Raw genomic sequence first — 144,179 nt, 5'->3', positions numbered from 1 at the left:
AATGACACGGCCTCACTACACTACAATGAAACTATCTGAGCTGTCCCTACACTAGCTGCACACTATGCAAAGCTGAATGATGGTTATCCTGACTACACTCACACTATCCCTAGACTGACACTAAACTAATATTCTATACTGAAAACTGAAGCAAAATCGCACAGTATAGCACACTATCTAACTAGTAGCACTGAACAGAGCCCTGTTCTATCTCTCTCCATGCTGAAATCACACTGAAAATGGCTGCCATTGAAAGAATACTTTTATACTGTGGGACAGGAATGAGCCATGATTGGATAAAATCATGATGACAGTGTCCAATCATGACTCTGAGAGTGCTCTGTGCCCTGACTGGGTGAAGCGTTCACTGCTTCAGCCAATCAGGGCTTGCAATGCACTGTTCAGTGCCGCAATGCATTGTGGTCAGTTCGGGGGGCAAACAAATGGTCAAATGACCCATTTGTTCGGTTGTTCATTGAACATCTGAACAGTGAAAGTTTGGCCCGTACTTATGCTCGAGCTGAACCATTCGCCCATCCCTATTTACTTAGCTCTCTGTGACCAAGTATCACATTTTCTTGTGGTAAACACACCACAGCTACATTTCCAGAGACATTATTTGTATCATAAATATGTTTAGATGGATGCAAGATGATGGGCTAATAATAATTCTGTTTGTGTGAATTGTGAAAGACAGGTAGTTGGGTGGGCAGGACCAGTTAATACATGCTGAAGAAGGTGCAGCTGAACTATATATTTACCGTATATACTCGAGTATAGGCCGACCCGAATATAAGCCGAGGCCCCCAATTTACCCCCAAAAAAACTGGAAAACTTATTGACTCGTGTATAAGCCGAGGGTGAGACATGGCTGTCCATCCCTGTGTGTCCGTCCATCCCTGTGTGTGTGTCCGTCCATCCATCCCTGTGTGTGTGTCCATCCATCCATCCATCCCTGTGTGTGTGTCCATCCATCCATCCATCCCTGTGTGTGTATCCATCCATCCATCCCTGTGTGTGTGTGTGTGTCCATCCATCCATCCATCCCTGTGTGTGTGTCCGTGCAGCCTTGTGTGTGTGTCCAGCCTACCTGTGTCCCGAGCCTCCGTCCCGAGCCTCCTCCGTCCCGAGCCGTCGTCCCGAGCCTCCGTCGTCCTGTGCCTCCTCCGTCCCGTCCCGTGCCGTGCTGATGGATCGCCGCTCCAGGATCGCCGCTCTTCTCGGCGGCCATTCTACAATTCAAAAGCCGCGCCTCCGCCTCCGCCTGTGATAGGTGGAACACTCAATTTCCCAGCAGCCTGTGTTCCGCCTATCACGGACATCCTCTCATCCTCGTCCGTAGTACGAGGATGAGAGGATGTCCGTGATAGGCGGAACACTGACTGCTGGGAAATTGAGTGTTCCGCCTATCACAGGCGGAGGCGGAGGCGGAGGCGCGGCTTTCGAATTGTAGTATGTCCGCCGTCTGTCTGCTCGATACGCTGATCGAGCAGTCAGACGGCGATGACTCGAGTATAAGCCGAGGGGGGCACTTTCAGCCTCAAAAAAGAGGCTGAAAATTTCGGCTTATACTCGAGTATATACGGTAAGCTAATAAAATTGCAGATGAGCAGTTTATTTGAGCTAAAGAAGTTGCTGAGTAGTGAATTTGAGTTGTGAAGGTACAGTTGGGCAGTGGAATTGATTATGTGAATGTATGTATTTAAAAATACCCTTTCTTTAGAAAAAAAGAAAAAGGTGAAAAGCTTCTGCAGTTCATGTTAGATTACAAGAAAATAGGATGAAAAGAGAATAAATAACACATGATCCCTCCACAGGTATGAGATGAAGATGATGGCAGCATATCTAGAGACTAGGGATGAGTCGAACACCCCCTGTTCAGTTCCCATCCAAAACATGCGAACAGGCAAAAAATTTGTTCGAACACGCAAACACCGTTAAAGTCTATGGGACTTTAATGTGAAAAATCAAAAGTAATTTTAAAGGCTAATATGCAAGTTATTGTCATAAAAAGTGTTTGGAGACCTGGGTCCTGCCCCAAGGGACATGTATCAATGCAAAAAAAGTTTTAAAACATCTGTTTTTTCGGTAGCAGTGATTTTAATAATGCTTAAAGTGAAACAATAAAAGAGTAATTTTTGTTTAAATTTCATACCTGGGGGGTGTCTATAGTATTCCTGTAAAGGGGTGCATGTTTCCCGTGTTTAGAAAAGTCCCTGCACAAAATGTCATTTTCAAAGGGAAAAAAAGTAATTTAAGTACTCGTGGCTATAATGAATATAATGGCGATACAGATGAAAGTCTGAGAAGCCCCCTCTGATTAAAGGGGTGTTTCTCTGACGCGTCAGAGGGGGCGGGGAAATGAGAAACCCCTGTTGTGTCAGAGGGGATGGGTCACCCCTACATGTCACTGGCCAAACCCGGCATTCACCCTTGCGTCAGAGGGGGGCGGGGTCACCCATCCACACATAATGGGTGGCCCCATCCTCAGTTATTTAAGAACTGTCATCAGAGTCACGTATCATTCTGTCGGGCAGCTCCTATGGAGGAGGCTGTATCGTTCATGGATCATAGAAGGGTTACATTGCTGGAATTTTTTTTGTTTTGTTTTTATTAAAGGACTTGTGCCAAGCTGTGTGTGTGTTTTTTTACTTTTGTGTCACGTTTTTGGGTGAAATGGTAGAAGTACAATGTACCCCATTACCATTTCACACAGGGGGGCCCTTGTTAAAGGGGGCTTCCAGATTCTGATAAGCCCCCGCCAGCAGACCCCCACAACCACCGGGCAAGGGTGGTGGGGATGAGGCCTTTCTCCCCATTAGCATGGGGACAAGGTGCTTTGGAGGGGGCTACATCAAAGCACCCTCCCAATGTTGAGGCATGTGGCCTGGTACGGTTCAGGAGGGGGGGGGGCTCTTTTCCTGTGGCCTACCAGGTTGCATGCTCAAATAAGGGTCTGGTATGGATTTTTGAGGGGAACCCCATGCCATTTTTGTTTACATTTTGGTGTGGGGTTCCCCTTAAAATCCATACCGGACCTGAAGTGTCTGGTATGGATTTTGAGGGGGACCCCTAAGCCATTTTTTTTTATTTGATGCAGGGTTCCCCTTAATATCCATACCAGGCCTGTACTTTTAAATTACTTTTTTTCCTTTAGAAATGACATTTTGTGCAGGGACTTTCCTAAACACGGGAAACATGTGCCCCTTTACTGGCATACTATAGACACCCCCCAGGTACAAAATTTAAAGGAATATTACACTGTTATTGTTTCACTTTAAACATTAGTAAAATCACTGCTCCCGAAAAAAGGTCCATTTCTAAAACTTTTTTGCATTGATACATGTCCCCTTGGGCAGGACCCAGGTCCCCAAACACTTTTTATGAAAATAACTTGCATATTAGCCTTTAAAATTAGCACATTTCTCCCATAGACTTTCAAAGGGTGTTCCGCGGCCTTTCGATTTTTGCCGTGAACACCCCAAATTGTTCGATATTCAGCGAATGGGTGAACAGCCAATGTTCAACTCAAACTCATGTTTGACTCGAACAGACAGCCCATCCCTACAAGAGACCACAAAACTTAAAGCTATTTTATAAAGTATTTCAGTTTAGAGGGAATTCTAATTATTGGAAACATAGCTACAGTATGTATATTGATTGTGTACTTCCACTCTTATCATCCAAAGTATAATATTTTGAACATTTCAGATTTTGTACTGCAGGTACTTTCGCATGCCACATAATTATAATAAAGTGTTCTGCCAAATTATGTGTAAAATAAATGCAGGCTTGGAATGTGTGAGTTTGATTTAAATTTGTATGTCAAATATTCTAATTGTACATTTAATTAAACACAGAAAATGCAATTTATTAGTGAACATGAGGACAAAATGTTTTGTCGCCATGTAATTGCATATCTATAAAATGCTTTGTTCTGTGCCTGCTGATAAAGCAATAGTACAGTTAATAGTTATTAAGGTACTCATAAATCTAAAAAACAAAAAGCACAGTCTGATTACTAGCAGTTGATGATTATGGGAAAAACAATGCACTGTGTAATTATGGTTCTTGTTTAAGGGCCCTGCAAGATGAGATTTTATTTGTATTAAAATAATCACTGGAGCTGAAATCTAAATGATATGGCCTAGAAAATAATGTAGAAGCAACTAAAGAAAAAAAAAACATTCCAGTTGTGTTAGCTCTAAATTCACCCTGGCTCTTATAGGTTCAGACAAACAGGATCTTGTCCAGTGGTTCATTTAAACCAAAGTAATGATTATCACAAATACAAAGTCAGTTTAATATCTAAAGTTAGTTAAGACAGAACCGACAAATATATCAGGTTGTGTGGATTTAACAGCAATGCACCACTGCTTAGGGCCTAAAGAGTTCTACAGCTGGACCTGCCAAGTAGCAGGGTACACACAGGAAGGTCTTTGGCATTTGGATGAGGTGCTAAGCTGTAAGGCTGTTGTAAACTCACTGAAGCACCTGGCTAATACTGATGTGAATAAGAGTGGAATGTCCCTTTCAGAAGAGACATTGAGGATTGGTTCACACTGCCGCAACTTGGTATCCGACTTGTGAGACTCCAAGTTGCATAACACGTAAAATCCCATGTTAGTCAATAAGATCTGTCCTGATTAGCACTATTGAAGTCGCTCCAACTTTAGAAAAGGTTCCTGTACTACTTCAAGGTGATTTCTACCTGGCTTGTGTCCAAAGACTTTAACGTAAGTTGCCCCCAAATTGGATCCTTATCTTAATTGTTGTGATTTGGATCCAAATTTGCCTTGAAAGTAGCCTTGAAGTTGCCTCCAAGTTGCCTGGCAAAACTGTGCCAACTTTCAGGTCATGGCAGTGTGAACCACCTCTGAGCAGAAAGCAGGGTGAGCTCTGTGCAACATGAAGGCACATAAAAATGGTCCAGGACCACTGTACTGCATGGAAAAAGCCCCTACCCACTTTCTGTGCTTGTTTCAGAAGGAGCAGATGAACTTGGGAAGAAACCAGACTAAGATCCTGAAATAAGGGCAGAACTAACTTGATAGTGAAAGTAAGGGCTCTAGAAGCACAAAAGAAAATATTTCCCAGCAAAAGCTTGAAAGGAACATCTAAAAAATATACTAAAATCCATAAGAGGTAGAAAATATGTCCTACTTCTTTTAGCACATTAAACAGCACCTGTGCCCATAATTTAGATACAAATGATTTTTTGTTATGTATTCTTAGCCAATTCAATACTGGGCACTTTCATCTCCTCCCTGCCCAGTCCAATTTTCAGCTTTCAGGGCTGTCACATTTTGAATGACAATTTCGAAGGTCCTACGGCGCTGTACCCAAACAACATTTTTATAATTTTTTCCCCATAAATAGAACTTTCTTTTGGTGGTATTTGATCACCACTGGGGTTTTTATTTTTTGCTCTTCAAATAAAAGAAGACTGACAATTTTGAAAAAAAATGTTTTCTCCTTCACTAATGAGGCTGCATTGATGAACACTGATAAGGGAGTACTGATTGGTACTGATGAGTTGCCACTGATGAGGTGGCACTGATGGGCACTGATTATGAGGTACTTATATGCAGCCCTAAAGGGCACTGATAGGCGGTACTGATAAGCAGCACTGATGGGCATTGAAAGGTGGCATTGATATGCAACACTGATGGACAATGATAGGTGGCAGTGATGGGCACTGATAGGCACTCATAGGTGGCACTGATGAGCAATCATAGGTGGCACTGATAGGTGGTACTGATGGGCACTCATGGGCACTGATGGATGGCACTGATGAGCACTGATGGGTGGCACTGATAGATGGCACTGATATGCAGCACTGATTAGAAGGCACTGGCAGGCATCAATGAGGGGCACAGAGTGCCATCCAAAAGGGCACTGATTGGCACATATTGGCACCCCTGGTGGGCTCATCTGGTGGTTTGAAGTTGGCATCCCTGGTGGTCTGAAGTGGGCATCCTCAATGGGTCTGTACTGTTAATCAATGCACTAATTATCAGAGCAGACCACCCCTGTCAGGAGAGCAGCCGATTGGCTCTCCTCTACTCATTCCTGTCAGTGCGAGTGGTGGAAAAAACTATAAATGTCTCTTCCTGTTTACACTGTGATCAGCTGTGATTGGACACAGCTGATCACATGGTAAAGAGCCTATGCCATAGGCTCTTTACTTAGATCGGATATGCAGTGTGTGAGACTGGCACACCACACACCGATTGCGCATGCTACCGGCTTATCCTGCTGGATGTCATATGAGGTCCAGTCAGAATGATGCAACCACTTTCTGCACATCATTTTGCTATATGGTGGGCAGGAAGGGGTTAACAAGCAGTAGAAGAACTTTAAAACAAACAATCACTGGTCTCTCTCGGTTGTATTGTGAAGTAAGGCAGGAGGGTGAATTAGATTATAATGGAGCAGGCAGGTCAGACAGGGTTCAGCTCCTATTGGTGGGTGGAATAAGGAAAGATGGGGGGGACTATGTCGGGTGATTTGAAGGTTCCCATGTTACAATCAACAATTGGAAATGGTATTATTTGTTCTAAAATAAAAAAATGCAAAATAAGTGTGCAAAATATGACAATAAATTAAAGTGTTTGTTCACCAATGCCAGAAGTCTGCCAAACAGAATAGGTGTGTAGGAAGCTCTGGTGCATGAGGAGAACTATTATTTAATTGGTATTGCTGAATCTTGGCTTCATGCTTCACATGATAGGGCTATTAATATTCCTGGCTCAGCTGTCTTTCAGAAAGACAGGGTAAAATAGAGGAGTGGTTGTGTCTGTCTCTGTGTGAGAAGTGAGTATGAAAGAGGACCTAGTTGATGGAGAATGTAATGAGTCTGAAGCATTTTGGGTGAAAATGTACATGGGTGTGTGTACTGCAAAGATTATCATTGGAGTTTGTTATAGACCTCCCAGTGTTAATGAGGAGGTGGTGACTCAGCTCCTAGCACAAATAGAAGGGACTGCAATAATGGGGGATTTTAACTAGCTGGAAATTGACTGGAGTAATGGCCCTCCTGGAACAGTTAAAGGGAAAAAAAATTATAAACCTATTATAAGACAATTTCATGGTGCAGTTTATTGAGGAACCCAGACAAGGAATGATGCTCTGTTGGACCTGGTGATCGTAAACCATGCAGATCTTATTACTAATATTCATATAAAAGAAAATCTGGGTAGCAGTGACCATAACATGATTTAATTTAATTTTAGCTGTAAGCAACAAACACATACAGGAAATATTAAAACACTTAACTTAAACTGGGAGGGAATATTGACATCGATCAACATAGAACAGAAATGGAAATTCTTCAAAAAGACTGTATATTCCCATGGGCAATACCTTTAAAAGGCTAAAAATAAAACCTATGTGGTTCACGGCCAAAGTTAAAAAGCTATAAATAATAAGAGAGGGGCTTTTAAAAAAATATAAAAATTAAGGAACACTATCATCATTTAAATGTTACAAAGAATGTAACAGAATATGTAAAAAGGAAATCAAGGACACAAAATATCAAAATGAACATCAAATTACAGAAGATAGCAAGACAAACCCCGAAAGATTCTTCAAATATATTTTTAGTAAAAAGGTCAGATCTGAGCATGTAGGCCCTTTACAAAATAATCTGGAGTGGGTGACTAGGGACAAAGCGAAGACACTTTTTACAGCCAGAGAAAAATATATTTTACTTCCAAATACCGAAAGGTTTCTTCACAGTAAGAGCTGTGAAAATGTGAAATACATCTCCCTCCAGAGGTGGCTCTGGCCAACTCAGTAGGTTGCTTTAACCACTTGCCGCCCACTGTGCTGTCAAATAATGGCGGGGCGGAGCGGCTTTTGTTCTGGGTGGACGTCATATGATGCTCTCGCATACAGCACAGCGGTCATGGCCCCGCTGTGTTGCTAGGACATGGCATGACACCTATCTATGTAGAGATCCACGGTTCTTTAACCATGTGATCGGCTGTGTCCAATCACAGCCAGTCACGTGTAAACACGGAGATGCCGGTAATCGGCTCTCATTTCCTCACACTGAGTGCGACAAGAGGAGAGCCGATGACACGTACCATGGAGGTGAGCCTGACGTACAGAGGGAGATCTCTCATACAGCTCTGGTTCTGAGATCACTAGAGTGGGAACAGTGACCCCCGGAGCACAGTGGGGTATGAGAGCCTGCAGGCTTTGCTTGGTTAAAGATGATGTCCTCTTGGCAGAGACAAGAACAGGCTTAATTACTGTGGATGCAGAGATGATGAGAAGCAGCAGGCAGACGTGCACAGATGCAGGACTGTAGGCAGGTGCGCACAAGCGCATGAGGGAGGCATGAACAAGGTCAGACAAGCCAGGTCACAACAGCAGATCAATCAGACAGAAGCGACAGGCAGAGAATGGTCAAAGTTCAGGCAGGATCGGTAACAGGAGGCCAGGCAAACGGGCAAACAGAGCAGGGTCAAGGCAAGCCAAAGGTCAGGACTGGAGACAGCAGCGAGGTCAGGAAGCCGGGTAGATACTGGATCAGATGCGGGTTCAGGATCAGGTTACAGGATGAGCTGAAGATCAAACAGCAAGGATGCATTCTGAAGAGGTATCTTTTAAATATCACTGGGCGCCAAAGCTGCGTCACTGTGCTCAATCTCTGTGATCTGTGCACGTACATGCACATTGGCTCACGTCTGTTCACCGCTGGATGCCTGTGGACTGAAACACATCTCAATGGACCCATGCACCCATGGCGCGTCAATGACAGCCGATCAGCGGCATCTCCTCTCAGAGGACATCCAGGCATGTAATCAGGACACTGATTATCAGTGTCTTGATTACAATAAAGGGCCCACAGCACCAAAAGTGAGTGCCCACCAGTGCCAGCAGTGTGCCCACCAGTGTCAGCAGTGAGTACCCTTCAGTGCCAGCAGTGAGTGCCCACCAGTTCCAGCAAATAGTGCCCATAAGTGCCACGGATCAGTAGTGATGCCAGTCAGTGCTGGCTATAACTGCTGCTCATCACTGCTGCCCATCATTACTCATCACTGCTGCCCATCAATGCCACCCATCAATGCCCTTCGGTGCCCATCAGTGCCGCCTATCTTTGCTCACCAGTGTCGCCTATCTGTGCCCATCAGTGCCACCCACCACTGCCCACCAGTGCCACCCATCAGTACCCACCAGTGTCACCCATCAGTGCCCACCGGTGCCGCCATATCAGTGCTCTTTAGTGCCACATGTCAGTTCTCTTTAGTGCCACATATCAGTGCCACCTATCAGTGCCCATAAGTGAGGCATCTTCGTATCAGCCTATCAGTGCCCATCAGTGAAGAAGAAAATTACCTATTTACAAAATTTACTGACAGAAACTAAGAAAAACTTAATTTTTTCAACATTTTCTGTCTTTTTTTTTTCTAGGAAAAGATAAAAAATCTAGAAGTAATTAAATACCAAAAAAGAAAGCTCTGTTTGTGTGAAGAAAATTATAAAAAAAAATTCACATGGTTACAGTGTAGCATGACCGCACAATTGTCATTCAAAGTGTGACAGCCCTCAAAGCTGAAAAATGGCCTGGGCAGGAAAGGGGTGTAAGTGCCCAGTTTTGAAGTAGTTAAAAAAGGTCTGGATTCTTTCCTAGGTGTACATAATATAACTGGGTACTAAAAATGTTTAAGTAAAGTTGATCCAGGGAATATCCAATTGCCTCTCTGGGAATCAGGAAGGATTATTTTTCCCTTGCTGTAGAAAATTGGATCATGCTTTGCTGGAGTTTTTTGCCTTCCTCTGGATCAACTGTGGATATGGGATTGCATGTTTTGTTTTGTTTTTGGTTGAATTAGATGGACTTGTGTCTTTTTTTCAACCTGACTATGTAACTGTAATAATACCCAAAGACAACAACTAATGTAGCTGTCACTGCCATAACAACTAGCTACCAATAAATGACTTTCTGGGCTTTGAACTTAGGTCAGGTAGGTTAGAATAATGGAAGCTTTTATGTGCCTCCTCCTGCCATCAGACTATGCAGATTACTGTTGCTGCCATTGGCTATCCGCAATTGGATATTCTCTAGCTTAACTTTACCTATAAATATTAGCAGTGTCAGCATGTCCATGGAGGGCGAATGCCACCCCCCCATCCTTGTGTCTGATCTACATATCAGAGCATTGGACTACGGATTCCAATGGGGGAGTGTTTTTTTGAAGCCCCTGATTGGAGCCAGAGACTCTAATAAGCTTCAACAAAGTGTGGGCTTGGGGCACATAGCACTGCGCTCTGTTCCCTCCCTGTTGTGTGACGATATGGAATGAATTTTTGCTATTTTCACACTAAAGTTCCTCCCTGTCAATCAGGACGCAGATGGCGAGACCTGTTCCCTGATTGGCCAAAGCATCAGGTGATCCTATTGGATGCTTAGTGCTTAGGAGGAACAGAGAGGAGACACACGGCGGAGGAAGCCGCAGGAGGATCTGACACCGGAGCCGCTGCCTGCACTCTAGGAGAGGAGAAGAGGCCAGCTCTAGATCGGGTAAGTGCCTGACCACCAGCCGCCCCTATAGAAAAACCCAACAGCCGCCCTGAATAATAATCTCCAGTTATATTATGTGCATTTAGGAAAAAATCCAGGCCTTTATTAAAACAGCCTACTGAGCTGGCCAGAACCAGCTCTTTAGGGGATTTATTCCACATTTTCACAGCTTTTACTGTAATAAAGCCTTATTTTGAGATTAAATCCAATTTCCTAAAGAGTGCTCCCTTGTCCTCTATAGTGGACTTAACGTGAAAAGCTCTACAAGTTTACTTTATGGACCACTTATGTATATATACATGTTGCTCATACCCCCCCCCCCCCCCCCTTAATCTCCTCCTCTCAAAAGAGAATAAATTCAGTTCAGCTAATCTTTCCTCATAGCTAAGCTATAAGAAACCAAGCTTGTAGCATCTTTCACCAATCACAATTCTTTTAACATTTGTTTAGAGCTATCTATGCTGAGAAATTAACTGTTTTAACATCATGCTTAAATTATCTGTGGTATCCATTCTGCCACTCTCAGTTTATGTGATGAAATCTACTTATGGGCAATCAATTTTCTAGCAAGTAACAATGTTTTCTTTTTTCTTTTCTGCAGCATGGAGGTGTAGTGCACTTTGGTTCTTTTCACTGCAGTGAACTGGCACAGAATGTGGCACCCTGAATTTATCTGTGAGACAATCTAGATCGTCTGGATCTCTTTGACCGAGAACTGGCTTCATGGTCACTGGCTTTGACATCCTAAGGCATTGAGGATCTTTCTGATTTGGTAATCCCTATGCTCCTAAAAACTATAACGTTTCTGCCATGTTAAATTTATCACATTTGGAATGCATAGTTTGATTGATGTAAGACAAGAAAATGTTATCCCAGGAAAAACTTTTGGGGTTTATCCTGAGCTCTCTTCAATCTGCTCTTTTACTTTTTGTTTATTGGGAATGTATGTTTGTTTTAGTTTTTGTTGAAAAATGGAAAAACCTTTTTTTTTTCAATAAAAATTATCAGATTAAAAAAAAAAATCCACATTTGAGTACTATCAATGGGTAAATTTTGTGTCTTGCAGTGTCATTACAAAAAGCCTCTTGCCACTAATGCCGCGTACACATGACCGGACTTTCCAGCAGAAAAGGTCAGACGGAATAATTTCACCAGATATTCCGATCATGTGTAGGCTTCATCTGACTTTTTTTCAAAAATTCTGACAGACCTAGAAATAGAACGTGTTTTAAATCTTTCCGACTGAATCAATTCTTATCGGGAAAACCGTTCGTCTGTATGCTATTCCGATGGACCAAAAACGATGCAAGGGCAGTTATTGGCATCGTACGTCGCATTCTAAACAGACGGACTTTGATGTGATCGTGTGTAGGCAAGTCCATTTCAGTGGAACTCCGTCGAAACTTCGTCGGAAACACAGTCAGAATTTATTCTGATGGAAAAAACGGTCGTGTGTATGTGGCATAATTCATTGATAGAAATATTTTGTACAAGTTGTAGCTCATATAGTCCCACCACTGATTCCATAGGATCTCAGCCTGGTTCTGTCTGCACTTCAAAAATTGCCTTTTGAAATTAAAATTAATATTTCAGTGTTGACTCAAACCAACAAGTTCTTTTTTTTCCTTATTGCTACTACCCCTGCAAGGTGTATCTGTGAATTGTCTGTCTTGTCTTGTGAATAAACTTTAGTATCAGTATCACTCAGCAGATGAACAAGGAATTTGAGTTCTCAAAAAAAAATTTTTATTAGTGCCTACAGCTAAGACACGCATTGACAACACAATTTAAAGAGGGGAGGTTAGAATGGAGTAGAGATTAATGGAGTTTATTGAAAATGTTGCTAGATGCCACATTTTTGAAAGGGTTGATCTCGAAACTGTATAAAAATATACATTTAAAAGTGTTGGAGTAAAATGGGAGGAGGGTGTGGGAGAGTTAACGGCCGTCCAATGGAATGGTATAATAAATAACCTCAATAGATTTTTTTCAGCAGCTCATAAACTTACACAATTTTATATTGTCCATAAAGCATACTGTGCACCAAAAAGACTATCTTTGTTTGGGAGAAATCCAGATGCACCTTGCCCCAGGTGCAAGGTTGTAGTTGGTGACTTATATGCTCTGGAGGTACCCCAAACTACATAGTTACTGGGAAGAGGTCCTGGACAAAATAAACTCAGTATTTTAATTAAATCTACAGATGGACCCAATGTTGTGTGTACTGGGATATATGGAGCAGAATATGGGTTCTACATCCACACAAATTGCAGTTCTGAGATGCCTATACCAAGCTAAGAAGGTGATTACCTGGAAGTGGATAAAAGCTAGGCCCCCTTCCATAATGGATTGATTGAGAATGGTTAATAACACAAAGAGAAAAACTAACTTATACAAGAAGGGGAAGCAAAAATAGATTTGAAAAGATATGGAAAGCATAGATTGAAACTCCAGGACTGGCACCCGAATTTGAGAATATATAAAAAGTTTGTGTCTGTATTACACTAACACTAATAGGGATATAAGGCTGCACAGGTTTTTCTGCTGTTATTATGTGGACTGTTAGCATTTTTTCTTGTTCCTGTGTTGCTCACTCCTCAGTTGGGCTGCTTTTGGATGTCCCATTCATTTATAATTTACTTCTGAGTCTGTATTTCTTAATGAACAATAAAGAAAACTGCATTTTTGTACTCATTGTAAAATGTGTTCCTTAACCACTTGCCGACCGCTGCACAATGATATACGTCATCAGAATGGCACGGGCAGGCATATGGGTATACCTGTACGTCCCTGCCTTCCAGCGGGCAGAGGGCCTGGTCAGGACCCCCCCCCCCCCAGTGCCTACGGCTGTCGGCTTCATTCCAGGAGTGATCTGTGCTGAGGGGGAGGCCACTGATTCATGGCCACCCCTCACGATCTCTCCTGATGAATGGGAAGCTTCCTCTGCCTGTGAACTGTAAACACAGGTCAGAGGAAGTGATGTCATCTCTACTCACGCTTCCTTTTTCGTTCGGGAGCCATGGAAAGAAGACGAGAAAAGTGAGTTGCACCAACAGACCAGTACATATAGGCACACAAATCATCCCCCAATCACCCCCGATCACCTCCTGCACCCCCAGTCCCAATGACACTGATTATAGTGTTCATTTTTTTTACTGATCACTGCATTTGGTGTCATTTGTGACTGTAAAAAGTGATAGGGCAGTTAGTGGTAGGCCCCTTAAGGTCTAGGATACCCCCCTAACCCCCTCTAATAAAGGTTTAACCCCTTGATCACTCCCCAGTTAACCCCTTGATCACCCCCCAGTTAACCCTTTCACCCCCTGTGGCCAGTGTCACTAAGCAATCTTTTTTTATGATCACCATATAAGTGTCACAGGTGACGCTAGGTAGCCAGTTAGTTTTTTAGGTTCACTGTTAGATTTTTATAGCGTCAGGTACCCCCATATACTACCTAATAAAGGTTTTAACACCCTGATTGCCCCCTAGTTAACCCTTTCACTCACGGTCACCAGTGATCACTGTATAAGTGTTACAGGTGACGCTGGTTAGTTCGTTTTTTTATAGCATCAGGGCACCCGCTGTTTATTACCCAATAAAGGTTTAACCCCTGATCGCCCGGCGGGTGATATCAGTTAGGATTTAAGGTCAGTCAGGGTCTGCGTTGCCCCAGGCAGCGTCAGATTAGTGCCAGTAGTGCAAACATCCATGCATGCAGCATCCACCTTTCTTAGTGGTATAGTATCGGAACGGATCAATATCTGATCCGATCAGATCTATACTAGCATCCCCAGCAGTTTAGGGTTCCCAAAAATGCAGTGTTAGCAGGATCAGCCCAGATACCTGCATTTTGGCCCATGACCCAGCCCAGCCCACCCCACCCAAGTGTAGTATTGATCGATCACTGTCACTTACAAAACACTAAACACATAACTGCAGCGTTCGCAGAGTCAGGCCTGATCCCTGCGATTGCTTTTTTTGGTAGCATTTGATACAGTTGCTGACAGCCTAGGATCTTTTTTTCCTGTGAGTCTCACTAGTGCACCAGTAAATTTAGAGCCTAAAATCTAAGGTACACTAGTGAAGATGCCTACACATTTCTGAGCATGATAGATAGTGAAGAGGAAGTGACTCATCTGTCAGATTCAGGCTCAGAATAGGATCTTATAGCGGCTCCATGACAGATAGCTCTGCCAAGGTCAGGCATGCCAAACCCCAATCTTCTTCTGCTGTTGTTGAGGTGCAAGAACCATAGGCCTCTTGGATGGAGCAGAGAAGTACTAGTGCCACTCATCCTTCTGGTGAACTGGAAAGCACCAGCGGTCTAGTACACCCTGGTCGTACATCCAGCACTGCAGTATCACGTGATGACATGACGAGTCCCATAAGTGCAGTTCAAGCTGGCGGGGTTGCAAGCACAAGTAGTGTCCCGCTGCCACCAAGAAGACAAAAACAGGCCCATTGTGCCCATAGTGTCTTTCCTGCCACCACTTCTGCAGGACCCGTACTTCCCCCATATGTACTTCCCCCATACACTGGCCAACCCGGAATTCTGGTGGAAACAGTTGATTTTTTTTTTTTATTCACTGTTTTTCACTGAAGATCTCTATAGATCTATTGTGGACCAAAGCAATTTATATGCTGGTCAATTCATCACCGCAAATCCCCAGTTATCCCTTGCCAGAGATTGGAAACCAATTACAGTTTCCAAATTTAAGACCTTTCTGGGTCTATCCTTTGACATGGGCATAGTTAAAATGAGTATGTTGTGGTCATATTGGTCCACTGGCCCAATTTACCATATGCCCCTGTTCTCTGCCTCCATGGCCAGGGCACGATACAAGCAGATCTTGTGGTTCATGCACTTCAACGACAATGAATTCTGTCCTCATAGAGACCCTAGATACGATCGGCTCTACAAAAATCGGCCCCTAGTAAACCACAGTGTTGTAGTGGTTATCACTCTCACCTAGCAGTAAAAAAGGGTAACTGGTTCATATCCCAACCATGACACCACCTGCCTGGAGTTTTCATGTTCTCCCTGTGTCTGCGTGGGTTTCCTCCGGGTACTCCGGTTTCCTCCCACACACCAAAGACATGCAGGTAGGTTAATTGGCTTCTGTCCAAAATTGGCCCTAGTATATGAATGGGGACCTTGGATTGTGGGCTCCTTGAGGGTAGGGACTGATGTGAGCGTGCAATGTGCAGGGATAGGGACAATTGTAGACACTCACTCAGGTTGAACTGGATGGACTGGTGTCTTTATTCAACCTTACTAACTATGTAACTATGTAACTATGTAAACCAGAGAAAAAAGGAAGAGGAAATCTGTGCTACAGTGTATACTTAACGAAAATGTGTGATGCAGCAATTCTAATATATACCCAAAGTGAAATATACATATAAAAACAAATAAAAAGAAGAGAACTGCGCAATCCCTAATACTTCTATTAGGATGTAAACCACTCTACCTTAAAGAAGTGTATCTTGTGATCTATTATTCTAACACACCAAACTAATGACTAAATAAACCATAAGGCATTACTTATAACTAAATACAGTAAACATATATATTGCCCCTCATAGGTTATGAACCAAAAGGAAAAAATGTACAATTCTAAGTCAGCAATTCAAAAACAAGAAACATATAAAGTAGAATCAAACAGTACTGAAAATGTATGTGATAACATAAAGTCCATTAAAAGTCCAACTGGAGAAACACCCTGTGTAGAAGGGATCTATTCAATCGTAAAACTTTTCAATCAACGTGAAGTAAAACCAGGTGCACCTCCACCAGACAAGTAATAATAGCCCCTTACCAGACGTCCCGGTAGGGAGCGCTTAATCACAAAATGGGTCTGAAGATGGATCAAACTTGAGCCCTCCAAATGGAACACTTTTACGTAGGGCAGGTTAGGAGATACGCCAGTCATAAACCATCCAGCAGGGGAAAACGCTGTTTGAAGTTTGAAGCGGGTTAACTATGTAAACCACTTCAATAAACGTTTTGTAGCCTTGTTTACTCCGGATCAAGTTGTCTGCATTGATGAGTCCCTGATTAAATTTTCTGACCACTTGTCTTTCAAACAGTATCTTCCCAGCAAGCGTGCTAGAAACGGGGTCAAGATGTATAAACTCTGTGACAGGACAACAGGCTATACATATAGTTTTAAGGTTTACAAGGGAAGAGATAGTCAAGTAGAGCCAGAGAACTGCCCAGATTACATAGGGAGCACTGGCAAGATTGTGTGAGACTTGGTGTCACCCTTATTCGGAAAGGGGTATCATTTGTATGTGGACAATTGTTACACAAGTGTGCCACTTTTTAGTCACCTGTTTGATCATCAGATTGGCGCATGTGGCACCGTGTAACCTAATCATCGGGGCTTACCCCAGAGGCTTGTAAATTCTCATCTTAAGCTAGGGGAGAGAGCCTGCTTCAAGTGTAATAATTTACTCGCTGTGAAGTGGAGGAATAATAAGAATGTTTTCATTCTGTCACCCCTTCACACAGACACAACGGTCCACATTCCTACAGCGACTGGTGTTGTGGAGAAACCCCTCTGTGTCCATGAATATAACCAAAATATGGGAGGGATGGACATCAACGACCAGTTGTTGGCGCCATACCTAATTGCCTGTAAGGCCAGACACTGGTACAAAAAAGTGTCTGTATACTTATTTCTATTGGCTTTGCTGAATGCTCATGTGCTATGCAGAGCTTCAGGATGGACTGGATCCTTCCTTAAATTCTAGAAAGAGATTGTCAGAGCCCTTCTGTTTCCAGACGGTGCTCTACCTCACCTTCCCAATCCAAATGCAGTAAGTCGGCTGCATGAGTGGCATTTTTTGTATGTCCTCCCTAGTACCCCTACCCAACGAGCCCCCCAAAGAAAATGTCATGTCTGTAGGCATGACACCTGCTATTTTTGTCCCTCCTGTCCTGTCCTGACAATCCTGGTCCTTGCATTGTTGAATGTTTTGAATGCTACCATACACTAGTGGAGTTTTAGTGTAGGGTACAACACTGCACAGACTAGGACACACTTTCACAGGGTCTCCCAAGATGCCATCGCATTTTGAGAGTCCCGAACCTACAAATATAAGTGCAAAAAAAAAAAATAGTAAAAAAAAAAAAAAAATACTTGTCGTTTTATTGCTCTCTCTCTCATTCTCTCTTCTCTTTCTATTGTTCTGCTCCTTTTTACTGTATTCTATTCTGCAGTGTTTTATTGTTAACCATTTTTTTGTTTTATTTATCTTGGCAGCAACAGCGTTTGCTCCCACGATACATAAAGCCCTGACTACAGCGCTGTAGGAGGTGATTTCAAAGCCAAAAAAGAGCATATATGCCAAAGCATGAGGGCAGCAGGGGTAGAGGGCGATTTGCTCCTAACTTTTAGGGCAGATGCCCCCATGTTGCGACATATATATATTTTAGGCACAGTTTGCGTTAAAATCTTTTTTTATTTTTTACTATTTTTTTTATATTTGCTTTGCAGGTATGGTATGTCTTACTGTTATACTGTAATGTTACTTTGTTTTATTGTTAACCATCATTTGCTTAGCAGGTACGCCATTCAGCTGCAGCACGGATTTATTTATCTTAACAGCAACATTGTTTGCTCCTATAATACATAAGCCGTGACTTCACCACCACAGTTAAAAACAAAATGATGCATGCACTGTATGCCCATCATTAGAAGTGGGTGGATGAAGGGAGGTATTCTAATGGTGGGCATACCCACTGATCAATCTCTTTTTTTTGTTCAGCCCACAGGCTGCATGAAAAAAAAGATTACAATATATGCCCAACAAGGACCAACAACTTACTGGTATGTTTCTGGACTTTGAGTGGTTAAACCAGAATGATGCCTGCGGGTTTAGGTATCATCTTGGTATCATTCTTTTCCTTTTACAAGCAGTGGGAAGGAATGTCCCCCCTCCCACCATCTTCCATGGTTTTCTCTGGCTCTCCTGTCCCAACAGGGAACCTGAGAATGCAGTCGGTGGTCTCGCCAGCTGACCATAGAGCTGATCAGAGACCAGAATTGCTCCAATCATCTCTATGGCCTAAAAAACTGGAAGCTAAAAGCATTTAATGACTTAGATTTTGCCAAATATAAACAACACCATTGGGAAATTGGGAAAGCATTTTATCACATCAATCTTGGTGTGGTCAGATTCTTTGAGGGTAGAGGAGAGATCTAGAGTCTAATAGACCCCAATTTTTTCAAAAAAGAGTACCTGTCACTACCTATTGCTATCATAGGGGATATTTACATTCCCTGAGATAACAATAAAAATTATAAAAAAAAATTATAAAAAAAAGAAAATGAAAGGAAAAATTGAAAAATTAAATAAAAAAGCAAAATAAATAATAAAAAAAGCACCCCTGTCCCTCCTCTCGCGCAAAAGTGAACTCAAGCGTTGGTCTGGCGTCATATGTAAACAGCAATTGCACCATGCATGTGAGGTATCACCATAAAGGTCAGATCAAGGGCAGTAATTTTAGCAGTAGACCTCCTCTGTAAATCTAAAGTGGTATCTTGTAAGGACCTTTAAAGGCTTTTAAAAATGTATGTAGTTTGTCGCGGCTGCGCGTTTGTGCTCAATTTTAAAGCATGTCGTGTTTGGTATCCATGTACTTGGCCTAAGATCATCTTTTTTATTTCATCAAACATTTGGGCAATATAGTGTGCTTTAGTGCATTCAAATTTTAAAAAGTGTGTTTTTTCCCCAAAAAAGCATTTGAAAAATCACTGCGCAAATACTGTGTGGAAAAAAAAAATTGAAACACCCCCCATTTTAATCTGTAGGACCCTTGCTTTAAAAAAAAAATGGGGGTTCAAAGTAATTTTCCTGCAAAAAAAAACAACATTTTTCATATAACAAAAAGTGTCAGAAAGGGCTTTCCAAAATGGGATCATTTGTGAGGTTTTGTGCTATCTTGGCATTTTATGGCTTTCAAAACTGTGATAGATCGTGAAGAGTGAAATCAAAAATTTACGTCCTTTGAAATCCTGAAGACATGCTTGGTTTTCGGGGCCCTGTACGTGGCTAGGCTCCCAAAAAGTCCCACACATGTGGTATCCCCATACTCAGGAGAAGCAGCAAAATGTATTTTGGGTTGCAATTCCACATGGCATGTGTGAGCAATATATCATTTAGTGACAACTTTTTGTAAAAATAATTTTTTTGTCATTATTCAATCACTTGGGACAAAAAAAAAGAATATTCAATGGGCTCAAATCCTCTCAGCAATTTCATTGTGGTGTCTACTTTCCAAAATGGGGTCATTTGGGGGGTTTTGTACTGCCCTGCCATTTTAGCACCTCAGGAAATGAGATAGGCAGTCATAAACTAAAAGCTGTGTAAATTCCAGAAAATGTACTCTAGTTTGTAGACTCAATAACTTTTGCGCAAACCAATAAATATAAGCTTATTGACTATTTTTACCAAAGACATGTGTCTGAATACATTTTGGCCTAAATGTATGACTAAGATTGAGTTTATTGGATTGTTCTTATAACAAAAATTAGAAAATATATATTATTTCAAAATTTTCAGCCTTTTTCCATTTTGTATTGCAAAAAATGAAAATAGCGGAGGCAATCAAATACCATCAAAAGAAAGCTCTATTTGTGGGAAAAAAAGGAACTCAAATTTTGTTTGGGTACAACATTGCTTGACAGCGCAATTACCAGTTAAATCAGCCCAGTGCCAAATTGTAAAAAGTCCTCTGGTCTTTCGGCAGCCAAATCGTCTGGGACTTAAGTGGTTAATTGGCTCCCAACACTGCTTTTCCACTAAACTGAAGCATTATGGCGGTCTTCCCAGAACACCGCCTCCCATGCTCCCTGTCCTTCGGACACAACTGATCACAGATAGCAGTAAAGGGCAAATTACAGTGACCCTTTACCATTTGATCAACTGTGTCCAATCACGGCTAATCACATGTAAACAGACTTGCTTGTTATCGGCAGCCCTTTCCCCCCATGTTGTATCTGTGTGGAAAAAGGAGAGCTGTTAACCAGCAAGCCTGTCAACACATTGTTTACATTGATAATCAGGGCACTGATCACCAGTTCCCTGATTATCAGTGCAGCCCCATCAGTGCCAATCAGTGCCCATCAGTGCAGCCTATCATTGCCCATCAGTGCAGCCTATCAGTGCCTCCTCATCAGGAGGGTAGGGATTTGTTTGTGTAGACTTACCTTGTTACCTTGTTTGTCTATTCATTTGTTTGTAGGGTAGTTGTTGTTCGTAATGGGGCAGTCACAGGGAAAAAGTCCGTCACCCCCTAACCCGGGAGAGAAATGTAGGGATTATGTAGCCAGAGTAAGTGGGATTGGTTTTTGAGTTTGTGAGCCCCTGGGTGTCTAGCATGGCTAGGTGGACGGAGAGAATGCACAGTGATGATCCGTTCCCAAGGAATGGGGGTAATAGTGACTTTTATATGGACATGGTGAAGGGCTTGTGTTTGAATGATAAGAAAGCTTTCCCATGGTATTTGAGTGATCCTCAGTGGAATATGGAGTATATGAGAAAGGGAGCAGAAATTTGGTTGCAATATGCCCCTTATTGGTTTCAAAGAAATAATAAGAAACAAAAGGAATCCATTACTAAACCAAGTGATGTGGATACTAGAAAGAGCCATAAGGGTGAAGAGAACAAAATGAGAATAGATCCAACCATTCCTCCTTTCCCGGTGAATGCAGATCCTCCACCATATGCTATACAGATCTATCCTAGTCTTACAAAGGAGGATATTGATCTGTTGGCTGGGCACCATGCCGCACAGAGGAGACAGGTGCAGGCATCTATTTTAGAGTCACAGGCTGTGCAGGTGTCTGCTCCACAAGCGGTGAAACTTGCACGGTCAACCCCAATTGCTGTGCAACAGAAAGCACAGGTGCAGCAGGTAGTGGGAGTGGATTCCCAGGTGGCAGCGGGGCACAGTACCTCTACTACACCGGACATGTCTGATGCAGGTGAAGAGGACTGTGAGACTGAGGTTTCAGGGGAAGCACCCACATCTGTGTGTACATTAAAAGAAGGTAAGTTAAAGAAAGGAAAGGAAAAAGCTGTTAGGGAGTTCACAACTCTGTCCGCCGAGCAAAGTTCCCCACCTCGCACAAAAAGAGGAACAATCTATTACAAACCACAGAAGGCTCTGGAGACGCAGGCACAGGCAGCCCCCACCCTCACAGAGGCACCTCTGTGTACATCTGGTGAATTTAAGTGGGGGGCCTCTGATGAGTTCCCCCTTGAGTTCCCCCTTACACCTATGCAATATGATGAGAAAGTAAGGGAGGCTGTAGAATTGTACCTGAAATCTAAACAGATCGTTACTAAGTTAGCACAAGAAGATGAAATGTTCTTTTTGTCACTGAAAATGAAGAGATTTCAAATTTTCCTTTCATGACCATAGCAGATGATATGCTTAAACGGCCTGTGGACATTGATGAGCTGAATAGAATAGTTAAATATTGCCCTAAGCCAGGTGTTTCATCTGGAGGTACATTGGCATACTTAAAAAAGGCTTGTAAAGGCAGGAATTACACACAAGAGGACATGCAGTTAATCATTGATGGATTGGTGGGACATACTACAGCATGGGAATGGGCCAAAGTACCTTCTATTTCAATCATTTCTGCCTCAAATATAAAGTCTGGTGAATATCCTTTAAACAGGGAGGATGGGAGAGAGAAGATGTGGGCCGAGATTGAGGCTGAGTTAAAGCAGGTTTTTCAGAATAAGTCTTCCCTCCCCACTGCAATATCATGTAAGCAGAAGTTAAGTGAAACAGTATTAGAGTTCTGGAAGAGGTTTGAGGAAGTGTGGACACAGGAAGCAGGATTGTCACCTAAGGATAATATGATTAGTCTGATGATTCAGACTTACCTATCTAACCTTAAACCACAGATGGGTCTGGTTGTTAGGCAGATGATATCTGATTGGCCCACTAGTACCTTGGGGGAGTTTCAGAAAAAGCTAACAGAGAAGGATGCAGCAGGTTGTTTTGAGGTAAAGGAGAAGGTAGTGAGTGTTCATTTCCAGGTGGGGCCACACGATGGCCCGCCTCGGGTGAACGAGGGACAATGGAGAAGAGGGGGAAGAGCTAAGGTTAGGGGCAGGGGTCTCATACATTTTCCCCCAGGTAACCTCAGATCTTGCTGTTTCAATTGTGGTGAAGAGGGTCATTGGAGAAATCAGTGTCCCTATGAGTTCCAGAACTAACTGGAGACCAAACCCTCCAAAACCAACCCTACCAGCCATCGCCATCCACACAAAATAGGCTCCAACAAGGACCAAAGTACCCCATTTACTGGCCAAACCAGCAGCAGCAATGAAGCTGCCCTGAAGGTGGTGTCCCAGCATTCCCTCTTATCTCTCATTCCTCTGAGGAGCAACCTATTGTGACATTATATGTCGGCGGGAAATTGATCCCATTTTTAGCGGACACTGGTGCCACAAAATCTAGCCTTAGTGAGGATTTTTATAAAGAAGAGATGACAAATGCTGAGCCTTCAATGGGAATTAATGGGATAGTCACCAGAACTTTCAAAACCCCGCCCCTTACAGTGTACCATGATGCTAATGGGTGGATACTTTGCCACCATGAGTTTAGAATAATTCCAAACTGCCCTGTGAATCTCCTCGGAAAGGGATTTAATGGGAAAATTGGGCATCAAATTAGAAATGACAAAAGAGGGGGGCGTTATTGCACATTCAAAAAAGTTCCAAATCTGCCCTGTAATGCTAAACATAGAAGTTGAAGCAGATCTTGAGAGAGTGTGGTCAGAAAGCGCACTTGATGTGGGACTCCTCTCCTGCACCCCTTATAGAGCTGTTTTGAAGAAGGGGGCACAGCCTGTCTATCACAAGCAGTATCCCCTGTCAAAAGAGAAAGAGGACGGTATAGCACCAATGGTGGAGCATTTTCTCGCAAAAGGGATTCTAAAAGAGATAGTCTCACCCTTTAACACACCTATAAATCCAGTAAAAAAGCCATATGGCAGTTATAGGTTTGTGCAGGATGTTAGGGCCGTAAACAACTTGATTGTGCCCATCGCACCTATAGTGCCTGATGTGCCATCGCTTTTGACCTCCATCCCACATGATGCTGAGTTTTTTTCTGTGATTGATTTGACAAACGCATATTTTTCAATCCCAGTGGACCAGAAGACACAGCCGCTACTGGCATTCTGCTTTAGAAACCGCCAAATGACATGGTGTAGATTGCCTCAGGGGTATGTGGATTCCCCAGTAGTTTATTCGATAGTCCTCCAGGCTACTTTGTGGTCCTGGACTCCTTGCCATGGTTCAGTCTTGTTACAGTATGTTGATTTATTGTTGTGTAGTCTGAGCCAGGCTGCATGCAAAGAGGATAGTATAAACCTGCTGCATTGGTTAGCAGATAATAGTCACAAGGTTTCTAAGAAAAAACTACAATGGTGTCAGGAAATTGTAGAATACCTTGGTTTTATGCTCACCAAAGGAAAGAGGAAAATCAGTCACAAAAGAGCCACTGCTCTTGTGGGTCTGCCCCGCCCACTTACTAAGAAAGATATGTTGTCTTTTCTTGGTATGATTGGTTACTGCCGCCAACCGATATCTGATTGTTCCTACTATGATAACCTCATCAGACAAGCTACAAATGGTGACACGCCGGACTGTATAAAATGGAATGATGAAATGTGTAATGCTTTTACATATCTTAAAACTGCAATGATTACAGCTCCTGGTCTCGGATTACCTGTGTATGAAAAGATGTTCCATTTATATGCAAGAGACAATTGTAAGACCATGGCAGGAGTCCTCGCCCAAGAGCATGGAGGTAAACTTTGCCCTGTTGCATTTTTTTCAAGAGTGGTAGCGATGCAGGTACAAGGTATGCCCGCATGTCTCCGAGCATTAGCGTCGCGTGCTATGGTTGTAGAGATGGCTACTTCATTCACTCTGGGCCATGCGACTACATTACACACTAGCCACAATGTTTCCATTCTACTAAAAAATATTCACACCCAGCATATGTCAGCTCAGAGGCTGAGTGGCTATGAGGTAATTTTGCTGTCCAACCCAAAGCTTGAGATAAAGTATGCATCACCAAGTTCTGGTCCTGCGCCTATTTTTAATGTTTTGCTGGGGCTGAAGGGGGAGGAGGATGAGGTGTTACCCCAGCATGAGTGTATGGAAATCATACACTAGGACACATTTCCCAGATTTGACATGTCTTCAATTGCTCTCCCTAATACACAGAATGTGTTTGTGGATGGCTCTTGTTCAAGACCAAGTGACACCACATATCATGTGGGCTATGCCGTGGTTCAGCTGCCTGATGTAATTTTGGAAGCCAATGCAGTTGCTTTTCAGTCAGCTCAGGCAGCGGAGCTGATCGCGCTCACACGAGCCTGTCAGCTTTTTGCGGAACAGGATGTAAACATCTATACTGACACTAGGTATGCTTTTGGCGCGGCCCATGATTTTGGACTTATATGGAAAAGAAGGGGGTTACATAGCAGCTAATGGAAAATCCATCTCACATTCTACTCAGGTTGCAAATCTTTTGGATGCAATACAGCTTCCAAGGACAATAGCCATCCTACATTGCAGAGCACACACGGGACAACAGGATGACATTGCTAGAGGAAATGCATTGGCAGATAAAATAGCTAGGGAAGTAGCAAGTAGGCAGGTGGCCACAATACAGATGCCCTTCCTGGCTCCGGAGATGCCTCTTCTGGACCAGACTTTGTCTGACCTACAGGTACATGCCACCCCAATGGACATTGAACAATGGAACGCAGTAGGAGTGCAGATGAGTCCTGAGTCAGGCCTCATCTGCCATGAGGGGAAGCCATGTGTACCTGTAGCTAGCGCACCTTTGTTTGTTTCACAATATCATGGGGTGGGACACAGAGGATGGAAGATGACATGTGAATTATTAGACAAAGATTTTTTCATTCCAGGACTTCCTTCATTAGTGAAGTCATTTGTTGCAAGGTGTGTCACATGTTTGAGGAATGATCCGAGGAATCCACACAAAGTGAGACATGAACACCTCATTTACCCGTCCACGCCATTCACTCATCTTCAAATTGATTTTACACACATACCCAAACTAGGCAAGAGACAGGAATATTTGCTTGTGATAGTAGACGTATTTTCGCGATGGCCAGAAGTGTTTGTCACTGCAAAGGAAAATGCACAGACAGTAGTCAGAATTCTTGCCTGGGAGGTAATCCCAAGGTGGGGTTGCCCTCTGCAAATGAATTCAGACAATGGGTCTGCCTTCATAGCCAAAGTGTGTCAAGATTTAGTGAAAACACTGGAAGTTTCACATCCCATATCACCCACAGAGTTCAGGAATAGTAGAAAGGATGAACAGGACTCTTAAGGATAAGATTAGGAAGGCCACAGGTGGAACTTTTAGTGGATGGAAGAAGGTACTACCTGCAGTCCTTGCAGAGGTAAGAATGACTCCCTGTAGAGCTACAGGTTACTCTCCATTTGAAGTCCTAATGGGAAGGCCTTTCCCCACTCCATGGGCCAGACAGCCCCTAATGTTAGAAAGAGGGGATTTTGATCTCATACAGGAAGAATATGTTAGGAAATTGATTGAAACTTTGGATAGAGTTGAAAAACGTGTCGTTCGCACCTCTCCTTTTTCTTCACAGGAACCAAGACATCCGTTCCAGGTGGGAGACACCATGGTGGTCCAGTCCTTGAACCGTACCAAGAAGCAAGAGTACCCATTTTGACCCCCAACTACAGTGATCGCAGTGACCAGAACAGCCATCCTGGTGGAGGGACAGCAGGCTTGGATCCATGCCAGTCGTATAAAAAAGGTGAACCAAACACCTAAGAAGCAAGACAAAGTACAGACAGGTGAAGCAGGTGGAATAACTCCTCGAAGACTGAGTGAAGCAGGTGGTTTAGACTCTGAAAAAGATGACTCAGCTTATTTCACCACAGACTTCTGGGAAGGTCTTGGGCCTTCTGATCATACTGACTTTGATTGTGTTCCTACCAACATGGATCATAACTCATTGTATTTATCATCCTGAAGAACTGGGGGACTTGAAGGTCATATGTGGCCCATTCAATAACACCACTAGTAGTACACTTGCTAGACATAAGAGGGATGGGTATTCAGGGTTTGAAGGGACTGGAACTAGTGGTCTCACAGAAAACATGTTGTTACTTAAATTTAAATATAGCTATGCTCAGAAGTCAGGATATGATAAATGTTGGATATGTAGTAAACTGCATCCAAGCACAGCCTGTATTCCACTTATGGCTGTACCCGTGAATATCACCCCTTTTCTAAACGGAACACCCCCCATTACTCTCACCGGAGTGCAGATAAGACCAGGGAGTAGTCCTGTCACCTTCCAAGCAATGGGAAGGCGTCATTTCCCTGATTGGTGTTTTAAATTGGGTAACTCATCAGAGGGTGGGGAAGTATGCAGTCACACTAGAATCAACTTCTCCATGTCCTTTGATCACACCACGGTGTTTGACACCTCGGATCATGCCCTAAATCACACCATATATTCCCTCATACATGCCCCTGACCCCCGTGCTGGGATTGCAGAACTGCTCTCACAGCTTGCCCTTGCGGGATTCTCTGAAGTTGCCCAACAAATCCTTAACAGACGGCCACTCACCTTGGGCAACAGCACGTACGTTTGTTACGGAAGGACATGCCATCCATGGATTCCTAGTGATCCACAGGGATGGTGTTACTTGGCCTCATTGGTTCCGATAATGGGAATTCTTGGAGACAATGAGGGACGTCACTTGCTTAGGGCTGGTGGTCATCCCAGATACCCTCTCGAACATCGTTATGCCAGATCATTGTTCTTGGAAAAGGACATGGCCTGGGCATGGTTCCCTTCAGGAACTGGATGGGGTATAGACATGATGAAAAGGCTAAAAAATTATTCTGGGATTTTGGATGAAATACTAGATAAGAATTCTGCTGATATTACCAGCCTTAGCTTGGAAACCAGAGCACTAAGAAAGCAGCTAGAGCTTCATGACTTAGCCATTGAGAGCATGAGTGCAGCACTCACGGGGTTATGTGAGGTAACAAAGGATTATGAATGTTGTACCTGGATACATAATACCAGTATGGAGGTCCCTGATTATTTTGACATAATTGCTCAGCACAGGAAGGAGGTTGACAAATTGCAGGTTGAAGCAAGAGACTAGACTTGTGCACAACAGAAAATTTTGTTTAGTTTCGGTTCATTGTCATTCATAAAATACATCATTTCGTTCTATTATATTCGTTATGTTACGTTAATATGTTTTCGGATAATTCGTTATTATTCGTAGAGTGTCGAATTCATTCGTTCGTATTCATTGAAATTCGTATAGACATTCGTGATAATGATTCGTAGTTTGGAAAGTCGTTTGTTTATTGAATCTTTTAACACACACAATGACAACGTCTCTTCTCCTCGGCTCAAATACTGATGCAACACCCTTCTCACTCAGTTCTCAGGAATGCACTTTGCCAGTAATCCATCCTCCAGCACAAAATGAATTAGCTGATTGGACTATAAGATTTACTTTGAGCTGACCTTTTGTTTCATTAGATCTTTAAAGAATTACCGAATCATGCCGAATTAATTATATTTCTTTTGTATTCGTTGTAATTCGTTATTTTTTTATTCGGACATTCAAATGCATCTGAATGTCTGAAAGATGGAAAATTCGGCTGAATTTCGATTCATTACGAAACAAATTGCACAAGCCTAAAAGAGACCTTGCTAAGACTTGGAACCCCTTGGGTGGCATGGGTGGGCTTGGTTTCAGTGGAGTTTTCTCCTGGATTAGGGATATTGCTATGTTTATTGTACTGATTTTGCTTATGATATTACTGTTAAAAACCTGTTTCAGGTTTATTATATGCACGATTTCCCGAGGAATTCGACCTCCGGACCCAGCTGCAGCTAATAGAATGTATCTTAGCTTTTACTATGATCACCAGGATGAATATGTCACAATGAGAAGAGATAAGTCATCTTCATGATTTGATTTCATGACTTAAAGAGGGGATTGTAGTAATATGACCGAATAATAGTGACTCCATCTTGTTCTGGCTATGGAGCAATATGCTTTTAACTTAGTTTTGAGAACATATTTTGAAGCTTCACTTTATAGTTTAGTATTGAGCTATGTGTCACAATAGCATGCATAAATTTGCTTGCATAAGTGTTTTGTGAGCATTCTATAATGTATAAATAAGTTGTGGTATCTCCCGCCTTCCTCTTATTGGGGTACACAGACTCGGGACGGGAAACCAAGTATTTGCCCACGTACACACGGTCGGAGATTTTGCCAACCAAATCCGTCGGATTTTGTCCGTCGGATTTTGTCCGAAACTGTTGCATACACACGGCCGGGCCAAGTTGTCTGATTTAGCGGTTGCCAAGAACGCGGTGATGTAAGACGTGTACGGCGGGACTAGAAAAGGGCAGTTCAGCACCACGTCCGGCACCCTTTGGGCTCCTTCTGCTGATCTCGTGATTTAGTAGAAGTATGGTGAGAGACGATTTGCGCTTTTCAGATTAGTGATTCAGATCTCTACCGCTCTTCAGTTTGTGCTTGTCTTTGCGTATCTGATAATCAGTGCGTGCAGTCATTAAGTATTTGCTTCTCATTGTGGACTATATATTGGTATAGTACGCTTTGAAAGGCATTTTTTATTGTCTGCTTGCTTCTGCTATTCAGGTCGTCCTTTCAGGCCTTGCTGTTTATTGGTGCTTTCTGGTGTCCGTTCTGACCAGCCGACCGTTTTCCAAACATGTTTAGTCTACGTACTCATCGTACAGTTTGTGCTGTGCAGGGGCTTCGTATTGGGATTCTTACTTTGACTTTGACACAAGCCCGGTCCATGAACAGGGAGGGGAGGCGTTTGTGGACCAAGAATTGGTTGCGCCAGTGTCACCAGTTCTCCCACATGCCTTTGCTCCGTGAGATCCGTGAGAATAATCCTGATCATTTCTGGATTTTTCTCAGGATGACGGACCCCGTTTTTCACCATCTGCTGGCTTTGCTGACATCTTATATCACCAGGCAGGATACCTGCATGCGGCAAGCCATCACTCCGGAGCAGAGGCTCATCACCACATTGCGCTACTTGGCGACAGGGAGAAGCTTTCAGGACCTCAAGTTCTCTACAGGCATCTCCCCCCAGGCTCTGGGGATCATTATTCCAGAGACCTGTTCTGCCATCATTCAGCTCCTGCAGAAGGACTATATTATGCTAAGTTTTATCCTTAAACATCACATTCTATGTATTTCATGTTTGCTCATGTCTTGCATTTCTTTCCTCATTCCCTAATTACCATCATTGCAATATGCTCTAATTCATATGCTCTGCCCCTTTGTCCTCATGCATATTTGCCTCACTAACTTCCCCACCATGCTCTTCTTGGCCCCTAAAACTATAGTCTAGTCACTTAACAATGTCTTTTGGCAGCTCCATAGTATTGCTTTCCCCTAAACACCCCCTAAAATCTTGACAAATGTGATGTGTGTGCTTCAATTCATGCAAAGTGACCTTTTTTTGTTTTTTGGAGTTGTGCCAAACTCATTAGGAACCCCCCTCTCCCCAACTGCTATCTTAGCTGATAGCAATCTTCTATCTGATGACTTGACAAACCCAATACACACTCTAAATACCGTTTTCATGATCACATTTATGGACAAATTCACCAAAGCATGTAGTGTAAGGGCCTGCCTCAATACTTTCAAATGCTATTTTTATTTTTTTAACACAAACATTTTCTTGCTATATAATAGCAGAATGTCAAAATGTCCTTCCATTTTGTTATTATGACACTTCTTACCTGTCCGGTGGGCTGCCAATAGTGTAACTAAGGAGGGGCTTCCCAAAGTATCACACATTATTTAGGCATTCAGCTCTCAATCAAGTGGAGAGGGTTACCTGTCCTAAACATCCCCCCTCATTTTTTAGCAAGGGCCCATCAGATGGGGGGGGGTGGGGGGGGGATATGACTCTCATAAGGGGACCTTATACTTTAGGCTTTAAATACTCAGTTAAAAGAATGTTATACTAATTTTGTCAAAAAATGTGGGTGTCTAATCTGCATGCAATGTTGATTTGTCAAATTACTAGTTTTTGTTCTTGTGTCACTACACAGTGTCCTTCAACGCCACAGGAATGGCAGACTGTGGCCTCCCACTTTGCCAGTTTTATTAAAGTTGTGCCTTTTTCACCAACAGTGGAAACCCAAGTTCAGAGCGAGATGAGGGGACAGTCTCTTCTTCAGATAATCTTATTATGTTGTGGGTCTGCTACACACACACCTTCTTTTTGTTAACTAATGTATGTAGTGCATTACTGATCAAAATCATGCTCATTTTCAGCACCATGGCAGGAAAATGGCAGGATTGTCCAAATTTACACATCACTGTGGGTGCTTTTTACTAAAGGCACATCCACTATGCACTACAAGTGCACTGCAAAAGTACACCTGAAACTGCACTTGGAGTGCAAAGTGGAGTTGCCTTTAGTAAATCGCACTCCTTCTCAGCACAAACTCAAATTTGACTACAAATACATTTTAAGCCCAATGAAAAAGGAAGCCACACATTGTTGAGAATTCAACTTTTTAATACAAGCACATTCATATGTGCGTTTATTAAAGGTGTTTACAAAAAACCAAGAGATTTTGTGTATCCAAAACAGAGTTTAATCATATTTTTGTTTACTTGTTTTTTTTTGTGTAAACAGGCATGTATCAAACCATAAAATACAGAACACAGGAACTTACAAAGTTCAACTTGGAAAAGTGAAGACAATATCAGACCTGAGTATGTACAAACTGGGCTGATATTGCCTTCATCACATGGGGTGTGACCCCTGAAAAATCCAAATTTGGAAGATGCACACAGTGTGTCAACATGTGCTATCTCCCATCATGAGGGATCAATGTACATGCTTTGGGGCTGCAACCCCTTCATCTCAGACACTTTCCACAAATCATGTACATTGATCCCCCATCTTTCAAATTTTTAATTATGCAAAATACAACATTTTTATGTTAAAAAGCAAAAATAAAACTCTATCTAGTTTTTCAGTTTTTACACTCTCCCCAAAACATCAATGATGTTCTTCATTTTATTTTTAACATCATTGATGTTTTGTTGTACAATTTCCAAATCCCTATTGCACCCCATTATCTCCCCGATCAAGATCTGGGCACTTTCACTGGTAAAACAGGAATCTTCTTCCACATCACCTAGAAAACAAAGCAAACACACCATGTAATCCATGTGGTGACAATTTGTCCAACCTCCACAATCTCTCCTTCCTCCTCCTCCTCCCGCTCCTGCTCCTGCTCCTCTGTTTCTGCTTTTGGAAGTTGCCCTTCTTTGGGAGGGGTGTGGTCCCTGGTGTCCTCATACTCTCCCCTATGAGAATGTAATCAAAGATTAATTAGCACACAGAGGGTAGAAATAGGAATCTGAAACATTACTTGGAAGTGTTGTACAATTGTGTTTTTGGGCCGAGTTACAAGGTGAGAACATTATTGGGGACACTTTGTTAAGCTGGAATACTTCCCTGCAGAACGATGTTTCATACGAACGAACGAAACCATGACCTTGAAAGTGGCCATTTTAAAATGCACAACATGAAATCAAAGCACATGGAGCATGTATGCAAGCAAGAATAATCATATGAACACACGACAACTACTTACTTTTTTTAGAACACGCTTGATCCTTAGGTACTGCTCGTGCTCCCTCAGTTTCAGGTCTGACCAGCGTTTTCTCAGTTGATCCTTGGATCGGTGTACCCCAAAATTCTTCAGAAGACTCTTCACAACTTTATTCATGATCTTGGCCTTTCTGATATTTGGGTTTGGGTAAGGTCCATACTTTCCATCATAGTCGGTCCTTGTCTTCCTGGATCGGACGTTTCAGGCTCCGGGCTTTCCTCACCCTCCTCCTCGTTAGTGGAACTATTAGTGCGCACCTGCGTTCTCTCCGCCATGTGCTCTCCCCACTGCGTGGGAAGCGAAGGGGCGGGGAATAGTCTGGAGAGAACGTCAGGGGCGGGCGGAGTTTCACGCATGCACACTGTATATAAAACATGTGTATCATCCGTACGATCTGGGAGGAGAGTGTGAGTCACGGACGCGACAAACGTGGAAACGAAGGTAACATTTTTAACTTGGTGCTTCACTAGACTAGACTGCTTGTATCTAGGCCGATGTTGGGACAAGATTAGGAGGGATTTTAATTGCATTATTAGTATTTGAGGGTTTGTCTTGTGTTGTGTCTTGCAGACAAAATGGATCCATTCACCAATGTCAACTTTATGGGGCCCTTCATAGAACTGTTCATGGAGATGCCCTGCCTGTGGCAGTTCCACAACAAGTTTTATAATGACAGATCAAAAGAGGAACGCAGCACTGGAGAAACTGCTTGCTTTGTTGCAGATCATGGTCCCCACGGCAGACATGACCTATCTGAATTGCAAAATTGTGGCCATGAAGCTTACATATTTCAGGGAGAGAAAGAAGCACCTGGAGTCCTTGAGAGCAGGAGATACAGATGCTGTTTATTACCCCAGGATGGTGCACTTTGACAGGCTGCATTTTCTGGTAGACCAAGGGGTACCCAGGCCACCACTGAGGCCACCACTCTCCAGGCTTCCTCCAAGGCATCCTTCACCCCCAGCTGAGGCTTCTGATGTCCAACCTGGGCCTTCCAGGCAGACCCATGTGGTGGGGCCCAGCTTGAGACAGGTATTGCATTGTTGAACATATTTCTTGTGTTACATTTAATGACGTTAACTAGATGTTCTTATTGATCAGTAAGTTGAGATTTCTCCAAGTGGTTTACATCTCAATAGACAGTAGTGACCAAAAATTATTGGGACGGGAAAGAAAAATGCTGGGCTCAGAATGATAGTCTGTTCTATTTGGTAACATTCAATTAGCAAAAGCCAGGAGCACAAAATGGTGTGATTGATGATCAAAAAACTAAAACTATGTCCCCTTTTCATACACAGGATGACCTCAGTCGGGGGGAGGCTGTGGCAAGTGGCAGCCAGGAGGTTGACCAACGCCCTCCTCCTCCTTTCCCCAGCTATAGGAGCCCAGCCACAGCCTGGAAGGATCCCTTGTGGGAAGTCCCAAAGGAAGACCAGAGAGTGATGGCCTGGGTTGAGTCTGGTGTGCCAGAAGATGCAGCCTCTTGAAGATCTACATCCTGGGGACAGAAATGGCATCTGAATTTCCTGCTCTCTAGGACTTCAGGACCAGACTTCTCTCCCTGAGATATCTACTCCTCAGGCCACCAATTTTTTAATATCTAATTTAGTCATGTCTGCCCTGGGGGCCAAAGGCTGCACCAAAGTTAAGAAGTTTCTCCAGTGCTGCGTTCCTAGTTTTAGTTTCTAGCGAACAAAATAAATGTATTTTTTCTTTGATGAAATACTTGTGTAATGTGTTTTCCTTCAAAAAGTACAGTTTATTTGTGAGCAGGCAGGTACATTTCAAAAATACAAAGTGAACTAAATAACAAGGAGTACCAACACTAAACAACCTCCTGTAGATTAAAAAAGAAAAAGAAAATATAAAAAATACAATAATGTTGTTGTAAGTTTACACACAAAAAAAAATAAAAAAAAATAAGGAGAAATGAGCAAAGTGTCTTTAAAGGAGATTTTTAGGGAATCCCCCCCCCCCCCAAAAAAACATCCAAAAAATAAAAAACCAAATCAAAAATTGTGTAGATGTGACGCAAACTAAAATTGTATTGCTGAAATGGTTGAAAAAGAGTAATGAAATCCGTTCGGGAGAAGTGTGTGTGACTATGAGCATCAAAATAAGTTGGTTCTTGCAGCATTGTTAAAGAACAAGAGAATGCGCTTGATGAATGAATTTTTAACATTGCAGCGTGAAGAATGTGCTATATCGCTTACGAGCAGTAGTTTTACCTGAACGAGCGCTTCCGTGTCAGAATTTGAATGTAAGCATGCGTGGCACTTGGTCCAATCAAAATGCTCTACACATGATCGGATTAGGTCCGACCGGCCCAGTTGGTTGGGAAATATTTCCAACATGTTTGAAAATTGGGTCCGACGGAGATTCGGACGGAATCAGTCCGATGCATACCACACACAGTCGGATTATCCAACGACACGGTCCGATAGGACGCACTCCGATGGATTCTCCGACCGTGTGTACATTTGTCATCACCAGATGGTATTTTCATCCTAGTAACCTTGTGACAGCTATGTCTCAAAGGTTATTTACATTATAGGCGTGTATAACATTATGATAATAAACTGTTTCATTATTAATGATATTCATATACCCTCCCACTAACACACCCCTTTTCCCAATTAAGATTGGATAAGATGTTTCGTATATAAGCTGTTCCCACCCAAATACATATCAGACATTTTCTTTGAACCAACTCTGTTGTAGCATTCTGTTTATTGAAAGTGTCTCCCAGTACTGGGGTTCTCTAAAGCCCCGTACACACAAGAGGACTTATGTCTGACAGACTTCCGAAGGAGTTCCGTCGGAGTTCTGCTGGAATTCCGACGGAGTTCTGACAGACTTTTCGGCTGAGCGGACTTGGCCACACACGATCACACTAAACTCCAACGGATTCGAACGTGATGACGTACGACTCGGCTCGAATAAGGAAGTTCATAGCCAGTAGCCAATAGCTGCCCTAGCGTCGGTTTTAGTCCGTCGGAGTAGCATACACACGAGCGGATTTTTCGAAGGAGACCCGGTCCGGTGGAGTTCCCTCGGAAAAATTTGAAGCATGTTCCATATTCTAAAGTCCTTCGGACTTTGGCGAGTCAAAAGTCCGTTGCAGCCCACACACGATCGGATAGTCTGACGGACTCAGTCCTTCGGACTTTGGATGTTGAAAAGTCCGCTCGTGTGTACGCGGCATAAGAGTGTCTTGCAGTATCAACCCTTGGCTAGTCCATGTGTTACCTGGAATACCTGTAGAACCACTACAGGTAAGCAGTAAAGGGCAAATTACAGTGACCCTTTACCATTTTATCAACTGTGTCCAATCACAGCTGATCACATGTAAACAGACTTGCTTGTTATCGGCAGCCCTTTCCCCCCATGTTGTATCTGTGTGCAAAAAGGAGAGCCGTTAACCAGCAAGCCTGTCAACACATTGTTTACAATGATAATCAGGGCACTGATCACCAGTTCCCTGATTATCAGTGCAGCCCCATCAGTGCCAATCAGTGCCCATCAGTGCAGCCTATCATTGCCCATCAGTGCAGCCTATCAGTGCCTCCTCATCAGTGCCCATCAGTGCCGCCTATTGGTGCCACTTATAAGTGCAGACTCATCAGTGCCTCCTCATCAGTGCCCATCAGTTTTACATATTGCCATGCTATTTCAGTTATTAATTTTACATCTTCTCTGTGCAAGGATATCAGACAGTAAAAATCTAAGTACAGTGGATCTTTACAAAGTTTCAGTATTGCCACCAGTATCACAGTATGCACAGAGGCTGGCAATGCATTAAATGTGTTAATAGTGTCTAATAATGATACCAATAGAATTTATTATGTAAGAAAGTTTTGTATGCCTTTGTAAGGACACCAGTCTCTGTTATAATTAGGAAACATTCCCAATACTCTTTCCAGCTTTTACAAAATAAAAGTAGAATACACGCAATCTCTATCTCCCAAATCTAAAGCTGATAATAATATCTGTTCAAAATAGTTAGCCAGTTGTTCATATGATTATTCCCTTTTAGAAATACTACAATAGAGGTAGAAGAGACTACTATTCCCATTTTATTTTCCATTGCCCTGTGTATGCATATAGATGCTGAGCCCTTGTTATGGTTGCTTATAAAGGCTCAACTTCATCACTCTTTACAAATTAATGCTGCTTTAAAAAAAAAACTATGTTCCACTTTATTCAACACATTTTTTTCACTAGATCCTGTACTGCTTCATATTCTGTAAAGAAAAAACAGAAGGATTATTAAAATATTCCTCTTCCCTATTCACTTGTACCATCAGATTCCTCTTTATATTTGATTTAACAACTGAGATGTAGCCTCTAGGGATACTCTTCCGAAACATCCCACTTTCAGGAGCTGTGCCTGCTCAGTCTCGAACTCAGGTCTTCCTTTGACTAGAGCATGATTTATCTGTTCTGTCATTGCGGCCTTTGCTTTAGGGATTGGAATTGACATTGTTCTGCAGAACTGAATTGCAGTCTAACCAATACAGTACACATATGATCTTAAGGCCAATCAGGGTAATTGACCAGCTATTTACTGAAATGCTGCGTACACACGTATCAGACTATCCGGCGGACAAACTGCCGGACTGTCTGCCAGACTTTCCAAACAAGCTACCTGCCCACACACGGTACTTTTGAGGCGGACTAGGTCCGGCGGACTAAGTCCGGTGGACTATCCGCCGTACTTTTTCAAATGAACGGACTCGCCCACACACACGGAGGAAAGTCCGTTTATTTTGAGCGTGGCTCCAGGTAGCCGGGACCAGCGAAGGAAGCGTCGCTGGCCCCGTCACCTGGTATGGATTTAAAAGGGAATCTCTACACCTAAAAGATGGATGATGTCCCCGCCCATTATGACGTCACAGTCCCAGAGGATGCTGGGACTGTGACGTCATAATAGGCGGGGACATCATCCGGCGAAGTCCCTATATAAGTCGCTGCACGCCGCGTGCCTGTCATTGTGACCAGAGACAAGAGACGAGGCAACAGCTCGAGAAAAGAGGAAGAGAAGAACAGAAGGCGGCAACAGGACCGGGCCATCTGTCTTTCTTAGTCCGCCTGACTTTTGGGTAAAAAAGTCAGCCGGAGCCCACACACGGACAGGTTGTCCGCCGAACTTTTCCCCCGGATTGTTTGATCGTGTGTACGCGGCTTGAGTCCTCCTTGTTTCCTTGCCAGATTATTTTACTCCATGCTTACTCCCTCCTGATGTTTTGTATTACCTTTATTGCTACTTGTAACTGACCTTGGCTTGTGTTGTGACCATGATGCTCACTCTTTGCTACCTGCACTAACCTTGGTTTGTGATCCCAACACTGCTTCAGTGCTTTATAATCTGGACTACTTGATTTCTCTTTCACTAAGAACTGTTCCTAGCCTGAAGTTTCCGACCACTGGTCTCCACTCTTTACTGGTACATTCTTAACCCAAACTATAATTTGGGAAATCATAAAGTTCTACAAAAATAATTGACATCTAAACAATCTTAACCTATAAGAATTGAATTTGCAAATAAGTGATGTATCTCTGTTATGCCTTTATTTTAAAGTCTCCTACTATAATAAGACACTTGCTTATCTAAAACACATTTGAGAAGAATATAAATAATAACAATTATACACACTTAGGAGTCTATTTATAAAAAAAACTGCATTGCAAATGTCTCAGCATTCATGCAAGCATAATGAATAATGCCCAAATTGTTTGTACTATGTGTGTCCTTGTTGCCTTTCGATGAGTGAATGTAACATTCCCTAACGTTCTATTATAAGAAAAATAGCTACAAGAACATTTGACCATTAGAGTTAATATATTCCTGTAATGTAATTTACAAAATATTGTCTTGTCCATATATTGTCAATAATATTACCAGGAAACCCCGTACCTTTGCTTATTTTGAGGCAACAGGGACCTAGAGATGACATTCAGCAGGAGTTAAGTGATGACTTAGGACAGGCGGTGGGTGTAAGGCATCATGATTTACACGGATCTGCATCACTGGAGAACATGACTGATGTTCGATTTACATCATGGAATATTTTATTTTTAATTTACTGACTTGTCAAAATGTGTTTGTGTGTGTTAATTTACTATTTACTTATTTTTCTTGAATAAGTAGGTATACCCTGTACCCCTTACTCATTCATGAGGGGGGTGGTATGTGAGGGCTGGCTCACTTATTTTTTAAGGGAGCTTTCAGATTCTGATAACCCCCTGCCCACAGACTTCCCACAACCACTGGGACAGGGTTGTAGGGAAGAGACCATTGTCCTCATTAAAATTTATCCCTCTCCCTTCCTGGCCACCCTGGTTGCATGCTTGGATAAGGGTCTGGATTTTGGGGAGCTCACTTATTTTTTTCTTGATATTTTTTGCATGAGGTTCCCCCCTAAAGTCCATCCCATAATCCAAGAGCTGATATATGAAATCTGGGGTAACCCTATGCTATTTTTTTATGGGGCCCCCCTTAAAAGGCATAACAGTACTAAAGGGCCAGGTAGGATTTTTTTTGGGGGGGAAGGCTCACAGTTTTTTTGTTTTTTGTATACTATCCCCACTGTTATTTACATTTACCTGTCAGTAAGAATCCCTGGCTGACAACTGAATGTGTTGCACTGGGATGACTTACTGGTTGTTAGGACACCGTTAGGTGCCAGCACCTTAACAACCAAGATGACGCTGTCACAAGTAATAATACCACTGCTAAATGTTTTGCTTCACATTGCAGCTGGAGGTTTGTTCAGACAAACACCCATTTGTTTGGCCATTTGGGCAGGATCATAGACAGGAAATTGTGAAGAAGTCATATTATTTCCTCTGTTGATCGAATGTTCTTGCCTATAGCCTATATTGTTAGGTTATTTTCTGTATTGGGAAATGTTAGCTCTCATTGTCAATAGTTTTTATAGCTATTTTTCTCTTAGGATGAAATGTTAGAGAATGTTACATTTTCGGGGTGAAATACAATAAGGATATCATCACACACTTAGTGCAAACATTACATGCATCATTCTTTACACTTGCATGAAATTTTAAATATTTGCAAAGTGAATTTGCAAAGGTGCGTGAAAGTTTAGATATTGACAAAGTGAATTTTTAATAAAAAGACCCTTAATGCTAAATAGTGAATAAAATACAAATACATATCTACCTTTAAAATCCACCTCTTTCGCATTGTAAATTAACTGTACCAATTGGTATATAAGTTTACCAACACATAAATAAGGAGAATAACAAGAATGTGTACTCTGAGTATAATTAGACCTTTATAGCTACCTAACTCATCTAGCATAAAATGTGTCTCTCGTAAACACATTTTAGTAGGCTGCTATTGTTCCAATAAGTAAAACATTGCATTCCAATTAGTGACATCCCTCATCCTTTATACATTTCAAGAACTATAGAAATATGAATTTTCCACAAAAAATATTAATAATAATAAAAATATTATATTGTAAACATATCTTCCACAATTCAAACCATGCAATATATATAACTTATTATGTTAGAATAGCATTGTTGCACATTGATAATAACAACTGTTCAAACCATGTGTCAGAAGAACTAAGAAAGAGACAAAAATATTTCCCACAATTGTGAAAATAGTATAATTCCTAATTGGCTTGGCAATAAAAATGCTTGAATTCAGTATTAAAAGGACTAGAAGGAGGTAAAAAAAAAACAACCTATTTGAAATATAATATGAAATAACATTTCCCCCAATGATGATAAAAAGTGTTCAAACCTATTGGTAAAAAACAAACAAAAACAAGAACACTGTCTTCCACTGTGGATCCTGCAGGTGTCGGTAACTGAAGCCCATTCCTGCTCCATGTGAACACTGTACAAAAGGCAGAGGGCACACACTGGTAATGTTATTCCTCTTAATTTAGCTTACATTACAAATTTTAAACAAAAATATCTGCCACAATTCATATCATGCAATGTACAACAATAATATAAGCTCAGGAATGGTACTAAAAGGACCAGAAGGAGAGGAGAGATGGAAAAAGAATACAACACTTAAACAACATAAAGGGATACAAATTAAACCTAAATTAGTGATTTAGTCCTTCTAATGCCACGTACACAGGTAGCTGACTATCCGGCGGACTTAGTCTGATGGACTTCCCGTGGGACTTTCCGAACGGGCTACTTGCCCACACACGACACTTTTTCAGCGGACTAATACGGCGTACTAAGTCCGCCGGACTATCTGCCGTACTTTTGAAATGAACGGGCTCTCCCACACACGCGGAGGAAAGTCCACTCATTTTGAGCGTGTCTCCAGGTAGGCGGGGCCCGTGAAGGAGACATCGCTGGCCCCACCACCTGGTATGGACTTAAAGGGGAACCCCAAGGCCAAAAAAATCGGCGTGGGGGTCCACCCCCAGGTCCACATCAGACCCTTGTCTGAGCACGCTGCCCGGACGGCCAGGAAAGGGGGGACGAGCGAGCGCCCCCCCCTCCTGAGCTGTACCAGGCCGCGCCCTCAGCATGGGGGTGTGCCTTGGGGAAGGGGGGCCACGCGGCTCCCCCACCCCAAAGCACCTTGTCCCCATGTTGATGAGGACAAGGGCCTCTTCCCGAAAATCCTGGCCATTGGTTGTCGGGGTCTGCGGGCGGGGTGCTTATCGGAATCCGGGAGCCCCCTTTAATATTGATGATGGATTTACAACGAGCAACATTTTTGGGATTTTTTTTAAACTAAAGCACTGTTTGGGAGACTTTATTTCTAGGCTGCACCTTTTTGTGAATAAGTAGAGGTATTATGTATCCCTGCTCATTTAAATCTGGTAGCTGGACAGTGTTGGGTGTCCCCTTATTTTTAAAGGGGACTGCAAGATTCCAATAAGCCTTGCACCCCCAGACCCCTACAAGCACCAGGCCAGGGTTGTAAGGAAGAGATGCTTGTCCTCATTAACATAGGAAGTGCTTTTCCAGGAGGATTCTCCTGGCCTGGTACACCCCATTTAGAGGACATGTGGCCTGGTATGGTTCAGGAGGGGGCCCCCCCCCCCCTTTCCTGGGCAGCCAGGCTGCATGCTCAAATTAACTTCTTTTTATTTTTTGCATGAGGTTTCCATTAACCTCCCTGGTGGTATTATTATGTCATATTTTTTATACTGAAAGCAGTACATTGTTTTGCATGGAAATTTGGCGATTTATATTGTAGGCATGTAATTCTTAGGAATAATTCACTTAAATCTGTCCAAACAAGAGTCTAGTAGACATCCCGGGTATGATACATTTTGAAACACAAAAGTTCTGCTTTTTTTTTTTTTTTTTTTTACGTAAAGGAACACTTTTTGGTTGCTATGGACATTCTCAAGTTTCCAGGCAGAAAGAACAGTATATATAATATAAAACTGCATGCAGGGCACTGGACAAAGCATTAGGGACAAAAGGGATGTGAAATAATTTGTTACAGTAATGTAATCTGTAAGATTACAGTGTACTTTATGTGTTTTGTGTTTTTAACTATTTGAATTTGGCACCGGGCTCCATCCCTGTGCGTTGCGATGCTCACAGGGAATGGAGCCCAGCACTGTGATAGATCGAGCGGAGGACACAGCTCGCACACACAGCGGGAGGACATCGCAGGATCCTGGGAACAAGGTAAGTAACTGCCTGGATCCTGAGATGTAATCCCATGTGGCTCAGGGTTACTGGTTTTGGTAATGAAAGCCACACTAGGGAATACCACCAGGGAGGTTAACTCAAAAGGTCTTGTATGAAAAAGGAGAGGGGAACCCACGTCTTTTTTTTTTATTAAACTATCCCCACCTCTTTGCTTACATGGTTGGGGATTCCCAGCCATGTAAGTGAATGGGGCCGTTCACTGTTTGTTAAAGTGATTGCACAGTCTTGTTTAAAAAAAAAAAAAAAAAAATCAAACGTTATACTTACCTCATCTGTACAGTTGGTTTCGCACAGAGCAGCCTGGATTCTCCTCTTCTTGGGTCCCTCTTCGCTGATGAGATTTTAGGCCACACACCCTCCCATCTTAACCACCACCCGGATACTGCTAAATAACTACATCGACATTTTGGCAAAATATTTGGGCAAGTCCCCTGTTATTGGTTTAACATCTAAACATTTAATTGCACCTACTTTATTCTCATAATAATATTACCAAATTATTAAACTACCCGTTTTCATAATTCGGGCAACAAGTCAACAGCCTTCTTCATATAACAAACAGTCCCACCCAGAAATCCAGGGTGACCCCACCACATAAGGTGCTCATGACTAGGGAGGGAGTACTTCTGCTTGCTGCTCCAGTCCAGGGGTGGGAAAGTAAATAAGCCCCACTGCGCCTGCCCTTTATAGATAATCCAGGCTTCCAGCACCTTCCCAGCAATCCTATTGGATCTTCAGAACCTGCAACACAGAACCTCTTAAAGAGACAGTACCCTGCCTAACCATAACCATTATCCTACCTTACTATATGCCTAATGTAGGTGTGCTGGCCACAATCTCACGCAGGTGGGCCCCAATTAGTGCCTCCCTTTGTCATGAGATTATAGGACACACACCCTCCCATATTAACCACCACCCGGATACTGCTAAATAACCACACCACACATTTTGGCAAAATATTTGGCCACGGCCCCTTTTATTGCTTTAACATCTAAACATCCAATTGCACTTACTTTATTCTCATACTAATATTACCAAATTATTAAACTGCCCCATTTTCAGAACTTGGGCAGCCAGTCAACAACCTTCTTCATATAACAAACAGTCCCCACCAGCCGGAATTTAAATCAAGACCAGCCCACTAGGCTTGTGCAATTCGTTTCGTAATGAATCGAAATTTGGCTGAATTTTGCATCTTTCGGACATTCGGATGCATCCGAATGTCCGAATAAAAAATAGTGAATAACAACGAATACGAAATAAATATAACGAATGAATTTGAATGAATTCAAATGAATTTGGTAATTCTTTAAAGATCTAATGAAACAAAAGGTCAGCTCAAAGTAAATCTTATAGTCCAATCAGCTAATTCATTTTGTGTCGGAGGTTGGATTACTGGCAAAGTGCATTCCTGAGAACTGAGTTAGAAGGGTGTTGTATTGTATTTGAGCCAAGGAGAAGAGACGTTGTCATTGTGTGTGTTAAAAGATTCAATAAACAAACGACTTTCCAAACTACGAATCATTATCACGAATGTCTATACATACATAAATAGCGAATTTAAACAAATACGAACGAATGAATTCGACACTCTACGAATAATAACGAATTATCCGAAAACATATTAACGTAATATAACAGAACGAAATGATGTATTTTCTGAATGACAACGAACCGAAACTAAATTAAATTTTCCGTTGTGCACAAGTCTACAGCCCACTCCCACCACCGCAGCCATTTCTATCCCGGACTATAATCCCAAATTAAATAAATTCACACCAACATCCGAGAGGTGAACCCCATCGGCCCTGTAAAACCCGGGGATCCCACACTCCAATCCACATGCCTATATGACAAACTGCCAATGCTGGACATGTATTTCTCCATGGCCCTGTTCATCCTTTGCCTCATCCTTTACTTCATTTTCCTCTGCATCAAAGACAACCAAGAATAGCACATAATTATTTCCGAAAATACAATAGTGTTATCTGGGGAAGTAATCTTGAAGCGGGTGAAGATCCCTTTTTATCATGCACAAAGGAATGCCCCAGAATCCATACTGTTCAGTGTAAGTCTGAAAAATGAAACAAACAAATTAGGCCATACATACAATCTAAAACATTTAGATTTCCACCTCCCCATTTCCTTAATGGCCGAATCCTCCAGGCCCCTTCTGGCTGCTTCCAAACCTGTCCCTATCCGAAATGAATTTGAAGAGAACTACAAGCCCTGTAGACCCAATATCCCAAGGCATTTTTGCAAGATAAAATTACACTGGTATTTAGGCAGAGGTACTAAATTTAAATGTATGAGGAAATGCCCACCTCCCTGGGGCCTAACTCCTAAGAACTGTCTTACTACTGATACTGGGCAACCCACTGCATCGCCCTGCATCCGTAAGGTAATCCAAGAACCCCTACCACACTGGTCTGTTTTTGACCGCTGCAGCCATATGTGAACCGCTAATTGCTCCACCAACACCTGATCATAACGGATGCCTGAGCAGCCATATTTCGAGCCCAGCACCAGCTCTGAAATTTGCCATGCATCAAAAAAATCCCAGTACAAAAGCTGTTTTGAACAACACGGCTTCATACTCGGAATAACAAACTGGAAATGTGCCTCCTGCTATCTGGTACAAAGGTCCTCCTTTTGTACCCTTAAATTGCCTGCTTTACCGAGAAATAAAACATACATGAAGGTAAACCTTTCAAATGACAGAAAAAGGAGATAGCTGCCAATGACTTCACTAGATGACTGCTGGATTCTGCTTTCTTTTTGGGAACAACTTCCACAGTACAAGTTTTCTTTAACTTGAGCAGACAAATTAAATGGGTACAAAAGTGTGCAGGTCCATCTTTGTATGTTTTCATTTTCACACTTAGAATACTGTATTTATCTTTGATTTAATAGGATTGATTCTGATCTGATTTAATTCAACGCCATTTAATGATAATGAAAAACAAAATAAATGAAACCAGACATTATAAAGTGGCAGCACATTCATAAAGTGCAGAATTATAGGCATAATTCACAAATCAGATGCATTTTCTTTCTTTTCTTTTGATCTGCAAAAGTTCTTTGTACTATTACTAATACACTGAATTTTCCATGGACTTGCAAATCCCTTATTCATTTGCATATGTCAGGTTATAAATAGCTAAATACAAAACATAAGCTCTGTTACCTATTTAGAGAGGATTCTGAAGCTCTCTACAGATACATTTGCCTCAGCTTAGAGTCATATAAAAACTTGAAAGGAGTGAAAAACTTGAAAAGGAGTGCTAAAAATCCTTCATATTTTATACCTCTTCAGACAAATTGTATTTAAATCATTCTAATTGTACCTTACCATTATGTAAATAATTAAAGAATGTATACTCGCCTTCTGTAATTTTCCTTTTCTGATGCATCTTTGTGGCAGCACACAATGGGTTAATACTCTTCCCCTTAACTCCATAGGATATGTTTTTTATAACTTTGCCTCAGCTATGCCATCTGGTCATTCAGGTAAATTAAGTACTGTACAAATCGTTGGTGCTATATACAACCTATATAATAATATACTGTATATAGATATTATTATGTATATAAATATTGATAATAATATCAACAAGCTATGACATGGAAGGAAAACCTGGACTCCCATAAAGATGTTCCAGGAAAGAAAACTCCCAGCAGGAGAGTATACCATTTTCCATTTTCCTGGTATATCAATGGGGTTGAATTATCACACAACTAGGGAGATAACTGCGAACCGGCAATCTATTCAACTATGTTGATATAGAAGAAATTTCACTTCTCTAGAAATCCACTGTTCTAAGCACAGCCAGATATATTCTGTAATGATTAATGCAGGTGCTCCTTGAAGATGACCTTGTGACCTTGCAGATAATGTTAGCCGAAACTTTGGAAAATGCTGCCACCCTCCTTGTTGAGTGTGCCCTAACTTCATCTGGTTCAGGAAGGTCTTAGATGTTCAAGACTTCTTAATGACCCCATGTGTGGAGAGAATATGGTTCTGATATTGCTTACACATGAAGTTTTGAAATGTGTTGGGTAAAATTGATGACTACTAGAAAGTTGTAAAAGCTAGGATCCAGATGTAATCTGGATGGAAAGTTTTGTTTTGTGGGCGTAGTTGTAGGCATGCTCTGTGAAACTGAGCTATAACAGCATTGCTGACCTCTGTTAAAGATGGTTCAACCTATCTTGTGGAAGACTTTTTTCCCATATCCTATGGTAGGTTGCATTGATGGAATGTTTTTTACCCTTGCTGAGAGTAGAGATTACCACTTCAAAGAAGACTAAACTTGAGAGCTTCTGCTGTTCAATTTCCATACCATCAGGTTGAGCATTTTGGTGACAGGGTGGAAGAGTCCTTGGTACAATTAGCATAAAAATCTTGCATCAACTGAACTGTTGGTTGTATGCTGAGGTGGAGCAGAGTGTAACACCACAGAATGAATTGCTCTGTGTTCAAGGTCCATTTGCATTGTTTACCAGGAAGCAACTGAGGAAATCCGCTAGATTATTGAGTTTTACTAGCACATAAATTGCTTTTAAATCCCATAGATGTGTCCAGGTTATGATTTGTTCCAGCTCTTTTAACATATACCTGTGTATGGATGTAAGCCACCACTGTCTATCCACAGATGGACCATCCTTCCTTGGTGTAGATGAGAAAGGGACTGTAGAGCAATAAGGGTTGCCCTGATCGCTAGTATATTTGATACCAAAATGGAAACTAGGAAACTCCATTCTCCCTGTACTGTCCACCTGGCAATAGGGACTGTAGAGATTAGGGTCCCAAGAAGGCTTAGGCCCTTTGATGAATGCATCCACTGTTTTAGAAGCTTATGATTTTCTTTAGTAACTGTACAGAGTGTCCTGAGGCTTGACTCCTTTTTCTCTAAAATCACAATGAGGAGAGTATCAATCTGAAAGTCCACAGAGATGTAGAAATTCCAAATGAAAGACAAACAAATTGAAATGATACCCCAAGACCATGAGAAATTTTGGAATTGGGAATGGATAGAGATGTGTAGATATGTGTTGAAGAGGTGCACTGATATCAACTAGTCTTACATGAGAGTGATTGGAATCATACAATGGAGTAACTCAACTCAAAAAGATTGAACTCTTATACATTTGTTGCGACATTTTAAATAATTTTAATAGCTGGTCTTAAGTCATATGTGTTCTTTATTTACTAAGAACAGAGGTGAGTAGAACCTAGACAGTCTTTTCCTGAAGTAGCATCTGGATATACTGTAATGGATGAAGATCAATTACTTCAATCGCTTGGGAAGTGTGGCTGTAATTTGTAAGCATAGAAATTACATTTGAAATATTGGAAACCACCCCTGAATCCTTAAAGTTTTCACCCACACTTGAACAAAGTTTACAGGGTTGATGGGCGCCATCAAAATGACTTCTTGGTGTAGAGGTCAAATGCTATTTTGATACTTTAAGGAGAGAAGATTTAATATCTCTCTAACTTCTATGGTACTCCCTTCCTGCTTTGTAAGATCAGAAATCTTTGTATTGATCCTTGAAAGCTCTCCTCTCTGAGTGTGTCTGATAGTGAGGCTTCCTATCTTGATGTAGTAATCCAGAGAAGCCACCAGTCACTTGTCCTGTCAAGATTGCTAAATCTAAATTACCTTAGAAGAGACTGAGGCTCTGATATGGTATTTTGAATTACCGTATTTGCCGGCGTATAAGACGACCTTTTACACTTAAAAAAACTGGCCGAAAATCGGGGGTCGTCTTATACGCCAGATCAGCCCCTCCGATGCCTGCTGAGGGTTCGGTAATACTGTATGTAGCTTCGGCTACATACAGTATATTCCGCTGAGCCAATCCCAGCGAGCGATGCATTCAAATGAATACAGAGTCTGCTCGGATTGGAGCAACAACCTCTGCCAATCCGAGCAGGCTACTCAGTCTGTAGCGTGCTCGGATTGGCTTTGAGAGTCAGAGAGGCGCGGGCTGATGATGATACAGCCTCTGCCAATCCAAGCAGGCTTTGTATTCATTAATAGAATACATCGCTCGCTGTGATTGGTTCCAGCAAAAGCAGGAAGAAGGATATGGCGCCAGCTCCTGCTCCAGCAAGAAGGACGGAATATCAAGCGTCGGAAGCCTTGGAAGGGGGTCGTCTTATACGGTAAGTACAAGAAAAAAATGTAAGATTAACAGTAAGATTAGGGGTCGTCTTATATGCCCGGTCGTCTTATACACCGGCATATACGGTAGTTGGATTAAAAGAAGTTAGCTGGCCAAGGCTATAGAGCCCCTTTTGCAATGACGGTAGCTCATATTGCCCTAGATCATTGGCTTTTAACAATTCTTCAATATGTTCACTCAAAATTATATATATGTCACGAAAGATATTAGAATGATTTAATTTGTTTAAAAAAGCAGGTTAGGAAAGAAACAAGCCAATCTCATAACCAAAGCATCAATGAGGGGAGGAATACTTAGGTACTTGGCTTCATTGTTGTTGAAATGTTATAGCTTTGAAAGTGTATTGTTGAGACAGGGTTTGTTTAGACGTTCTATGATTCTTATACTCACTTCCTCTGTAAGAAAAGGAGCTGCAGGTTGGTAATATTTTTGGGTTCCACGATGGAGCCACCTTTAGGCCACCACAAACACATGCTGATCATCAGGAACATCTTTATAAGGGGGTTGAAGGATCTTAACTAAGGATGCGCTAAACTGCCCTGGCTTAGGTTTGAGAAGGGTTCGCTGAACTTTAAAGAAGTTCATATGCAGTAAAATGCATTAAAAAGGATTTGCAAAAAAGAAAACACATGGAGCTTGAAACCATATATTTCCATATGTGTAAAATATAGACAACATGGACAAAACACTATAAAAGTGAGTTGTTGAACCATATCAGATCAGTGAGCCCTGGTGCAGCAACACGTTTCGCTGATTCACTTCATCAGGACACACGTAGGGGTAGTTTGAGAAAAACAGGTCTCACTGTGTTAAAACAAAAAAATACATCACATTTCCATACATTATATCATCACATATGTAAAATATAACCCATTTAACTCATAGGAAGTATAATCAGCTGGGTCTATATTCACCTTGTCTGAGCCAAAAAACACACGCATAGAAAGGGATCTCCCTGGGCGGGCACTGGGGCAAAGGGATAAGCCAGATGGTCTGATTCCCACATACCGTATATTAATGTGAGCAAGAGGCTATAATAATAAGAACAAGTAGCAATGGTTACCATATAGAAGGAAATATACAACCAATCAAGGTACATTAGGACACAAAGGAAGGGAGAAAACTTAAAAATCAATGGTAGCTGAATCTTTCAAATCAATTTTCTGAGCTAATAGGCAAAGGGATGTCAAAAATAGCACAAGGGGCATGTGTTGCACTTCAGAAAAGAAATAAATCAAAGAAAAAACGGGAACAATTAAATTTGTCCAGGAGCAATGATTTTTCTAAAGCAATGGCTCTCAGCCTCAGTTCTCAAGTACTCTCAACAGGCCATGTTTTTGGAATTTCTCTTAGAGAAAATGGCTGTCCAAAATATCAAACCACTGACTCTAATTTAAAGCACCTGTGCAAAATTAAGAAACCTGCAAACATTGCCTGTTGCATGAGGACTGAGGCTGAGAAGCACTGTTCAAAAGCTTTGACATTTACATTACAAAGGAACATTGTGAGGACCTATTCAGTGTGAGGGAAGTTAACATTATGGGGATTTATTTTTTTTATTAAAGGATTTGTGAAAAATGTCTTTGTTTATTTTTATTTACCCTTTAGATTTATTTTGTGAATGAGCAGGGATACTATGTACTCTTACTGATTCAAATGGGGGATGGCATCTGGGTGTCCCCTTATTGTTAAAGGGGGCTTCCAGATTCCAATAGTCCCCCTATAATCAGACCAGGTTTGTGGGGAAAGGGCCCTTGTCCTCATTAACATAGGGACAAGGTTCTTTCCCCCTTAAAATCCATACATACCTGAAGGTGCTCCAACCTCACCACCTTTTAACCTTCCTTATCTTTTATTAGAGGCAATTTGGGGTTAGTTACGAAAGGCAAATCCACTTTGCACTACTAGTGCACTGGTAAATCTGAGGGGTAGATATGAAATGAGTGGAAGCTCTGCTGATTTTATCATCCAATCATGTGCAAGCTAAAATGCTGTTTTTTATTATACTTGCACGTCCCCCTCTACAGCGACTTTACTTCCAAGTGCACTTGCAGGGAAAAGTGGATTTTCCTTTAGTAAATAACCCCCAATGTATTTTACAGTAACACTGATCAGAAGGATGCTAAAAGAAGACATATAGAGTGACAGATAATGGACTGTTAACTAGGGATGAGCGGAACACCCCCGGTTCGGATCGCACCAGAACCTGCGAACGGACCGAAAATTTGGGCAAACTTTAGAACCCCATTAAAGTCTATGGGACTCGAACATTCGAAACCAAAAGTGCTAATTTTAAAGGCTAATATGCAAGTTATTGTCCTAAAAAGGGTTTGGTGACCCGGCTCCTGTCCCAGGGGAAATGTTTCAATGCAAAAAAGTTTTAAAAACAGCCATTTTTTTCGGGAGCACTGATATTAATGACGCTTAAAGTGAAAAAAAGTGAAATATTCCTTTAAATATTGTGCCTGGGGGTGTTTATTGTATGCCTGTGAAGTGGCACGTGTTTCCCGTGTTTAGAACAGTCCCTGCACAAAATTAAATTTCTACCGTAAAAAAAAGTCATTTACAACTGCTTACGATTTTAATGTAATGTCTGATCCCAGCAATATGGATGAAAATCATTGAGAAAAATGACATGAGTACCCCACCTGACAATTACCAGCCCCTTTGGGTCTTGTACAGATGTTAAAGGGAACCCCATACCCAAATAAAAAAAAGGAAAGGCGTGGGGTCCCCAGGCCCTATATACTCAGAAAAGCAGTATACAGGCGGTGCAAACAAGACAGGGACTGTGTAGGTTTGTTGTTAAGTAGAATCTGTTTGTAATTTTGAACTGGTACATTTTTAAAGTGTAGCTCCAGTCAAAAAAATCTATTTTTAAGCTTTTTGGAAAACATAGGGAAGGGTTATCACCCCTGTAACATTTTTTTCCACCTGTGCACCTCTTCAGAAGATTTTACCTCACTTTCTGTCCCAATGACCAATGTTTTTTGAAAATTTGGGGTTTTTAGTAAAACAAGGATTAGGATAAAGCATCGGTGGTGAGGAGACACATTTTTCCCATATCAACTCTTACAGGAGAGAATTTCCCTTCCTAGGGGTAGATTTCATCTCACTTCTTATTGTCTCCTTCCGTTTGCAAGTAGGAGATGTTTGTAAGTTGGATGTTTGAAAGTAGGGGCCTCCCCTATATGCTCTGCAGAAATTTTGGCCTAAGGTGTTGGTGTTGCCACAACACTGTTAGCCCTCAAAGTGACTCTTGGTGGGCACTGGAACGCCCTGCTGTGAACTATTATATCAATAATTGTAATTACATGCCATTGTTGAACAGTGGTAGAAAAATTGGGCCTTTGGTGGTGGTTCTGGTGCCATAGCACTGTAAGTCCTCACAGTTACTCTTGGTGGGCGCTGGAACGGGCCCTGCTGTGAAATATATCAAAAATTGTAATTACATGCACCTGTTTAACAGGGGCACACAAATTGGGCCTTAGGCACTGGTGCCACAGCACTGCAACACCTCACAGAAACTCTAGTTGGAGAGCAAGAATGAGCACCCCTGCAAAATATTGCATCAAAAATTGTAATTACACGCCCCTGTTAAACAGGGGCTGAAAAATTGGTCCTTAGGCACTGGTGCTGGTGCCACGACACTGCAACCCCTCACAGATACTCTAGTTGGAGCACAGGAATGAGCCCTGCTGCAAAGTATTGCATGAAAAATTGTAATTACATGCCCCTGTTAAACAGGGGCTGAAAAATTGGGCTTTAGCCACTGGTGGCGGCGCCTAGAACCAAACATGTTCTTCAAAGCTATCAGCAGGATCATTGAGGAGGATAAGGATAGTCATTCAGCATAACATTATAGATATACATTCAGACACTCATCATCAGCATAGGCAGTCTTGATGGGATCTGACATTTAAAAAAAAAAATATTTGGTTACATCAGCTTCAGGTGCTTGGTAGCTGGTGGTGATCCAAGACTGATTCATTTTTATGAAGGCCAGTCGATCAACAGTTGCTGGACAGGCGCACGCTGTGATCGGTTACAAAGCCTCCAGCAGCACCGAAAGAACACTGGATGCAGGACAGGCCAGTAGCTCAATTGCATACTGTGCAAGCTCTGTCCAGTGATTCATCCTCAAGACCCAGTAAGCCAGATGATTTTCGGTGGGAAAGGTGTCCAAGTCTGATCTTGCCTCTAGGTATTCCTGCACCATGTAAATAAGATGCTGGCGATGGTTGCTGGAATCGATCATACATTGGGGCTGCAGACTAAAAAATTGTCTGAACGCATCGGCCAGACGGCCACCTTCTTCACCACTCCTTCTGTGACTGACCAAAGCCTCAGCAACACATTGTCCAGGGACCAAATTGTAACCTCCCAGTCTCTGGGAATGCATTGCACAGACCTTTCTGCAAGGCCTCCTGAAGACGTCTTATCCTCTGCTCCCTCTGTGATGACAAGATAAGGTCTGCAACCTTAACCTTGTACCATGGATCAAGGAAAGTTGCCAGCCAGTAATGATCCCTCTCCTTGATCCGATGAACACAAGGATCCTTCCATGGGCTTTGCAGGATCAGGGGGGGCATGCGGTGTAGGTTAGCTGAGGCATTCGGTCCGGAATCCTCTGGGTCACTAAGGACGACATGATCCGCAACCACCTCCTCCCAGCTACGCACAAATCCACGGGTTTCTTGGGACTGTAAATGATCCCTCCTCTTCCTGTGTGATTGGTGGGCCAGCAGGAACATTGTCTGGATAAAGGGGGCCTTGAGAGGCAAGGAAGTCCTCCTCTTCCTGCCTCCGTTCTGCCTCAAGTGCCCTGTCCATTATTCCACGCAGCGTGTGCTCCAACAGGTGGACAAGAGGGACAGTGTCACTAATGCATGCACTGTCACTGCTCACCATCCTCGTGGCCTCCTCAAATGGTGACAGGACAGTGCATGCATCCCTTATCATGGCCCACTGGTGTGGGGAAAATAAACCAAGCTCCCCTGACCCTGTCCTGGTGCCGTAGTCACACAGGTACTCATTGATGGCCCTCTACTGCGTGTGCAGCCACTGCAGCATGGCCAACATTGAGTTCCACCTGGTGGGCATGTCACAGATTAGGCGGTTCTTGGGCAGGTTCCATTCCTTTTGGAGATCAGCCAGCCAAGCACTGGAATTAAATGACTGGCGGAAATGCACACAGACTTTCCTGGCCTGCCTCAGGTCATCCTGTAAGCCTGGGTACCCGCCCAAGAACCGCTGTACCACCAAGTTAAGGATGTAAGCCACACAGGGCACATGGGTCCGTTGTCCCTGTCGGAGGGTGGAGAGTAGGTTGGGGCCATTGTTGCAAACCAGCATGCCTGGCTTAAGCTGGCGTGACATCAACCACCTCTCAGCCTGCCCCTGCAGAGCTGACAGAATCTCTGCCCCAGTGTGACTCATGTCCCCCAAGCACACTAGCGCAAGCACAGCATGGCATCTTTTTTCGCCTGCGTACTTGCGTAGCCCCTTGAACGCCTACAGAGCACCGCTGGTTCCGAGGAAAAAGCACATGAAGAGACCATGGAGGAAGAAGAAGAAGAGGGGGTGGAGGAGAGAGGTGTGTCACAATCACCAGTAGTAGCATTTTGGAGGCGTGGTGGCGGAACAACCTCCAACACTGCTTCACCTTGTCCTGCATCCTTCCCAGCTGCCAGAAGAGTCACCCAATGCGCCGTGAAATATAAGTAATATCCCTGTCCATGCCTGCTGGACCATGAGTCAGCGGTAATATGCACCTTACCGCTGACCGCCCTGTCCAGCGAGGCATGGACATTGCCTTCCAAATGCCGGTAGAAATCTGGAATCGCCTTCGTGAGAAAAAGTGGCATTTGGGAACCTGCCACTGAGGAACCGCACATTGCACAAACTCACGGAAGGGGGCTGAGTCTACCAACTGAAAAGGCAGCAGTGGAAGTGCTAGCAATTTAGCCAAGCTAGCATTCTACTGCTGGGCACATGAATGGCTGGGAGTGAACTTCTTTCGATGGTCCAGCAGCTGGGAAGGGAAATTTGCCTGGTACAATCGGACATCGGTGTACCGCTAGCAGATTACCCACAAGTACTTGGCTGTGACACACCTAATTCTACACTTCCATTCCTCTCAGTGCAGGTTTCAGAGAGGATTTAAGGTATAGTGGGGTTGGAGATCCCAGCTAATGAGGAGCAAGGAGAGGTCAGTTTTGTTCTTTGGTGTGGGTCTTTTAGGTACGCTTGCCTACAAACTGCATGGCAGGTCAACATATGTCTGGTCATGCATATAGTGCCCAAGTGGCTGATGTTTTGGCCACGCAAGATACGCTTGAGGCATATGTTGCAAATAGCAGTGATGCAATCTGATGCACTCGTCTCAATAAAGGCCCACACCAAAGAACTATTGGAATAACATGCAGAGGCAGTGCCCTGAACAGGCGGTGCTCTGCGGTGTGATGCAGTTGTGTGCTACCCTTAAACTGGCCCCTGGAGGGCATCCTGCCTCGTTGGAGATGTACCTCCCCCTCCTCCTCCTCTCTCCTATGAGGCACCCATGTGGAGTCAGTGACCTCATCATCCCCTCCCTCCTCATCACTGGAGCAAACCTGGCAGTATGCTGCAGCTGGGGGAACATGACTGCCAGATTGCTGTCCTTCTTGGGCATCCCCTCTCTCTGGGCTCACGTTACTGCCTTCCTCTAGCTGGGTATAATCTTCAGAGCCTTCAAAATGCTGGGCATCCTCATGGAGCATGTATCCAACACTGTGCTCAAACAGATCGGGGGACTCGGGAAACTAGTGACTGATGCCATTGAGACGATTGAAGAGGCTACATTGGCATCTGCTTTGCCAGTACCCTGAGCCTGGGTGAGAGAGGATGAGGAGGATGAGGAGGGCTTGGTCATCCACTCTACCAAGTCTTTGGCATGTTGCGGCTCAACACATCCAGCTGCTGAAAATAAGGACAAGCGTGTCCCATGGCCACGTGCTGATGAGGATGCACCATGTCCATGACCAGCACTGTTGCCTCTAGACACAGATCCTGCTTACCCTCTTTTATTGGCTTGTGACTGTCTGCCTCTCCTTGTTGGCCTTCCAGACATACTAGTGGCCTGCAGGGAGATGTAGCTGCACAAATTTGGGATGTAAATACTGATTATACTGCAGCTAGCAGAATCAACTGCCTGCCTGTAGTATTATTACTATGAGAACACCAGCAATTGGGGTAGCTTTAAGTGCACACTGTGAAGATGACACAGTACACCGACTGTAATTAATGCAGCTGACTGCCTGTGGTATGGGATCAGCAGAACACCAACAATTGGGGTATCTTTAGGTGCACACTGTGCAGATGACACAATACACTGACTGTAATTACTGCAGCTGCCTGTCTGTGGTATAGGATCTGAAGAACGCCAGCAATTGGGGTAGCTTTAGGTGCAAACTGTGCAGATGACACAGTACACCGACTGTAATTGCTACAGCTGCTTGCGGATAGGATCAGCAGAACATCAGCAATTGGGGTAGCTTTAGGTGCACACTGTGCAGATGACACAATACACCAACTGTAATTACTGCAGCTGCCTGCCTGTGGTATAGGATCAGAAGAACACCCACAATTGGGATAGCTATAGGCGTACACTGTGCAGATGACACAATACACCGACTGTAATTACTGCAGCTGTCTGCCTGTAGTATAGGATCTGAAGAACACCAGCATTTGGGGTAACTTTAGGTGCACACTGTGCAGATAACACAATACACAGAATGTAATTACTGGAGCTGCCTGTAGTATATGATCTGAGGAACACCAGCAATTGGGGTAGCTTTAGGTGCACACTGTGCAGATGACACAATACACCGACTGTAATTACTGCAGCTGTCTGCCTGTAGTATAGGATCTGAAGAACACCAGCATTTGGGGTAACTTTAGGTGCACACTGTGCAGATAACACAATACACAGAATGTAATTACTGGAGCTGCCTGTAGTATATGATCTGAGGAACACCAGCAATTGGGGTAGCTTTAGGTGCACACTGTGCAGATAACACAATACACCAACTGTAATTACTGGAGCTGCCTGCAGTATAGGATCAGCAGAACACCAGAAATTGGGGGTAGCTTTAGGTGTACACTGTGCAGGTGGCACAATACACCGACTGTATTTGCAACAGCTTCCAAGGAAATTCAAAGACACTGTCTCTCCGTCTTTCTCTCCGCGACGCAACACACTACACAAGGCTGCCGGGCAGGTGGCCTTATATAGTGTGGGGTGTGTGCTAAACCCCTTAAGCCATAATTGGCCAAAGCCACCCACCCTGGATTTGGCCAATCACGGCTCTCCTTTTTTCTGCACTGTGATTGGCCAAAGCATGCGGATCATTCATCAGCCAGCAATGCACTGCGATGCCGCAGTGAATTATGGGGCGTGATGCGCCATTCGAATTTGGCGTGAATGGCCCATAATGTTCTGAATTCAACTAACGGACGAACAGCCTATGTTCGAGTCAAACATGGGTTCGACTCGAACACAAAGTTCATCCCTACTGTAAACAGAGCAGACAGAAAACGGAATATGATGAGAAGAAGGAGATGTACTTACTTACCAAGAGTACAGAGGCAAAAAAGAAAGGCGATGCTGAAAGAAGACATACAAAGTGACAGATAAAGGACTGTTCACAAAGATTGCAGACAGAAAAAAGAGTATGACGAGAAGAAGGAGACTTTACTTACTTACCAAGAATACAAAAGCAAATTAGAAAGGTGACGCTGCAGTAGTAGCTACAGCAATAGACAGCAAGGGCAGCAGGAGAAGGAAAGGGGACCATATAGAGGAGTGTGAACAGACACTAACTGGGCAGCCTAAGGGTGAACACCCAGCCACCATTATGCACAATGTATATAAACTACTAGACGCTCACTTCTGGGCACTAGAACCAAGCACTGCCACTATCTTGGATGAGGGTAAATTCGCCCACTGCAGAGGCGATGGTCACCAATAGAGATATAACTACTCACATATGTTACCATCTTGAATGAACACAAAACACTTTGCTGTAGAGGACATGGCCACCTCAAGAGTTGGAACTGCCCACACATTGTCAATACAGCCAAGTGACGCAGCCACTTTATTTTATGTGGACAAGAGCCGTTACTGCAGAGGCAGAGGCCACTAGGATGCAAAAGAGACTGAGAAAGGGAAGTGACACAAAGAGCCAAAAAGACACAGACAGTTGCCACAGAATAAAAAATATTTAAGTATTATCTGATGGAGGTCCAGAGACACAGATATAGGGAGTCTCTGGTAGATGCTTTAGCCCTTGTGCACACGGTCGGACATTCCGACAACCGAATCCATTGGATTTTGTCGGACGGATTTTGTCCGAAACTGTTGCATACATATGGTCGGATAAAGTTGTCGGAAAATCCGATTGTTTAGAACGTGATGACGTTATTTCATTACGACGGGACTACGTTCAGGCTAGTAGCCAATAGCTTTAGTCTAGGAATTTGATCTGAGAATGCGTGGCACTTTGTCCGATCGGAATTCTGTACACATGATCAGACAAAGTCCGATCAGATCATGTTGTTGGAAAATTTTATAGCCCAGCTGGAAAACACAGCCCACACACTGTCGGATTATCCGACAACATGGTCCTATCGGACATTGTCCATCAGAATGTCCGACCGTGTGTACTAGGGCTTAGAGTAACAGGAACAGAAACTGACTAGCTGGAGGAAATTGGCAGATAAAGGTGAAAAATGTTGTTGGATGATAAATAACACATCCATGACAGAAAATTGAAAAAAACTGTGAGCATTTATAGATAACTTGTCCTATTGTGTTAAAGGGCAGAGAAATAATCCATTGAGTGCTGACATGATGCAACAGGAAATTATATTGCTAATATTTAGTTTCTGTGGTAATTTCAGACTTTAGTAGAATGTTTAATTGTGGCATATGGCATTCCTCAATTTACCTTGGAGTAAAAGGAGATAAATCTACTAGAGGGTGAATTACTCCATATACAGATCATATAACACTGTCCTGTGCTTTAGTATATTTTAAGTCAATTACCCCTTTTCGTAATGATTGTAAAGTTTACCAGAAAGCAATTTATGTGATCTTTATTTTTCCATAGGCTTTCTGAGCCATATGCCTGTGATGGTATTTATATTCAGATTGGTAGTATATACACCATCACTAAACAACTGCTAATATAAACACATAAAGCCTATGGGTTTTAGTCATAAATATGGACAATTTGCTCATGATGTTCAACCTGGATTATTATTTGTTTTAGTTTTTTGTCAAAATGAAAAAAAGACACATTCATTTTCTAAATGTAAAATTTATATTTTATGGTGAAGTTTTGTCCCTGGTTGTAAAGTGTTTTGAATCGATCTACTGATTCCTGAGCATGCTGTTCTTTTACAGTTCCACAATTTTGTATATTTTTTAAGCCTGCTCACTAACCCATTTGATGAAGACAGTTCAATCTGCAAAATATGTATGCCAGGTAAAAAAATAAAAAGCTGAGCATTTTTTTTTTTAAATCCTGAAAAAAAGTGAAATAATCTCCTAGAAACTAGACTAGAACTAGAGAGTTCTATTGGCACGCCACTTAAATTAGTTATTTCACTTAAAGCAGTAAAAAAAAAATGAAAGGCAACATTTATTATATTGCAATTTACCTATTCTTACATGTGATGGCTGTATTTGTTTCCTTTTTTAGTTTTTATATCTTCTATTTTAAACTGATGATCCAGCCAGCAAGTCTGTTGTTTTTTGAAAGGACAAGCTCATTAGCACAATGTTTCAATTTTCATGGATGAGACAAACCACTTAACACTTGCAGCGGTGATTAAAATCAACTTTTATAAGGGGGCGTGGCCTGCAGCGGAACCGAATGGACGTTTGATTCCAGAGCTCCTGCTTCCCCAAAGACAACACGGCTACAAGCGGCTAATAGGACCCCGATATTCGTCCACATACCTGGCGTTTTGAGAGGGGCACACCTGGTGAGCATGATGGGCAAGCGAAAAGGCTCATCGAAGCCCCAGCGGCTCACGGATTTCTTCCTCCAACCGCGCCATCAAGGTAAGCAAGATGGCGCCGACCACCCTTCTCCACTGACTGCAAAACATAAACTAAAACTGCCTACAAATACCTCATCCCCTAACAATATAGACTCCTACAGCGACCAGGCTTCCCCACCGGCATCCTCTCCCTCGGGGAGCCCAGCTAAAGTGAAATTGAAGCTGGATGGCTCTGGATGCAGTCCCGCGCTGAGCCCGGCTGCAGACTCTGAGGATGACACCAGGGAACTCCATGACTCTATTTCCAATTATCCTACTACCAATCAACCAGTGCTGGATACGGTACTGAAGGACATGCTGGTCTCCCTGAGGAGCACACTCCAAGCTGACTTGATGGGCTGCATGAATAGACTCAGTGGAGCTGTGAGAAAGGTGGAAGACAGGGTTGATCATTTGGAAGGCAAGATGGGGGAATTTGCTTCCACCATAAATGACTTGGTAGACGCGCACGATCTGCAAGAAGGGGAGTCCACATGGGTTAGAGATAAGCTGGCCGATATTGAGGACAGATCCAGGAGGAACAACCTCAAGATTAGAGGAATTCCCGAATCCGTCCAAGCCTCGGATTTGCGCTCCTATGCTACCGACCTGTTCACCTCTTTACTACCCAATCTTTCAGCCATTGAACTGTCTATCGACCGGATACACCGACTACCAAAACCTTCGTATCTCCCAGACAAAATCCCCAGGGATGTGATTCTTCGTATGCATTTCTATTACTCAAAGGAACAACTGATGCAGTACGTTCGTAAGCAAGAGCAGCTCCCTCCTCAATACCAACACCTTCAGTTCTATGCTGACCTGTCCCAGCATACGCTTCAAAAACGAAGAAATCTAAATACGATCACGAAAGTTTTGCGCAACCATCAAATCCCCTATCGTTGGGGGTATCCTACCAAAATTACGATCACACATCAGGAACGCTCGTTTGTCATAGACTCCTTGGACAAAGGCATTACCTTACTAAAAGAATGGAAGATTCTCCCTGATCCTAAGGACAACAATGCAGACGCCTCCAATCGTCGGACGCTCAGCCCGGACTGGAAGTCAGCGACACCGCGAAACGCCAACTCACAAGTTTGATTGTACACCAACGGGGTCCCTTCTCCTCTAGTTGGGGAGGCAGGTCGTTCGTTGGGCCTGAACTGTTACCCCGAATTACCTGAGCAACACTCGGTTGCTTACGACTCACCCCTTCCTCCTAGAGGGGTGTCTTGGTTCTATGTTAGAGCTTATCATGCTCTCTTTCTTTCAATATTTTAGTTATGTTTATACAAGTTGGATTTTCTTCTTTTTTTTTCACTCAATTACTTTTCATGCATTTTCTCTTTTCCTGGAGTTTTACCAGTCCCTGCAAACCCGGCAATTCACCTTAAGACCACCTGTTCATCGTACGGACAGCAGATTGCAAGACCAACTTCAAAAGCGGTTTACAGACAGCACTCAATCTCGGCCTAACTGTGAGTACCTTCCCCATGGAGTGGTCATTTTACACATGCTAACACCTCTAGCAGACGTCTTCTATTCTCTTTTTATGTATACAGCACATATCACACTTTCATCCCCCGAATACTCCCATGGCCATTAACTTCTTATCTATTAATACTAAAGGACTCAACCACCCTATGAAAAGGAAGTCTATGTGGAAAGAAGCGTTATCTACTGGGTCAGACATCCTCTGCGCCCAGGAAACCCATTTCTGCCAACATGCAGCGCCTGTCTGTAAACATAAGAACTTCCCACACACGTTTTTCGCAAATGCCACTTCTAAAACGAAAGGGGTAATGATAGCAATCAGAGACTCTGTCCTTTTTAATTTACATACGGCAATTGCTGATCCTCAGGGTCGCTACTTGATTGTGATATGTGATATAAATCAAACGACTTACACCATTGTAAATGTCTACGCCCCCAATACCCGTCAAGTTTGTTTCTTTCACAAAATTATGAAGAAGGCTCGGAAACATGGCCAAGGATCGATGGTAATCTGTGGTGACTTTAATATTGTACCTGACACGTCCATTGACACTACCTCCACGTCCAAACGCGTACCCCTATCTCTGGGCAGCACACTGCATAGCGAGGATGTTTATGACGTATGGAGATGTTTGCATACAACGGAGCGAGACTTCACTTTTTTTTCTGCCCCTCACCACACATACTCGCGAATAGATTTGTTTTTGGTCGATCAACACACATTATCTAAGGCACTATCGGCATCTATCAACACCATCACGTGGTCTGACCACGCGTCTATCACGCTGTCTCTGAAAAACTCTTCTACATTTGAATCAATCCCTCTTTGGAGGGCGAACTCATACACTATGCAACTGCCTGAATGTAGATCGTATATCGAGGACCATTTGGGGGAATTTTTTTCCCTCAACGGGCCCTCGATGCCTAATAAATTTGTGCTCTGGAATGCCCATAAGGCATACATTCGGGGGATTTTTATTAAACTGGGAGCGGGGGAGAGGAGACGGAGGCAGCAGAAGATATGTGACATTACTAACAAAATTCGTGATTTAGAATCACAAAACAAACGGGCCACTTCCCAATCTTTGACTGAACAGCTCCACAGACTGAGACACGACCTGAGGCTCCTTTTACTGGACTCTTTTGAAAAACAAACAAAAAGACTAAAAATGACATATTACACTCAGGGCAACAGAGCAGGAAAACTACTTGCATACCGACTTAAAGGTCATAGACTGAAATCAAAAATTCCTTACATCCTTCACCCCACTAGTAAACACAAGATGTTACGCCCACGAGATATTGCAGACGCATTTAGCGACTATTACGGTTCCTTATATAACTTAAAAGACGACTCTACCACTACTCAGCCCTCACCCTCCTTGATTAATGACTTTTTACAACAGCTATCCTTGCCTACTCTATCCTCACAGCACGTGGAACAACTTAATACACCTTTTACGTCTGACGAAATCCTCAAAGTTATTGACTCACTTCCTGGGTCTAAATCCCCCGGTCCTGACGGTTTTTCCGGAGACTACTATAAGACGTTTAAAACATATTTACTGCCTTGTTTGACAGAAGTGTTTAACGCTGCCGCCGCTTCCTCCTCCTTCCCACACGAAATGTTGAGTGCAATCATAGTGACTTTACCGAAGCCAGGTAAGACCCCTGATACACCAGCCAATTTCCGTCCTATATCCTTACTAAACACGGACGTGAAAGTTTATGCCAAACTTATAGCAAACCGGCTAGTAAATATTCTACCCTGTTTAATACATCCCGACCAAACTGGGTTTACAAAAGGACGACAAACCTCAGATGCTACGAGGAGGCTGACCAATATCATCCATCTGGCTGGCGCTGGGCGGGGGCCTTCTCTGCTCCTTGCGTTGGACGCGGAGAAGGCCTTCGACAGGGTCCACTGGGGATATATGAAAGCAGTCTTAACCAAATTTGGATTCTCTGGTATGATCCTTTCGGCTATAACGGCCCTCTACTCGAATCCCTCAGCGAAAGTATACACCTCGGGTGTACTTTCTGCCCCCTTCCCAATATCAAATGGAACACGCCAGGGATGTCCACTCTCCCCTTTGATCTTTAATTTAATTTTAGAACCCCTGGCGGAACATATAAGATCCCACCCCAATATCACTGGATTCAAAACTAGAACATCTGAACACACGATAAGCCTGTTCGCTGATGACATTATCTTGATGCTCACGAACCCTGAAAAGTCTTTGGCTTCGGTACACGACACTCTGAGACTATTTACCACGTTGTCTTATTATAAGGTTAATGAGAACAAGTCTTATATCTTGGGCATGGGCGTAGACAAGGATATGCAGTCGAGACTTAGCGCACGGTTCCCCTATAGGTGGAGTGAGAAAGGCATAGAGTATTTGGGAATCACCTTGACCCCCACATCCGGGGAATTATACACTAATAATTATATCCCCCTTCTTAAATCCTTACCATCTAAACTGCAAGCCCTTGATAAAACAGAACTCATCTGGTCAGGTAGATTGGCAGCAGTAAAGATGATAGTTTTGCCCCAACTACTCTATCTGTTCAGGTCCCTTCCCATCCCTGTCCCCAGTAAATACTTTACTGAAGTACAAGCAATAATAAACAAGTTTCTATGGAGAGGGAAAAGGGCCAGGTGGGCCTTCAAAGACTCACTGACCGCGAGAACAGCAGGGGGAGTGGGCAACATACAGATCTATGATTACTACATAGCTTCCATACTAGCCCAATTGAGGACGTGGTTCCCTGACTCACCCCCCACGCGATGGCAGGATCTTGAGGAAAATCAAATCCCCAACTCTAGCCTGTACAACTATTTACTGACCCACGTAGCCAATGCTCCCGACCTTGCCAATTTGGCCCCCTCTATAGTGGCATCTTTACGAGCTTGGAGGGTACTCCTTGCGCAAACTTTTACCGCCCCTATTTCTACTTTAAAAATCCCTCTTGGCAGTCTCAGTGTACTTATTCCCGACCTGCAAATATCTCATTGGCAAGCAAAAGGTATAAAACACATTGAGGATCTTATGATAGGTCCAGCAATGAAAACATTTCGCACATTACAAATTGAATACGGCCTAGCAGATTTGGATAGTTATAGATACATCCAAATAAAGCATCTTTTCCAATCTTACAATATCCCAGACATACAACTCCCCTGGAGGATTGCTTTATACCTTACTAAACCCTCTACCAATCTAAAGGGGATATCTCTTTTTTATAATACCCTCAACGACAAACTAACATTCCGCAAAACTTCCAACATTCATGCTTGGGAAAAAGACTTGGGGAAAACATTTACAGAAGCCCAATGGAGAGCCGCGCTGAAAGTAGCTTACGCATCCACCAAATGCATCAACCTTTGGGAACTGACGCAAAAAATACTACGTCGTTGGTACATTACTCCCTATAAGATATCCAAATTTGCCCCCACTGCATCTCCACTTTGTTGGAGACAATGTCAACACCCCGGCACCTTGTACCATATCCTTTGGGAGTGTCCTAAAATACGGACACTTTGGAATAGGGTGTTTCACTTGTGCTCACAAATAGCACAATTTCCCATTCCTGCTGACCCAGCACTGGCCATCTTATTTCTAAACATTGATCAAATACCCCAACCAGCCAGAACGATTGTTTCCCATATTATACTGAGCACCAAACTGGCCTTAACGCGTCACTGGAAAGATCTTAACGCACCCACGTTCGGGGAAATTGTCATGACTACCAACACACATGCTATGTATGAAACCCTGTTTGCTTCAACCCAAGGCAGGCTTGGCATGGCCAGAGCTAATTGGGAAAGGTGGACTGACTGGTTTACTAATTCTAAACTGATATGATTGTAGAGTTACAATAACTTAGACATGTGAAGGATCACGAGCTCATCTGTGTTAAAACTCCAAAACTCAAGTCTTTCTTTTCTTTCTTTATTTTTGTTCTACTACTTTACTGCCTTTTTGTTCTCTTCTATTCTTCATTTCTTCCATCTTTGTTTTACTCTATACTCGTTGAAATCATGGGTGCTCTTCACCCGCTCTATATTCTTATTTTACCTACAAGCCATATTACGCCTACCCGGATACAGTGCAGTGGATATCACCTGATTTGTTTAATGTCTCCGGGGTGGGTGGAGGTCTTCCCCCTCTGAGCACAGTGAGTACCCACTAGGGGTGCCGGAGGGTGGGCCTCTTCTCTTCTCCACACCGGGGAACAGACTAGATATATAGGATATCCTTATTATTATCTTCTGCCTATAGCTCTGATAGACCAGCTATGATGTACTTCTGCTCTTAGATACCTTCTCTACATTATATATCCTGTGCGTGTATTCTGTGCTTCATATTTATACTGTAAGTGAAATTTTGCTTCACCATGTATGTAGGTATATCTCTGTTACCATATGTTAAAATTTTCAATAAAAACTTATTGCAATTAAAATCAACTTTTATTTAATCATGCAAAACCTTTGTCCCAAAGGAGAAAAAAAATGAATTCTGTAACTGATTATAAAGTGTGAGCTGGAGTTTGGCTTCAAAGTGTTAGGGTAAATAAATCTGCTAATACACATAACATTACCCTTCCCCCCAGACTGAAAATGATGCAGTTTGCTGGCCTCCTGTGCTCATTCATCTAGGGTTGGGCCACTCTAATACAGGGGGTGTGTTACTGGCCAAATATAATAAAAGTGATGCAACCACCACATCTAATGACTACCACATCTAATGATCAGCAAGCTGTAATATATAAAATTTTTGGTTTAATACCGCTTTAATAAGATTGTAGGTTAATGTTAAACAGATATTAATTATTGACAAACATTAAATGGTAAATATCACAAATTATTTTGTTTGATAGAGATTAAAATTCAAAGGAGAACTCCAGGAAGTATTACTAGAAAGGCCTGTAGGAGGTAAGTGTAATGTGTTAATTACAGTTAACACCATGATATCCTTTTCTAAAGGTTCTCTTAAATCTGTTCTAGGAATCAAGCAGAACTGTTAATTGGATGCTTAATCTGTGTGTCAGTGGGAGCCCGTAATGCAGGGTGCGGGGGCACCACCCCCCTATTCAATGCAACTGACCCCCTAATCTACATGCGGGGTGCCAAACGCATGGATTCCAATGGTATTTTTCTTTCTTTTTTTAGAAGCACGTGATTAGAGCCAGAGGCTCAAATAGGCTTCAAGAAAGGGTGGGCTTGGAATTGTTTGCCACCCCCTCCCAAAAATATACCACCAACCACCACTGCTGTGTGTTATACTTTTTTTCCTTTTTCCATTTTTCCATTTTTAACGACAGAGTAGTTTAAACAATATAGTTTTTCTTTGCATATTATTGTAAGATTCAATTGAATTCAATGTTTAATGAGATAAAGGAAAAAATGGAATCTGTAACTTTGAATTCTCACTGAAAACCAGTTATCTCAGGGAATTTATTAAAGTGATTGTAAAATCTTGTTTTTTTTAGTTAAAAACAACAAACATGTTATACTTACCAGCCCTGTGTAATGGTTTTGCACAGAGCAGCTCAGGTCCTCCTCTTCTCAGGTCCCTCCATCCTGTTGAGTGCCCCCAGAGCAAGCAGCTTGCTCTGGGGGCACCTGAGCCGAGTCATTGGCTGACTGATTTTGATTGACAGCAGTGGGAGCCAATGGCGCCACACTACTGTTTCGGGTAATGAGGAGGAGAGTTCCGGGCAGCCGAGACATTCCTGCAACATTGCTGAATCTAGAGGGACCTCAGATAAGTATTAGAGGGGCTGAGGGGGGCTACTGCACACAGAAAGCTTTTTATCTTAATTTCAATAGTTTTTTTATTGAATGTCACAAAGTCATAATAACATACAAAAATCAGACATTTATACATTCAGAATTTACAAGAACTCAGCGTGGGGTAGCAATCAGAAATGTACAATAACACAGAAATTTTGAAAAGAAAGTCAAGAAAATGTAAATAAAAGTAGAAAGAAAACCGGATGCATAGTAAATTTTGTTTTGTTCCACTTAAGTTGGATTTGTTGCCTCACAAGAAATATATACTATAATTAGTGTATGTATTTAAAGACATAGGATATCAGCAAAAGTATTATCACAAGAGTTATAAGAGAGTAGTTCGCCTAGAAATATGCAATGGTATTAGTAAGAAGCAGATTTGTGCCAATCTAACCAGGGCTTCCAGAAGACTCGTTTGGCTTCTAGGTTGTTCTGAGATGCTGCGAACATTAATTCATATTGTATGTGTATGTCCACCTCTCTAATGATCTCCCCTAACTGAGGTGTGTCTACGGTCTTCCATCGCCTTAGTATCGCTAGTCTAGTGCTCGCCAATATATGAAAAACTATCAGTCTGTACTTTTTCGGAAATTTATCAATCCCTAGTGATAACACCGCCAGTCCAGGATCTCCGCTCGTGAGAGTACCGGTTATTGCGGAGATCAGGTGAAACACCTGACGCCACACCGTAATCAGTTTTGGGCACATCCAAAGTATGTGGCACAACGACCCCCTGCAACCGCATAGTCTCCAACAGAGCGGTGAGGCCTGGGGATGGAAACCCGCCAGCCTCACCGGGGTTAGATACCATCTTAACAAGATTTTAATAGAAAGTTCCCACATATTTGCTGATTTAGTCGCCAGATACACGACCTTTATAGATTCCTCCCATTGTTCCTGTGAGTAGGAATGCCCCAACTCTAGTTCCCACGATCTCATAGATGGAGACCTCCGGAACTCCGACTTGCGGTTTAAGAGGTTATAAAACAAAGATATGCCTTTAATGTTTGTCTGAACATTTTGGTAATATAAATATACTCTCACCGGGAGGGGGATTTCGGTTATAGGGATTGTATTAAGGAGATGTGCTATCTGCATGTAAGTGTATTGGTCCCTAGTCTCCAACCCAAACTCTAGTTGTAACGCTCTGAACGTTTTAATTGCTGGGCCTAACATAATATCTTGCACTGAAAGAATCCCCCTCTTCTGCCATCTCCCAACGTATAACTGCGGAATGAGGAGTCTTAAGCTTGATAGCGTTAGAGGAAGTGCCTTGGTGGGTTGATCGGAGGTGACATTATCTAGTAGTATTTTCCAGGCCATCAGCGTGGCCTTCATGGGAGGGGACAAGATTCCACCCACCCTCGGGGATAGTGGGCTTGTTAGTAATAAGTCTACTATGGGATGCTGTGGGCATTGAGCTTGTTCAATTTCTAACCATCTAGTACCTCTGCCTTGAACAAACCAGTACCTTGCCTGAGCCAAAATAGCTGCCAGATAGTAATCCCGCAGCAGGACGTGCCCTGCCCCTCCCGCTCTCTTCGTCTGAATCAGTTTCTTGAAGGCGCACCTAGCTTTTTTACCTTGCCATAGAAAGGAGTTAATCTTAGATTGTGCTTTAGCGAAAAAATCGTTTGGAACCGGAATAGGAAGGGTCCTAAATATATATAATAATTGGGGTAATATCAGCATCTTAAAAGCAGCCAACCTACCTGACCAAGACAATTCCCTTTTGGAAATAGGCAACAGTTTGGAGTCCAGATCCTCCAAGAATGGCACATAGTTGTCGTTATACAATTTACCTATTCTCTCAGAGAGCACTATACCTAAGTATTTGATGCCTGTAGAGCTCCAAGTATAAGGGAAGGATCTCTGCAGTCTGGATTTAGTTCCACCATCTATCCCCAGTCCTAGTATCTGAGATTTCCCTTCGTTTACCTTATAATATGAAACCTTATTGAACAGCGTTAAAGATTCATGTGCCTCAGCCAGGGAAGTCTCCACATTAGTTAGCATCAATATCACATCGTCAGCGAACAAGCTGATACTATGACTATCTGCCCCAACTCCGAAACCCGTTATACGTGGATGGGATCTAATATGGATTGCCAGAGGTTCCATCAGTAGATTAAATATCAATGGAGAGAGAGGGCACCCCTGCCGTGTTCCATTTGAAATAGAAAACGGGGAGGACATAACTCCTGATACAAAAACTCTCGCCGATGGTTTAGAGTATAATGCTTTAATAGCCGAGTCGATGCCGCCCTCAAATCCAAAGGCCCTCAGAACCTCACCGAGATATTGCCAATGAATTCGGTCAAAGGCCTTCTCCGCGTCTAGAGACAGAAGCAGAGAAGGCCTCCCCTCCGCCTCGGCCAGATGAATTAAGTTAATAAGTCTACGGGTCGCATCTGAGGCCTGTCTATTTTTTTTAAAGCCCGTCTGGTCAGGATGAATGATCGAAGGTAGTATATCCACCATCCGAGCGGCGATTATTTTGGCATATAGCTTCAAATCGCTGTTGAGTAAGGAGATTGGTCTAAAATTTTGAGGAGATATCGGATCCTTCCCCGGCTTAGGCAAGGCTATGATCAAAGCTTCCAGCATCTCTGGCGGGAAAGAAGCAGAGGCAGCAGCTTTATTGAAAATTGTGGTAAGGTGTGGGGTAAGAGCGTTTTTAAACAGTTTATAGTATTCCCCGCTAAAGCCGTCCGGTCCAGGGGATTTATTAGGTGGTAGGGAATTAATTGCTGACTGAATTTCAGCATCAGTAAATGGGGCATTGAGCACATCCACTTGCTCCTGGGTAAGACGTGGGATCGGGAGTCGGGCAAGAAAGTCCACAATGTGTTCTCGATTTGGCTGGTGGGTCGAGGGGTCGTCTTTAAGGTTATATAGTGCACTATAATAGGAACTAAAGGCGTCCGCTATTTTCTTAGGGTGAGTTTCTTTTGTGTTAGAGGTAGGGTGGAAGATAAATGGGATTTTAGATTTATACCTGTGGCCCTTGATTTTATGGGCCAGGAGTTTACCGCCCTTATTGTCAGAGGTGTAAAATGTCATTTTCCTACGTTTGCTGTATTTCTCAAAGTTTTCGAGTAGCAGTACCCTCAGGTCGTGTCTATGCTGAGCTAATTTTTGGGAAATAAGGACTGTCGGTTTAGCTTTATTAAGCGATTCTAGTTTCTCAATGGCTGACAATAAGCTTGTAATTTTGCTTTGCCTCTGCCTCTTTAGCCTCGCTCCCATTTGGATACAAATACCCCTCATATACGCCTTATGGGCGTTCCATAACACAAATGGATCTGTAACAGAATCAACATTATCAATAAAAAAGTCAGTCAGATGTTTCCGGAGGACCTTCCTGCACTCCTCTCTCTGAAGCACATAGGTGTTGATTCTCCAGGGCGGGCTCGCATTAACTGTTGCCGAGCCCGCCATGGATAGCACCACCGGTGCATGATCAGACCAAGTTATTGGCTTGATGTCCACCGAAGAGGTCCGCAATAGAGACTGCTGATCAACTAAGAACAGGTCTATCCTGGAATACACCTGGTGTGGAGGGGAAAAGTAGGTATAGTCCCGCTCGTTTGCGTGCAGGCATCTCCAAGCGTCATATAGGCCGTGTTGATGTATAGCGGGTTGCATAGCCTGGCGCAGCCGCGTGGACTGAGATGTAGAATCCGAAGCCGGGTCCGGGGTTAAATTAAAGTCCCCACACATAAGCAGCCTTCCCCTTTGGAGTTTCCGTACTCTTCGCATCAAGCTGTTAAAAAACCTCACCTGGTGGTTGTTAGGGGAGTATACGTTTACAATCGTGTAGGTAGTTAAGTTCACATCACAGATTAGTATCAAGAATCTGCCATGGGGATCACTAACAGCTTTGTGCAATTGAAAAGCCACAGAGTCTCTGATAGCCGTTAGGACCCCTTTTCGTTTGGTATTCGCGTTAGCTGTGAATATGTGCGGAAATTTTTTGTGTAAGCATTTGGGAGCTTTAGCAGTCACGAAGTGAGTCTCCTGGGCACATACAATATCGCATTTGTGCGATTCCGCTTCTCTCCAGAGCGAGTGACGCTTCATGGGGTGGTTGAGCCCCTTAGTGTTAATAGATAATATATTTAGAGCCATAGAGGGGTTGGATGCAAGGGATGCTGAAAAGTGTGCTGAGCTGCCCCCCCGCAAAAGGGCTCTCCTCCCCAGGAGGGGCCCAATTCCCCCCCCCAAGCAAGCCACCAGGGTTGTCAGGTAAACAGTACTCACTTTTGGGAGAAGGGCTGATCCGGTCCTGGAGCTGTGAAGGTTCTGTGATTCTGGCCATGAAGCAACCTAGGATGACCATTGCGGCCCTCATCCTCCATTTGATAAGTAGGTAACGGTTGGCAATTGGTATAGCATCCAAAAAAAAGAAAAAAAACAACAAGAGAATGTAACAGAAGAAATTAAAAAAGATCATTAGTTAGTGAACGGATTAGCAACGGCTGCTCTATAGACTTTAGAGCAGGTCTGACAAGAAATAGCCGTGAGCAGCGGGTGCTGCAAAGGTAACTGGGGGAAAAAGTTCAGCCTGAGGCTCCTCAAGAACAGAGAACATGGGGATCCAAATTTAGAGGGATACACCCGTCCCGTCTCACGAGTGCGATTTGGCGTTCTTTGAGGTGACGGTTTTCCAATCCTGAGCAACCATTTTTGGGGCAGAAGACATTGCTGCACTGATTTCCAATTCTGAGAGTATACCCCACTCTCGTAAGAGGGTGATGCCAGCTTCCAACTAAGTAATGTGGTGTGTGCGATTATCCTTGGTCACAGTCAATTTCGTAGGGAATCCCCATTTGTATACTATCTTATGGTTTCTCAAAGCTTTGGTAATGGTATTTAGGTTCCTTCTCTTCAGAAGAGTGTATTGCGAAAGGTCTGTGAAAAACTGCAAGTGCTGAAGTTGTGGCGGAATACGTTCTTTTTGACGCATGGCTGCCATAAGGTCCTCTTTCACATGGAAGAAGTGTAGCCTTAAAAGTACATCTCTCGGTACCTGATCAGATAATTGAGTCGGTTTGGGAAGACGATGAATCCGATCGATCGTCACGTCAAGATCCGACGCCTCTGGGAGTATTTGTTTAAACGCCGTCACCACGTGCGAGTAAAGGTCGGCCTGTACGATCGTTTCGGGGATACCCCTGATTTTGATATTATTTCTTTGTGACCTATCTTCGAGGTCCGCTAATTTCTCCTTTAGCCTCTCCACCTCCCCTTCCCTCTCCTCATGGGCATCAACTAGATCGTTTATAGTCCCAGCATATTCTCCCATCTTAGTTTCTATGTGATCCACTCTAACTCCAATAGCATTAAGATCTTTATGAAACCCGTGCATACAGGCTGCCATATCCGACTGGATGGTGCTGCGGAGCGATAACAACATGTCTTTCAGGACAGTATCAACCACCGGTTGATTTTGAGTGGGATAGGATTCAATGGGTTCGGGTAGCTCCCGGGTGTCATCCCCTGAGTCTGCGGTTGGGCTGCCCTCTTCGCTCAATCCGCTGCCATCCAGCTTGGGTTTTGATTTAACCGGGCTGCTAGTAGAAGGGGAGGAAGGGTAAGAGTGCTGGCCATTGGTGGGGGACTGTTTATGTCGCCGATTACCTGCTGCTGTGTCCCTCGTGCGCGGCGATGCTCTCTGCGGAGAGTAGGCCCGGGCGCCATCTTGGGCCTCCCTGTCAGGGAGTCTAGTGTAAAAGTCCGTGAGCCGTTGCGGTTTTCCCGCACCTCTGCGCTTACCGGGCATGGTCCCAGAGGGTAGGGAAGGTCTTCCGCCGTCGGGATATGCTTCCAAAGGGCACGGATGAAATCGATTTGAGCCGCTTAGATCCCCAGTCTCCGGAGCTCCGGGATTATGCGACCATCCGGAACTCGCGTCAGGCCACGCCCCCTTCGAAAGCTTTTTATCTTAATGCATAGAATGCATTTTGCATTTTTTTTTGGACCTGTTTTGCGCTCTTAAGGGGAACTCCTCCTTTTTCCATTTTTGTTAACAGGTCCCTCTAATTTACACTGTGGAATAGTAATGACAAAGCACAATTTCTATGCTGTTCTACAAAACAAGGTGGCCTGCCCAGATTCATAAGAACGCGTTTGATCCTATTAATCAGAAGTCTGCTCCTTCCCTGGCTTTAAAATAGTTATTATTAGTGCCTGTAGCATTTCAGAGGGAAATAAGGAAGAGGAGGCAGCCTTGTTGTAGAGATAGCACAGGTGGGGGGGGGGGGGCTGATATTGTGGAAAATTGTTTGTAGTATTTTCTAGTAAGCCCATCAGGGCCAGGGGCTTTCCCACCTGGGATGGACTGAATGACAGACAAAATGTATTGGTCTGTGAATGGGTCATTAAGAAAGGCAAGCTGTGTGGGAGTCAAAGATGAGAGGTCAATCTGGTTGAGGAATGTCCTCCACGAAATCATGGCTCAGGAGGACCAAGGCCATGCCCCACACTATATAAGGCTGCTTACAAGGTGGCCTTGTGTAGTGTTGTTGTTGTGGATGTGGACAGAGAGATAGCTTAGATTAAGCAGGAAGGTTATTCAGTTGTGGCAGCGTATTTGATTTTATGTATATATATATATATATATATATATATATATATATATATATATATACATACTCTGCATTTAGCATAGACTATATATTCAGTGTTTTCTTTATATTCAGTCAGTGCAGACAATGTATTAATATATATATATATATATATATATATATATATATATATATATATATATATATATATACAGGTATATATATATTCTGCATCCAGTGTAGCCTATAACTACAGTGCACTCTGTAGTTTACTGTTTCTAACACACTTCAGGCAGTGTATTATATAGATATATAGTTATACAGTCTTGTATGTGTATGTATACCAGAAGTGTGTGCAGTATAAACTGTACACACTGTATTAGATACTGTGTACTCTGTGTAGGCTACACTGGAGGCAGAATAATATATATATATATATATATATATATATATATATATATATATATATATATATATATATATATATATATATAGCCTATATCTACAGTGCATTCCATGGTGTACTGTTTCCAATACACTTCAAGCAGAATACACAGTATCTAATACAGTGTGTACAGTTTTTACTACACTTCTGGAGATGTGCACAATACAGTGCAGCAGTATTACAGTTGCTAATACAGTGCAGGCAGTGTACACAGTATCTAATACAGTGTGTACAGTTTCTTCTACACTTCTGGAGGTGTAGGCAGTATACAATACAGTGCAGGCAAAGTATAGTTGCTAATACAGTGCAGGCGGTGTGTAGACAGTATCTAATACAGTGTGTACAGTTTTTTACTACACTTCTGGAGGTGTACACAGTACACAATATAGTGCATCCGTAGTACAATTGCTAATACAGTGCAGGTGGTGTACACAATATCTAATACAGTGTGTACAGTTTTTACTACACTTATGTATGCAATACAGTGCAGCCGTAGTACAGTTGCTAATACAGTGCAGGCGGTGTTCACAGTATCTAATTCACTTCTGGTGGTGTAAAAACAAGAGTATCTGTGAGGGGTTACAGTGTTGTGCACCACCACCCCCCAAGGCCCAATTTTTCTGCCCCTGTTTAACAGGGGCATGTAATTAACATTCTTGGTGTATAATAATATAATTTTTGATATATAATTTCTGCATCCAACAAGAGTATTTGTGAGGGGTTACCGTATTGTGGCACCACCACCACCACCAAAGGCAAATTTTTCTGCCCCTGTTTAACAGGGGCATGTAATTAACATTCTTGGTGTATAATAATATAATTTTTGATATATAATTTCTGCATCCAACAAGAGTATTTGTGAGGGGTTACCGTATTGTGGCACCACCACCACCACCAAAGGCAAATTTTTGGGCCCCTGTTTAACAGGGGCATGTAATTACAATTTTTTATATAGTATTTCAGAGCAGGGCCCGTTACTGCGCCCACCAAGAGTAACTGTGAGGGCTTACAGTGTTCTGGTACCACCAACACCTAAAGCCAAATTTGTTTAACAGGGGCATGTAATTACAATTTTTTATATAGTATTTCAGAGCAGGGCCCGTTACTGCGCCCACCAAGCGTAACTGTGAGGGCTTACAGTGTTCTGGTACCACCATCACCTAAAGCCAAATTTTCTACAGAGTATATAGGTCATATACTGCTGTTCAGAGTATATAGTGCCTGGGGGCCCCCCACGCCATTATTTTTTAAATTTGGGTGTGGGGCTCCCCTGGAGGTGTACACAGTACACAATATAGTGCATCCGTAGTACAATTGCTAATACAGTGCAGGTGGTGTACACAATATCTAATACAGTGTGTACAGTTTTTACTACACTTATGTATGCAATACAGTGCAGCCGTAGTACAGTTGCTAATACAGTGCAGGCGGTGTTCACAGTATCTAATTCACTTCTGGTGGTGTAGAAACAAGAGTATCTGTGAGGGGTTACAGTGTTGCGCACCACCACCCCCCAAGGCCCAATTTTTCTGCCCCTGTTTAACAGGGGCATGTAATTAACATTCTTGGTGTATAATAATATAATTTTTGATATATAATTTCTGCATCCAACAAGAGTATTTGTGAGGGGTTACCATATTGTGGCACCACCACCACCACCAAAGGCAAATTTTTCTGCCCCTGTTTAACAGGGGCATGTAATTAACATTCTTGGTGTATAATAATATAATTTTTGATATATAATTTCTGCATCCAACAAGAGTATTTGTGAGGGGTTACCGTATTGTGGCACCACCACCACCACCAAAGGCAAATTTTTGGGCCCCTGTTTAACAGGGGCATGTAATTACAATTTTTTATATAGTATTTCAGAGCAGGGCCCGTTACTGCGCCCACCAAGAGTAACTGTGAGGGCTTACAGTGTTCTGGTACCACCAACACCTAAAGCCAAATTTGTTTAACAGGGGCATGTAATTACAATTTTTTATATAGTATTTCAGAGCAGGGCCTGTTACTGCGCCCACCAAGCGTAACTGTGAGGGCTTACAGTGTTCTGGTACCACCATCACCTAAAGCCCAATTTTCTACAGAGTATATAGGTCATATACTGCTGTTCAGAGTATATAGTGCCTGGGGGCCCCCCACGCCATTATTTTTTAAATTTGGGTGTGGGGCTCCCCTTAATATCCATACCAGACCCAAAGGGCCTGGTACTGGACTGGGGGGGGACCCATGCCATTTTTCAATGATTTTCATCTATATTGCCGGGACCCAACAATATATTATAGCCACAAGTAGTTTTGAATGACATTTTTTTCCTTTGGAAATGTCATTTTGCTGTGGTACTGTTCTAAACACATGAAAAATACACTACTTTACAGGCATATTAAGGACACCCCCCAGGCATGATATTTAAAGGAATATTTCAATTTTATTGTTTCACTTTAAGAATTATTAAAATCATTGCCCTGAAAAAACTGAAGTTTTTAAAACTTTTTTGCATTAATACATGTCCCCTAGGGAAGGTCCTGGGTCCCCAAACACTTTTTATGGCAATAACTTGCATATAAGCCTTTCAAATTAGCACTTTTGTTTTTTTCACATTCGTGTCCATAGACTTTAACGGTAGTTGTGTGTTCAAACAATTTTTTTTCCTGTTCACATGTTCTGCTGCATACTGAGCCAGGGGGGTGTTCGGCTCATCCCTAGTGTGGCATAAGGTAAAATAGCCTGCATAAGATCTCAAGCAAATTTAGTGAGGTTATTAGGTGACACAGATTCAGGAATTCCCCATAGCTTGACATTGTGGTGGCGGGACCTATTTTCAAGGTTCGCCAGCTTGGCTTTGAGACAGAATTGGTCTTCTTTAACTTCATTGTATGCATTCACTAAGTTATTAACAGTGGTAGTACAATCTTCCATTTTATTTTTAATGTATGAGACCCTGTCACCCAGGTTGTGTATTTCTGAGGAAAATGTGTTTAACCACTACAATACAGGGCACTTTCGCCCCCTTCCTTCCCAGCCCAATTTTCAGATTTCAGCGCTCTCGCAATTTCAATGACAATTGCGCGGTCATGCTACGTTGTACCCAAATTAAATTGTTATCATTTTGTTTGCACAAATAGAGCTTTATTTTGGTGTTATTTATTAATGACTCCATTTTTTATTTTTTGCGATATAAGCGAAAAAAGAGCATAAATTTGGGAAAAAAAACAATATTTTCTTCTTTCTATTTTAAAAGAGAGCCAACAAAATCGAATTTTGTCATTAATTTAAGCCAAAATGTATTCTGCTACATGTCTTTGGTAAAAAAAAAATTTGGTTACATGTATAATAATTGGTTTGTGTGATCACGGACATATGTACGCAAATGTTCATGTACATATGTATGCAGGTGATCACGGACATATGTGTACAGATAATCATTGGGATATTGATTTTAGTGGGACATATGTGGGGGATATGGGTTTTTATTATTGGGGACATGTGTTTTTATTATTGGGGACATGTGTGTTTTGGGGACATGTGTGTTGTGGGGACATTGTGTTTATACTGTGTGGTGATGTGTGTTTTCACTAGACTGGTGATCAGTGAGTAAAAAGCTGTATAAAACAGCTCATACTCACTGATTATCAGCCGGCTGCAGCGATCTGCTCTGCCGGCTGCAGCGATCTGCTCTCCTCTCCTCAGCGACGACTTCCCGTGTGAGGAGAGGAGGAGCCAATTGCCTAGCAACCGGCTGTTTGTTTACATCACATGATGGCCGTGATTGGACACGACCGTCATGTGATCAGGAGGGCCAATCACAGAGCCTTCCTGCCGATCCGAGATGCGCCGTGTCCGGATGACACGGGCACATCGGGATTGCGCCGTTGCGTGGGCATACGCGTGCGTGATCCCCCTACTTCTGAGCCACATTGCATGACCGCGCAATTGTCAGTTAAATCGACGCAGTGCCGAATTGCAAAAAGTGGTCTGGTCTTTGACCAGCAAAATGGGCCGGTCTGTAAGTGATTAATTCAGAGCAGGAAAGGGAAAGCATTTTACAGTTTAGTACCACAGCTACAAAGCATTTTGGACAGGCCACAATTTCTCAGGGATTGAGAGGGCATAGTGCATCTGCAAAGAAAAATTTGTGCCTACTTGTTTCACGTTTCATAGAGCAAACATTCCCAAATTTGCAGCACACCTTTTGGAGTGCACCTTTTAGGCCTTTCTAGGATAGGCTACAATTTCTGATAGAGGGAGAAAGCCAATCTGGAAAGATTTTTTTTTTATTTTTTAGGAAAAAAAAGTTGGAACAAATTATAAGCATGTTTAAAGAGCATCTAAAAAAAACAGATACATTGACTCTGTCTAACAGTTAAACATTAAAAACAGAGGGTTATGTTTGCACACATTTTCAAATATATGCATAAGCCTCAGGGATGTGGATGAACGAATGACATGAAATGTGAGTTTCTTCCCAGGAGAGTATCAGTTTTTTCTCTTAGCCCCTGTACACACGGTCGGAGATTCTGCCAACCAAATCCGTCGGATTTTGTCCGTCGGATTTAGTCCGACGGATTGTGTCCGAAACTGTTGCATACACGCGGTCGGACTAAGTTGTCGAAAAATTGTTCAGAACAGGATGACGTAATTTCATTATGATGGGACTACATTCAGGCTAGTAGCCAATAGCTTTGATGTAGGAATTTGATCTGAGCATGCGTGGCATTTGGTCCGATCAAAATTCGCTACACATGATCGAAGTATGTCCGATCGAACCAGTTGGTCGGGAAATATTTCCAACATGTTGGAAAATTGGGTCCGACGGATATTCGGACGGAATCAGTCCGATGCATACCACATACAGTCGGATTATCCGACGACACGGTCCGATAGGACACATTCCGACGGATTCTCCGACTGTGTGTACAAGGGCTTAGGGAAGCCTGGCTTATGGTTCCCCCTGATGGTTTATTTAGGCTACTGCTGTAACATTATGTGGCTGTGCCCAGACTGGGTGACCTTGCAAAACGGAGATCCAATTTTTCAGAGACAATCTGATGGCTCTCAGTTCTAGGATGTTGATGAGAAGTTTTGACTCCTGTAGGTTCCAGGTCCTGTGAACAGTCAGGGTGTTGTAAATTTTGTCCAAGCCTGTAAGGCTGGAATTTATTGTCACCAGAGCATGTGAAGAAAAGATTTTCCTAAGTCTAGGGCAGGATTGTGCTATCCAATAACTGGATTTGCTTATTTCAAATGGTAAGTATGTTGGTTTGCAGAGGTCTGGAGTGAAAATGGGCAAATAGAACTGCTTCAAAGGAGGCTGCCATCAATCCAGAACCATCATGCAGAAGCAAACCTTGTGGTATCATTTTGAGAATACTTGTGTGAGACCTTAGGGAAGCAACTTTATCTTGGGGTGTCTTTCAGTTCTTTAGTAGAAGGTTGTCTGGGAAACCTGTGACATGAATGCCCCATGAAGAGCCAGAAGTTGGAAAAGAATGTTTGTAAACACTCAGAGTGCAGAGGCAAGCCTGAATAAATGTGCTACTAATTGAAAGTATTGGTCTTCTAAAATATATTCGATGTCCCTATGTCCTGTCCAGCAAATTGACATAGCAGTGATAGCTGGCTGCAGGGATGGAACTGCAAGAGCAAATATATGCTGTAAGTGGGCTTAAAATGCCTATCAACAAAATGAGTTAACATCCTCAATAGGAACTGTAAATGTTTATTGAGAACTGGACCACTCCTTATAAAGTGTAAAATCAATCTGTGCATGTATGGGAAACATGTTTTTTTTTACTTAGCTAATCTCTTTTTGCCCACAGGTACTTGTTTAGGTTGTGGAGAGTTAGTTGCTGCTAAGCAAAGATTACTGTGCAGCACATAAATTAGGCTTGTGCAATTTGTTTCATAACGAATCGAAATTCGGCCGAATTTTGCATCTTTCGGACATTCGGATGCATTCGAATGTCCGAATAAAAAAAATAACGAATAACAACGAATACGAAAGAAATATAATGAATTAATTCGATATGATTCGGTAATTCTTTAAAGATCTAATGAAACAAAAGGTCAGCTCAAAGTAAATTTTATAATCCAATCAGCTAATTAATTTTGTGCCGGAGGATGGATTACTGGCAAAGTGCATTCCTGAGAACTGAGTTAGAAGGGTGTTGTATCGTATTTGAGCCGAGGAGACGAGACGTTGTCATTGTATGTGTTAAAAAATTCAATAAACAAACGACTTTCCAAACTACGAATCATTATCACGAATGTCTATAAATCCATAAATAGCGAATTTCAACGAATACGAACGAATGAATTCGACACTCTACGAATAATAACGAATTATCCAAAAAGGTATTATTGTAACATAACGAATATAACAGAACGAAATTATGTATTTTACAAATGACAGCGAACCGAAACTAAACAAAATTTTCCGTTGTGCGCAAGTCTAACATAAATTACTGTGTCTACAGTGGAGAACATTTGGCATGAAGCTGCAGCTTGTACTTCATAAGATGAATGGAACGGAAAACCCTCTGCAGCATTTTGTACAAAATTAGGATACTCAATATTTTCCTCCATAATATCCTCAAGGAAGGGAGGTTCTGCTTCTGAATATTGCTTCAGGGAATAGCGAATGTGTAGTGTTTTTGAATTCTGGAAGCCAAAGGCTCCAGAAGTGTAAAGAGTTTTCCAAAGATTTCAGACATACTGTAGTAGCAGTTTCACCCTGACCACTTTTTCCACCAGGTTGCACCAATGGGCGTCGTTGCTCTTTGCTCTGTCACCACCCCTGCAATTTTTCCATCTTCACCTGGATACTTTAGGTGTCCTTGCTCTCCATCATTAGGTACATTTGGCCTTCTCTGCACTATGTCCATGATTATGGTACCCATTGTTACCACTAGGGACCTCTGGATGATCTGATGTCTTGTGGTCTACCCACTCCAGGCTTTGGTTTGGAGTGAAATTTCCAAAATGGAATTTTTTGGTGCCATCGTGCATGTGCGTAACGTCACCTCCGCTGGCAGTCTTGCACATGCACAATGGTGTCACTGCGTGACTGTGTCTTGCCAGTAATGTCAGACGCTGGCTGGGTGGGAGGAGTATAAAGGGTGGTGCATGTGACAGGTTCTCACCACAGCATGTCCCGCTGTGGATGGCAACCTTGACTTGTGTTTTTGGGGGTCTCTCTCTTCCTGTGTGGGTAGATATTAACCTAGTTTTATTTCCATCACTGATTAATTTTAGCGAGCCTTATATGTTTGTACTCCTCCTATGGTTTACTAATATCTCCATGAGTGATTCTGAATTGTGTGAAGGTTGATTGCTATATGATTCCTGCTGATAAGGTTCAAACACTCCTGGTAAGATGCCCTCCTCCAATATGTGTATTTTGTAATAAAAGCTTTGACATATTTTCTATTTGTATTCTTGGAACCTAAAAATCCCTTGTTATTGTGGTGTTTATATATAAAATTGCATTATGGGATATGGAGGCAACTGCTGAAAGGGGCTATTCATCCTTTAACTGTTCTCACTGATCATAAAAATCTAGAATTCATTAATTCTGCCAAGGGATTGTCTAGTAAACAAGCATGTTGTTTGCTGCTATTTTCTAGTTTCAGTTTTACTATATCATGTTGACCTGGGTCAAGGAATAGTAAGGCTGATGTCTTATTGTGAATGTTGTCTGGGCCTCTCCTCTGAATGTATAATCCTGCCTCAAAATGACTCACTTCTCAGTCATCTTTCTAAGAACATTAACCTCAGTTATATGAATGTTTTTTGGATTCAAGGACATTGTCTCTATATACCCAATTCTGCTTGGGTTGAAGTCCTCAGGTTGGTTCATGACTACAGACTTGCTGGGCGTTTTGAGGTTTTTAAGACAGAAAAACTTTTAGTGCATTCCTTTTGGTGGCCTGGTCACATAAAGATGACAAAAGCTATGTGGCCTGTTCCTGACCTGTGTACGGGATAATGCCGCATACACACGATCAAACAATCGGGTGGAAAAGTCCGGCAAACTCAAGTCCGCCGGACAATCCTCCCGTGTGTAGCCTCCGGCGGACTTTTTTGACCCGAAAGTACGGCGGACTTAGAAAGTAGTTTTGCACTCCAATCTTCCCGCCGGACTTGCATTTCGGCGGACAATCCGGCCGTGCTTATGCCAGTCTGCCGTACTTTTGAAATGAGCGGACTTTTCCCGCCCGGAGAAAAGTCCGCTCATTTTGAGCACGTCTTCAGGTAGGCGGGGCCCGCGACGGAGACGTCGCTGGCCCCGCCACCTGGTATGGACTTAAAGGGGAACCCCAACTCCCAAAAAAATCGGCGTGGGGTCCCCCCCAGGTCCACATCAGACCCTTGTCCGAGCACGCTACATGGCCGGCCAGGAAAGGGGGACGAGCGAGCGCCCCCCCCTCCTGAGCCGTATCAGGCCACGTGCCCTCAACATGGGGGTGTCTTGGGGAAGGGGGGGCCGCACGGCCCCCCACCCCAAAACACGACAGCGGCGACAGAAGACCGGGCCACTGCCTGTAAAAGAGCTATAAGAAGGAGCGGTGGCCCGGCAGAAGAACCGAAGAGGGGGACAAGATCCCCGAAGTTGGAAGAAGAGGGCGGCAGCGAGGAAGAAAGCCGGGCTCCTCTGCTAGTAAAAGAGCTAGAAGAAGATAGCGGAGGAGTCCGGCGAGAAGAGCCCCTTTATTTTACAGGTGAATGGGTAGGGGTACATTGTACCCCATACTCATTCACATAGGGTGGGGGGCCGGTATCTGAGGGCCCCCTTATTAAAGGGGGCTCCCGGATTCCGATAATCCCCCCGCCCGCAGACCCCGACAACCAACAGCCAGGGTTGTCGGGAAGAAGCCCTTGTCCTCATCAACATGTGGACAAGGTGCTTTGGGGTGGGGGGCCACGCGGCCCCCCTTCCCCAAGGCACCCCCGTGTTGAGGGCACGTGGCCTAGTACGACTCAGGAGGGGGGGTGCTTGCTCGCCCCCCCTTTCCTGGCCGGCCGGGTAGCGTGCTTGGACAAGGGTCTGATGTGGACCTGGGGGGACCCCAGTCTGTTCATTTCAAAAGTACGGCGGATAGTCCAGTGGACTTAGTACGCCATATTAGTCCGCTGAAAAAGTGCCGTGTGTGGGCAAGTAGCCCGTTCGGAAAGTCCGCCGAATAGTCGGCTACGTGTGTACGTGGCATAAGAGACCCTGATCTTCTCCTTTGGGATTGCTCCAGCCACTTCTTGTTCCATTAAGACCATGGGGGTCAATTTCTATGGACTTTGTGGTCGATGTATCTCTGTGAAAAGAAATGACCACTATCTTGTTGGTTGTTGACGGTCTCAGTAAGATAGCTAATTTTATACCAGTTGACAGGATACCCATTGCTTAACAGACTGCAGAACTGATGGTTTGCTGACACTACATGGAGTCTCTGATGGTGTAGTGTCGAACAGAGGAGTATAGTTTACTTTGAAATTCTGGAAAAGATTTTGCTGAGTGTTAGGTGTTACAATAATCTGTCCTCTACTTTTCATCCTCAGTTTAATGGTCAGACCGAGAGGACTAAATCTGAAGCAGTACCTTTGATGTTTTATCAGTTATCTTCAGGATGACTGCTTGGACTATCTTCCTACTGCAGAATTCAGCTGTAAGCAGTTAGATTGTTGATCTTGATAGATGTTTCAGAGATAAAATTGAATGTTAAGAAAAGAAATAAGTCAATCGCCTAAGGACACTAGCAAAAAACTGAAGCCTCATAGAGTGGGCCGAGTTTTATGGTTATGTGCTTTGGGGATGCCCCCAGCAAGTTTTTTATTTTATTTTTTACACTGTAAAATCACTTTACGGTAACTGCAAATAACATAACATGTAATCTATGAATGAAAGACTTTTGTCCTGTATCCTTTTATTAAAATAAGTAAAAAACAAAACAAAACAGCAACTCTAAAACACTGCAAGTAAAAGGTACAGGACTTAGGCCAATGACAGTTGTGTACAATGCATTATGAGATGTTCTGCAGAGCAATTTCTGCCAAACTTCCCTGAAGTTCAGATTTTGTGCGAATGTTCAAATGGGCAAACTAAAGTTTGGACAAAATTAATCCCAAATCCCTAATTCTGACCTTCAGTCCCTTTAACCACTTAAGGACTGCCGCATGCCAATGTACGTCATCACAATGGCATGTACAGGCACAAGCAAATACATGTACGTGCTTGCCTTCCAGCGGGTGGGGGGTCCGATCGGACCCCCTCCCGCTGGATGCGGCGGTCCATTTCGCTTCAGGAGCGATCTGGGATGACGTTGGTTTCTGGCCATCCCCTCTCGATCGCTCCTGGCGAATGAGAAGCTTCCCCCGCTGTGTATAGTAAACACAGGCAGGGAGGAAGTGATGTCATTCTCCTCGGGGCGGTCTTATTGACCGGACTATGAGGAGAAGAGTGAAAGTAAGTGTGCACCAAACACTACACTAACATGTAGGCACACAAACCCCCACCGATCACCCCCCGATCGCCCCCCGATACCCCCCGCCCCCCCCCCCTCCCAGTCACAGTGTCACTGATTGCAGTGATCATTTATTTTCTGATCACTGCATTCAATGTCAGTTGTAAAAGTAAAAACTGTCAGGGCAGTTAGTGTTAGGTCCAGGGTAGCCCCCTACCACCACCCAATAAAGGTTTAACCCCTGATTGCCCCTAGCGTTAACCCTTTCACCCCCTTTTGCCAGTGTCACTAAGCAATCGTTTTTCTGATGGCTGCATTAGTGTCACTGGTGTCGCTAAGTAGCTAGTTATTTTTTTAGGTTCACCGCCAGGTTTTTATAGCGCTAGGTACCCCGATATACTACCCAATAACGGTTTTAACCCCCTGATTGCCCCTAGTTAACCCTTTCACCCCCTTTTGCCAGTGTCACTAAGCGATCATTTTTCTGATCGCTGCATTAGTGTCACTGGTGCCGCTAAGTAGCTAGTTATTTTTTTAGGTTCACCGCCAGGTTTTTATAGCGCTAGGTACCCCGATATACTACCCAATAACGGTTTTAACCCCCTGATTGCCCCTAGTTAACCCTTTCACCCCCTTTTGCCAGTGTCACTAAGCGATCATTTTTCTGATCGCTGCATTAGTGTCACTGGTGCCGCTAAGTAGCTAGTTATTTTTTTAGGTTCACCGCCAGGTTTTTATAGCGCTAGGTACCCCGATATACTACCCAATAACGGTTTTAACCCCCTGATTGCCCCTAGTTAACCCTTTCACCCCCTTTTGCCAGTGTCACTAAGCGATCATTTTTCTAATCGCTGCATTAGTGTCACTGGTGCCGCTAAGTAGCTAGTTATTTTTTTAGGTTCACCGCCAGGTTTTTATAGTGCTAGGTACCCCGATATACTAACCAATAATAGTTTTAACCCCTTGATTGCCCCTAGTTAACCCTTTCACCCCCTTTTGCCAGTGTCACTAAGCGATCATTTTTCTGATCGCTGCATTAGTGTCACTGGTGTCGCTAAGTAGCTAGTTATTTTTTTAGGTTCACCGCCAGGTTTTTATAGCGCTAGGTACCCCGATATACTACCCAATAATGGTTTTAACCCCCTGATTGCCCCTAGTTAACCCTTTCACCCCTTTTTGCCAGTGTCACTAAGCGATCATTTTTCTGATCGCTGCATTAGTGTCACTGGTGCCGCTAAGTAGCTAGTTATTTTTTTAGGTTTACCGCCAGGTTTTTATAGCGCTAGGTACCCCGATATACTACCCTATAATGGTTTTAACCCCCCGATTGCCCCTAGTTAACCCTTTCACCAGCGATCACCGTATAAGTGCCACTGGTGACGCTGGTTAGCCAGTTAGTTATTTAGGTTCCCCGTCAGGTTTTTATATAGCGCCAGGGACCCCCATTCACTACCTAATAAAGATTTTAACCCCCTGATTGCCCCTACTTAACCCTTTCACCAGTGATCACCGTATAAGTGTTACGGGTGACTCTGGTTAGTTAGTTTGCTTTTTATAGCATCAGGGCACCCACCATTTATTACCCAATAAAGGTTTAACCCCCTGATATCAATTAGGTTTTAGGGTCAGGGTCTGCGTCGCCCCAGGCAGCCCTAGGTTAGTGCCAGTACCGCTAACACCCACGCACAAAGCATACACCTCCCGTAGTGGTATAGAATCTGAACAGATCAATATCTGATCTGATCAGATCTATACTAGCGTCCCCAGCAGTTTAGGGTTCCAAAAAAACGCATTGTTAGTGGGATCAGCCCAGATACCTGCTGGCACCTGCGTTTTGCCCCTCCGCCCAGCCCACCCAAGTGCAGTATCGATCGATCGCTGTCACTTACAAAACACTAAACACATAACTGCAGCGTTCGCAGAGTCAGGCCTGATCCCTGCGATCGCTAACAGTTTTTTTTGGTAGCGTTTTATATTTAAATCCGGAAGGCAGTGCTTGGTTTTCGGGGTCCCATATGTGGCTAGGCTCCCAAAAAGTCCCCCACATGTGGTATCCCCATACTCGGGAGAAGCAGCAGCATTTATTTTGGGGTGTAATTTCACTTATGCCCGTAGCATGTGTGAGCAATATATCATTTAGTGACAACTTTGTGCAAAAAAAAAAAAAAAAAATTGTAATATTCCTGCAACTTGTGGCAAAATATAAAATATTTCATGGACTCAACATGCCTCTCAGTTAATAGCTTGGGGTGTCTACTTTCCAAAATGGGGTCATTTGGGGGGTTTTGTGCTATTTTGGCATTTTATGGCCTTCCGAAACTGTGATAGGTAGTGAGGAGTGAAATCAAAAATTTGCACCCTTAGAAATCCTGAAGGCAGTGATTGGTTTTCGGGGTGCCGTACGCGGTTAGACTCCAAAAAGTCCCACATATGTGGTATCCCCGTACTCAGGAGAAGCAGCAGAATATATTTTGGGGTGCAATTCCACATATAACTATGGCATGTGTGAGCAACAAATCATTTAGTAACAACTTTTTGTAAACTTTTTTTGTTTTTTGTGTTTCATTATTCAATCACTTGGGACAAAAAAAAATATTCAATGGGCTCAACATGCCCCTCAGCAATTTCCTTGGGGTGTCTACTTTCCAAAATGGGGTCATTTGGGGGGGGGGGGGGGTTGTGTTATTTTGGCATTTTATGGCCTTCAAAACTGTGATAGGTAGTGAGGAGTGAAATCAAAAATTTGCACCCTAATGCTGCGTACACACGAGCGGACTGTATGGCGTACTTAGTTCGTCATACAATCCGACGGACAGTCCGTTGTACTTTCGACTGAACGGACTTGACCACACACGGATGCACAAACAGTCCGTCGAAAGCTTGCGCGATGACGTGTACAGCACGTACGACGGGACTAGAAATAGGAAGTCCAAGACACAGCAAAGCACCCTTCCGCCGTGTAAATCCTTTCTGGGCATGCGCCATTCTTAGTCCGTCAAACTAGCATACTGACGAGCGGATTGTCCTCTGAAACCAAAGTACGACGGACAGAATTTCGAAAAATCCGAAATTCTTAGTACGCCGGACTGCACGCTGAAAAAGTCCGCTGAAGCCCACACACGAGCGGATTGTCCGCTGAAATGTGTTTAGACGGACTAAGTACGCCATACAGTCCGCTCGTGTGTACGCGGCATTAGAAATCCTGAAAGCAGTGATTGGTTTTCGGGGTGCCGTACGCGGCTAGACTCCCAAAAAGTCCCACATATGTGGTATCCCCGTACTCAGGAGAAGCAGCAGAATATATTTTGGGGTGCAATTCCTCATATAACTATGGCATGTGTGAGCAATATATCATTGAGTGACAACTTTTTGTAAACTTTTTTTTTTCTTTTGTGTCATTATTCAATCACTTGGGACAAAAAAAATATTCAATGGGCTCAACATGCCCCTCAGCAATTTCCTTGGGGTGTCTACTTTCCAAAATGGGGTCATTTGGGGGGGGGGGTTTGTACTACCCTGCCATTTTAGCACCTCAAGAAATGAGATAGGCAGTCATAAATTAAAAGCTTTGTAAATTCCAGAAAATGTACTCTAGTTTGTAGACGCTATAACTTTTGCGCAAACCAATAAATATACGCTTATTGACATTTTTTTTACTAAAGACATGTGGCTGAATTAATTTTGCCCTAAATGTATGACTAAAATTGAGTTTATTCGATTTTTCTTATAACAAAAAGTAGAAAATATATTTTTTCTCTAAATTTTCTGTCTTTTTCCATTTATATCGCAAAAAGTAAAAATCGCAGAGGCAATCAAATACCATCAAAAGAAAGCTCTATTTGTGGGAAGAATAGGACGCAAATTTAGTTTGGATATAACATTGCATGACCGCGCAATTACCAGTTAAAGCAGTGCAGTGCGAAATTGTAAAAAGACCTCTGGTCCTTAGGCTGTTAATTGGTCCGGGGCTGAAGTGGTTAAGCTAATCATTACAATATTAAAATTGTGTCCGATTCCTGCTGAATCAGACAAATTCATGAGTAGCACTCTTGACAACACCCTGCTAGACAAACTTTGATTGAAAGTTGCATCAAATGCAGTCACTATTTGTGTATTTTTACAGCTACAAGTGTTCAGCTGTCAGCATACAATAGCGGACAGAGGAAATTCCTCCATTCACACTGTTTAGCCTTTAATGGAATCTATTCATATCTCTGAGCTTTGTCTAAAGCACATTTAAAAAAAAATAAAAACAGCAATTGTGATATGCAAAGTATACTAACCCTTACCAACCCTCCATGTTACAATACAAAGGGGATCTCAGTGGTTGTTAACCTCATATTATAAAGGGAAAACTCCCTTATATAGCAAGGTCATATACTTTGGTCCTCATAAATTACTACAATAGAAAATATTTACATGATAGTTTTTTTTTCTAAATAAAGAGCATCTGTGAAAAGAGCACTCAGGTTTAACAGCAAATAATAATGTGTTCCCCCTTTATTTTCCTTATTTGTGTGACTTTCTGTGGTGTACATGTCCTAATAAACCTTACTATGAGTTATATATTTTCATTTTCATGGTACGCTGCTATTTATGACTGATATTTATGGCTGTACCACACATTAGAAAATGAATTATGCATCACTTTGCTCTGGGCAGTGTAAGCCCATTGATGTATTAAATGGACAACTGTTAGTATTTCTACATTAAATATCTTGATTGTGAAACCCAACAGGCTACTGTTCTAAATAATGATTATTAAAATAAGCATCATATTTGTTTGTTTTTTAAGTATGTTTGTTTAATGTCATAAATAAGATAAATGTCAGTTTATAATGCATGCATGTAAATAATATATTATACCTTGTTTTATATTTACAGGCATCATTGGGCATATTTAGTGTTTTCCCACTTGGGACCTATGCACACTTAAGAAATAGATCTATGCTTTGTATTTTTTTCCTTGCATGCTAAACTGATCTCAGAAAGAAATGGAACAATGAAAGATATAGAGGTCATTGATTCCCAAAGGAACTATACTGTTCTTTAACAAGGTATATGTGAAAATGGACTGCGTTAGGAAAGTAAATGGGAACGGGTATGTAGCATACTAGAGTTGTAACTTTTTATTTCTCTTTCACACACTCAAATGTGATAAGTGATTGAATTCATAAATAGAAATGAGTAAATCAATTGTCTGAACTTGAAATCTATACAAAGTTAATTGCCACTAAATATACAAAATTATCACTTTGCCTTACATTTCTCATTGTTTTACAATGAGAAGACTTGTGATTATTATTCCTATGTTGGCATCTAAAAAAAAATGTTGTGCTTGTGCATACACACCCCGTGCTATTTCATGCTGATTGACAGCACAGCTTAATTATAGAAGAATAGGGGATCTAGGATGCTTATTTCCTGGATCAGACATACTTAGCTATGGAACAGAAAGCCACAAAGAAAAGGTTTTATTTTAACTATTTCAGAAAAACTTGACTGTTTTAGGCATGCAGATTCTAAATTCTAAAAACAGTATTTTTATCACAGAATAGAAAACGTTTTACTCTTTAGCCAGTTAGAATACTACCAGAGCTAGAAGAAGCCTTTCTAAAGTTTAATAAACAGTCCTTAAAATAAATATACAACATCAAACAATACAGAAACTTGATTTCAAATCTACTTATAGACCCAATTTGAAACAAGCAAAATCCCTTAGTAATGATGGCAATATTTACTTCTCAATACAATTATGTAGGAGAAAATGAAAAGTTAATTTTTACAGTATGTATACGACAAGCCACTTAATTTTAAACACTTAAGTGCAGGGCCATTTGGCTGGCAAAAGACCAGAGCACATTTTGCGATTCGGCACTGCGTCGCTTTAACTGACAATATCGTGGTCATGTGACGTGGCTCCCAAACAAAATTGATGCTCTTTTTTCCCCACAAATGGCTTTCTTTTGGTGGTATTTTATCACCTCTGCGTTTTTTTTGTGCTATAAACAAAAAAATTGCGACAATTTTGAAAAACACATTAAACACATTATTTTTTACATTTTGCTATAATAAATATCCCCAAAAAATATAGTTTAGGTCGATACATATTCTTCTACATATTACTGGTAAAAATTTTTTACAATAAGCGTTTATTGATTGGTTTGCGCAAAAGTTATTGCGTCTACAAAATAGGGAATAGTTTTATGGCATTTTTATTATCATTTTTTTTTACTAGTAATGGTGGTGATCAGTGATTTTTATCGGGACTGCAACATTATGGCGGATACATCAGACACTTTTGGTGCGATTCTGGGACCACATTTATACAAAGATCAGTGCAATTAAAAATGCACTGATTACTGTGTAAATGTGACTGGCAGTGAAGGTGTTAACCAATAGGTGGCGCTGTAGGGGTTAAGTGTGTCCTAGGGAGTGATTCTATCTGTGGGGGGAGGGGCTGTGTTTGACACGACACTGATCACCGCTCCCAATCACAGGGAGCTGTGATCAGTGTCAGTGCCGTTAGGCAAAACGGGGAAATGTTTGTACATCAGCATTTCCCCATTTTTCCTCTATATGAGATGATCGCAGGTATACCCTCAGACATCGAGTCTGCGGGACCCGCGATCATGTTCATGGAGCCCCCGGAGGGCATGTGCGCGCAAGCTGCCTCTTAAGGGGCAATGTACAGGTACGTTAAACTGCCTGTACGTGCCCTTCTGCTGCAGCATATCTGCATGAGGTGGTTGGGAAGCGGTTAAAGAACCATTCAACAGCAGAACAGGAAACAATTGTTGAGAGATGTTAGACAACATTTTTAATATGCCGCCCTGCCATCGCGTGCGCACCTCCGGCGGCGCACTCACGTGCCGGTCGGGACCTCTGTGAGTCTAGTCGCGGGACCCGTGGACTCGATCGCTGCGGGAATCTCACGGGGAGGTTGAACGGGGAGATGCCATTGTAAACAGCATCTCCCCGTTCTGCCTAGCAAAAAGTGACGCTGATCTCTGCTCCATGTGATTGAAGCAGAGATCAGTGTTCACTAACACAAAGCCCAGCCCCCCACAGTTAGTAACATGCCCCTAGGAACACTTAACCCCTACACTGCCACCCCTTGGTTAACCCCTTCACTGCCAGTGCCATTTACACAGGAATCAGTGCATTTGTACAGCACTGATTGCTGTATAAATAACAATGGTCTCAAAAATGTGTAAAAAATGTCCAATGTGTCCGCCATAATGTCGCAGTCACAATAAAAATCACTTATCACCACCATTACTAGTAAAAAAAAAAAAATAATAATAAAAATGCCATAAAACTATCCCCTATATTGTAAACTCTATACCTTGTGTGCAAACCAATCAATAATCCCTTATTGTGATTTTTTTTACCAAAAATATGTAGAAGAATACGTATCGGCCTAAACTGAGGGAAAAAAAAAAATTTTAACAAAAAGTTAAAAATAATGCGTTAAAAAAAAATATATATATTTTTGTTTATAGTGCAAAAAATAAAAACTGCAGGGGTGATCAAATACCACCAAAAGAAAGCTCTATTTGTGGTAAAAAAAGGACGTCAATTTTGTTTGGGAGCCACGTTGCACGACCGTGCAATTGTCAGTTAAATCACTGCAGTGCCGAATCGCAAAAAGTAGTCTGGTCTTAAGCCAGCAAAATGGTCCGGTCTGAAAGTGATTAATACACAAACATGTGTAATACTTGAATTCTTCTCTGTCAACTATATAGAACAACTATTATGGCTAACATTTTTGCTTTTATTTTTATTTAGCCTCAGAACACAATGAATGTATCACAGTTACTAATATATACCAGAGTAAATATTAACTATAAAATGTTGGACTTTTTAACAGAATGACTGACATTTCTTTTTTGAGAAAATGTCCATCTGAAACACAAATACAAATTCTTAAATTTTTGCTCTTATTTATTTGTTTCTCCATATTTACATTCAGATTAAAGGAGATGTATAGCCAATACTCATTTGGCTGCACTTCTGTGGATCACAGGAGTACAGTTCATTCTGCACTCCTGTGACCTGCTTTCAGCAGGCAGCTGTGACCTGCTTTCAGCAGGCAGCGGGCTGAAGCAAAGTTGATACAGGCTCGGGCAAGATCGTGACAATGAAGTGCTTGGACCAGCACCTGGCTCAGCCTCTTAGCAAGCCTCTTAGCAAGCCACTTAGAGCCTACACCAGCTTCTCCTGCCCCTCCACAGCCCAATGCTCCAGTGAGCACAAGAGGGAGGTTGGCAGAGCAGAGAGCTGATGACTGGCAGTCACCAGCTCTCTGCTCAGGGAGCTGTGAGAGCAGAGTGATCAGTGTTTGATCACTTGTTTCTCAGTTTAAGAGGTTACCAAAAGACAGATGCATCATTAGATCGAGCCTATGGCACCCATTACATTCAATGTCCCCTTTGAAAGCAGGAAGTAAGAGGAGCAGTGTTGCAGCTGTGATTACACTGGATCTGTGACAGGTAAGTGTTTAGGGATGGGGGATGGAGGGGCAGTTAGCAGGGTGTTTATTTTACCTTAATGCAAGGAATGAGAAGATAACAATAATATATTTACAAAAATGTGAGTGGTGTACTCACTTTTGTGATGAGATACTGTGTGTGTGTATGTATGTGTGTGTGTGTGTGTGTGTATATATAAATGGCATCCCAGTCTTAGTCTGTAGGGTTCAATATTGAGCTGGCCCACCCTTTGCAGCTATAACAGCTTCAACTCTTCTGGGAAGGCTGTCAACAAGGTTTAGGAGTGTGTCTATAGGAATGTTTGACCATTCTTCCAGAAGCTAATTTGTGAGTTCAGGTACTGATGTTGGACAAGAAGGCGTGTCAATCAAAGTCAGCTAGCCAATCAGGGGAGAGAGGGGGTACAGCCGGGTTGGGGGTCCATGCCTGAATGGACACAGGGAGCTGTAACTAAGCTTGGGTGCCCCCATAGCAAGCTACTTGCTGTGAGGGCAGTGAACTGGAGGGGGCCAGAATCACAGAAAAGGGACCCGATAAGAGGAGGATCCAGGCTGCTCTGTGCAAATCCACTGCAACAGAGCAGGTAAGTATAACATGTATGTTATTTTTGTGGGGAAAAATCGATACTTTAGAAACACTTTAACCAGTTCCCGACCAGCGCACGCCGATGTACGTCGGCAGAATGGCATGGGCAGGCATATTGGCGTACAGGTACGTCCATTTTTAAATGCCGCCCTGCCATCACGCTCGCGTGCCGGTCGGGACCCCCGTGAGTCCGGTCGTGGGTCCTGCAGACTCGATCGCCACGGGGATACCTGCTATTGTCTCACGGGGCAGCTGAACTGGGAGATGCCGTTGTAAACAGCATCTCCCCGTTCTGCCTAGCAACAAGTGATGCTAATCTCTGCTCCATGTGATTGGAGCAGAGATCAGTGTTCACTAACACAAATCCCAGCCCCCTACAGTTAGTAACACGCCCCTAGGAACACTTAACCCCTACACTGCCACCCCCTGGTTAACCCCTTCACTGCCAGTTTCATTTACACAGGAATCAATGCATTTGTATATGGTCCCGCTGATCTAGTAAAAAAAAAAAATTACTAATAAAAATGCCATAAAACTATCCCCTATGTTGTAAACGCTATAACTTTTGCGCAAACCAATCAATAATCGCTTATTGCGATTTTTTCACCAAAAATATGTAGAAGAATATGTATCGGCCTAAATTGAGGGAAAAAAATGTTTTTTTTATATATTTTTGGGGGATATTTATTATAATAAAAAGTAAAAAATTATGCATTTTTTTCAAAATTGTCTCTCTATTTTTGTTTATAGTGCAAAAAATAAAAACCGCAGAGGTGATCAAATACCACCAAAAGAAAGCTCTATTTGTGTGAAAAAAAGGACATCAATTTTGTTTGGGAGCCACATCCCATCACCGTGCAATTGTCAGTTAAAGCGACGCAGTGCGAATCGCAAAAAGTGGTCTGGTCTTAAGCCAGCAAAATGGTCCAGTCTGAAAGTGGTTAAGAGTTCCATTTACTAAAACTAAGGGCCCAAGCTCAACCCCTGCAAAATAGTCCCACACCATAATCCCACTATGGGGTATCCAATACTTTTGGTAATATAGTGTGGATGATCGAGTTTGGGGTGGAGTAACTTAACTGTCCTGACTTCAACCCGATAGAACACCTTTGGGATGAATTAGAGTAGAGACTGCAAGCAATGCCTTCTTGTCCAACATCAGTGTCTGACCTCACAAATGCACTTCTGGAAGCCATAGCCACACCCCTGAACCTTGAGAACAGCATTCCCAGAGTTGAAGCTGTTGTAGCTCTTGTTCTGGGCAGGCGTCATATGATGTCCGTCTATTTAAACAGGACATGCGCACAGCCCTGTACCTTCAGTGGTGGCATGTCACAGAGACACAACTCGCCACTGATTGAGGTGAACAGCCATTGGGAATGGCTGTTTACCACATGATCAGCCATTGGACATGGCTGTTTACCACATGATCAGCCATGATGAAGCCACAGCCAATCACAGATTGTACTGCCCCACTTTGCTTGGCGCATGCTCGTGATTGTGAGCACACTGCGTGTGCATGTCGGTGGCAGAGTTTTCCCGTGAACACTTCTCGGCACTGATGCTGGTAAACAGCCATTGGCAAGCGGCTGTTTACCACGTGATCAGCCAATCAGTAAATGTAAACATAGAACAGTAATGAGATGTTACTGGGTTCTCCTCCTCACACACCAATCGTACCTGAATACCTGTCACAGTTCATCCGAGTACCCGAGTAACTGTCACAGTCCATTTGAATACCCGAGTACCTGTCACAGTCCATCCAAGTACCTGTCACAGTTCATCTGAGTACCCGAGTACCTGAGTACCTGTCACAGTCCATATGAGTACCAAAATACCTGAGTACCTGTCACGGTTCATCTGAGTACCTGAGTACCTGTCACAGTCCATCTGAGTACCTGAGTGCCTCTCACAGTTCATATGAATCCCGAGTACCTGCCACCACCCTTCAGAGTACCCAAGTACCTGTCACCAGCCCATCAGAGTCCCCGAGTACCTATCTGTAGCCCATTAGAGTACCCAAGTACCAGTCACCAGGCCATCAGAGTACCTGAATACCAGTCACCTGTCGCCAGCTCATCAGAAAACCCAAGTACTTGTCTGCAGCTCATCAAGTTACCTGAGTACCTTTCTACAGCCCATCAGAGTACCCGAGTACCTATCAGCAGCCCATGCCTCATGGAATATACATTGGGGTGTTTTCTTTCCAAAATTGGGCCATTTTGTGGGTAATTCCACTGTTCTGGTGCTCAAGGACCTTCAAAAGTGTGAAATGTAGGAATGAAATAAGATGTGTAATTTATGCTCCTAGAATGCCTGAAGGTACTACTTCAATGTTGGGCCTCTGTATGTGGCTAGGCTGTGTAAAAGTCTCACACATATGAAATCGCCATACTCTGGAAGAGTAGAAGCATGTATTGTGGGGTTTAATTTTTGCTATATACGTGCTATGTGTTAGAAATAGCTTATAAATTGGCAACTTTGTGTAAAAAAAATGCGGTTTCATTTTTTTCCCACATTGTCCCAAAAATTCTGGAAAAAAATGAACCGGACAAAGGACTCATATAATCTATGCCTCATAGATTATACGTTAGGGTGTTTGCTTTCCAAAATTGGGTCATTTTGTGGGCAATTCCATTGTCCTGGTGCTACAGGGCCTTCAAAAGTGTAATAGGTGGTTGAGAAATGAGATGTGTCATTTATGCTCGTAGAACGCCTGAAGGTGCTAATTCAATGTTGGGCCTTTGTATGTGGCCAGGCTGTGTAAAACTCTCACACATGTGATATCGCCATACTTGGGAAGAGTAGCAGAATGTATTTTGGGGTGTAATTTATGGTATGCATATGCTGTGTGTGAGAAATAACCTGATAATATGTCAATTTAAAGAAAAACAAATCGTCATGTTGCAATGAATTGTGGAAAAAAAAAATACAACTTAAAAAACTCACCATGGTACTTACTTAATACCTTGGAATTTCTACTTTCTAAAAATGGGTAATTTGGTGGGTATTTGTATTTTCCTGATTTTTTAGTGTCTCAAGAAATGAGATACACCTGATGTACTGAAGGCCTGATCAGATGTGATCAATTTTTAGTGATTGGCACCATAGATTTTAGACTCTATAGCTTTCACAAAGACCAAATAATATACACTAATTTGGGTTATTTTTACCAAAGCTATGTAGCAAAATACATTTTGGTCAAAATTTATGAAGAAAAATTACTATTTTGCAAAATTTTATGACAGACACAAAAAGACATTTTTTTCACAAAATGTACTGTTTTTTTTTTAATTTATAGCACAAAAATATTGTAAAAAAAAAAAAAAGAGGAGGCAAATTTCATATGGGTACAGTGTTGCCTGTCTGAGTAATTGTCATTCAAAGTGTGAGAGCGCTGAAAGCTGAAAATTGGAATGGGCAGGAAGGGGTTTTAAGTGCCCCGTATTGCGGTGGTTAAGACTGGGATGCCATTAAAGTTCACATGCATGTAAAGGCAGGTGCCCCATTACTTTTCACAATATAGTATATATTTAACTGTTTGCTGGAGTTTAATTTTAAATAATGTAAATAGAAGGTAGCAATTCTAAAGCACACCTGTCAGTGTCATAGTGTGTCCCAGCCCCTGGAACTCTCACTTTTGCTGGACAGATTAATTACACGTGAAAGCAATAAAAATAAAGCCATATGACAAATAAGGAACTCAAATACTTAACAGCAAAAATTTTTTGCTTAACGCTTTTTTATAAACTCTACTACTTTACTCACATTAACTATCTTTGATGGCCGACCTTTTATTTTCCATAATTTCCTTAATTACTGGGAACCAGATTCTCTTTTAGTAAGTTTTCAACATTATAAGTACATCGGTTTTTTTTGGTATTACACATGCTATCTTCTAATAAAACTTTTAAAAATGTTTTTATAATGAAAATTACTCCTATGTTGGCTCTTTATTCACTTGCATACTTCATATATCATTCAGATAGTCAGGCACATCTACAATAATTTTAGTATGCAGTTACTCTATGTATGCTGAGGAATTATTTATAAAACAATTTAAATCCATTTTATTGTTTAAACTCTCCTGTTTTTCACATGCCTAAATTATATATCGATGGTGAGGTGTGTATATGTATTAAGAAGAAAACAGGTTCAGTAGCAATATAAATAGCAGATCATTGTAAAACTATTGTAGTTGGCTGCCCAGGTTTGCCAGAAAAGGGACTGAAAATACACATAAAATTGTTGTAAATCTTTTACTAAATGAGAAGCTGCCTGATGTGCACTAATTATGCATCTGATTCTTTTGGAAAATTGCTTGATTAATCTCTTTCACTGAAGGAGATTTATCAATTTTGCCACACAGTGAGGCAGTACAAAACAGAAGCAATGAAACAGGTTATAAAACAGATTTAGTATTGAATCACAGCTTGTTTCATAGATTCCACCTACTGCTGCAGGAAGTAGCACTGTGCTAAAATATAACACATTTCTTACTATTTCCTAATCGTGTAGATTTAATGCTGAACTCCAGGCAAATAGCTAAATATACATACAGAATACATATATAACAACATTTATGGAAGCTGTTTTACCTGACACTTGCTTTACAAGTCTTCTCCCCACATTTACCCTGTGGCTGGACAGTAGACAGAGAATTATCACACTAATGAGATCATCCCTCTGCACTGCGGCATGCCTGATTGGCTATTTGTGTAGCTTTTCCCTCTCTATCACTGAGCTCTGCTGTACAGGAAAATGCAAGATGTTGATACTAAGTCAAATTCAGGTATTTAAATGGGTTGCAATAAAAAATGTGTGTAATGATGTGTTAAGTATTACAGTATCTTATATCTGTCAGGAGTTCAGTATTAAAGAATAAATATGCATGCCTTTATTTCTATCAGTTTTAAAGAAAGCCTACTAACATTTGCAGATAGGTCTTCCAATTAAAGAAATTGCAACTGTAGGATGCATGCATGGGTGGTGTACTCATCAGGTGTGTGAATTTTAACCACTTGGCTACCAGGCACTTACACCCCCTTCCTGCCCAAGTCATTTTTCAGCTTTCAGAACTGTCGCAATTTGAATGACAATTGCGCGGCCATGCTACACTGTACCCAAAACAATCTTTTTTATATTTTCTTCACACAAATAGAGCTTGTGCTAGAGCTGATGAGGCGACACTGATGGGCACTCATAGGCTGAACTGGTGGGCACTGATGAGGTGGCACTTATGGGCACTGATGAAGCAGCACTTATGGGCACTGATGAGGTAGCACTTATGGGCACTGATGAGGTGGCACTGATGAGGAGACACTAATATGCCACATTTATGGGCACTGATAGGTGGCACTGATGAGCACTGATAGGCAGCATTTATTGGCACTGTTGGGTGGCACAGATGGGCACTAATAGGCAGCACTAGTGGGCACTGATAGGCGGCACTGGTGGGCATGGATAGGCCGCATGGATAGACTGTACAGATGGGCACAGATGGGCATTGATAGGTGGCACTGATGGGTGACACTGATGGTCATTGATTGACAGCAGTGATGGGCATTGATGGGCAGCGTTAATAGGTGGCACTGATTGCCAGCACTGACTGACATCGCTAAGTGGTGGGCACTGATTGCTGCCACCGGAGGGCAATGGTGAGCACTGTTTTGTGCCCTGATTACATCCCTAGATGTCCCCCTGTGAGGAGATGCCTCTGATCGGCTCTTCTCTTCTCACACTCTGTCAGTGTGAGGCGAGGAGAGTCGATTACCGGCATTTCCTTGTTTACATGTGACTGGCTATGATTGGACACAGCTGATCACATGGTTAAAGAGCCGCAGACAGGGCTCTTTACAGTTCTAGCAACACGGCGCGGCTGCAATCGCCACTCTGCGTGTCCCCGTGGGTGAATGAGAGTGCCTGTTCTGGGATGCCGTCATATGACGGCATCCCAGAATGAGAGCTGCACTGCTCCGCCATCATTTGATGATGGGCGGGCAACAAGCAGTTAAAGAAAAGGTTGTTTGGCAGCAGGAATTACTAAAATGACTCTGAAAGTCATAAGGGTTTGCAAGATTACTGCAGATGGCTGTCAAACATTGCAAGTGGAGGGATTGCAGATACACAGAATTTCTAAAAATGTTTAGTTATATGAGATGCAGTTTATTTGCCCTAATTATGCACCCAACTCCATCATAAAATTGTTGGATCAATCTCAGTTACGGCTATGCGTGTATATCATGCAGTAGATGGACATTGTATAAGTCATGCTATAGAATATATTAAACAAATTACACACAGTTACTTATCTGTTGATACTTTTTGTATTGCTTATTATCTGTATACAATAGTCGTTTTCTGTGTACAGTAATGTGTAATTAATGTAATCAAAAAGGTAATGAAACAATGTTAGATCCTTAGAATCAAGGAATGGAAGGAATGGCAACACAAACAATCTTTAGTCAACACCTGCATTGGAAGCATGAATGACTGCAGCAAATTCTTTATAAAAATGCTTTTTTTATGTTCTCTGAAGTTCTAGCAATTAATTCTCTAGTCATATGAAGGTTTGGTTAGTGTAACCTATTACATTATGGTAATTTCATTGACAACAGAGTGCTCAGCAACCGTTTCAGATAAATAACTTTTTAACACATCTAGAATGCAATCCGTTTTTATAATGTATAGCAATATTCACAGAAATACTTGAAATAATATAATGTTAACAAGTGAGAGTCATGCTCACAATCCAATTTCACTTGTTTCAGACAACAGATTAAAATGGAATTGTTATTGATCCCATAAGTGCTTCTATATCCCTACGGTGAAAAATGGGAGTTATTTAAAATGGCAATAAAGACAATGCACTATTTGTGCACGAGCTTGTGAGCTCTGATAACTGCTTTTTATATATATAAATAGAAATAGAAAAGATTTTAATAGAATATAAAAGAATAGACTAGAAAAACAATAGAACAGAATAAAATATAATATATTCTATTCTGTTCTATTCTATCGTTTTTCTAGTCTATTTTCTATTTTATTATAATCTTTTCTATCCAAATTTAAAATTAATAAATTAAAAAATGTAAATTCATACAATTCGAAATTCAAATTTATTCTATTCAAATTCGAATTTCAGAAGATGGTTGTATATTCTTTCTATTTTATTCTATTAAATTATATTTTTTTTCTATTCTGTTCTAATCTTTTCTATTTGAATTAGAAATTTTGGAAGATGGTTAGTTACTTATACTTACTTATATATATCTGTCACATCAACTTTTCATACTTGCAGTGTACCAGTGCAAAAAAAAACACACACATCTTATTTCATTTATATTTATGGTATCAATGAAGTTGTCAGCATGCCTGATTGAAGAAGTCACAGTTGCAAGGCAAGTGCATATGCTGTATGTCATTGTCCAGTTGCCACAAGTTGTGTATTGTATTTGTCCACTTGCCACGTCACCTGCCACAAGTTGTGTATTGTCCACTTGCCACATAACCCGCCACAAGTTGTGTATTGTCCACTTGCCACGACACCTGCCACGAGTGCAACATGACCGGCCACGAGTGCCACATGACCTGACACGAGTGCCATGTGACTGGCCATGAGTGCCACATGACCAAGTTGTGGATTGTCCACTTGCCACGTCACCTGCCACCAAGTGACCCCAGATATGGGCAATATGCCAAGTACTTTTCTGCAGCAGAGAATGACATTTTGCGACCCGAATTTTGGGCCACATATCTCGGGGTCACTTATAGCTAGAAACACCATTTTGGTATGCAAACACAATAGAACTAGCACTACAACATCTCCAAATTTGGGGTTTCTAGCACCAAGTGACCCCGAGATACGTGGCCCCAAATTCGGGTCACAAAATGTCAAGCACTTTTTTGCAGCAGAAAATGACATTTTGTGACCCGACTTTGGGGCCACATATCTCAGGGTCACTTATAGCTAGAAACACCAAATTTGGTATGCAAACACAATAGAACTAGCACTACAACTTCTCCAAATTTGGGTTTCTAGCACCGAGTGACCCCAAGATACATAGCCCTAAAGTCGGGTCGCAAAATATTTTCGAATCCGGTTGAAATAATGCGGTTGAAATCATTTTGAATCATGTTGAAATCATTTCGAATTCGGTAGAAATATTTTCGAATTTGGTTGAAATATTTTCGAATGCGACCGATTTTTCGAATTCGGTAGAAAACAAAACGAAATCAGAAAATGAATTTAACGAATTTAACGAATATAACTAAACAAAATTAATTAACCAATTAAAACGAAACTAAACTAAACAAATTTTTTCCTTTTGCACATGTCTACTCACAAACTCTATCTCCATGTCCTCTTGTCTTTCCAGCATGCTATTAAAGACCCTCTGTAACGCTGGTACAATCTGGTCAGTCTCCACTGATTATGGGATCCCCCTCACTCTTATATTACATGTCCTGCCACTGTTATCCAAGTCTTCAATATGCCTATTCATTTCTATGGAATGCTGGGCATGTGTGACCGATATCTTTTTAAGTCTGTGGATGGCCTTGTCTCTGTGTTTCACTGCTGCTTCTGCAGATATCAGCTTCTCATTAAGCACTAGCAGGTTTGTTTTTATATCTGTGATCGCTGCAGAAAAAGTTGATTTGATGTCTGCTGTGATCATTGACATGTCAGAGTAGGTTAGGGGGAGGTCAGATCTGGTTTTACCCCTACCTGAGTCCTCAGAAGCCGACTGTGAATCTTCTTTCCAAAAACTTTGCTTAAACATACACCCTCCCCTCTTCTATCATTATAGCTGGAGTCATGTCACAGTCCGGCAGTTAGAACCTTGCCTCCGCCCCTCTGTCACCAATAACAGGTTCAGAGCCAGGCAGCACTCAGCCCTTCAGGGGATGGACTATCACTAAGCTCATGGCAGAGCTGCGGCGTAGGGCCATTCCCCACCTCGTTGCGGCCAGGAAACCCAAATTATTCAGGCTGCTGTTCCCAACACCAGCAGCAGGTGCATCCAGCAGGAATCCTTGCAGTCCATCTCCTCAGCAGTGCTGGTGCTACCACTTAGAAAACTAGGCAACCATCTAGGGCGCACTACTGCCTAGGGTGCCCGGCCACTGGTATTCCTACTGTCTTCTCTCTGCAGCAAGCAACTAAGTCTCAGCATCAACAGGCAGCCATCATTCCATTCCCACATAGTGTCAGAGGCGCACTGGTGACGGAGGACTGTGTCTGTGTCCCGACTCCTGAATGAATGGAAGCAAGCAAACATTTATTGAGGAGCGCTGGTAGGTTGCTTTGATGGGCTCTAGTGAGGCTGCATTTGATGGGTGCTGGTGAGCTACATTTGATGGGTGCTTCATTAAAAAAGTGGGGGGTATTATATCTGTATGTGATAAAATCCAATAAAATTCTATTGAAATAAAAAAAAAAAAAAAATGTGGGGGGTATACATGGGCAGGGCAAAGGGGGTGGAGTCAGGCGTGGAGTCGGGGGGGCAAAATGAGGTTTCACCTGGGGTGTAAAATCCCTTGCACTAGCCCTGCTCCTCAGCTCTAACCCAGCTGCACATCATGATCAGCACGCTGACCTCAGCAGTCTCTGACAGGCAGGTGAGAGTAGGAGTCCTAGAGGTGTACCCAGCGGTGAGCCCTAGAGACAGGAGCAGGGCCCATCTTGGCACTGCCCCCCACAGGTATGCCGGACACTAGTTCCACAATTTTTCCTGCACACCTCATTCCTGCTGGCATCAGGAAGGTCATCTCGGTCCACGATCTAGCAGAGAATAAGTCCTACACCTGGGGGGACGTGTCCGTGGTTCTGAAGGCAAAAGATCCCAGGCTCAGTCACAAACTTTCAATCACAGAGTTTGTGCTGGTCTTCGGCATGTTCAGGGATGTGTTCTGCTTGGCCAAATCCTGCAGGAGGAAAGAGGTGGATTTGTATCTCCATGCCATGGTTGACCTAGGGTACAAATATTGAGCCTCTGCATTTTTATGACTACCACTGCTCATTTGCAGCCAGAGCCACAGCCAAACTGCCCAGTTCCAAACCAGCGCAAATTGGAGCATTGTGGACACCGAGTTGTTTTGCCGCCACTTTGTGGGTCTGCGTTCCCCACTTTGCGACATTTTCCAGTCCTCCACGCACACGGTGCTCTAACACAGATGCCAGATGTTCTTTGAGCTTCCCCTCTACCTCTAGTGCCACTCAAAAACATGCCTGCCCCTATGTACCATCTTCAGGTGAAAAAGTTGGGACGGCCCGTCCAGTTACTAGGCAATCTGCAACAACTTCAACTATGGCACCTGCAGCTTCAATCAATGCCGACTGCTCCACATTTGTGTCAGCTGTCATAGAGCTCATCCCAAGAGCATCCCAAACGTACGATGGCTGGAGTTCTACCCTTCCGCACACCCGTCACCCACATACACATTATTCCTGGTGCGCTGGTTTATCTCTGGCTTCCACACGGGGTGCTTCACCCTACCCCACACCACCCATGAGTGCAGGAACCTCCGCTCAGCCTCCACTGATGAGCAGGCTATTGACAATCTGTTACAGACCAAGCTGGACCGGGGATTCATTATCAGCCCCTTCCCTGAGTCGCCATTTGAGAGTTAGCCCTATTGGGCTTGTCAAAAGTAATTTCTCAAATCAAATACATTTGTTGTAAGATTTGTCATCCCCAGTCTTAACTCACTGATTCCTTTCTGAAGAGTTATCTATGCGTCCATTGACTTGGCTACAAGCCCATTATAAGCATAGGCATGGGTGCATGGCTGTCCAAGGCGGACATTTCAGAAGCTTTTAAGCTCTTACCAATTGAACCTTCCTTGTGGCAGTGGCAGAGCATCATATGGGGAGATTCATACTAATTTGCTACCAAACTGACCTTTGACTTGGATCAGATGTAGTGCCAGAAAGTCATTCATTACCTGGATAACATTTCCCCACTGATTGAACAGCCCGATGAGCCCTGTCAGATTTAGACAAATTAAGGGTAAGCAGAGCATAAAGTGTAAGGCTCTGCACAGTCCATCACCTTCCTAGGAATCACCCTTGACACCTGCTCTGTGCAGGCCAGCCTACCCCCTGTAAAACTATCCTGGATTAGGGCATTCATTCGCACCTTCACCACCTCACAAAGTTGCACCAAGAGACATCTGTAGTCCCTATTAGGCATGCTGAACTTTGCTGTGAGGATTGTCCCTAAGTTGCGTTCCTTCATTTCTCGCCTCCTGGTCTTCCTTTCCCATGCACAGGACCCCAATCAAATCATCAGGCTAGACCAGGCAGCTGCTGCAGATCTAGCAATGTGGGATAACTTCCTTGAGAACTGGAATGGCATATCCATGTTCATCCCAGCAGCTTCAGCCTCCTTACCTCATATAGTAAAATATGCTGCAGCCTCCATAGGCTTTGCTGACATTTTTGGCACCCATTGGTTTGCAGGTCCATGGCCGTAAGAAATCCTCCTGGTCCCCAGGGTTCAGCCAGACATCTCCATTGTTTAAGCTTTACCCTATCATCATGGCAGTTCAGGTCTGGGAACACACCTGGGCGGGGTAGACCATGGTCTTCTCCACTGACAACTTAGCCACCGCTGATATTGTTAATAAAGGCAGGTCCAAGTCCCTGAACATCATATTCTTCCTACGCAGACTGGTGCAGATATCCATTCACTACAATTTCAATGTGTACTGTACTTACATAAGTGCAGGTCCCTTGCCTGTAGGGACCTAACCCCGTACTCCAAACTCTAGCATGTTCCGATGTCCCCTCTTGGATGAAGATCCCCTGGCTATGGCTTCCGGATTTCGGGGATGAATAATATGCCCAGAATAAAAGAAAGATAGGAAGCTCCTCATAGGGTAAAAAAGCCTTTGATTTATTTAATTGTCCACTTAAGGATTGGTTGTTTACATGTTAAAAACAGGTTTTTTATTGCTAAAAAATTACTTAGAACCCCCAAACATTATAATTTTTTTTCTAACACCCTAGAGAATAAAATGGCGGTCATGCAATACTTTCTGTCACACCGTGTTTGCGCAGCAGTCTTACAAGCACAGTTTTTTGGGAAAAAATACACTTTTTTTAAATTAAAAATGAAGACAACATTAAAGTTAGCCCAATTTTTTTATATTGTGAAAGATAATGGCGGTTATTTATGAAAGGCAAATCCACTTTGCCCTGCAAATGCACTCGAAAGTGCAGTCGCTGTAAATCTAAGGGGAAGATCTGAAATGAGTGTAAGCTCTGCTGATTTTATCATCCAATCATGTGCACGCTAAAATGCTGTTTTTTTTTGTTTCAATATATTTTATTTTGCATAATGAAAAAGAAACAGAAGCAATGTAGATATGACAGAAGTACATCAGGAGGTAACACGAAATTACAAATATTTGTAGTCCTGAAATTACCAAGCAGGCTGACAGTCGAACATATCAACATAATACAGTCAATGAACCATTATAGAGTAAGCACTACGGGGATTACAAACTGAGGTACCTGGATGAGTCAAAAGCCTCCAATAGACAGGAACTATCTTGTACATCTGTTCAAAATCCCAGCTAAAAAGGATGTAAAGGAAAGAGGGAGGGTCTTCCGTCACCCCATAAGGGCTCTTGTTGTGATCGGGGACCCCTAACCCCTCACCAAAACTGAAGTCAGTGAGAGCGAGGATTGTACACCAGAGAATACAATCTAGTTAAGTAAACAAAAACAGGTAACAAAAACATATTGCTTGGCTAATAAACGATATAGATCCAGAGATGATTATAACAACATCCAGGACGGGCGTCAGAGCCCAAAGTAACCAGTTGAGTGTATGAACCCCGGTATCCCAGGAGCCGGTAAAAACAGGCTTTAGCCTATATTGTAGTGCAAGGACAGACCCTGAATTAGGCTTTACTCACCCTGCTCTACAAAGGAGCACCTACGACAGACTGTCCGTCGCTAAGCGTCACAAAAAAGGCAAAAATGGAGAAGAAGAGAGGAAAAAGGAGAGAGGAAAGAAAAGGACGAGAAAGGTAAATTAAATCTTCTAGCAGGAGTCGACTAGGGGGTAATGAAGCTGTAGTCGGGATCCCAATCTGTGTGGAATTATGTGGACAGGGCAATACCCACAAAGCACGCCCAGGGCTCCCAAGTGGCCCTGAATTTGTCCGAGCGATCCAGGAGTACACTTGCCATCTTTTCCTGGAGCATGATCCATGAAATTTTCCTTTTGGCCATCAGGGTGGAAATAGTGGGTGTCTTCCAGGCTTTGGCAAGAGTAAGCTTTGCTCCCAGTAAGATAAAGGTGATGAGGCGTTGTGTACTCCTGGAGACTCCTTCTACTGGGAAATTAAGGAGCGCCACGAGAGGAGACATCTAAACAGGGATGGCGGAAAATTTGGAAATCCAGGTAAAAATCCTATACCAGAACTGACGTATTCTGGGGCAAGTCCACCAAATGTGTAGCATGTCACCCCGTAGGCCACAGCCTCGGAAACACAGAGGAGAAGTTGATGGGAACATTTTAGCCAATTTCCAAGGGACTAGGTACCATCTCGTTAGCACCTTGACGCCAGCTTCTATCATACTTGGGTTAAGGATGCCTCTGAAGGACTTAAGAAAAAGTCCATGCCAGGTGTCAAGGCTCCAAGTTTGGTTGAGATCCTCCCCCCAAGCTTGCATGTAAGTCGTTTTAGAGCGTGTGGAGGATAGTGCTTTATAAATGACTGAACCCCCCCCCCCCCTCTGCTCATTGGACTGACCGCACCATATTTCATATGAAGTCACCTGGGGACCACTAGGAAGAGTCTTGCATTTTTTGTGTAGGAAATTCGAGATCTGAGCGAATCGAAAAAGTTCGGTGGGGGGCATATCCAGTTTGCTGACACAGTAGGCTTTAGAGATTGGGCCTATAGGTCTAAGGAAGTGTCCTATTCTATAGAGACCCTTGTCAAGCCACCACTGAAAGGCTTTAATGTCCATTCCCGGAGGAAAGTCTGGATTGTGGAAGATGTAGGACAAAGGTTTCAATGGAGAGATTAGACAACAATTATTTTTTAAACTGTCCCAGACTGCAAAGGAGTGGGAAAGAGTTGGGGAGAGGATCGGGGGTCTCGTCTTTTTAGGGCTCCACATAAGGAAATCCAGCATGTGCCTAGGTACCGCTTGTCTCTCGATCTGTATAAAATGCTGTTTTTTATTTTCCTTGCATGTCCCCCTTGGATCTACAGCGACTTTAATTCCAAGTGCACTTACAATACAAAGTGGATTTCCTTTAGTAAATAACCCCAAATGTTATGCCAAGTAAATTGATACCCAACATGTCACGCTTCAAAATTGCGGCCACCCGTGGAATGGCGACAAACTTTTACCCTTAAAAATCTCCATAGGCGACGTTGAAAAAATTCTACAAGTTACATGTTTTGAGTTACAGAGGAGTTCTGGGGCTAGAATTATTGCTACCGATCGCGGTGATACCTCACATGTGTGGTTTGAACACCGCTTTCACATGCGGACAATACTTATGCGTTCACTTCTGCACGCAAGCTCGTCGGGATGGGGCGCATTTAGTTTTTTTTTCTTATTTATTTTAACTTTTATTTTTTATTTTTACACAGTTTAAAAAAAAAGTCACTTTTATTCCTATTAAAAGGAATGTAAACATCCCTTGTAATAGAAAAAAAGCATGACAGGGCCTCTTAAATATGAGATCTGGGGTCAAAAAGATCTCATATCTAATATTTACACAAAAATGCAATAAAAAAAAATTGTAATTTAAAGAATTTTTTTTATAAAAAGTCCCTTTAAGAGCTGTGGGTGGAAGTGATGTTTTGACATCACTTCCACCCTGCAGTGTCATGGAGACGGTTGGGGGCCATCTTCCCCTCACTTGTCTCCATGCACAGCAAGTGACAAGACACAATCGCCTCTGCTGCCGAGGGCTCCGGTAAACGGCGGAGGGCACCAGCCCCTCTCCCGCCACCGATAAATGTGATCTTGCTGCGAATCTGCCGCAGAGACCACTTTTAACTTGTAGCGGACTGCCCGCTAGCTGCTGCCATAACAATGATATCCTCCTTCAAACAGATGACATAAAACTGTGGCGGTCAGTCTGTAAGGGGTTAAAAAATGTATACTACAATTTCCACCTTTAAAAAAAGCCACTGCTACTGTGAATGCATTCAATGGCCCATCTGTTAGATGGAGACGTGTCGGCAGTTCCGCATTCAACTTGTGTTCCAGGCTGGCCAGAAGTGACATGTGAGAACTTGAAGAGAGTCATCTGATGTCTTTCGTCATACATAGTTACATAGTTAGTCAGGTTGAAAAAAGACACAAGTCCATCCAGTTCAACCACAAAAAAATATATATAAATATCATACAATCCCACATACCCAATTCTATACCCACAGTTGATCCAGAGGAAGGTGAAAAACCCCAGCAGAGCATGATCCAATTTGCTAAAGCAGGGGAAAAATTCCTTCCTGATCCCCCGAGAGGCAATCGGATTTCCCCGGATCAACTTTACCTATAAATGTTAATACCCAGTTATATTATGTACATTTAGGAAATAATCCAGGCCCTTCTTAAAGCAATCTACTGAGCTGGCCAGAATTACCTCTGAAGGGAGTCTATTCCACATTTTCACAGCTCTTACTGTGAAGAAACCTTTCCTTATTTGGAGGTGAAATATCTTTTCCTCTAGCCGTAAAGAGTGCCCCCCTGTCCTCTTTGTTGACTGTAAAGTGAATAACTCAACACCAGGTTCACTATATGGTCCCCTTATATATTTGTACATGTGGATCATATCCCCGCTTAATCTCCTCTTATCAAGAGTGAATAAATTCAGTTCCTCTAATCTTTCCTCATAGCTGAGCTCCTCCATGCCTCTTATCAATTTGTTTGCCCTTCTCTGCACTTTCTCCAGTTCCCCGATATCCTTTTTGAGAACCGGTGCCAAAAACTGAACTGCATATTCCAGATGAGGTCTTACTAATGATTTGAACATGGGCAAAATGATATCTCTCTCTCTGGAGTCCATATGTCTCGTAATACAAGAAAGGACTTTGCTCGCTTTGGAAACCGCAGCTTGGCATTGCATGCTATTATTGAGCTTATGATCTACGAAAAACCCCCAGATCTTTCTCCATTATGGATCCCCCCAGTTGAACTCCCCCTAGTATGTATGATGCATGCATATTCTTAGGCCCCAAGTGCACTTTACATTTATCAACATTAAACCTCATCTGCCACATAGTCGCCCAATTAGACAGAGCATTGAGGTCAGCTTGTAAATTGGAGACATCTTGTAAAGATGTTATTCCACTGCATACTGTAGCCTGGTGTCATCTGCAAAAACATCATACAAGTACAATGTTTCAAAAAGGGGGCAAAAATACCAGAATAGGGAAAGCTGTTTTATTGGTATACATGTCATTTATTGGGCAAGCTTGGTGAAGGCTTGCAACATCCCAACCTGGGGATTCAGAATGTACCAGGTAAAGCCCTGTCTCTAAGAAATAAAATTGCACCCAGTAAACTAAAATCTCATAAATCAAACAACACTATAGCTGTAAAATTTAAAACTTGTAATTTTGTTAAACATGGCAAAAAACAAATAGGTTTAAATGTGAAAAAATGTGTGTATTATGTTGGAGACAAGAGGTAGACATGCTGCACATCATGTAAATGGTTTTACTAGGCCACATTTAAAGTAAAAATAAAAATGACAACACCAATTCCAAAAAAGTTAAGATGCTGTGTAAAATCTACATAAAAACAGAATGCAATTATTTACAAATCACATAAACCCATATTTTATTCACAATAGAAAAAAAAATCTAATGTTTAAACTGAGAAAATATGCCATTTAATTTATTATTTTGAAATTGATGGCAGCAACACGTTTCAAAAAAAAAGTTTGGACAGGGCAACTAAAAGCTGGCAAAGTAAGTGGTACTAACAAGGAAGAGCTGGAAGAACATTATGGAACTAATTAGGTCAAATGACAACAGATCAGTAAAATTTATCTTTATAAAAAGAGCATCTTAACCACTACAATACAGGGCACTTTCGCCCCCTTCCTTCCCAGCCCAATTTTCAGCTTTCATCGCTCTAGCGCTTTCAGTGACAATTGCGCGGTCATGCTACACTGTACCCAAATTAAATTTTTATCATTTTGTTCGCACAAATTGAGATTTATTTTGGTGGTATTTATTCACGACTCCGTTTTTTGGAAATTTGGAAAAAAAACAAATCAAATTTTGTCATAAATTTAAGCCAAAATGTATTCTGCTACATGTTTTTGGTAAAAAAAATTCCGTTAAGTGTATAATAATTGGTTTGTGTGATCGCGGACATATGTACGCAAATGATCATGTACATATGTGTGCAGGTGATCACGTACATATGTGTGCACATAATCATTGGGACAAGTGACTTTAGTGGGACATATGTGGGGGACATGTTTTTATTATTAGGGACATGTGTTTTTATTTTTTGGAGACATGTATGTTTTGGGGACATGTGTGTTATGGGGACATATCGGGGGACTGTGTTTACACTGTGTGGTGTGTTGTGTGTTTACACTAGACTGAAGATCAGTGAGTAAAAAGCTGTAAAAAACAGCTCATACTCACTGATCATCAGCCGGCTGCAGCAATCTGCTCTCCTCTCCTCAGCGATGACTTCTGTGTGAGGAGAGGAGGAGCCGATTGCCTAGCAACCGGCTGTTTGTTTACATCACATGACGGCCGTGATTGGACACGGCCGTCATGTGATCAGGAGGGCCAATCACAGAGCCCTCCTGCCGATCTGAGATGCGCCGTGTCCCGGTGACACGGGCGCATCGGGATCGCGCCGCTGCGCGGGCACGCGCGCGCGGGCACGCGCGCGCGTGATCCCGCTCCTCCTGATGGACGTTCCTGAACGTCCTATCAGGAGTAGACGGCTCCCGCCCAGCCGTATATGTGCATTGGCCGGGTGGGAAGTGGTTAAAGAGTTAGCGTGTGTCAGAAAAAGACTTTAAATTTATCATCATCTGCAATACATAATATTATCAAAATATTCTGAGAATCTGGAGAAATTTCTGTTCACAACAAACAAAGCCAAAATGCAATATTGGATACCAGTGATCTTCGGCCCCCCAGACGACACTGTGTCAATGACAGGCATGATTCTGTAATGGTCATCACTCCATGGGCTCAGGAATATTTTCAAAAATCACTGGCTGTGAACATAGTTTGCCATGCCATCCAAAAATGCAATTAAAAGCTCTATAATGCAAAAAAAGAAACCGTGGGGGTTATTTACAAAAGGCAAATCCACTTTGCACTGTAAGTGCACTTGAAAGTGCAGGCGCTCTAAATCTAAGGGGTAGATCTGAAATCAGTGGAAGCTCTGCTGATTTTATCATCTAATCATGTGCAAGCTAAAATGCTGTTTTTTTATTGTCCTCACATGTCCCCCATGGATCTACAGTGACTTTACTTCTAAGTTCACTTTCAGTGCACTTTCAAGTGCACTCGCAGTGCAAAGTGGATTTTCCTTTAGCAAATAACCCCCCATATCTGTATATGGTCCCAAAAAGTCATCTTTTCTGGGCCAAAGCTGGGTTAAAATGAACTGTTGCAAAGTGGAAAACAGTTCTGTAGTCAGACTTCAAATGTGTAATAAATCTAAAATATAGTCAGCACTTTAAACCTCAGACAGCCATGCGCAATAAAAGGTGATACACCTGAACACCTCTTCCAATATCAAATATAACTCTGCAGTGCTAATAAACAAAAAAACTGTGACAAAATAATAAACTAATATAATGAATAACTCACAATCATCAAAATATAAATATAAACATAATCAAATGTCATATACAGGTAAGTATGAAAAAGTCCACTAGGATGAATAGTAATAGAAATATACAGGTAAGTATAGAAAAGTCCACTATGATGAATATTAATAAGAATATGCAAAACTTCCATTCATATGTGTGTGGATGCCCTTCACTAAAGATCCAAAGATGTACACCAATAAACGTGCACGTCCTTCCACAAAAAGTTAGACTGTGCACTCACCACATATACAAGCTGCCCAAAAATGAAGCAGTAATACAGGCTCAATACATAATCCCTGAACATCTGCGCAATTGGTACAGTACTTTAAATCCTCTTCTCTCATTAAGGGCAGTGTATGTACTAAGCACAAATAAGACACAGCCAAAAGATAGTAAAAGCGATATAGTGTAGTGCCTCAGAGGCCCCTGAGGACATGCAGGTGCAATAAACAAGTTGGGCAGAGCATAGAGAGTGATTTCATGCTTTGGGGACTGGGTCTTGCCTTTATCTGTACACATCAGCCTAGCTTTGCATGTTGGCATTTGATGTAAGTACTTACATGTGTCTTTGGATAACATTTTATGGATGCTTTTAAACAATGATACTGCACTTTGTACCATGAGTTTTAATAAATACTACTTATCTCTCCTTATCAAAGGACTAAGGGTACAACAAATAAAAGCATAAAACAACAAAACAGAAACAAGAGAACAAGCATATCCTCAATGCTACGTTCAATAAAGCAGAAATTTAGTTCTTAACAATATATACTTATGTAGCAGTTAGTAATATTAGTCACAGCAAAACACACCACAGTAAAGGTACGGTAACTGGCACGTCACTGCATAAAAAAGAGGACAAAAAGGGGAAATACCAGAGGAAAAACAGAAGAGAATAAAGGAGAAAAAGGAAAAATAACAATAATTAGAAGAAGAAAAGAAAGAGACCTAGGATACACGGGAGGCACTGGAGTCAGGGAAAGGGACACATCCATATAAGTTGCCCATGGTTCCCAACTTTGCTCAAACAAGCCTTTTTGATCATTTACAATACTAACAACCTTTTCATGGATAATGGTCCAGGAGATCTTGTGCTCCAGACTGTGAATGAAAACTGAGGATGTCTTCCACGCTCTCTCTATAGCAATTTTAGCTGCCAAGAGAATAAAATAGACCAATCCCCTCAAAGGGCGTGATAACCCTGGTGGAGGATGATTATGTGGTGAAAAATGGGTTTGCTGTGTGATAGGTAACCCTGTTATTCTGTGGAGCATGGAAAACATGTTACAATAGTTCCTAATTTTAGGATTTTCCCATCAAATGTGAAGCATTTTGACACATAGTGTACAACATCTACAGCACTCTGCAGAGTCCATCGGTACAGTCTAAAAAAAAAAAAAAAAGGACACAGATATTGGAGATATTGGCACATACAGAGGATTTAGGCCGCGTACACACGCGCGGACTGTTCGCCCAACTTTGTCCGTCCAACAGTTTCGGCAAACAGTCCGCTCAAACTTAGCATGGACGGACATGGCCACACACGACGGACGAACAGTTTGCTGAAACCGTGCGCGATGACGTGAACGGCACGTACGACGGGACGAAAAATACGACGTCCTATACACTGCATTATAGCTTTCGGCGTGAAAATCCTTTCTGAGCATGCGCGCAACTTTGTTTGACGAACAAGCCTACACACGGACGGACTGTTCGCTCAAACAAGGTTTCAGCGGACAGTTTTTCGGAAATTCCGAAAAACCTTGTCCGTCCAACTGTCCGCTGAAACTGTCCGCTGAAAGCCCACACACGAGCGGACTGTCCGCCCAAACACTGTTCAGCGGACAAAGTTGGGCGAACAGTCCGCCCGTTTGTACGCGGCCTGAGCCTAAGAAAGAAATAAAGTCCATGAATGTTAATAAAAGTCTCTGGTGGTGAAATGACTGGTACTTGATGATTGCTGGCTCTAGAAAGAGCTAGTAGAAACTCTGCAAATACATACAAACAAAAGAAGAGAGCAGTGTCATCTAAGTGCAGCAATTTAAAAACTTTGATTAACCAATGTAAATGAAGCAACTTATAGATATGTGAACGCACGTGGTGCAAGAACAGTTCAACAACTCCATGGGGGGACGTGCTGTGGTGTGGGTGCAAAGAACAGTTGATTGGCTACGCTTGTGGCTCCCATCGCTTCTAGGACACTCGGGTATACTCAGAAATGGCTGCTGATGTCACATCTGGGTTTAGGGGTGGAGCAGGCGGTGCGTGCGTTCAGAGCATACATGCTCCTTCATGCTCTGAACACGCTAGAAGAACTTATAAATCAAGGAACTGCAGACAAAAACGATGTCCCCACATCTGTCATATGAACACTAAAGCATATTGCGAGTAACTAAAATACAAGCATATAAAAACAGGCCCACTGAAGTGTAGCCATTGCCACATCCCATAAAGGACTACAAAAAACAGTGTAGAGTGCCACAGAAACAGAAAAGCTTGTCTCAAAAGAAGTAAAAACCAATATAAAATTAGAAATGCAAAGAGCAAAAATGATAACTAAAGTTCCAATGACACATCGTAGGGGAACCTCATGAGGGTTCCAGAGTTCCCATCAACCAAGATGATCTAGAAGAAACTATAAATACAACCTCAGGGGAATACAAAAGCTTCAAGGGGCTCTAGAGTTTTTTAGAACACCCAGAGGATGCTTGATGCCATAATGGAGAAAGAGGGTAAGCGGCCCCTCCAAGATGACCCAAGCCCGCAGGAGATGAGGTCCCTGGAGATAAAGCATCTTGAGAAAGGAGCCCAAGCTGAAACAATAAAGCGTTTCCCTCCCCAAAGGTAGAAAAAGAATGCTGTCAGTTGGCATAAGTAAAAAACAGATAGTATGGAAACACATCTATATTTGATTGCCTTATTTGTTAGAGCCAGAAGTAGAGATTTAAGGGCCCTATGTTTCTGGACTGCAAAAGGGGAGAGGTCCTCAAACACTTGAACTGCATGGCCAAGGAAGGAGAGAGCGGATGCCTCCCTAGACTTCTGCATAAACAGTGCCTTGGTTTTGAAGTAGTGAGGCTTAACGATTATATTGCATGATGGTCCATCAGAACTTTGGGGCTGTAAGGCATGATGGCCCTATCCAGGTCCAATTGATGTTCCAGTAGATCAGGAAAAGTTCCAATAGAAAAGTATGAACAGCAGAGTCCACATCTTTAACTGACTCATGTAGGCCCAGTATACGAAAATTGTATCTTTAGGACCTGTTTTTCAAGTCATCAATGTTTGCCAGAGCTTGATCTAGTTGTTGCTGTATACTCTCTATGCAGGGGGTGTTTTGATTAGTATGAGATACCGTCACCTCTAGCTTGATCTCAATAGTGTCAATCCTAGTCCCCAGCTCCTGCAGATCTGCTTTGATTGTCATATTAATCTGCTTCGCTGTTTCAGCCAGGCCCTACTTCAATAGCGCTGAAAATGTAGTGACTAAGGTCTGATGGTCAGTATCCTCTAAGGACACTGCTCTATCAGTGATTCAGTGGGTGCTGTGGACTTGTAAGCAAGGGGAGATGTGCTCACAGGAGATGATTGATCCAGTGGTTCATTATTCAGGCTGGCAAGGCCGGGGTTCCCCGATGAGCTATCACCATGCTGTGTCGGCTGAGGAGGAGCAGGTGCCATTTTGCCTGGGACCGCAGAGGAACAAGTGGTCAGTGGCGGGTGGGAGCGGGTCCAGCATTCACCTCCTCTGGCCATCAAATGATGCTCCACAGGAGACTTGAAACAGCTCGCCATGTGCGCAGCTCCAAGGCTAAGTGGCCATCTTTTATTTTTTTAACTATCACCCCTGAAGTCACATAAAATAAAGAGTCCTTTCCCCATTGATTTGTATTTAGTAAAATTATGTTTTGCATTCGTACATATCCCTCTCATAATGCCCAGATACTTTTATCCTTTGTTTTCCTTGACAATATTATGCCAGAATTGATTTTCAAGATTTGCCTTTCATTGACATCAATAGGGTTTGAATTAATGTACACAATTTATAGATTTTTACGAGGTTAATGGATGGCAAATTGAACCTAAGCACATGATCATAACTACAATTCACCTGTGAGGAGTTAATGCATTTTTATCTGCTGGTCCCCATAACTTTTCTATATTTGAAAATTAACGATTCAGTAGTAACCATGAAAAAATTATTTAACTAATTGGATTTAGCAAATGGAATCTTTGGTTTGGTGCTACTGTGCTTTTTAGATCATTGCTCCTTATCTAGCATTAATGTGTCAATAAATAGTGATGGACGAACTTCCGGCAGGACATTTCGTGAACGCGAACCGCAAATGTGGCCAAAAGTTCACGAACCGCAAGGTTCGTGGCGGACCCCATTCACTTTAATGGCAGGCGAACCTTAAAAACCTCCAGGTCATATTTTCAGCCACAAAATACTTACCAACTGTGCACACATAGTCCCACAACATGGACACTGACATAACAAAATTATTAAGTGAATCTGGGATCAACAACGACAAGCATTCTTTTTTTATCTGTGAAATTTTGACAATTCAGGAGCACCTGAAGGCCATGGAGAGAGGCAAGGTTAGGCCAGGCTATGAAGAGGGTGCAGGTGATGATCAGTGCCACAGTCAGGGCAGCGCAGTCCTGTGCCAGTGTCCCAGTGTTCCAACCTGTGCTTGAGCCCCTCCCTCTGCCCGGCCCTTACCCACACCTATGCAGGGCTCCAATGCGGTGGTCTGGAGGTGCCAGTCCAGTGCTGATCCTCAGCCATGGTGCTGGCACTGCCTGCTGATTGGCTTCTCTGTTGCTATCTCCCTCACTGTCTGAAACCAGCACCACGATAGAGATTGAGCACTGACACCAGCACCGTGATAGAGAGCACTGTCACCAGCACCGAGATAGAGAGCACTGACACCAGCACTGTGATAGAGAGCACTGACACCAGCACCGAGATAGAGAGCACTGACACCAGCACCGTGATAGAGAGCACTGAGACCACACCAGCACCGAGATAGAGAGCACTGACACCACACCAGCACCGAGATAGAGAGAGAGAGCACTGACACAAGCACTGAGATAGAGAGAGAGAGCACTGACACCAGCACCATGATAGAGAGCACTGACACCAGCACCAAGATAGAGAGCACTTACACCAGGACCGTGATAGAGAGCACTGACACCAGCACCGAGATAGAGAGCACTGACACCAGCACTGAGATAGAGAGCACTGACACCAGCACCATGATAGAGAGCACTGACACCAGCACTGTGATAGAGAGATAGAGAGCCCTGACACCAGCACCGAGATAGAGAGCACTGAAACCAGCACCGTGAGAAGAAGATATACAACACCCGGCTTCAATCAGTCGTTTTGGGGGGCCACTGGTCTATCACACCAGTTATAATACTTTTTCTTTAATTGCTTTTGTCACTCTTTGTAGTATCGCTGCAGAACCGCTCAGTAGTCACAATTCTGCACAGTGGAAATGCACTATAGTACACCTATACCAGTCCTTAAAAGGACCTTTGTGGACCTAATAGACTAGCTAGCTAGTAGCTAGTGAATTGCAGACTGTCCCTGCTCCAAACGCCAACCTGTCCCTCCCTACACTGAGAAACGCCAGCTGCAGAATCAGTCAGCAGCACAGCAGTGCAGTGCACTATAATATGCTTTCTATATTTGAAAGAAAGTATATTATACGTGTACAACCCTATACAATGTACACCTATACCAGTCCTTAAAAGGACCTTTGTGGACCTAGTAGCTAGTGATTTGCAGACTGTCCCTGCTCCAAACACCAAACTGTCCCTCAGTCCCTACACAGATAAAAGACAGCTGCAGAATCGGTCAGCACTCAGCAGCACAGCAGTCAGCAGTGCACCATAATATACTCTGTATATTTGAAAGAAAGTACCGTATATACTCAAGTATAGGTCGATCCGAATATAAGCCGAGGCCCCTAATTTACCACAAAAAACTGGGAAAACTTATTGACTCGTGTATAAGCCGAGGGTGAGACATGCAGCAGCTACTGTTACATCCCTGTGTCCCGTCCATCCCTGTGTCCATCCCTGTGTCCCGTCCATGCCTGTGTCCCATCCATGCCTGTGTCCCGTCCATGCCTGTGTCCCGTCCATGCGTCCATGCCTGTGTCCCGTCCATGCCTGTGTCCCGTCCCTGCCTGTGTCCCGTCCATGCGTCCATGCCTGTGTCCCGTCCATGCACCCATGCCTGTGTCCCATCCATGCCTGTGTCCCGTCCATGCCTGTGTCCCGTCCCTCCCTGTGTCCATCACAGCCTACCTGTCTCTTTGCCTTCTGCAGCCTCTGTGTGCCATGCCGCGCCGCACCTCTCCTCCTCGTCTGACAGACGCCGGCCATTCCACTGTTCAAAAGCTGCGCCTCTCTGTCTGTGATAGGTGGAACACTCAATATCCCAGAAGTCAGTGTTCCGCCTATCACGGACATCCTCTCATCCTCATCCGTAGTATGAGAATGAGCGGATGTCCGTGATAGGCGAAACACTGACTGCTGGGAAATTGAGTGTTCCGCCTATCACAGACAGGGAGGTGCGGCTTTTGAATAGTGGAATGGTCGCCGATCTGCGTGACTCGAGTATAAGCCGAGGGGGGCACTTTCAGCCTAAAAAAAGGGGCTGAAAATCTCGGCTTATACTCGGGTATATACGGGATATTATACGTGTACAATCCTATATACTGTACACCTATAAAGGGACCTTTGTGGACCTAGTAGTTAGTGATTTGCAGACTGTCCCTGCTCAGAACACCAAACTGTCCCTCAGTCCCTACACTGATAAAAGTCAGCTGCAGAACCGGCAGCTCTCAGCAGCACAGCAGTCAGCAGTGCACCATAATATACTTTCTATATTTGAAAGAAAGCATATTATATGTGTACAACCCTATATAGTGTACACCTATACCAGTCCTTCAAAGGACCTTTGTGGACCTAGTAGCTAGTGATTTGCAGACTGTCCCTGCTCCAAACACCAAACTATCCCTCAGTCCCTACACAGATAAAAGACAACTGCAGAATCGGTCAGCACTCAGCAGCACAGCAGTCAGCAGTGCACCATAATATACTTTGTATATTTGAAAGAAAGTATATGTGTACAACCCTATATACTGTACACCTATAAAAGGACCTTTGGGACCGAGTAGCTAGTGATTTGCAGACTGTCCCTGCTCAGAACACCAAACTGTCCCTCAGTCCCTACACTGATAAAAGACAGCTGCAGAACCGGCAGCACTCAGCAGCACAGCAGTCAGCAGTGCACCATAATATACTTTCTATATTTGAAAAAAAGTATATTATACGTGTGCAACCCTATATACTGTACACCTATACCAGTCCTTCAAAGGACCTTTGTGGACCTAGTAGCTAGTGATTTGCAGACTGTCCCTGCTCCAAACACCAAACTGTCCCTCAGTCCCTACACAGATAAAAGACAGCTGCAGAATCGGTCAGCACTCAGCAGCACAGCAGTCAGCAGTGCACCATAATATACTTTGTATATTTGGAAGAAAGTATATTATACGTGCACAATCCTATATACTGTACACCTATAAAAGGACCTTTGTGGACCTAGTAGCTAGTGATTTGCAGACTGTCCCTGCTCAGAACACCAAACTGTCCCTCAGTCCCTACACTGATAAAAGACAGCTGCAGAATCGGGCAGCACTCAGCAGCACAGCAGTAAGCAGTGCACCATAATATACTTTCTATATTTGAAAGAAGTATATTATACGTGTACAACCCTATATACTGTACACCTTTACCAGTCCTTAAAAGGACCTTTGTGGGCCTAATAGTAATAGCTAGTGATTAAACTGACTGTCCCTGCTCCACACAGCATCCTTTCCCTACACTGGCAAAAGACAGCTGCAGAATCGGTCAGCAGTGCACTCAGCAGCACAGCAGTCAGCAACAGTGCACCAGAATATACTTTGTATATTTAAAAGAAAGTATATTCTAAGTGTATTACCACCCTATATACTGTACACATATCCCAGTCCTTAAAAGGACTTTTGTGGGCCTAATAGTAATAGCTAGTGCTTAAACTGACTGTCCCTGCTCCACACAGCATCCTGTCCCTACACTGACAAAAGACAGAATGTAAAATGGCCACCAGATCAGGTCTATTTATAAGGTAGGGGGTATGTCCAATTGTCCATGTGCTGAAATGTCTCAATTGGCTGTCCTGTACCCCATGATGGATGTGTCATCATGGGTCAAAGTTCTTCACAATGTTAACGCATATGTCAGCCGCGTGAACAGTGCCAGAAATCCGCCTGTGTGAACGAGCAAAATTTGCCGCGAACCAACCGCCGGGCGAACCGCAAGGCCATCCCTATCAATAAATACACATCATTAAAAACAATTAATAAATGCTGTATTACTGTACATGCTGTTCATACTCAGTCAGTCACTATGGGATTTGTTTTCTGTATTCTGATTCTGCACGACAACCTGGTTGATCTTGCTGTTCTCTGTCTCTCCCCCTCATGTCCATGTCCACACTACAGTTGGGTGATTTTGCAGAGCATTGTTGGCAGCTAGTGCATTTGCTCAGTTTTTAGTGTGTTTCTATGGTTTTCATTTCCTCCCCTCACATCTTAGCTTCCCATGTGACTCTAGAGTCACGCATGTGGGTGTAAAAAAATCTGGTAAATGACAGCTCACTCCCTCTCACAATAGGGGTGGCATATTACATCTTGATTGATGGAGGCCTCATCTCCCTGTTATTCTAGGACACATGCTGGAGGGGAGTAACACAGCCTGTGATTGGAAGAAATCCACCCAAACCATGCCAAAAAAATAAAGATATATATATATATATACAGTGGTGTGAAAAAGTGTTTGCCCCCTTCCTCATTTCCTGTTCCTTTGCATGTTTGTCACACTTAAGTGTTTCGGAACATCAAACCAATTTAAACAATAGTCAAGCACAACACAAGTAAACACAAAATGCAATTTGTAAATTAAGGTGTTTATTATTAAAGGTGAAAAAAAATCCAAACCATCATGGCCCTGTGTGAAAAAGTGATTGCCCCCTAAACCTAATAACTGGTTGGGCCACCCTTAGCAGCAACAACTGCAACCAAGCGTTTGCGATAACGTGCAATGAGGCTTTTACAGCGTCCTGGAGGAATTTTGGCCCACTCATCTTTGCAGAATTGTCCTAATTCAGTTACATTAGAGGGTTTTCGAGCATGAACAGCCTTTTTAAGGTCATACCACAACATCTCAATAGGATTCAGGTCAGGACTTTGGCTAGGCCACTCCAAAGTCTTCATTTTGTTTTTCTTCAGCCATTCAGTGGTGGACTTGCTGGTGTGTTTAGGATCATTGTCCTGCTGCAGAACCCAAGTTCGTTTCAGCTTGAGTACACGAACAGATGGTCGGACATTCTCCTTCAGGATCTCTTGGTAGACAGCAGAATTCATAGTTCCTTTTATCACGGCAAGTCTTCCAGGTCCTGAAGCAGCAAAACAGCCCCAGACCATCACACTACCACCACCATATTTTACTGTTGGTATAATGTTCTTTTTATGAAATGCAGTGTTCCTTCTACGCCAGATATACTTGGACACACACCTTCCAAAGAGTTCCACTTTTGTCTCATCGGTCCACAGAATGTTGTCCCAAAAGTCTTGGGGATCATCAAGATGTGTTGTGGAGAAATTGAGACGAGCTTTGATGTTCTTTTTGCTCAGCAGTGGTTTTCTCCTTGGAACTCTGCCATGCAGGCCATTTTTGCCCAGTCTTTTCCTGATGGTGGAGGCATGAATGCTGACCTTAACTGAGGCAAGTGAGGCCTGCAGTTCCTTGGACATTGTTGTGGGGTCTTTTGTGACCTCTTGGATGAGTCGTCGCTGCGCTCTTGGGGTAATTTTGGGCAGCCGGCCACTCCTGGGAAGGTTCACCACTGTTCCATGTCTTCGCCACTTGTGGATAATGGCTCTCACTGTGGTTCGCTGGATTCCCAAAGCTTTGGAAATGGCTTTATAACCCTTTCCAGACTGATAGATCTCAATTACTTTCTTTCTCAATTGTTCCTGAATTTCTTTGGGTCTCGGCATGATGTGTAGCTTTTAAGGATCTTCTGGTGGACCTTACTGTGTCAAGCAGCTCCTATTTAAGTGATGCCTTAATTGTGAACAGGTGTGGCAATAATCAGGCCTGGGTGTGGCTAGAGAAATTGAACTCAGGTGTGGACAACCACAGTTATAGTATGTTTTAACAAGGGGGGCAATCACTTTTTCACACAGGGCCATGATGGTTTGGATTTTTTTTCACCTTTAAAAATAAACACCTTCATTTACAAATTGCATTTTGTGTTTACTTGTGTTGTCCTTGACTATTGTTTAAATTGGTTTGATGTTCCGAAACACTTAAGTGTGACAAACATGCAAAGGAACAGGAAATGAGGAAGGGGGCAAACACTTTTTCACACCACTGTATATATATATATATATATATATATATATATATATATATATATATATATAGATAGATAGATATATAGATATATATGTATATATGTATAACAATCTAAAACATGTTTTTGGTATGAATTATTTCTTTTTATTCTGTATCCTAAAGGCTGTTGTTTTTTTTTGTTATTGTACCGCTGGTCGCATGTTTTGAACATGTGACCAGTAGTAGAGGTCTAGAAGCTCCTGTCACTGTTTCCCCACAGACAGGCTGGGAAAGAGCTGGATCATGTGACAGCTGTATATTGATTAGGGAAGAAGGTATTTTTTATTAAAAAAATGACAGTGTGATCATCCACACACAGAAAAAGAAGGGGTAATGTAAATGAAACAGTGTGTGTTTAGTATCACTTTAGTGTAGGGCCTGAATAAGTACATCTTGAAAGGGAACTAGACAGAGGTAAATTCTTAAAACAATCCAGTATATATAAGGCTAAAGAGACATTCCTTAATATAAAATGTAATTGTATCTAATACTTAAAGCGGACCTAAAGTCATTTTTTCATCTTTCCATCTATTACATCTTCTGTTCTTGTTGTTTTAACTTTGGATAGTAATTTTTTATTTATTTTTTGTTCTGGCAGTAAATACCTTTTTCTTGTCTGGTAAAAAGCCTAGGCTTATAACATCATGCACAGCTCTCTCTCTCTCTCCCTCTCGTGAGAGTTTTCCAGGAAGAGAGAGGGGGTGGCTCAGATGAGAGCCAATGATAACTGCAGAGCTGGAGGTGTACCTCTGTGTGTCTGTGTAATTCCAGGAAGTGAACAGGCAGCAGCTTCAGCTGCCCACAGTTAAAATGGGTGCAGCAAGACTCAGTGGAGGGAGATTTATGCAGCATATTTTGCAAGTACAGAATCCCAGTAGATATAAAATAGTATGCAAAGTGGTTGTAGGGAAGCTTCAGAATGGCAAAGATTTTATTACAAATTATGTGAGCAGTCTATAGTTCCTCTTTAAGAATAGGATCACAAGAAGAACTCTGGTCTAGTGGAAAAGTATGATTTTGCTTTGTAAACCCCAAAATGCAATACATTATCACTTTTGTCCTCCTTTTCTTATGTGGGAGAAGATAGTTTAATATCTGAAAGTCTGAAATACTTTTTAATTAAAAAGAAAAAAGTGTTAGTCTGTATTTAGTCAATTAGTTAAAAGTGTGTTAGCACTTAATGTTAAGTGCTAAACAGATGTAATTATTATTTTTCAGCTGACATATTTTTGATCTAACCTCATTTATAAAATATTCCTTTTTATCATGGCATTTCACCTATATTGTAACAATTATATCATTTTATAATTTTACAAAGCAGCAAAAAAAACATAAACATACAACATTTAGTTGTCTAATGTGTTAGGCATTAATCCTTAAATTGTTAATTATCTTTGTTAGTTGTGAATATAAAAAAAAAAAAATGCTTTTATGAGGATGAACTTAATTACTTCCAGCCTTGGCACATTCTTACATTTCTTTCATATGAGTAAAAATCGGCATTGTTTTGTTGGACATTTACCTAGAACCTCCAAACTTTATACTGTATATGTTTTTTAGGCCCTGAAGAATTAAATGGTTGTGGTTGTTGACATTTTTTATGTTGCACAATATTGCTCTCACTCTGAACAACATCCCTTGTGATAGCTGGGCTATGATAGTTCCTCTTTGTGGGGAGATCTGGGGTCTTTTCTCCTCTCTTTATCTCTTCTCTGGCCTCCAAAGCATCTGATCAAACTGAAATTGATTTGATCAAATGCTGTACAAGCCGGTAATGGCCTGTAAACAACAAATCAAAACTGGAAATTACAAAATCCCTGCCGTTTACAGTTTCTTACATCAAAAAGGAGAATTGGGAACAAATGAACCTTCCTCTCCTCCTAGTGCTTCACCGTTCCGGGTGGCGATGGCAAGGGGCTGCTTGATCGCTTAGGAGAGCTTGGTAAAAGTGGCGGGGGGGGGGCTCTTTCCAAAAGTGGTCCAGCGGCTCACCAACAGAAAAAAATTATATCTATTTTCTGCAGATGCCACGATGACTGGGATATCACCCTTCCCATCCGAAGACATATAAATACATACAGTGGATGGGAAGTGGTTAAACCATGTATTTAAAGTATATTTAAATGTTTAAAATCATATATTCATGTTCTCATTGTATTCGAGATCCCCAAACATTTACTTCCTTGAATTCTGTGATACATATTTGCTAAGCTTTGTTTCACACATTTCACAGAGCCTCCCTTCTGAACTACATAGATTCTGAGAGGAGGAGTCTCAGAAAGAAGAGTCAGTGGAGGCAACAGGGTACCATGGGATATGTAGTCCTTAGAAATTTAACACAATCTGAAGAGAATCTGTAAAGAATGCAGTGAATGCAGGAAGTTGTGGAAAAAGATGGTCAGTAGACAGGCAGCAATCACAACAGAAAACGATACTTTCATGTAGACTTATATTGGATTAAAAAAAAAAACGATTGTTTGTATTGTTTTTAGCTGATGTTATAAATTGAAAGTGCATGCTGTGACAATAGAACTCCTTTAACTCATCAATTTTACCCTTCTGCAGGCATCCATTTAAAAGGTCTTATTTCTGGCCATTATATTCTGCTGGTTTAATTTCTTTAAATTTCCTCATTGATTCTCAAAGTGGTACATTGGCACCAGCACAAAGTGACCACACACTTTATAACCAGATTGTACCATCTTTTTTAGATTTAACAATAACTGTGCAGTTGTACAGAATTTCTTACCTTATTGAACTCATAGTCACATGACAGGCCAGGTCCCAATTCTTCTTGTGTATTGTGGGAGGGTCCTTTTTACAGTATTCATGTTACTTCCTGGTTTTGTGGACACTGCTCAGTCTTAAAGCTGCAAGTCATGATGTCACATTATGAGTGGAAGCAACTTGACCAACTGGCTGCATTGAGATCAGTTATCGATTACTGGTCTGCATTACCAGAAGAGGTGCTGTTAATGGTTGCGTGAACGCAGATTGAGGTAGGTGACTCAGGGTCTTTAAAGCTTTTTAATATAAACATACTACATGTTTAGAAGCTAGTGGGGTTGTTATCCTTTTTGAGGGTAAGGCTCATCTCTAAATATAAAGAAGGCTGTACAATCAGCTTATTTACATGTGCATGGTCATACATACACACATATATATATATATATATATATATATATATATATATTTTTTTTTTTTTTTTTTTTAAGCTTATTTTATTGTATATGCATGAAAATAAATGCATGTACATTCACAATGGAAAGGTTTGGTACATCAAGTAATTGATAGTCTTAACAAATGAAGTGGTATCAAGTCAAACTTCAAAAGAAAAGTTCAGCATATATGGAAAATGATAAACAAACTGTGCAAAGAATGCTGTATGTGACATATGCAATCAAATGACACATGTAAAAGAACAATCCTACTCCAAAACTATGAAGGAAAACAAAACCAAGGTAGCATCATATACAAGTATGAAAGGACTTTCCAGATCATGACTGTTTTCACCTGTCACCTAAACCAAATATAAAAAAAATAAACTTTTTATAGAGCAAACTATACCCATGGCTTGAGATTTGTATGCAATGTATACAGTGGAATGTCATAAAACGCTGTGTTTTCTCAAGTGGTGGGTCAGTAATGAAGGAAATAAAGGGAGTCGCTTGTGTTTTGACTAACCAGGCATCTAAATTTTTTTGGACACTCTCTAGCTTTGTAGGTTAGTTTACACAGAGGGCATTTTTAATGAATTAGTCTTTTTCACATGGATATGGAAGGATTCGGTGAATATCCATTGGAGCACCACTATTTTACTGGCATAATATAGAAGAATTTGTAAAAAATGTTTTTGTGTGGCACTAAGATGCACACCTTCAAAGATGTCCACTAAGCACCATTTGGGATTACAAATATCACAAACCCAGACCATATGCAGAAAATTGCATAGAACATCTGTGGCAAATAGGTGTGTCTCTTTTATTCAGGCTGAACAAGCACTATGGGGTGTAGTGCACTGTATCAGTGTAGGAGTTAAAGACTTCCTGCCAATAGTGATGGACGAACTTCCGACGGGACGTTTCGCGAACGCGAAACGCGAACGGACACAAACGTTCGCGAAAACGACCGTTCGCCGCGGGCTCCATTGACTTCAATGGGAGGCGAATTTCGCAAACCTTTAGGTCGAATTTGCGGCCACGGGGTAATTATTAGGGGGTAGCACGTAGTCCCACCACCTGGACAATAGCATAATACATGTATGAGGTGAATTTGGGATCGATAACTACAAGCATTTTTTTTTTATTTGGGAAATTGTTCTGACAATTCAGGACTATGGAGCTAATGAAGGCAATGGAGGAGAGGGAAGGTCAGGGACCAGGGTAGGCAAACAAGAGGGTGCAGGAGATACAGAGCACTGACAGCAGCACCGTAATACAGAGCACTGACATCAGCACCGTGACATACAGCGCTGACAGCAGCTCCGTGACATACAGCGCTGACAGCAGCTCCGTGACATACAGCGCTGACAGCAGCTCCGTGACATACAGCGCTGACAGCAGCTCCGTGACATACAGCGCTGACAGCAGCTCCGTGACATACAGCGCTGACAGCAGCACCGTGACATACAGCGCTGACAGCAGCTCCGTGACATACAGCGCTGACAGCAGCTCCGTGACATACAGCGCTGACAGCAGCTCCGTGACATACAGCACTGACAGCAGCTCCGTGACATACAGCGCTGACAGCAGCTCCGTGACATACAGCGCTGACAGCAGCACCGTGACATACAGCGCTGACAGCAGCTCCGTGACATACAGCGCTGACAGCAGCTCCGTGACATACAGCGCTGACAGCAGCTCCGTGACATACAGCACTGACAGCAGCTCCGTGACATACAGCGCTGACAGCAGCTCCGTGACATACAGCGCTGACAGCAGCACCGTGACATACAGCGCTGACAGCAGCTCCGTGACATACAGCGCTGACAGCAGCTCCGTGACATACAGCGCTGACAGCAGCTCCGTGACATACAGCGCTGACAGCAGCTCCGTGACATACAGCGCTGACAGCAGCTCCGTGACATACAGCGCTGACAGCAGCTCCGTGACATACAGCGCTGACAGCAGCTCCGTGACATACAGCGCTGACAGCAGCTCCGTGACATACAGCGCTGACAGCAGCACCGTAAGCAGCCCCAGGAGGAAGTCAGCACAGCACAGGGATGGTGTGATCCCCTCATAATAAGAACCCCCAGGAGGAAGTCAGCACAGCACAGGGATGGTGGGAGCCCCTCATAATAAGAACCCCCAGGAGGAAGTCAGCACAGCACAGGGATGGTGGGAGCCCCTCATAATAAGAACACCCAGGAGGAAGTCAGCACAGCACAGGGATGGTGGGAACCCCTCATAATAAGCAGCCCCAGTAGAAATATGACACCGCTCAACCTCTTCAAAGAGGAGGGTAGGGGCATATAGTACGGTGTGCTTTTTTGGGTCAGGGAAGTGAGCCAAATGAATTAAGAAGGTCTGTGTGCTTGATTCCAAAAATTGTTTATAGACATATACATGGTCTACTGATCACATGTGTTGAATTCCTCCGAGATCCATGCCTCATTCATTTTTAGAAATGTGAGGTAGTTAACACTGTCGTGAGCTAGGCGAGTACGCTTATCGGTCACAATCCCCCCTGCTGCGCTGAACGTCCTTTCGGACAGGACACTGGATGAGGGGCAAGCCAACAGTTCGATTGCAAATTGGGCAAGCTCTGGCCAGAGGTCAAGCCTGCCCACCCAGTAGTCTAGGGGTTCATCACTCCTCAGAGCGTCCACATCGGCCGTTAACCCAATGTAGTCGGACACCTGACGGTCTAGGCGTTCCCTGATGCTGGATCCGGATGACACCTGTCGATGGGTCGGCTGAAAGAATGACCTCATATCCGAAGTCACCAACACATCTTCAAACCGGCCTCTTCTTGCAGGCGCTGTTGGATTGGTACCCGCAAATCCTTCTCTGGGAGTGGGAATTGCTCCTCTGCCAGCGCACGCAAAAGCAGAATGCAGCATTTCTCGAAGCAAGGCCTGGAAGTGCTGCATTCTGACAGCCCTCTGCGACGGCGGTAACATTTCCGCCATTTTGTGTTTGTACCGGGGATCTAAGTACGTTGCCACCCAGTACTGGTCCTTGACCCTCATGCTTTTTATACGGGGGTCCCTATTAAAACACTGGAGCATGAAGGCCCCCATTTGCACTCAAGCGGAAGGTATGTGGTGGTGGTGGTGTTGTTGGTGGTAGTGTCTTTGGGGGTGCACATAGCAGAGAGTGAAGAAGAGGGTGCAGATCGAGAGGATGAGGAGGGTGCAGAAGAATAAGGCTGAGTGAGCCACTCAACCAAGTCTGGTGCGTCCTTTAAAGTAATTGAACGCACCTTCTGCAACTTCCCACTTTGGCTCAAGGCTGTTGCTCCTGCCCTACCCCTACCACCCCTGCGGAAGGGCCTGCCTCTTCCTCTGCCTGTCATTTTTTAAATCACCCTGTGACAAAACTCTTAGTCCCTATACCGCTGAAGGACTGCTGCAGTATAGGGCAGCGGTCAGCAGTAGTGCACGTCAACCCTATGTATTGTGGACCGATAGCGGTCCTTACAGAACAGCAGACTGTACTGCACTCAGGCCTATGTACCGTAGCACCCTATACCAAGTTACCAGTCCTTATAAAAACTTTTGTGGACCAAGCAGGTTGTGTGTTAGTGATTAGCAGACTGTACGTCAGTCCCTATACCAATGAAGGACTGCTGCAGTATAGGGCAGCGGTCAGCAGTAGTGCACGGCAACCCTATGTATTGTGGACCGATAGCGGTCCTTACAGAACAGCAGACTGTACTGCACTCAGGCCTATGTACCGTAGCACCCTATACCAAGTTACCAGTCCTTATAAGAACTTTTGTGGACCAAGCAGGTTGTGTGTTAGTGATTAGCAGACTGTACGTCAGTCCCTATACCAATGAAGGACTGCTGCAGTATAGGGCAGCGGTCAGCAGTAGTGCACGGCAACCCTATGTATTGTGGACCGATAGCGGTCCTTACAGAACAGCAGACTGTACTGCACTCAGGCCTATGTACCGTAGCACCCTATACCAAGTTACCAGTCCTTATAAGAACTTTTGTGGACCAAGCAGGTTGTGTGTTAGTGTTTAGCAGACTGTGCGTCAGTCCCTATACCGCTGAAGGACTGCTGCAGTATAGGGCAGCGGTCAGCAGTAGTGCACGGCAACCCTATGTATTGTGGACCGATAGCGGTCCTTACAGAACAGCAGACTGTAACGCACTCAGGCCTATGTACCGTAGCACCCTATACCAAGTTACCAGTCCTTATAAGAACTTTTGTGGACCAAGCAGGTTGTGTGTTAGTGATTAGCAGACTGTACGTCAGTCCCTATACCAATGAAGGACTGCTGCAGTATAGGGCAGCGGTCAGCAGTAGTGCATGGCAACCCTATGTATTGTGGACCGATAGCGGTCCTTACAGAACAGCAGACTGTAACGCACTCAGGCCTATGTACCGTAGCACCCTATACCAAGTTACCAGTCCTTATAAGAACTTTTGTGGACCAAGCAGGTTGTGTGTTAGTGATTAGCAGACTGTACGTCAGTCCCTATACCAATGAAGGACTGCTGCAGTATAGGGCAGCGGTCAGCAGTAGTGCACGGCAACCCTATGTATTGTGGACCGATAGCGGTCCTTACAGAACAGCAGACTGTAACGCACTCAGGCCTATGTACCGTAGCACCCTATACCAAGTTACCAGTCCTTATAAGAACTTTTGTGGACCAAGCAGGTTGTGTGTTAGTGATTAGCAGACTGTACGTCAGTCCCTATACCAATGAAGGACTGCTGCAGTATAGGGCAGCGGTCAGCAGTAGTGCACGGCAACCCTATGTATTGTGGACCGATAGCGGTCCTTACAGAACAGCAGACTGTACTGCACTCAGGCCTATGTACCGTAGCACCCTATACCAAGTTACCAGTCCTTATAAGAACTTTTGTGGACCAAGCAGGTTGTGTGTTAGTGTTTAGCAGACTGTGCGTCAGTCCCTATACCGCTGAAGGACTGCTGCAGTATAGGGCAGCGGTCAGCAGTAGTGCACGGCAACCCTATGTATTGTGGACCGATAGCGGTCCTTACAGAACAGCAGACTGTAACGCACTCAGGCCTATGTACCGTAGCACCCTATACCAAGTTACCAGTCCTTATAAGAACTTTTGTGGACCAAGCAGGTTGTGTGTTAGTGATTAGCAGACTGTACGTCAGTCCCTATACCAATGAAGGACTGCTGCAGTATAGGGCAGCGGTCAGCAGTAGTGCACGGCAACCCTATGTATTGTGGACCGATAGCGGTCCTTACAGAACAGCAGACTGTAACGCACTCAGGCCTATGTACCGTAGCACCCTATACCAAGTTACCAGTCCTTATAAGAACTTTTGTGGACCAAGCAGGTTGTGTGTTAGTGATTAGCAGACTGTACGTCAGTCCCTATACCAATGAAGGACTGCTGCAGTATAGGGCAGCGGTCAGCAGTAGTGCACGGCAACCCTATGTATTGTGGACCGATAGCGGTCCTTACAGAACAGCAGACTGTAACGCACTCAGGCCTATGTACCGTAGCACCCTATACCAAGTTACCAGTCCTTATAAGAACTTTTGTGGACCAAGCAGGTTGTGTGTTAGTGATTAGCAGACTGTACGTCAGTCCCTATACCAATGAAGGACTGCTGCAGTATAGGGCAGCGGTCAGCAGTAGTGCACGGCAACCCTATGTATTGTGGACCGATAGCGGTCCTTACAGAACAGCAGACTGTACTGCACTCAGGCCTATGTACCGTAGCACCCTATACCAAGTTACCAGTCCTTATAAGAACTTTTGTGGACCAAGCAGGTTGTGTATTAGTGTTTAGCAGACTGTGCGTCAGTCCCTATACCGCTGAAGGACTGCTGCAGTATAGGGCAGCGGTCAGCAGTAGTGCACGGCAACCCTATGTATTGTGGACCGATAGCAGTCCTTACAGAACAGCAGACTGTACTGCACTCAGGCCTATGTACCGTAGCACCCTATACCAAGTTACCAGTCCTTATAAGAACTTTTGTGGACCAAGCAGGTTGTGTGTTAGTGTTTAGCAGACTGTGCGTCAGTCCCTATACCGCTGAAGGACTGCTGCAGTATAGGGCAGCGGTCAGCAGTAGTGCACGGCAACCCTATCTATTGTGGACCGATAGCGGTCCTTACAGAACAGCAGACTGTACCGCACCCAGGCCTATGTACCGTAGCACCCTAGACAGACCAAGTTACCAGTCCTGATAAAGAGCTTTGTGGAACAAGTGAGTTGTGAATGATTAGCAGACTGCAGCAGAAGGGCAGCAGTCAAGTATAATATTCTTTCTATATTTGGAAGAAAGAATATTATACGTGTACAAGCCTATTACCGTACCACTGATACCAGTCCTGAAAAGAACCTTTGTGGAACTAATAGTAACAGCAAGTCTTTAAAATTATCCTCACTGCCTGACACACTGCTTCCTGCCTGTCCCTATACAAATTGGCAAAAAAGAGTAGGCTGGAACGATTAGCTGGAACAGCTCTTTTGTGGACCTGATAGTAACAGCTAATGATGATGATGATGATGATGATGAAGAAAGACTAATCTGGCTGAGCTGTCCCTAAAATAGCAGCATACAGCGCTCTGTCCCTTTATCTAAACTGACAAAAGAAACTCAGGCTGCTGACCTAACACCTATACCAGTCCTGAAAAGAACTTTTGTGTACCAAATAGCTAGCGTTTTCTCTGTCCCTACTCCACACAGGATCCTTTCCCTACAGTGACAGAAGAAAGAATGTAAAATGGCCACCGGATCGGGTGTATTTATAGGTTAGGGGGAATGTCCAAGTGTCCATGAGCTGTCATGTCTCAATTGGTTGTCCTGTAACACATGATAAACGTGTCACGAAAGGTTAAAGTTCTTGTATACATTAAACACGTAAGTCCGCCGGGGCGAACGACGGAAAAAGGCGTTCGAACCCGCGGACGGCGAAAGTCGGAAATTCGCCGCGAAACGACCGCCGGGCGAACCGTTCGGCCATCACTACCTGCCAATTTTCCGTAGAAATATCTGCAATATCGGTTTGCCATCGTTTCTGTACTTTAAGAAGAATTGGCTGACATTGGCCATCCAGCAGCAGGCAGTAGAAGGCAGAAGTGAGTCATGTGTGAGTAAGGTGGGGAAGGGCTCTGTCCAGTTTAGAGTTAGAGAGATCCACCTCTTGGAAATTTAGATACCTAAAATACCAGTGTGCTGGAATCTCCTGCTTCTACCATAGTTTCAAAAAGGATTTAAATGAACCTTAGGAGTAGAGGTGATGCAAATATTTCAAACCATGTTGTGCCCACAGTGGGCCGTCAGTAAAGGCTGAATGTGTGACAGTCTGGGATTCAGCCAGAGGAGAATTAAGGTGAGCTTTGTCTGAACTCTGAAAGTATAGACAGCCACTGAGTATATATTCTCATTAGTTGCTGTTTCCCGAACCGCGAACATTATGCGGTGTTTGTGACAAATTAGAAAGCTGTGGAACACCGTTAAAGTCTATGGGACAATAACATGAAAAACCAAAAGTGCTCATTCTAAAGGCTTATATGCAATTTATTGCCATAAAAAGTGTTTGGGTACCTGAGTCCTGCCCCAGGGGATGTGTATCAATGCAAAAAGTTTTCAAAACATCAGTTTCTTCAAGAGCAGTGATTTTTTAATAATGCTTAAAGTGAAACAATAAAAATGAAACATTCCTTTAAATATCATGCCTGGGGGGGGTGTCTATAGTATGCCTGTAAAGTGGCATAGTTTTCCCGTGTCTAGAACAGTACCACAGCAAAATGACATTTCAAAAGGAAAAAAAGTAATTTAAAACTGATTGCAGCTGTAATGAATTGTTGGGTCTCGGCACTATAGATAAAGCTCATTGAAAAAAAAGTCAACCCCGAACCAAAAAAAATTGTGAGGGGGTCCCCCAAAATCCATATCAAGTCCTTCAGGTCAGGAGATACAATTTAGTAAGTTAAATAACTAAACACATCCATAGCTCGTAGTGGGCAATCTGGCGAAAGAGAGGAGAGTTTCAGATCCATGGAGAATATATAATTAACTTTGATCCCTGAATAGTACCCAAAATGCTGAACAATTCTTAAAACTTTAGATAAGGACCATTGTGGATCAGAGAGATATAACAGCATGTCATCAGCATATAGTGAGACTCGTTCGTCCAACATACCAATCTGAATACCCTTCAACAGAGTTGATCTGGCAATGCATTCCCCTAGAGGCTCAATTGCTAGGGAAAACAACAAGGGCGAGAGAGAGCAGACCTGTCTAGTGCCCCTTTGTATAATGAATGAGGAAGAAATTAGGTCATTAATAAGCAGCCGCACTAGGAGTTGTGTCTAAAGGATCTGAATCCAATTGATAAAATTATCACCAAATTCAAATATACATAGAACATGAATTAGATAAGGCCTTTTTATGGAATTAAACACCTTGATATTATCCAAAGGCTACAAGGGCTCTAGGAATCTGAGAGAGGTTGGGGACCTGAAAATTAGTAAAAAGTCTTTGGATATTAATATTTGTTGACCTTTCAGGGATGAATCCAGTTTGGTCTGAATTTACAAGTGAGACAATAATTTTATTGAACTTGAGAGCTAAAATATTGAAAAGGATTTTGAGATCACTTTTATACATGGTCATATTTTGGCAAAAATGCTGGTGGCAGTAGTGTAATGTCCTGTGATGTACCACAAGCACCTGCATAAGCGAGCCCCTCCAAAGAGCAACTCAATACTCTCATTACATTATTTCATTATAAAGTTTAATTTGGCTAATGAAGTATTCTCCTCCATTCTTCAAAAAGGCAAGGTAATTAAAAGACAGCCAAAGAAAAGTAAAAAAAAAAAAATCTAATTTAAAGTAGATGTAAGCCCAAACTGACATGTATTAACAAAAAGTTTGCTAAAGCCTCATTCACATGGGAGCTGTGGCCCATACAGTGTGAATGTGCACTTTGTTTATGCAGGTTAATGTACATATTTCCAGCACAGCAGGGATCTTCAAATTATGTCCAAACATTTTATTCAAAGTGATCTCATCAAAGTGGAAGAGAACAACATTTCAGGTCTATGAAGGATCTCTAAACCAAGCCTCTTCCTATGCCTAGCAAAAGGGTCCTGCATGGTCTCAATACATTGTACTTTTTCACCGTGGTGTGATCACTTTGAATAAAACATTTGGATGTTATTTGAAGAAAAAAATGTTTTGATGTTATTTGAAGATCCCTTCTCTGCTGACCATATGTATATTAATCTGTGCTGTTATCAATTTCCAGCTAGTAATTGCTGCTGCCCCCATCTACTTTGTATGCTACTTCAGGAACGTGTGTGATGGGAATGTTGTTTGTTATTTTCGGATAGCAGCCCAGATTGAAGACAGTGTGCATTTGGGGCCACTCACCCAGATAGCAAGCAATTGAGCTGCATGTTTGAAAATGACTTGCTAAGCTATTGCCAGCTTTACAAGTTTGTTGTATATTTGCAGCAAGTTCGCATTGCATGATTCCATATCAAATTTATTTTCAAACATTCTGTTGCAAGTTCTGGTTCAGTTATGTTGTGAAATAGTCATCCCACCACAGGAGTCACTGTGATTTGCAGAGTTCTTGCTGTAGACTCTCCACTACAACTTTGCTCTTGCTAGAGACTTGCCACGCAAATTTGCTGCAAATTGTAAAAGTGTCAACTAGAACTTGTGCTTTAAGTGCTCTGAAGTATACAGTGAAAATGTGCAGCAAGTTAACAAGACTTACAATTCAACACTAGCACAAATTTGTGGCAAGTTATCCTTGCTATCTGTGCACTTGTCCCTGTGTAGCTGTAATATTATTTACATATTTCAAAACTGCTAATATTTACTTGAGTTTAAATTTTTGAGGAAGCTTTCAACCCACTATATGCAAAACAGAAATTCTAGATCATTTAAGTAAACAAAAAATGATTGCAACATCCTTTGTTGCATTTCAGAGCTGCTGATCTCCTGTAGACCCTTTTTAATCGCTCGCTAAATAATGCATGCAGTCCAGGTGGGTGCATAGCATATTTCAAGGTGGGTTTTCTGATGGTGACAACAGTAGACCATGCCTGCTTAATGTGCATTGAATGGCCATGTGTACCCTCCATCAGGAGATGATGTAACAGACTGTCTATGCAAAAGCACAATTAGCAGATGGGGACAGAGAGTTATCACCATAAAAACAGGAAGTACCTGAACAAGGACCTTCATGGCAGGCATTATTTTAAAGAAAGCAGGAGATTTTAAAAAAAATGACTTTGAAAATGACATTAACATGTTAGAACCTATATGAGATGTTATTAGTTGGATTTAAATATACTTTAATAACAGTATAATTTAGCCAATATATTTTGATAATCGCACTGGTTTAGCGCCGTTGCTTTAACAAGGGCAGGCCACCGATTATGTTATTGAATTGGAACATTTCTTAATTTCAAAAACTCAGCAAAAGTTTTTTCTTTAATAAAGCTGTGTCTGTGTACTTTACTTCAGCAATCATTTTCTAATTTACTGCACAGTTGAATCTATTACTTCATAGACGCTGCATTTTTTTTTTGCTAATTCAGAACTCCTTATGCAATGAGGGGGCATGAACACACACTGGCCATATACAGTATATCTTACTGTTAATGGCATGGTGTGGTTATATAGAGCTATATGATATGGTTGGGTACAAATAAATGGCTCTTATCACAGTTATATCCTAAAGTTATTATTCATTAAACATTAAAGGAAATAAATAATTACCCTTAGGTTGCTTTGCCCCATTATTTTTTGCATTTTTTGGAAGCAAAGTGCATTTATCCCCTGGGCTAAAGTTCAATTCTGGTAACTGACAAGTGTCTAATCTAGAAGAGTGATGAAAGGAATCTATGAATGTGTAAGTAGGTTTCCAGCTTTTGTCAGAGAAGGGATTGCGAATAAAGTGCATCTTTTATCCATTAATTCATTTTTATTAGTATATCCTTTAAAGATGGTAGATTTAACAGTTTCTTTTTACCTCTCAAGGAGGAATTACCAATGATAACTTCGCCTTTATTATGTGGCAAATTACCTTTTGTGTGTTAGGGCTTTCAAAATACTGTCTGCTATCAAACAAAATCTCTCTGACTGAGTAGGGTTTTAGTGTGTAATTTAAAACATTCAAAATCCTAAAGTTATTTTAGCTTTCTATATTTCTGATTTGAGATGGTGACTTGAATTTATCACAGCTACTGTGGGCTCAACATAATCTGAGGCTTGAATGTTTATTATCTGTCCATGCTCTGTACAGAACCATCCCACACTGTAAAATTGCTTTACAAGAAAAATTGTTGTTTTCACATAAATAAATATAGCTTTCTTTTTGCTATAACTATTTTTTTTTCCAGTAATGCCATGTACACATGACCAGACTTTTCGATGGACTTGGTCCGTAAGACAATCCGATGGACTTTGCAGCTGAGGTCCGCAGGACTTTCAAACGAACGGACTTGGTCACACATGTTCACTCCAAAAGTCAGACAGATTCGAGCATGATGACATAGAATAAGGAAGTTCATAGCCAGTAGCCAATAGCTGCCCTAGCGTCAGTTTTACCTAATTATTTCCATTCTTGATGCTCTCCCTGTGGGCTCAGACTAGCACTGACTCATTCCCTGGGGGAACGTTTATCATACAGCAGGTATAGGACTTCTGACACAACTCTGCACTCATACGCCATTACACTCAAACACTCAGTTGAGGACTATGGACAACCCACCATGTATATGTATATTATCTTTAAAAAAAATATGCAGAGAGTGTTTCAGGGAGTGGTGGGTCAGCAGAGTTTTATTTATAAAGATAGAGTTTAATTGTAAATTGGACAAAATGATATACATGCTATGATTTTTTTTAGTTAATACAGATATTCAGAGAAATATATACATTTTATAAACCATGCAAGCACAATTAAGCTATCGTAGCAGCCTTGGCTTTCTTGAAGGATGCCCTGAGCCCCACACCCTCCACACTATCTTTGAATAAGGAGGGTATCTTAGTGGTCAATAAGGGAGGAGGGGAATAGGAAATAAGTCAAGGTCTTAGTAAAAAAGTGAAACCAGGAAAGGAGGGTTACTTAATAAAAAAATTGTTGCCTGGGTTCCATCCACTGTCCACCCTGATATTGTTACTGGACCACAGATGCTCACTGCCTTCAAAGATATACTGTATATATAAATATCCAGATTCACAAAAATTGTCTGCACATGAACTTTATCAGGTTACCAACGTCTTTATTGAAATATAGACAACACTTGACAGTGGATTTTCATCAACAGAGTCTTGACACTGATCGGTTACTTGTCCATCTTCCAATAGTGTCACTGGACAGTTACATGCCACTCTGTCACTATAGAACATTGACACTGTTTAGAGTTTTATGAATAGGCTTCCATTTGCCCCTACAGTCTTCAAAATATTTTTTTTTAGTTCACATTTAAATAAAAACTCCAGAAAAAAAGAGTATTTAAAATCTGCTGGCATACAACAATTTAAGTGCAGGGAGGTGTATTCCACCTCCTGCATCTCTCTCTTTTGCTTACAATTTACTGGTTCACTGAGTAGCAATTATATAGCTTTCTTTATACCCCAGATCTTCAAGACCTTAGATACAGCTCTACTACCCAACAGCTGCTCTGCCCACCCCTCCTCTCCCTTGTTTGTCCACAGAAATCTTTTATTTTGTGAATGGAATCACAGAATGAAAAGCTTCCTGTGAATGTTCAAATGTCGAGGTGGGACAGGCATTGCAACTGCAAGCAATGTGACAGCTTCGGTGTAGGACACCTATAGCTGAGGTGTTGGAGTGCAAGCTATACTATTGGCTCAAAAAGAGAATGTGGCATACCCTCAAGACACGTAGCTCCTCGTGTGGCAGCAGATTTTAAAAACGTTTTTTTTCTTCAATGTGGTCCATGGCAACAAATCCATATGATATCCATCCCATGGCATCCATAGGTCAGAGTGCAGGAGAATAAAGTATAGAACCACAGAACAAACCAATACAATTCTGTTTTTTGCATATTTTGAAAGTCCAATGTTGCATCTGTCCCCCGCTGGCTCTAACACTGAGAACTCAGCAATCAAACACTGCCGAATGCTCAGTTCTCACAGCTCTGTGAGCAGAGAGCTTGTGACTGTTGGTCACTGGTTCCCTGCTCTGCCCTCACTGCTTACTGGAGCACTGGGCTGTGGAGGGGACAAGAGCGGCTGGTTCAGGCTCTCAGTGGCTTGCTGAGAGGCTGAGCCGAGTGCCTGCCCAGGCATGCTGGTGGATCCCGACCATATGGTCGCAATCTTTCCAGAGCCTAGACCTGCTTTGTGACATCAGCTGACAGCGGACTTCTGCCTACTGTCTGCTGAAAAGGGGTCACAGATGTGCAGAACAAACTGCATTCCTGTGATCAACAGGAGAAGTACAGCCAAATGAGCTATGGCTGCACTTCTCTTTTAATTCTCAATTCAAAAAAGCTTAACCAGAAGGAAACTTTGAAAATTCTTTGAGCATAAAATTCCTTCATGTGGAGGAGTTAGCTTTAACTTTTAAAGATATTTTAATATATTTGTTAAAAAAGTTTTAAAATGTTCTACTTAGTAGCAATACATATAATGCAGTGCATTCACAATATTGACATGATATTAACATACACAACATTAAAAAAATCTATAAAAGTCCAAGTTTCTCTAAGTCGTCTAGTGAAGTCCAAGCCCTGAAGATATCCTATTGGTTGAAACATGTTGGGTGAAATTTTGCTGTGCACATTGATGTCTATGGCTGCTGCCTCCTGGTGAGCAGCAGCTTCAATGTAAGTATCTTTTGTCCAGCTTGTTTTTATACTTGTTTTTATGTCTTTACGCAAAACAATGTTGGTATTTACTACACTATAATAGTTTTCTCTTGCTCCTTATGATATGTTTGAAGTTGGGGATGTCTGATACAGATGAGGGAAAAATAAATGTGCCCCTTTTTTGTTTCATTTTTCCAAAGAAAAACAAATAATAAGATTGAACATCATGAGCAAATTCTCCACATTTGTGCCTAAAAACCATAGACTATCTGTGTTTATGGGTGATATCGTAACTAAGATCTGCTGGTGCTTGTGAGAATTGCTCATTAGACACTATTCCTCCACTTTGGAGGTAAAAGGAGAGAAGAAGTAACTTGATGTGGCCCAGGCTAATAAATTTTGAGTGCAATATACCTCTGTAAGTAAGGTTTTTACTCTGGTAAGCCTTTTAATTGTCAGTGATGGACTTACACATAACGATTACTGCTGCATGGTGTTATAGCACTCAGGTGTTAAATGTGGACTTCACTTGACAAGTTAGAGTAATTTGGACTTTTGTTATTTTTGTACAATTTGTTTTTATGTTGTTTATATTAGTATTGTTTATGTCAATATTGTTGATTCACTGTATTATATTTACTGCTGATTTAAATCCTAAATGCCAGCTGCTGAAAGCTAGCTTGTTTAGCTTTTATCAGTGCAGACTTTCTTTGTTGTTTTAGAATTTTCTTCTTAAACAATAGGATGCTATAAGAACAAAATATTTAGATATAATCTAAAACTAAATAAAATGAATGAGAGATTCTAGTTCGACATTTGCAGTGACAAAGTTAAGGCTCCTTTGTGGGGCAGTAATCTTAGGTGAATGGTTCAAAGCTCTTTGTAACATGCTGAAAATGGCAGAGCCATAAATACGGGACTTCAGAGGCATCTAGAGGGCCATAAACCCTAATCTTCACAGCGCTTTTATCACCCCTCAAGACACTGTAACCCGGTGCATGCTGCCGAGGAGGAAAAATTCCTGAGGTGCTGCTCAAAACACGCTAACACACTATCTCCTCCACACGTGGGAGCGATACAGCATGGCACGGCTGGGAGAAGTGACTCCCCAGCACCAACACCTCCATCAACAGCAGCTCCTTCTCTCACAACGATCAACAGTGAGGACCCTGCTGCACTCTCCAAAGCAGATTTGGATGCTAGCCTGGAAGCTATGTATATGAGACTGGCCAATAAATTCTGGCCAATAAATTCCAGACTGAGCTGCATAAAACATCACATGCCTTATCACATGAGATCGCGGCCTTGGGTACAAGGACTAAGAGACTCGAAACAAAGCATGATGAGCTTGCCATAGCCTATAATGATCTCAGCAGAGAACATGAAGCACTGGCTTCAGCTTTCTCTACAATTCAGGCCCAAGTCGAAGACCTCGACAATTTGTGGTATCCCAGAATCCGAGACAGAATTAATTCCCACAGTGATCAGGCTTTTTAAATCTCTCCTGCCAGACCATGATAGCGATTGCATACACAGAGCCCTCTGGCCTAAACCACCAGATGACAAACCCCCTAGAGATGTGGTTCTCTGTAGAACTAAAGAGAACTAAAGATTTTCTAACCAAAGAAGAGATCCTAAGAGCTGCTCGGAATGAACACCGTAGCACCTTAGACGATCACCTCATCCAAATCTATCCGGATATCTCCCCAGCAACCCTGGATAGAAGAAGGGGGATTAAAGGAAATCACCACGGCTCTTCAGGCGGCACATATCCATTATAGATTGGGCTTCCCTTTTAAATTGCTAGTCCCCCATAATGGCACCCCCTATTCTGCCGCTTCTATCCAAGAAGGTCAAGAGATCCTGGTGAAATTGGGCCTCCTTGATGCAGCAACGATCCGGCGACCACCATCCACCCCCAGATCGGCACCAATCTGGCAGACCCCACCACCCAGGAGAGACAGATGCAGGATTCGCTATGAGATCGGAGACCATAATGAAGAGCACCCTTGCTAACTCATGAGATTTTTGTGCATCAACACTTCCGTATGGTGTTTTGTACTTTGTCCCTTTTATTTTTTTTGCAGCTTAACGTGTCTTCTCAGAACTCTGCCCCTTGGAGCTGCAGCACGTTTCCCCCACCCAGCAGAAGGTAACTTTCTTGGTCACTAACCACACCATGTTATGGTGTGGACAGCCTAGCTGGGCACGAGACCTGGTTGTTTTGCTGAACTGCTTTTTATTTTTTCAGGTAATATTTTTCACCTCCTACCTGACCCGTTATTCAGTCAGCCAGTTCATAGTCTGAATGTTGTTTATATATGTCATAGTATCTATGATGTCTATAAGTTTTTTTTTATTTTATCACAGAATTGTTTATGGAATGTTCTGGTTGTATCTTCTCACTTTATTCAGGGGAAAGATGGTGGCTTCCTCTATAATCCTTAAATCAATTTGGTTCTTTATTCACCCGCTGCCTTGCACCCCTCAATTGATAATCTTTCAGTCGCATGTTCAATACCACCACCTATGGCAATTACTTGCATCTCACATAAAGTTAAGGGATTTAACTCCCCCAGCAAGAGACGTAAGGCTTTTGCCTTTTATAAACAATTCGTTGTAAAGGTTCTCCTGACACAAGAAACAAATTTTTCCCACTCCTCTCACCCTAAATTTCTCCATATAAATTTCCCCCAATCCTTTTTCTCCCTCCATTCGGCCAAAAGCAGAGGTGCCGCCATACTTCTACACACCTCTTTCCCAATGGAGGTTAAACAAATATATAGAGATAAAGAAAGTAGATTTGTCGTTATAAAGGGGGTTATACACAACTGACTATTGCTAGTATCTATGCTCCTAATGACAGCCCAGCAACCTTTTTAAAACTTTCTTTGACAAACTTGCTAACTATCATTCTCCCCATATGATAGTAGGGGGAGACCTTAATATGGTAGGTAATCCCACATTAGATCGTTCCTCTGCTACAGCCACAACTAGAGCCTTTCCCAGGTCACTCACTAACGGCTTACATGATTACCAGCTGATTGATACATGGAGAGCACATAATACAGGGATTAAGGAATTTACTTTTTTTTCCCATCCACACAATAGCTATGCGAGATTGGATTATATTTGCACCTCACCTATAATAATGTGTTTAGTCGGACCACCAAGCAACTTCTTTCACAACTGAATTTATTAAACTTGCCCCAACTTCCTACTCATGGAAACTAAATTAATCAATCCTACCAGACTTAGCGATTGAATCGCAAATTGCACAATCTATAGGAGAACATTTTACAATAAATGCCCTTCCTGATACTCAGCCTTCAGTACTATGGACTGCACACAAAGCTGTCCTGAGAGGCAAAATTATTAGTTTATCTGCAGCCCACAATAAAATAAACAAACAGAAGATACTAGATCTCACACAAGAATTGGACCGCATATACAAAAACTCAGCCTCACTACACTTGGAATCAACCAGACATGCCATAAATCAGAAACGTCTAGAATTAGATTCTCTCCTTTCCAGTAGGGTAGAAAAGGTCCTTAGGTGGTCCAAAGCCAGATATTTGCTGCACAATAACACCTCCTCAACCCTATTTGCTAGAAAGTTAAATCAATCCACTCGCACCCTCATGATAAATTAACCACTAATAACGGGATATTAACCTCACACCCGAAAGAAGTGCTAAAAAATGTTGAACATTTTTACTCAACCCTCCTTGCCCCAGAACTCTCCACGCCTACACGCCTTGGTTTCATGATATTCCCGTGCCTACACTTTATCCCTCACAGCTAGAATCACTCAATGCTCCTATCTCCATCTCAGAACTCCTAAATGTAATTAAATCACTAAAAATAGGCTCAGCCCCAGGCTGATCCTTAATCCCAAAACCATACACTTCCCCAGAATTATAGGCCCATTTATGTCATCAATAATGATTTAAAAAATTTTTGTAGAATTTTAGCAGACAGATTGGCAAGAATTATTCCCTCCCTTATATCCCCTTTTCAGTCCGGCTTTAATCCACATAGATTAATTACAGATAACATACGCCTGGCAACAGACATCATCCAAGATGCCAATTTATTCTCACAAAAACTTATTTTGCTCAGCCTTGATATACAAAAGGCATTCAATAGTGTCCCCTGGCGCTATATAAAGATCATCCTACAATGCTTGGGCTTCCAGGGTGAATTTTTGTATGCTTTCCAGGCACTTTATCAAAGCCCAAAGACCCGCATCAAGCTCCCAGTTTGCAATTATGACTTTTTCCAACTAGGCAGAGGCCCCAGGCAGGGGTGCCCTCTCTCCCCCTTAGTTTTTGCTCTTGTCCTAGAATCTCTTGCTATAGCTATACTAAACAACCCAGACATATCCGGCTATACCAAAGGTCCTTCTTACTACAAATTTTGTATGTACGCGGGCGACGTGCTGATGTTCCTTACTAACCCCCTAATTTCCCTACCTAATCTATTGCTTACTCTATCAAACTTTGCCAAGGTCTCTGGACTTTCAGTCAATGTTACAAAATCAGCTACCTTCCCAGGTGGTATCCCTCTCGGAGAACTTTTCCATCTTAAACTAGGCTACTCTCTCTCCTGGACTGATACTCACCTCTCATACCTAGGTATTGGGCTCTCCAGTGACTTTGGCAGACTTTTTGAATTCAACTACCCCCCATTGACTGTGAAATTGAAGAAAACACTCAAACTATGGGCCCCTCTCCACATT

The sequence above is a fragment of the Lithobates pipiens genome, unplaced genomic scaffold (genome assembly GCF_037356315.1).
Source record: "Lithobates pipiens isolate NorthernLeopardFrog02 unplaced genomic scaffold, aLitPip1_a1.2 Scaffold_19, whole genome shotgun sequence".
In the NCBI taxonomy this organism is placed as follows: domain Eukaryota; kingdom Metazoa; phylum Chordata; class Amphibia; order Anura; family Ranidae; genus Lithobates; species Lithobates pipiens.
Note: the sequence above shows the minus strand (reverse complement) of the source record.